Genomic DNA, 144,179 nt, shown 5'->3' on the forward strand with positions numbered 1-144,179 from the left:
CTGGCCTTTGGGTGTGTAATTCAGATTAAAAGGCTTTTAGAAAACATCTTATTGATGAAATACATTGAATTTTTAGAGTGTAAAATACAGATAATTGTAAATATATTTATGAAATTTTAGATTTCCGATATAACCTTTTTTTATTAAAACAAACAAAAAAAACACTTTCAGTATGTTTTTGAGCTCGGAAATTTAAACCTATGTATAGATTTTAAGTTTAATAAATAAGGAAACAGACCACTCTTTCCCCAGCCTACAAAGTAGGGTCTGAAAACGACAAATATGGCCATATTCAAAAAAAATGAAATGAAAAGTTCATAGTTGTAAGTTGACAACCAGTGCCTTCAACACAATCCAACCCTCACTGCTGAGGGTGAAGATGGAGAGAGCAGGAGTCAGTGAGCAGCTGGCAGCATGGACCATGGACTACCTCACAGACAGACAGCAGTATGTGAGGCTACAGGACTGTGTCTGATGTGGTGGTCTGCAGCACAGGAGCTATCAATTTTTTTGGTAGCATGAGCTCAAAGATGGAATTTTTCATAATGGCTTTATTTTTGTATCCATAATCGGAGACTATTTGATCTATCTGTCCAATACCAAGAACTTCACAAAACAATACATCAATCTAAAAATTTCACAAATATCATTCTAGAAAATCGGGGTTTTGCAGAAGCCCTATGATTATTAATGACTGAATCACCAATATGACACTGAATCAACATCTGTATCACAAAGCCACAATAAAAGATCAACATCTTGAGCTTTACAAAGTGCTGTTTCCAATGCTTCCAATCCAAATGCTTTTGTTTTTACCTGGTCACTGAATGTAGAACTAGTGTGAAGCGCTCAGCTGAAACAGAATATGATACCTTTTTTTTGCAGAAGAAGAAAATAATAAAGGCTTCTGCAGCAGGGAAGTGCTCATATGTCAGAAATAATCTTGCTGCTATTGCTGTGTAGAAGTAGCACTAAAACCTCCATCTGGGGAAGAATAAGGACGTCTGGACAGGCTGCGGCTTAGAATGAATACCTCATCCACTGAAGTTTCCCTGAGTCTGGAAAGTAGTACTCAAACTTCTCCTGCACTCATACATGATGTCTGTTCTTTGTCTCACTGTGGGATAGATGGTGGAAGAGTAGAGAAGAAAACATAGCATATGTCATCCTCCAAACCTTTCCAAGCTGCTGTATTTCTCACCCTGTGTTTCCTTCATGGAGGTTTCTGTATGAAGTAAATTAGTGTGGCCAGCCATAGATCACCACAGAGAATGTGAAATAAACCTGGAAGTTTTTCGCATCCGTGTGTTCATGACGTTCTCGTTGAAGAACCACTTTAGTGGAACAACAGGTGTTTAGGCTTGCATCTCCCTGCATCGTGCTCGGTAAAAAGCCGAAAAAGCCAAATCTCCCCCCGGTGAAGTCCATTTTTGATCATGTAGTTTGTAACAGAGCCCATTTGTTTCCGGTCACCTGGCAAATCGAGTGGTTCACTCCAGGCAGATGTATCTTCCCGAGGTTATCATTAAGCTCCTCCTGAGAAACAACATGGATTCATACTAAATAGCTGTTTCAAAATCTTGCTATTGTGTGAAAAATCTCACCTCTGAAATTTGGGACACTGACATAGAGACACACATGGTGGCAGAGTGCTATGTGTTCTGGATTTTTCTTTCTCCTTCTAAATTCTCTGTATGCTTGTCTTTGTTGGCCACAAAAGACTTATTTCAGTGTGCTGTGACTGAATGTGAACTTGATCTTGTGCTGCTTTGTATGAATAACAAATCCATAAATATGGTGGTTGTACCAAATTAGACGAGACAGCTATTTAAAATACAACTCCCAGCAAGTAGAACATATTCCTCAGTAATAAATAACACAGCTGGAAGACCATAAGGGCCTCCAGCAGTAAGTTACATTTTGCTGCAGTTCCGCAAATGACCACTAGAGGCTACCTCCAAAAGCGAGTCCCCATAGACGCCAATGTTAAAATGTCTGACTTCACTGCAAAAACAAACATATTTACAGCCTGGTAGAAAAAATAGTTTTCCTCTCGATAGTTAAATTCCCAATTTAGGTCAACTGTATGGGATGTATGGCATGTAAATAAAACAACCATTAAATTACCATTTAAATTATATTAAGGCTTGAAGGTATGCATAATGAGCTGAGTCACTGCTGTCTTTTAAGTCGCTTCTTACTATACTTTTATCTGAGAGTCCTTCCTGATCAATTAGCCTTTCACATCCACAGCAGCTGTTCTAAACACGGTACACGCTGTTTGTCTCGAGGCTGAAGAAGTTTAGTTGTGGAGCTTCTGAATGTAAATACAGCAATCAAAGGTGCAGCACTACAAAGATTCAGTAAATGGTGATCTGTTGATTAGCTGGTTCATGTCGCATCTATAGACAGAGATCCTGTTGTCACTGTCATTGATTATACACCGGAGCTAATAACTGTAATAATGGAGAGTCTCTCAGGGTTCTGTTATTGGTTTTTCAATTATTATGTAGCGGAAATCTCCAAAGGAAAACATGTGTTTCCTCCTGGACTGATTATATGATTGCACACACCATGGATTTACTGCACTCTTTTTTTCTTCCAAGAATTTTTCCATTTTTTTCCTTATTAAAGAGGAGATTCCCCTCATCCTATCCAAGAGGCTGAAGGTGTCATACAGACTTAAAAGCTGCCTGTGGCAAAGTTTTCATGTTGGCTTATAAAAATAAGACAATAATTTGATGACATGCCAGTTTGACCGACACACAAGGTGACACAAAGTATATTACCTGCACTTCTGCAACATGCTATATTACATTTTATTACATTTGGTCAAATCCTAAAACAACATAAGATTGCTGAACTATTTACTTTCTTAAGCCTCGATCTGCAGAGTCAGCACTTCCAATGACGTCAGCTAAAAGACATCTGACGTTCCTCTGAGAACTTATTGGATTTTTCTGAGTACTCATTGTGCTGTTTTTATCCTTGCTAGTCTTATTAGCCACATGCCTAAACATTAGCACAAATTCTCAGATAGGTTCTTTGCAGATGTTACTTCACACATGATAAAAGTAGTTTCTAAAAGAAGAAAAGCTCAAGTTATTTCTTGACCTTATTTTATTCTAGCCACATTTCGAGGCTTTCAGCTGGTTATTATGCATTTCTGTTATGGCATATGCTTGAAAAGGAATTCAAAGGAGAATGCATAATAGGAATATAAAACAATTACCTAAGTTTTTCCACTTTAAAACATTATCTTGATGGATTAAGTTGATTTAATAATGTTGGACTGTCAACTGCATTTAAGCTTCTTTTTTTTGCGTTAGTTGATTTAAAACTAAATTCAAGTAGAGGCAACTTCATGAAATTGGTTTGATAACTTCATTTTTCTTCACCTTTAGTCCAGGATTTCCAGTCCAATCTCTTACTAATCATGCCTGAAAGATTTCAGACGATTGAGATTTTGTGTTAGCTGAAGAAATATGATTATATATTTTTTTTAAAAAGGACATTTCAATGTGACTTTTACAAATAAATTCCACTAAAGCAGTGAATTTGAGAATGTTTTTAATTTCTGATTTTATCAATAGTTAACTCTGCTATGGAGCTTAAGCTACACATAAAATATTTGCAATATAAGTTATATTATTGCACACTAGTCATATTTGGCAGTAAAAGTTGGCTTTCCTATTGTTCAGTTGAGCAAACTAGTGAAAAATACTGATGAATTTTCACTGGACAAATTTGCTTACCTAAAGAGAGCTTTTTGTTGCCATTTATAATTTTTTACAGCAATTTCAATTTGTGCTGCTTTCAATATTTACATACAGATTTACAGTTCAAGGTAAAAGAGGTTAATTATTGACAGTTTTGTTGATGGATTCATTAATATCTAAAAAGCAGCTACATTAAGAAATACTTGGAAAAGCCAAAAGCTACTGAAGAAAATTTAATTGGAACAAATTAAGTTTTGAAATGTTTGTCAGCTTAAAAAATTGTGTTCAACGTTACAGTGAGGAAGTGTGTAGCACACAAAAATTACTTTTAAATAATGTGGAAAAACGTGAGTAATGTTCATGAGTAATCCAATTAAAGACTTGTGTTTATGCTACCAATAAACATATGTAATTTCTCAGACTCAATTTGGTTTGTTGGTTGAATGTAATTTCACTAGAAGTTGCCTTAAAGCAAAAAGATTGATGCGAACTGTTGGATTATTCCTCTGGCTGTGCCTAAACATTCCTTTTTGGAGTGTTCCAACTAGCTTGAAAATGCAGCTTCACCCTTAACCCTTAGATGCATGAGTGATTGGACCCTACACTCTTCCATAAGAATCAATGTGTTTTTATACCATTTTTGTTATTTTGATTAAGAATAATAATTTGTATTATTGTTTGTATTTTATTTTTGTCCGCACAAGAATGATTTCATGTTTGAAATATGTTTATTTTTCACTTTATAACAGATTTTGAACAACTTGATAATTGAAAAATTAGAACATTACACAGAACAGCAATAGAAGAATGTCAACATCCATTTTGTTGACATTTTTCCACTCTTTTACTCTAGTTGTTGCTGCTCTCCGTCCCTCCAAGTTTTGCATCACTTCTTGTATGGTATCATCAGTGATAAAAGCTTGGGGTAGTCATACAATTCTTGAACAGTATAAAAGGTAACTTTTACATTTTAATTGAATGATATCAAAAACATGTTTTTTGAGGAACCTACTGCACAATTATTCAAAAAAATTTTAAAAAGCAGACAAGGGACTGAGAGAGCGGTCTGGGTGTGAATGTGTGAGGCTCAGTTTAATCCTCAGGTTGGAGAAAAACGACAGAAACACAAAACGGCTTTCACATCAGAGTGCCTTTTTAAGGTGGAGGACTTCCCCCTTCAGAATCCCCTCAAGTGGACATAAGTCAGCCGAAGGACCCTGGTGGTCCCGAGACCTATCAGTTTAACTTGAAGCTCTCAACTCAAGGGCAGATAGAGAATGAGTGTAGCCTTTGACCAGTGAAGTGACACCAGTTAGACTAAGTGAGAATCCAGGGCAGAAGTCTTTCTCCAGCTTTCAACCACTGCACCAACACTGAAAAATACAAAGTAGAATGTTTAAAAAAATGATGTAAACTGCTGTGAAGGATGAGTCTAAATCAGGATATATTTATAAATGTGCACAGTTTCTGAAAGTAAAATCAATTATGAGCTCTTAGATGATCAATTGTTGAAGAATTACCTGAAGATTAAAGTCTGAGGCCAAGCAGAGAAGACATGTTTTCACTATTAAAGGGTTTTTGGGTTTAGGAAAAAAGGACTCAGCAGTTTCTGTGTTTTATTTGAACTAATAACAGGGTTACATTTACATCTATGTATAATGACAAGGGAAAATTAATTTCTGTCTGTTCACTGTAAAAGCTGTCACATTTGTTCCTCTCCTTTGAGAATCTGGACAAATTGTTCCAAAACTCTGAAACAACCCAGCAAAGTGTTTTCTGAGTTTAATGAAACTGCAAATTTCCAAGACAACTCCTGAGGGAAGTGAGCTACCCATCTCTGATTTTCTGGATTTGTTTTTTTCTTATATAAACTTTCTAAGCCTTAAATAAGTCCCAGCTGTTTGACTCTACGTCCGCACTGTCCTTGCAAGCTTCAGATGTGATTTCGACCAGCAAGTGTCACGTTGAGCCATTTTCAACCCATGAAATGTAGATTTTTTTCTATAAATTTGGTAGAATAAGTGCAATATTAAGACCAGCACTGGTGTGTAATATCACAATAAAGTCACAATATTTATCTTACAGCTTAAAAAAACAATTTAAAACCTAAAAATATCATAAGTATACTGGCACAACACAAAATTCACATTTTCCTCTTATAAAAGGAAACATAAATAAAATATAACATTTTTTCTTCCAAAAAACGAACTAGACATACAGTACAGTTACATAGATCCATATTTTCAATATCATACATTCCAACTGCCCCCAAAAAATAATGAATCCAAAGCCAACAAAGAACACAAGAAGTATGCCTTAAAGCAGCCCTATTCAATTAGCGGCCCGCGGGCCACATGCGGCCCGAAAGCAACCCTCGAGTGGCCCTAAAGCAACTGCCGAGTGATTGGGACTTGGGTCCGAGAAAAACAGAAAAACATCTTTCAGTAACACTCACAAGTTCTTACAAAAATTCCAACATTATTGCAAACATTGAATGCAACACTTACCGTAACCTAGCAACTAACCCAAAAGAAGAAAAATGTCTCAAGTTCTGAAAAGTTACTGTTAAGCAAGTTACTTTTTAATGCACTTTGAGATGTGACCCAAAACAAAAGATGGTGTTTCTAATCGCCACTTAGTTTTTATGTTCATATGCACCTTAACCTGTGCTAATATTTCCCTATCAAAATGTGTTGAAGTTGTGTGTTTGAAATGTAAAATTTAAAGAAGCAGTATTTCAGCACAGGTTTAGTTTAAGTACTGCTCTTCTATTGTGTTTATGTCCTTTTGGATGTGGCAATACGTTGATAAACATCCAGTGTGTTTGTTATCTTATCTGTTTTTGTTTATTTTAAATGGTTAACTTTGCTGACTGTCTGCTAAAAACGTCTGGCCCAGCTCATGTTCTTAGTCTGAAAATCCGGCCCGAGTCAATTTTTAATTGAATAGCCCTGCCTTAATGTGTCCATTCACCGGCAGCAAAATAAACCCACAAATCACATATTGGCATATCATCATTTAAAAACTTAACTTTTTTATATACACTATGGTTATTTTTAGTAATGCAGTTTATTCTGAATGCAAAAAGCCATGTGGATCCATTTATATCAATATGTCACTAAACCTATATTAAAAGTGATATGTCAACCATTAACTATGAGATTCATTTCATTTCTAGCTATTTAAACAGCTGTAGTACCACCGTATTTCCTGTATGAGGGGGTTAGAAACAGAGTTTCATATCATTTCTGTAAAATTTTATGGTGTAGACTGACAAAGTGGTCCAACCCACAACACAAATATAGTGTTACAGTTGCGCTTTGAATGTTAAACCATTCTTGAAAACACAAAACTTTGAACCCATTTTTCTCAAAAACTACAGAAAGTGGGTTAGACCACTCTGCTTCCAAACACTCCATGTTGTGTTGCTATAACCTGCTGATGTATGAGTTGATGTTTATCGAAGCTGCAAGTCTTGTAACTTTCATCTTAATCACAGCTGACCACAAACAGGCAGCATTAATCTTTAAGCAGGTGGTGCTTTAATGCCCCAGAAGTGCTGCTTAACGGTGAGTCGTGACTCATGCTGATGTGAGTTTGACACAGTTTGGTTGTGGAGTTGTGAACTTGACACACAGGACGCAAGGACAATCGTCATGGCAGCCAGATACAGTGCTGTAATTTTATTTCTGTCTTTATCTGCCCGACGTCTGAACGTTTACCGTGTTGTCTTGGAAGAACTCCACAGCAAGGCGTCTTTTGTAGTTTGTTACTGCGCGACTCTTATTTCATCAAATATCTGAAGAAGTCGGGTATTGTGGCTGCGTTTCATCACTCGCTGCTGTTTACCCCTTCAAAAGCTCTCCCCCTGTTGAGGTTTTATCAGCGTTTTATTCAAGTATTGTGAATGAAGAATTTAAAGGACAATTTCCGTGCCAGTAGTGATATCCTGCTTTTTTCCCTGGTATCTCTTATCCATGTTCTACTGTAGAATTGCATCTCATGGTTCTTGTTCGAGGGTTAGTTGATTTAAAACTAAATTCAAGTAGAGGCAACTTCATGAAATTGGTTTGATAACTTCATTTTTCTTCACCTTTAGTCCAGGATTTCCAGTCCAATCTCTTACTAATCATGCCTGAAAGATTTCAGACGATTGAGATTTTGTGTTAGCTGAAGAAATATGATTATATATTTTTTTTAAAAAGGACATTTCAATGTGACTTTTACAAATAAATTCCACTAAAGCAGTGAATTTGAGAATGTTTTTAATTTCTGATTTTATCAATAGTTAACTCTGCTATGGAGCTTAAGCTACACATAAAATATTTGCAATATAAGTTATATTATTGCACACTAGTCATATTTGGCAGTAAAAGTTGGCTTTCCTATTGTTCAGTTGAGCAAACTAGTGAAAAATACTGATAAATTTTCACTGGACAAATTTGCTTACCTAAAGAGAGCTTTTTGTTGCCATTTATAATTTTTTACAGCAATTTCAATTTGTGCTGCTTTCAATATTTACATACAGATTTACAGTTCAAGGTAAAAGAGGTTAATTATTGACAGTTTTGTTGATGGATTCATTAATATCTAAAAAGCAGCTACATTAAGAAATACTTGGAAAAGCCAAAAGCTACTGAAGAAAATTTAATTGTAACAAATTAAGTTTTGAAATGTTTGTCAGCTTAAAAAATTGTGTTCAACGTTACAGTGAGGAAGTGTTTAGCACACAAAAATTACTTTTAAATAATGTGGAAAAACGTGAGTAATGTTCATGAGTAATCCAATTAAAGACTTGTGTTTATGCTACCAATAAACATATGTAATTTCTCAGACTCGATTTGGTTTGTTGGTTGAATGTAATTTCACTAGAAGTTGCCTTAAAGCAAAAAGATTGATGCGAACTGTTGGATTATTCCTCTGGCTGTGCCTAAACATTCCTTTTTGGAGTGTTCCAACTAGCTTGAAAATGCAGCTTCACCCTTAACCCTTAGATGCATGAGTGATTGGACCCTACACTCTTCCATAAGAATCAATGTGTTTTTATACCATTTTTGTTATTTTGATTAAGAATAATAATTTGTATTATTGTTTGTATTTTATTTTTGTCCGCACAAGAATGATTTCATGTTTGAAATATGTTTATTTTTCACTTTATAACAGATTTTGAACAACTTGATAATTGAAAAATTAGAACATTACACAGAACAGCAATAGAAGAATGTCAACATCCATTTTGTTGACATTTTTCCACTCTTTTACTCTAGTTGTTGCTGCTCTCCGTCCCTCCAAGTTTTGCATCACTTCTTGTATGGTATCATCAGTGATAAAAGCTTGGGGTAGTCATACAATTCTTGAACAGTATAAAAGGTAACTTTTACATTTTAATTGAATGATATCAAAAACATGTTTTTTGAGGAACCTACTGCACAATTATTCAAAAAAAATTTTAAAAAGCAGACAAGGGACTGAGAGAGCGGTCTGGGTGTGAATGTGTGAGGCTCAGTTTAATCCTCAGGTTGGAGAAAAACGACAGAAACACAAAACGGCTTTCACATCAGAGTGCCTTTTTAAGGTGGAGGACTTCCCCCTTCAGAATCCCCTCAAGTGGACATAAGTCAGCCGAAGGACCCTGGTGGTCCCGAGACCTATCAGTTTAACTTGAAGCTCTCAACTCAAGGGCAGATAGAGAATGAGTGTAGCCTTTGACCAGTGAAGTGACACCAGTTAGACTAAGTGAGAATCCAGGGCAGAAGTCTTTCTCCAGCTTTCAACCACTGCACCAACACTGAAAAATACAAAGTAGAATGTTTAAAAAAATGATGTAAACTGCTGTGAAGGATGAGTCTAAATCAGGATATATTTATAAATGTGCACAGTTTCTGAAAGTAAAATCAATTATGAGCTCTTAGATGATCAATTGTTGAAGAATTACCTGAAGATTAAAGTCTGAGGCCAAGCAGAGAAGACATGTTTTCACTATTAAAGGGTTTTTGGGTTTAGGAAAAAAGGACTCAGCAGTTTCTGTGTTTTATTTGAACTAATAACAGGGTTACATTTACATCTATGTATAATGACAAGGGAAAATTAATTTCTGTCTGTTCACTGTAAAAGCTGTCACATTTGTTCCTCTCCTTTGAGAATCTGGACAAATTGTTCCAAAACTCTGAAACAACCCAGCAAAGTGTTTTCTGAGTTTAATGAAACTGCAAATTTCCAAGACAACTCCTGAGGGAAGTGAGCTACCCATCTCTGATTTTCTGGATTTGTTTTTTTCTTATATAAACTTTCTAAGCCTTAAATAAGTCCCAGCTGTTTGACTCTACGTCCGCACTGTCCTTGCAAGCTTCAGATGTGATTTCGACCAGCAAGTGTCACGTTGAGCCATTTTCAACCCATGAAATGTAGATTTTTTTCTATAAATTTGGTAGAATAAGTGCAATATTAAGACCAGCACTGGTGTGTAATATCACAATAAAGTCACAATATTTATCTTACAGCTTAAAAAAACAATTTAAAACCTAAAAATATCATAAGTATACTGGCACAACACAAAATTCACATTTTCCTCTTATAAAAGGAAACATAAATAAAATATAACATTTTTTCTTCCAAAAAACGAACTAGACATACAGTACAGTTACATAGATCCATATTTTCAATATCATACATTCCAACTGCCCCCAAAAAATAATGAATCCAAAGCCAACAAAGAACACAAGAAGTATGCCTTAAAGCAGCCCTATTCAATTAGCGGCCCGCGGGCCACATGCGGCCCGAAAGCAACCCTCGAGTGGCCCTAAAGCAACTGCCGAGTGATTGGGACTTGGGTCCGAGAAAAACAGAAAAACATCTTTCAGTAACACTCACAAGTTCTTACAAAAATTCCAACATTATTGCAAACATTGAATGCAACACTTACCGTAACCTAGCAACTAACCCAAAAGAAGAAAAATGTCTCAAGTTCTGAAAAGTTACTGTTAAGCAAGTTACTTTTTAATGCACTTTGAGATGTGACCAAAACAAAAGATGGTGTTTCTAATCGCCACTTAGTTTTTATGTTCATATGCACCTTAACCTGTGCTAATATTTCCCTATCAAAATGTGTTGAAGTTGTGTGTTTGAAATGTAAAATTTAAAGAAGCAGTATTTCAGCACAGGTTTAGTTTAAGTACTGCTCTTCTATTGTGTTTATGTCCTTTTGGATGTGGCAATACGTTGATAAACATCCAGTGTGTTTGTTATCTTATCTGTTTTTGTTTATTTTAAATGGTTAACTTTGCTGACTGTCTGCTAAAAACGTCTGGCCCAGCTCATGTTCTTAGTCTGAAAATCCGGCCCGAGTCAATTTTTAATTGAATAGCCCTGCCTTAATGTGTCCATTCACCGGCAGCAAAATAAACCCACAAATCACATATTGGCATATCATCATTTAAAAACTTAACTTTTTTTATATACACTATGGTTATTTTTAGTAATGCAGTTTATTCTGAATGCAAAAAGCCATGTGGATCCATTTATATCAATATGTCACTAAACCTATATTAAAAGTGATATGTCAACCATTAACTATGAGATTCATTTCATTTCTAGCTATTTAAACAGCTGTAGTACCACCGTATTTCCTGTATGAGGGGGTTAGAAACAGAGTTTCATATCATTTCTGTAAAATTTTATGGTGTAGACTGACAAAGTGGTCCAACCCACAACACAAATATAGTGTTACAGTTGCGCTTTGAATGTTAAACCATTCTTGAAAACACAAAACTTTGAACCCATTTTTCTCAAAAACTACAGAAAGTGGGTTAGACCACTCTGCTTCCAAACACTCCATGTTGTGTTGCTATAACCTGCTGATGTATGAGTTGATGTTTATCGAAGCTGCAAGTCTTGTAACTTTCATCTTAATCACAGCTGACCACAAACAGGCAGCATTAATCTTTAAGCAGGTGGTGCTTTAATGCCCCAGAAGTGCTGCTTAACGGTGAGTCGTGACTCATGCTGATGTGAGTTTGACACAGTTTGGTTGTGGAGTTGTGAACTTGACACACAGGACGCAAGGACATCGTCATGGCAGCCAGATACAGTGCTGTAATTTTATTTCTGTCTTTATCTGCCCGACGTCTGAACGTTTACCGTGTTGTCTTGGAAGAACTCCACAGCAAGGCGTCTTTTGTAGTTTGTTACTGCGCGACTCTTATTTCATCAAATATCTGAAGAAGTCGGGTATTGTGGCTGCGTTTCATCACTCGCTGCTGTTTACCCCTTCAAAAGCTCTCCCCCTGTTGAGGTTTTATCAGCGTTTTATTCAAGTATTGTGAATGAAGAATTTAAAGGACAATTTCCGTGCCAGTAGTGATATCCTGCTTTTTTCCCTGGTATCTCTTATCCATGTTCTACTGTAGAATTGCATCTCATGGTTCTTGTTCGAGGGATTTTGGTGTTTCTACTGATCCCAAAGTCCTGCCAGAGCCACTGATGGAGTCTTTGTGATGATAATTGGGGTAGATTGTTGTAAAATAAATGTGGAACTGACGAGCGAGACGCCGGCTTCTACCACTTTATAGTACAACAATGTGGTAATAACTGTGTTGCTTGGTGCGAGGGAAAGTTTCAAGGATGTGGAGCTCTAATAAAAACATTTACGCGCACACGGGCCAAGCACTGTTCCCTCTAAGCTGTGTGGTGCGCAATTGCGCACTGCTGACACGGTCTCCGCGCACAGAAAATCTGCGCTGCGCACAAAAAAAAAAAATCCAACCTAACTTGTAAATAAAATAAACACGTAACAATTCATTCTGTGCTATTTTTCAATGTGAGTCAGTGAGTGACCGGTGACTGGCTGCTGCAGCCAATGATGCGATTTACATACGTATTTACCATAGACTGTATATAATGGTATTTACGCAGCTAATCAACGTCAGACATCCTTATGTGCAGCCACCGTTGTTCTCATAAATATGAATGAGTAGATAGGACACGCCCCTTTGAGCTGCATGCTATGGCGAGGCTAAGCTAGTGGGGGCAAAGTTTCAGTGCATTCTGTTGATGTAGACGGCGTGAAAATGGAAACAAGAAGTATGCCGGCTCACTGTGCTGCATACAGTTACACACTACGTCGTACGATTGAGACAAACTTAGAATGACTTTTCATAGGTAAGAATAGTTTTTGGCTCTTTTTTCATTATGAAATCTTGTTGAGAGCTTCCAGTCTATGAGAACTAACTAGTTAGCCACAAGCGAAACGCTAAGGCGAGCTAGCAGCTTGACAACCAAATACCAGACGATTAATAGTAGCTGTACTATAGTTGTACAAGCAGTAGTAGTAATACTAAAAGTACAAGCAGTAGTAGTATAAACAGCTGTTAGAGTCGTAGAAGTAGTATCAGCATTTGTAATAGTATTACAAGTTGTAGTAGCAGTGCCAGTATCAGCAGCAGTAGTTACTGTACTACCACTACTACTACTACTAGTAGTAGTCACATTACTATTACTACCACCAATACTACCAATAGTAGTTATAAAGCCTAACTCATGTATATCCAGATTACCATCTATGTTCTTCCTCCAAACCCATTTTATGATTGGGATTATAGGCAGTTCTTTAGGACTGTTCTCAAATAATTGAAATGTTACTAAACAAGGTTATACTTATCAAATTAAATAGCTCTGGTCTCCAGTATATTGGGGAATTCGGTTCTTTGTACTTAATTTATTAGCATGATTTCTTTTTAATATGTTGTGTACAGACTTACTTACTTCTCTGTCTACTTTTCTTACTCCATGTAGGTTTCCCAGAGACTATGGGTTGAGGAGGAAGTGGAAGTTTGTCGGCTTAGACCTGGTGTCATTCCATCAGTGTTTAACTTCCCGGCTCATCTTGGAAGAGTACGTGCCAGAAAGACCACGACCAAGCAGCCTTGAGATCTTAGGCAGCGTCTCCCTGAGGTGGGTGTCGACGGTGTTCACGGTCAGGTCTGTGGTAATCCTGTCAAAAAACAAAACAGAAAAAAAATCTAGATTATAAATCAACATGTAACCAAAGCACTCTGTGTATAACGCCATAGTATAGGATGTAGTTCAGAAAATGTCAAAGTATAGTAAGCTTTACTCAAGAATAACATAGTATGGCCTGTAGTTCATAGTACAGCATGTTGGCAAGAAAACCCCATAGATTATTATGTGGTTCAAAAATTGCAAAATGATAGGATGTTGCCTAAAATTGTCATGTATGATATGTGGTTCAAAAAATGTCATAGTGCAGTATGTTGTCAAAATAGTATGTAATTCAAGAAAACAGAGTATATGTCATCTAAAAAATGCCATAGAATAATAATTTCATTGCACAAGTAAAACTATAGTAACTTTTAAAACTGTTCGAATTCTATGTTGCTAAAAAAAACAAAAAAAAATAAAACAAAAAAAAGTCACAGTAATATGTCAATTAAAAAAGCCTATAGTATAGTGTGTCGCCCAACAAACATCATAGTATAGCATGTCTCTCTAAAAATGTCACAGTATGGCCTTTAGTCCACAGCTGTCAGTAGGTGAGGTGCAACACAAAAACAGTCCAAACGCTGGTTTACAGAGGGTTAGACGAGTATTTATTTGAAAGAGTAAGTTTACAACAACAACATGTGAGGGGGTTAAAAACAAATGGGTGTTAGTAAAATAAAAATAAATAAACAGAACTAAAAGTGAACTTCATGTTGACATTGATGGGCATTCCAACCAGGAACAAAGTAAAAGATAATCAATACGAAAAAAAACTCTTCCTGTTCACCTCTTAAAACCCAAAAACACACCGCAGTAGCATCCTAAACTACAACTACCAATGGGTTCCCTGTTTTCCTTTCTGAACAATTCAAAGGTCCCTCTCTATCTCCCCACACATCCACCAACCACTGGAACACATCTCCAAAGTTCTGCTGGACCAGCTCAGCTTCCCCTCAGAAGAAGTGCCGCCACCTGCCAGATGAAGGAGCCTTTTGAGAGGCAGCTGGCATCGTGATTGGACTGTACTTTGGTCTGTTCCAATCCAGCTTCAGCTCCAGAGACGGCAGGCGGGACGAGTCAACGGAGGCCTGGTGGACGAAGGCATGCAGCTGAGTACAATCCAGAAAACAACAGAGGAGGAGTGCAGCAGCCCAGGGCCAGAACAGAGTAGCATCGTATGTCTCTTAGAAGACATCATAGTATAGCCTTTGGTATGAAAAAACGCCATCATATACATCCTATATTGTACAAATAAGTCAAAGCAAAGAGGCATACATTGTAGAATTGTAGTAATTGTGGGCTGACTGGCCTTGGCAATGGTCGTCGGAATGTGGATAACACTGACCACACCTCACAGAGGTTATAAGCTGCGGCAACATCAACCACCACCAGAACTGAAGAAGCCTCTTGGATGAGAGGTGCAACGTCTTCAAGGAACTTTCTTAAAGTCCAGTTGGATTGATTTAAACAACTTTGGATGACTGATTTACTGATTATCAGTATTTTTATTTTTTACTGATTTACGGTAATAAATAAATTTAAAAATGGCGCTACTTTGGCTCTGAACCTTTATCTACCTGTGGTCGCTCTGTCTTCTGGAGTGATTTGATTGGTTATACGTCACGAATAAAACTCCTTTAACTTAACATCTGTAAACAAAACAATTACGTATCAACAAAGTTTTCTTTTAGAGTTTGTGTTCTTCTAAGTTTAACTCCAAGGTTTTAAATACTTTGATTTACTGCAAATGAATATCTATTCCAAATGTCTCACTAATAATCATTATCAGCCTTAAAAACACACAAAACACCCCTCTATACTCGACCACACTTAGTACAGTCCGGTTTCCCCTTCTATAAATCTGCTTGGAATCTTCCACTTCCTGTTTGTCAAAGTGGCCTTCTACCTGGACAGGTTTTGTTGGAGCTCATGCAACAAACATTTTGGGTAACTGCACTTTAATATGGATGGATGACACTGAATTAGAGTCTGTTTTAATGAGACCGAGTTAAGATGTGTAACTCTGTCATTAAATAGTAAATTATTTCTCAGAATTCACAGAGAAAAGTCTGAAATGTTTGCTAGGTTAGCGTCCCACATGTTCTTTGACTCAGCTAAAGCTAACTCTGTCCAACTTCTGGATCTCTTGAGTTGCTTGTTGTTAAAATATCTTGCTAGAGGTGCTGAAGCTCAGAAAGTCTGAGATGTTTGTTCAAAATAAGCTCATTCTCAAGTCTTCTCTGAACTGTCCTCTTTTGTTTGAACTTTCCCTAAACTTAGGAGTTAATGACAGAGCAGCACATCCAGACTCAGTCTCAATTATGTAGAGATTAAACTTCAGTGTCATTCATTGATGTTAAAGTGCAGTTTTTCAAATGTTTGTTGCACATGCTCCCGACCAAACCAGTCCAGGTGGAAGACGATGTGAAGAGAAAGCTCCAGAGGATGAATATCACACATTTGCATTGGAAATAAATGTCCTTTAATTAGACATTATCATGCAAAAGTTGGATTTCCCTTTAATGATGTTCAAATCTTTGTTGAGTGTTTTGTTGATGTTGGTTTCTAAATGTTTTCTGACACTCGGCCCCAAAGATTAAAACCTTTTACGGCTCACAAGCTGCAACAATTCACACATTATCAACTATCTTTCTGACTAAACTAAGATAAAAAGTGAAAAACTGCCTGATTCCTGCATCATGAATGTAAATCTTTTTGGTTTTTATGACAGTAAACTGAATATATTTTGGGTTTGACATTTTATAAACCAAAACAAGAAATGAATTACTGGAGAAAGCAATCAACAGATTAATGGAAAAAGAAAATGTGTTTTCCAACATATATGGCTGAATTACTCCAACATTACAAGATATATACAGTTTGAATTCAGTTTTATTTATATAACGCCAAATACAGGTCAAATTGTCTCAAGACACTTTATATTTTTTGTCATATTTAAAATATGACAAAGTAAGAAATTTAAACCTCTTGACTAATCCAATTTATTACTTGGTTTTTAAGAGACTAATTGACAACTAAAATAACTTTCTCCACTAAAACTAATAAACATGAGGTCAAATAGAAGGAACAGTTTTAAATACTGCAGTCCCACGATGACAAGAATAAAGTTTGTCAACAAAAACTAAATCTGCTGGTGGATTCCATTAAAGTCCTAATAAATGATAATAAAGTGTGATACTAAAGGTTTGTGGTGCTAAAAATCTCCAAGTAAAGATATCAAGTTGAACATCTGGATGGAGGTTGATAAAAGATGACCAACCTTCATTTCTCTGGAGTGACTCCATGGATTTTATGGATGGTGGTTAAAGACCTGCTCTTCCAGTGGTCCTCCTTCTAGTCGCTGTAAAAAGTCAGTCCATCCTGGCCGACTTCAACTCCTCTTCATGACAACCTGTCCTGCCTCTGACCTCGTGGAAACTCAAGAAACTCGGGAAAACCAGTCAAGACTCGAAGAACTCGCCGGGCGGGGGAAGGTGTGGTGGGTGGTGGGGAGAGGTGGGGGAGTAGAGGGGGGAGGCCGCCACCCACCTCCCCGCCTACTCTCCGCCCTGACTCCACCCAGACTCCGCCTCGGCTCTGCCTCAGCTCCGCCCATGTGGTCACTTGGAAACTACGATGCCAAAGGGACGACGAAATTATTTCTTTGTATCTGATCTGTAGCTCAGTGAGTTAAGGATTTGCCTATGGAGCTGCAGGTCGCTGGTTCAAGACCAGACACTTCTTAAATTTTCTCAAAATCCTGACAAAGACAAACAAAGAAAACTGCCGGTGGCGGGTCTTGAACCTGCGACCCTCCGCTTGGGAGTCTTCTTCTTATCCCCCTGAGCTACTCGCTCAGATACAAATTCTTCTTTTTTTTGCGCATTTATCATCTATTTTTTGTCGTTTTCGACTTTTTTTTTAACTTGAGTCTCGACTCGACCGTTTTTTTCAGGAGGTTGGACTTCAGCCTTTGTGCTGGAGGGTGGAACCCTCAGTTCCAAGACTTTACAAAGCCTCCACACCTCCCGAGTCCTCAGGACCTGAGCTTTCACACAGTCTGAGGGCTGAAATTTTCTAAGTCCCACAGTAGTTCTCTGTTAGTTTGAACCTTCAGACAGTCTGAGGGCTGATATCTTCTAAGTTCCTGAGTAGTTCTCTGTTAGTTTGAACCTTCAAACAGTCTGAGGACTGAAGTTTTAAAAGTTTCTCAGTACTTCTCTGTTAGTTTGAACTTTCTGGTTCACAAAAGCCTTAAAACTTGTGACCATGACTCTTGATTTCACATTTAGACCATCCATCTGAGTTCTTCTCAGACCTTCACCTGTGGGTTTTTTTTAGAAATCCTGAACAAACTTTGATTCTCTTCACTGAACAGTAAAGTTTGTGGAGATCAGAAGGTGACATTAGTTTGATAAATGCCTTCAACTACTAGTAGACTTTATCTGGAAATCAGTTTTCTGAAATGAGTTCTTAGTAAATCTGTCCACAATCAAACCAAGAACATAGAAAGAGGAAATGTTTGAAGAAACAACTTGATGTTTTCGTTTCAGACTAGAAAACCCTTTAAGACCTGTATCTGTTTTTGCTCTTTTTGATCGTTTTATTGTCTCTTCTGTTTAATTTGATCTTCTAAAGTCTAACTGGTGTCTTTTCAAATGTTTTGTCTTTAGTTTGATTCTTCTTAAATGTTTAGTTTTGCTCTTTTCTCACCTTTTATTCTTTTCTAATGTCTGATTTGATTTCCAAATGTTTTGTCTTTTTAATGTTTAATTGTTTTTTCAAATGTTTTATCGGCTTGTTTGAGTTTTTTTTCTTTTCCCAATATTTAATATTTCTATTAAATCTTTAAGGTTTTTCTTTTTAAATGTTTTACCACCTTTTAATGTTTAATTTTCTTTTTAAATGCTTCATTGTATTTTCTGTTTAATTCCTATTTGATGTTTTATTGTCTTTAAGATGTAATTTTCTAATTAAACATTTAATTTTTTATTAAATGTTTTGTCTTTTTAAAGGTTTAATAATCTAATTAAATGTTTTGCATTTCTTAAAATATTTAATATTGTTCTTGTTTAATTGTATTTTTTAAATGTTTAATTATCGAAAATATTTTATCTGTAATTTTTAATATTTGTATTTTAAAAATTTTGTTTAATTTCATAATGACATGTATTGTATCTTGTTGAATTATCAAATTCAATATTTTGTCTGTTTAATAGTGTTAAACATTAAATATAATTAAATTCTATTAAACAGACAAAATATTGAATTAGATAATTCAACAAGATTCAATACATGTCATTATGAAATTAAACAAAATTTTTAAAATACAAATATTAAAAATTAAAGATAAAATATTTTTGATAATTAAACATTTAAAAAATACAATTAAACAAGAAGAATATTAAACATTTTAAAAAATGCAAAACATTTAATTAGTTTATTACACCTTTAAAAAGACAAAACATTTAATTAAAAAATTAAATGTTTAATTAGAAAGTTACATCTTAAATTTCTTAAATCTTTTTAATAATAAAACTTTTTAGAAGTTTTATTGTATTAATTTTTTTTCCTTTAATGGCTTTTTGTTATGTAGTTTATTTCTTGAATCTTCTTTTTCTGTCAAGATTTTAACCCCAACCATAAAAATGAAATAAACCCTTAAATCACAATGAAAATACTTCTGTTGTCACAATCATGAGTTTGTCAATTATTCAGTTTATCAATTCAACTTTATTTGTTTAGCACCTTTTACACAGATGACAAAACTAAAGAAGCAATGAGAAAAAAAACTATGCTAAAACTATTATTAAAACTCAAAAACATTAAAAAAAAAAAACAAAACAATTTCACATGGTAATGAAATCTGTTGTGTCCAGGGGATGGAGGGAGTTTATTGAAGTCTTCTTGGGCTCACATGGCAAATCATTTAAAATATAAACTTGATATTCAGTCTAAGGAAACTGGAAACTGCAGAGCGACAGAAGAACCAACAATATCTCCCGTTTTCTCCTTTAATGAGTCGACTCTTCTTGTACTTTCAGACCAAAGAACTACAGACTCTTCACAACCTGCTCAAACTCTTGGTACAGGACCTCACCACACGGGTCAAGAAGGTTTCTGTCTCATTTCTACTCTGAAGCTCACCTTCTCCTGCTCAAACTGCTGACAAATGTTTCTGCTGCTCTAAAGTCTGGTCTCCAGAACTTCCTAAAAACTCTCAAAGTCTCTTCTGCTGCAGGTTGCTTTGTAGAACTGTTGCAGAAAACCTCACTAAACCACATGGAGGGGCCTCAAGATAGTCGTCCAAATGAAACCATACAAAAACCAAACTAGTACAACCCAAACGCTAAAGTCTCCTGCAGCCTACCAGAGAACCTCTGAGAACAGAGAATCAGGACAGGAACTCTTACCTTCTGGACAACCAACGTTGGTTCACAAACAAGAATACAGAATGTGTCTCACCAAAAACCTCTAAAGACTCACTACAGCCAAGATAAAGACACAACTCAGCTGCATCAAATCCACTAATCACTGCACACATTAGCACCATGTGGTTACTGTGGCTAAAGAACCACATTAACCAAGACAACTATCCAGTACAAAGCCCTAAAACACACCAAGAAACACATTAAAGTGTATTTTACTGCTGGAAGCTGCAAGCCAACGCCTAAAGAACAAACTCAAGCATTGGAGCCAAACCCGGTTCACTGGTGAACAGAAGCAGAGGAAATGTTTGTCTGCAGCCACATAAAGCAGGAAGACACTGAGCTGCTCAGGTGTTCCTGATAACACCAAGCAGCCACCTGGACAGCCAATAGGAACACAGCTTACTGGAAGTCCAGAGGGCTGGTTTAGTGAAGGAAATTTAGTTTAAAGTTGAAGCAGAAAGTTAACAAAGAAAGTTGAAAACCACCTTCTGATACCTGAAATCTCTGAGTTTTCACACAAAGAACACCTGAACATGTCAAACTGGTTCCATAGTAGAACCATCATTGTAAAAACGTCATAGTATGGTGTGTTGCTCAAAAAACATTAGGACCCGGCTGTCAGGGGACAAACATGTAAGAAACATGAGAACAGAGAGAACCCAACCAGTAGGTCACAGTTTATCATCCCCCAGTCATCTCCTGAAGTCCATATGGTGAGAGACATCAGTATCTGGTTGTTAAATTACCAGAGGATGCTTATAATCATGCTGATGTGGTCTGTACTCTACAGTATTTTAGTGACTCAATAAATGCCTAAGTTTTTTTTTTTTAATGCTTTTTAGTTTTTAATGAACATTTAACAGCCTATATGTAATCAATAAATGGCCTTTGCCTATCTTAAGAAAAACTCACTCAGAACTCTGATATGTTAACAGTACTAAATAAATCAATAAATACATGCACACACACATAAATAAGTTAATACATTAACTGTGTTAAGATAAGATTTAGATTTTTTTTTTTAAAAAGTTGTTTATGTTTTTGCAGAATCCGGTATTGCTCACTGGTTGGTCATTACATTTTGTTAGTTTGATTTCACTGTTTAAAATGATGCCACCTCTTTTCAGACAGAACCTGTGATAATAAAACAATACAAAATTTTTAGTTCCGTGTCAATAAAGCACTTAAAGCTTTAAGTATGGCTAAATGCTTTTTTCAAAATTAAATATATCACTCCTTAGGTGGTAGTGGCCCCAAGTTCAGTAAAGTTGGAAAGATATTCTCAGATTCGGACTTCCAGCATCAATAACTCATTAGATATAGGTTGTCAAAACATAAACGGTGCCTCTTTCCCATTGTTGCAAGGCAGACAATGTGCTACAAGCCCAGTTTTATCAAAAGTAGCTGTCTTTCAAGCTACAGGAATAACATTGGTGTCTATGGAGTGAACAGGGTCCGTCTGCAATTTGCAAAACCTCTGCAACAGTAAAGAGAGACAAATATTCAATAACTTCACTCTTATACATTGTAGTGTCACTAAAATCACTGCAGCCTTCAACTGGCTCCTGTTGACAAAGTGTTTTAACAGAAATGTAAATGCTGTAATTTGATTCTTTTAATGAACCATGTAACTTGAATGGATGTGATGCTGGTGTGACCACAGTGCACACGTCTGATGTTGCTCACAGTGGTCCAAGGGACGCTCAGGGAGTTTGTGTGTTTGCTCACACTCAGGAAAAATTACAGGGAACATTGGGGCCAAGCTTCCTCTCCCATCACGTCATAATTGTGACTGTGATTGCTCAAGGACATTTTGAAAATAGCCTCGAAGAAGCCTTGTGCTCAATTTCATTAGTGGTTCTTGGTTTAATCCTGTAGCACTGCGCCATATGAATTATCTGCCGGTGGTGCCAAATGGCTTTTGTCCCTGTTTCAGCCAGCGGAGTTTCTGCCAGCTATAGTGCAGATAAGGACAACCACGGGAAAAAAAAAAACAAAAAAACTTTGACTAGTGGAGATTTTACAAACTGTCACTCACTAGTTAAAACAATCTTATTTCACCATTTTCTTTTTTGAAGTTACTTTAGCTCCCCCCTAAAAAGCATCTTAATAATCTGACTTAATAGCCTCTTGATCTTTGCATCAGTCTGATGTCTTGAACTGTAGTGTAACGTAGACCGACATCTGCTGTCTTTTCTGCTCTGACAGAAGCCACAGACAAGGGCAAATGTTCAAAGTGATGGACAAACCCGACGGCAGAAGTGTTCAAAGAGATTTTCAAACATCAGAGGTGATGGGGAGGCCAAAAAGACGGAATGGACAAAGTTGGGTGATGAGCAGCAAAAGGGAAAATCAGCAAACAACAAATCCTCATTAGAACCAGTGAAAGCAATATTCAACAAAAGACAAAGGATGACACACAAAGCGGTACACAACACTATGCTAGTATGAATTAAACCAGATAGACCTCAGCACACCAGACTGATGGCATCCACTTTTTATCCAATTTGCTGTTTGGCCAACACAGTCGACCCCACTAACCTGTTTGTAATCAATTCGACTAATGGAATAATCTATTTGTCTGAAACGGTGAACATTCATTGTGTAAAATAGCCTATTGACGGCTGTATTTGAAGGTGAAAACAGATCATTTACATTGTAATTATAGTAGCTCATACTTGAGGCCAAAGGCGATGCATCAGAATAATCTCTTGGAAATCACAGAAAATGTTAGTTTTTATGGTGCATTTTCATCCCCAGACTGGCAATTATGAAGTATGAGGCAACAAACAAGCTGCGCCTTTGTGTATTCCTGCAGGACATTTTGCTTGTTGTTAGTGTCTTTATGACAGCTCACACTGACACCGATGCACTGCTATTTTCCTGTCATGTTTTGCATCACTTAGTTTGCATCTGGCACTCTTGGCCTTTTGAAGAGTTTTGTCTGCGGGAAAGTGTAAGTGTGCCGTTGTACGAAGCCGCCAGCGCCCCACAGATTCCATTCTGTTACACGGCATAGATGGCACAGGCAAAGTCAAGCAACGTGTCAAGGACAATCTCCTCATTCGTTGATTCCCGTCTGCTGTTGAAAGTGTGCCGTTTGAGGGATCTCGAAAGACGGAGCAAATCAACAGGTGCGGTGCGGAGATTGTGCAGACGTCTGATGTTTGGCGACTGCTCTGATTGAGAGGAACAGCTGCAGGCAGCATCCATCTCATCTGATTGGAGTGACAAGTCACAGGGGATCGCAGTGTCACCTTAAGCTGGGAACAGACATGAGGATTATTGAAACCTAGGAATGCTAAACACCCCCAAATGACAATTTATTTTCTGCCGTGCAGGCTTTTTGCAGTCTTGACAGCCAGAGCAGAGCTCATGTTGGGCGTCTGGATAAATGCAGTGGGCAATGTAATTGTGGAGCTAAAGACATGCCTGAATTCTCGAGCATAAATGTACACATAAGGGGTAATCATCAAGGAATACCTTCAACATTATTGCCTTAGTTAAATGGAAGTAAGATTGTGCTCGATTGTTTGTAAAATCCCAGTTTCTGTGTATATATATATATATATATATATATATATATATACACATATGTGTGTATATATACATATGTGTATATATATATATATATATATATATATATACACACATATGTGTGTATATATACATATGTGTATATATATATATATATATATATATATATATATACATATACATATGTGTATATATGTATATATATATATATATATATATATATATATATATATATATATATATATATATATATGCATACAGACACACATTTTGCCTCACCAATGTTAAAACCTTTTAGGTGGACTATGCTCTACATAACTTCCCATCCATTCAGAAATACATGGATTTCTTTCTGTTATACACTATGGGGCACAGTCTGTACATTTAAACAGAATTACGGGCACCAAATGGGGCATTATAGGAAAAATTCAATTCATCATGGTGTGTCCTCTGTGGACCATGAATGTCTGCACACTACATTATAGCAATCCATCCTGTTGTCAGTGAGATATTTCAGTCTGGATCTGGAAGTGTTTCCTATGAAATATTTTTGTCAATGCAAGCATGTTACATATACATTATATATTTAATTTTTAGGGTTGGATAAAAAATCATTGCAGAAAAAAATGGTATATTTGAGTGAATTTTTAACAGACAGATGAAAAGAGTCTAGTATTAATAATTTTATCAAAACCTGTGATGATTTTGGCCTCAGTTCCGGTTGTAAAAATCACATATTTATCTCATAACCACATATGTCAATCTTACATACTTTTTCAACAAAGCTTTGTGCATAAAAATCAATAGAAGTCCATTTATTCCAATAGGAATCTGTGATCTCTGATTGTTCTGCTTGTAAAAATCATACATTTCACTCAAAACTGCAAATGTCAACATTACACCTTGTTTCCACATAGTTCTGTGTACACAAGTCAACCAAAGTCCATTCATTTCAATGGGAATCTCTGTGATCTCTGATTTAGATCCCACTTTTGCATTTTTTTGGTCCAAAATTTGACACAGTTATGTTAAAAATATGAACTTCTTAGGCGCTATGCAGAGATGCCAACAACTGATAAAATAGCTTCTTTCATTTCCATCTATTTGTAAAGACTTCTGTTTTACACTACTGGGCACAGTCTATACATAATGCAGAACTATGGATACCAAACGAGAAAATCTAGGACATCAGATGCATCCTCTGAGGACCACGGATGTCTGTAAACGATTTTATAGCAATCCACTCATCTCTTTTTGAGATATTTGAGTCTAGACCAACGTGGTGGAACAACACACTAACACTACAGGCATCTCTAGAGGCTTGTTGCTAATGTGGCTCCAAACATTTTTCCGCTGGCATGGCTAAAAACATTATTCATGGTTTAGCTACCATGAGTGGATGTTGTAGGGACATGAATGAAACACAATTGAGGATGTGCAGATTTGTTAGATTTGCACATTTATTATTAATGTTTCCTTTGTTTTCAGTTTTCAGTGTGTTTACTATAAAATGTTTTTGTGGATGTAAATTAGCTGAATATATCTGTTTTTAGGATTGGATGAATGTCTTTTTAGGGTTGGATAAAGAATCATTGCAGCAGAAAAATGTTACGTGAGTGAATTTGTCACAAATGAAATGAGTTACAGCTTGCACTGAAACCTAAAAACCTACAAATAATCTCATCAGCGCCTGATGTTGGCCTCAGTTTCCCTTGTAAAAATCCCAAATTTGCCAAATAATCTCATTGAGAATAGCGGAATCTGACAAGATCAAATGTTTACATTCCATAAAGCCCCGCCAGAGTTCAAGAGTTCATGTGAGATTTTACCTCCTTAAGGTCAACTAACGGTGACCCAGACAGGAATCCAAATTTGTCCAACCGATTGTAATACTGCAGTCACTTACAATCGCCCCATCGATTGCACCCAGAAGCCAAAAAGTGGTTAAATGTTTTATTGACATTGTTTGGATTGGTTACTTTCACTTGGCATTCTTTTTTATGGGACACACAGCAGCCAGTCCCACTTGCTGTTGTCTTGCATTATTGTCTATAATTAAATAGACACATTTGCCAGGGTTACCGCAGTAATTACTGAGGAAGTGTGAAAATGCCCACTCAAGCCCACTGGTCATGTAGATGTTTATGAGCAATTCCATTTCCTGTTTTTGTTCCATTTTTTATTTGATTTACTGCATGTGTGTGTGTTTGTCTGTTGGAGAGGGGTCCACTTCAGAAAGTTATAATTTGAAATTCATGATGTGAAAATTATAGGTTAAATAATCACTTTCATATTGTGTGAATTCTTGAACTGCCGGCTAAACTGCGAGAGCCTTACAGTGATTTCTGGGACAACAAAGAGGTTTAGTACGGCGCCACATAACGCACAGTTATGGGTTGGCACAGCCTGGAGTGGCTTATTATCCATCACTGTAATGAAGAAAAAGTCAGTAATGATGGTGAAAGAAGTAATGATGGTGGTGTTTTATTCCTCCACAAAGCCTTTTTTTTTTTTAGTTTGTGGAGCCACACAGTTGCCATAACATTTACGTTGTGTTAATATAAATGGCACTTTCCATTTAGAAGCTTATTGCTATTAAACTCAAAAGTGGTTAAGTGTGTGTTTTATTGGCATCGCTTTAGTCGTCCAATAACAACTGAGGTGCTTACTGTATGTGTGCCTTAAATATGCCACTTAAGAGGCTTACCTGCTTACATGGTTTATCTACTGTGAATTCAGTCCATCTCCAGTAGTGATCCATGATAATCACACCCAGTCGTGACCACAATCCAAATGAGAAAAGCAGCTGGATGGAAACAGCAGCTGTGTCATCTAAAGATTACCAAAACAAAACACTATAATCTTTAAAAACCATCCATTTCCTTGCAAAAGTTTCAAATGGACGGAAAAAGGGTTACAATTTTCTCACTGTGTGTTTGTTTCATAGTTTGGGAAATCAACTCCGGTGATTAATGTCTATGCTGGTGAGCGTCTACGTTCTCCCAAAATAGCCCCATTTTTCAAAGGGTTTGGATCAACAAAGTTCCATTGATTTGGAAAGTATTTGTGTATGCAAAACATTCAAAATGAGCAAGGGGGAATACCAATCAGGTCGAGAATTCATGTTACTTGTCTAGTGTGAAAGAGTCCTATTGATGTGTGTGAACACTAGGGTGATGACTTTTTGACTTTTTTTTCTCAAAAATTATTTCCTGTAGCACTAATGAATGAACTTTTGCCTATTAATGATTAAAATGACATTTATTCTGTTGAAATATTGAAAAAGGTCACGCACAAACCACTTTGAAAAAATCACTATTACTATCAATGGGACTAAATTCGTTAAGCCCCAAGAAGCATTCACAAACAGTACCAAATGCTTTTTGTGTTTGCTGACCCTATGTAAAGTTATATATATCACTTGTGTTCAATTTTTACTTTGCTTCCAGTGACTTCAAATTCTGGCCAAAAAGCTGATAATTAAAATTTTTAAAATCATTTTGTGCGTGAGGTTTTTTTATCAAATCACCTTAAAAGTAACATTTTATCTAATCTTTAATAAAAGTTCATCAAATTATGATACAGGGATATGAGGTTGTAAAAAAGTCATCACCCTAGTGAACACCTTTTCATCCGGCGTCTGATAAACAGCAAAGGATCTGAAAAGTAACCGGGGCGGAAGAATCAGATGTGGGGCAAGAAAGTAAAAGGTTAGTTTGGGTTTATTTATTAAAATATGACAAAAATGAAGAACATTCAGCGTTGCCCTGTTTGACTTTATGAATTGGGTAAGTTTGAAGAGGCAGTGAAAGACAGAGGAGCAAAGAGGTTTACAAATGTCCTGCAAAGAGGTTTATTTCACCGTACACGAATTCTTAAAATAGTTTACAATTTACATTTTCATCGGAAACAATGGAAACCCTGAATCAGGGAGTGCATATATGTAGAATCTATTTAAAAACTGTCTCGGTAAGTAAAAGTAATCATTTTACAAGACGCACAAATTCACATAACATAAAAAATCTAACAAATCACAATCTGCCAAAATATTGCTGTAATCAAACACTTATGAACAAATCAGAACTTTTGACATAAAAAAAGATACCTTGAAAACTGAGCCAACATTTAAAAACTGAAATTCTTCATCTGAATACAAACATGAGTAGTTGTTAAAAAGAAGTCCTCCCAGCTAAAATAAATGCTTTTGACAAATTTTTCCATCTAGATGAGCTCTTTTGCTTAATTACAGTCACGTTTTTTGTAAACATTGTCATAGAACTGGCTAAATTTAAGAACATTTACACCAATTCCTGAACCATAAATACAGAAAAAGGAAATCAAACAAATTCATCTGCAAAAGTCAACAGTACACACACATATATGCTCTATTGATATATAAAAATCTGCATATTTCACTATTCTTTTCTTAATGTAAATGTACATATTATCCTTTACTTCCCAGGACTCAAAGTTTACACCTACAGTTTCTTTCAGTTAATGAAAAGGTAGCCATTTATTTGAGTCAAATATAATCGTCATAAATCTAAAAACCTGAAAAGTGCTTCATAATGTCAACAGTAGCGGTGAGAAATTGGGCTCAATTATCTTCCGGGCGCGAGTGGATTCTCAAGGACACGTTAAAACCACCCATTATAATAAGGTCATCAATTCTGGATGAACACGCTTTGTAATCAATGAGAGAATAAGAAACACTCACTGCAAGGTCATTGCCCTTGGGATAACAAGAATGTTTTTCACCAAAAAAAGAAGTCCGTCTCCTGGGTACACGCCTAATTAAAGTGAAATAGGGGTTAAGAGAGATTCTGCCGTACTATAAAACCAATACAACACAGGAAAAGTCACTCTCTCCCCTGATGCTATTATTCCACACTCTGCTGGGAGGCATTCGGTGAGGTAATTAACTTCACTGACATGTTGTGAGTTCTTGCCTCACCGACTGAACGCCGGATGTGCAGATAGACTGATTGAAAAACTCCCATTTAGGTTTCTATCTTGAAATTATCCACGTCTGACCATATTTCTATGGTAATATTGCTGATAATCGCACTAATTTTACACTTGGCAGGAGATAATAGTCGCGGCTTATCCTCGGCAACAAGCGTTAATTGCCATCCTCATTCTTTCTGTCATGCAAAAATAAAATACCTGCTGCAGTCTGCTTGAAGACGGTGAAAAAAAACAAAAATAATTACGGATGTCTGCAAGGTTAAATGAAACATGAATGTCTTGCCATGAGAGACTAATTGTGTGCATTTTGTGTGGTGTTTTTGTTCTTTTAGTGCAAATGCAATGTTTTGTGAGTCATTGTTGGAGATCTTGAATGAGGTTATCTAGCAACTAGTTTGAAAGTACACGGAAAAATGCCCATTATAATCTACTAAATTGTTTGTTTATCTAACAGCACACAAACTGATTTGCAGGGATATGAAAAGTGGAAAAATAAGCATGGAGAGTGCAACCAGTGATTTTGGGGGTGCTTTCCTTCTTCTTAAATAACACATCTGACTATTATTTCAGCACTACTTGACACGAATCATCTGTTTTAATTTTAAATCTAATCAGAGCTGTATCTAACTTGCACGTCACAACAAAGTTTCCGCCAAAGAGAAAGAGTACAGATTGTCAACTTTTCAATTGAGCGCAGGTTTGGCCTCCACATAAAAACCACAGAAGAACACTTCCTGTTCCCTTCAGTAATCACAGTTTGAGTGACTCGAGATAATGGAACAAATTCACTTCCTGGGAGAGTTAAGGTGGAACTTGACTGTCTAAAATTGATCTTTATTGAAAGTGGTTAGAGTCAATATTTTTGTAATAACTTGTTATAAAATAAAAACTGCCTGGCAAACACAGTGAAGCATTGAGGCAATTAAGGGTTATGTATTTCCATTAGGAGCTGGTGGAGACCAAAAACAGAGCAAAAACAGAGAGAATATTTGATTTGCATTCATTGGGTGGCCAGACATATGACTCCAAACTACCTATTGTGGCAAAAAGGTTTTTTTTTCTTACAAAATTATGATTATCTACAAATCTGGGTTTATAGATTCAAGATCATCATGAAATGAACTATTTTATGCCATTATTGCCATTTAAGTTCAAGAAACTGTGCATAAATATATAGCAAAACTGTTGTCAACTCTATCTTGCTGATTCTTGGTATAAAATAATAACTGTCTGACAGATATACTGCAGCATTTAGGTGATTAAGGGTCATGTATTTCCCTCAGGAGCTGGTGGAGACCAAACATGGAGCCAAAAGAGACTGAATATTTGATCTGCATTCATTGGGTGGCCAGAAATGTGACTCCAAACTACCTAATTTGGTAAAATGACGTTTTTTGAGAAAATTATTATATATAAACAAATGAGTGTTTTTAAATTCAAGAACATCAAGAAATTAAACTATTTTCAACCACTGCTGCCATTTAAGTTCAAGAAAATTGAGCTTAAATATATATAGCAATACTGTTTTTAATTTTATCTTACCACTATCATCCTCACTGTTCCCTGTATTTCTGATTTTAAGCTTTCACTGCCACTTCTTCACATTAAAAACCTTCATCGGGTGGAACAAAATTTCCATATTGAGCAGGAGATCAGTTTTAAATAGCCCAGTGAATAAATAACAAGAAGGAAAACTACTTGTGCCACATGAAATCTGATCATAGTGGCTCACAGAAAAAGCCAAATTGCTGTGTTGTATTTCTTACTGACTGGCTGCCCACAGGATTGTGTGTGACTGTAGCATCAAACCCCACTTGGTGTTGCCATGGAGACCCACAGGTGTTGCCAAAATCAGCCAGGACTGCAAATGTCTTAGTTGTTAGGGACTTTAAAAGTCACATATCCATTTGAAGCGCAGCGGAGGTAAATGTAATTAAATGCTTCGGTAAAATATACAATAGATCTAATCATACTATGAGAGCTGAGAATGTAAGTTAATTAGGGCTAATTATCACACATGATTAAAAGCCGTGCAAAGTGTCAGAGCTTCTATATAAAGCTGTTATCAATCTCAGCCTCTCGTCAGTGGAAATAAGAAGCCTAAATACCAATGAGCACACGGCTGATGAATTCACAGCATGTGCAAAGAAAAAAAACACAACTGGTCAGTGTGAACTTTTGTCGTCTGAATGATTCAAGTGTTCGCCTTTGAAAGAAGTCGTTCCAGTCCCCTTGTACACACTCATTACCGCTTACAGTGTTTGCTCTCAGCATTGTGAAATCTCCACTCGGCAGTCAGACACGTGTTTGTTCCACCCCGTAATCTGGGATGTCAAAGCGATATGAAAGACATGTCCAAATAAATTTCGACTGCAGGGGGATTAAAAAAAAGATGGCTGTGATGTTACCTCGGATTGTTTTCCCCGAGACGGCTGCTGTCTGCTGCTAATACCATTAGGATGATTAGAAGGCGGTTCATATGTAAGACCAGTATTTTATCAGTCAATGAAGTCAGCTGCCCACTCGGTGTCAAAAGTGCAGAGTGGAGCTAGATTTCTATACAAAATCAGACTGCTGCTGCTATGGCTTGTGTAAATGTTCTGTTCTTCAGGCTATGTGAAAACCACTGAGCATTAAGGTACTGAAACAACCTTGTTCGTTTAAATCTGATAAATCCAATCCTTGCTATTGTATGTATATATATATATATGTTCCCATGTCTTGAAAGAGGCGTTGACCCGAGTCTGATTTCTTTCCTTTCATTGCACATACAGAGGAACAAAATAAAAGCCTTGATATGACTCTGCAGTAGAACACCTCATACTAAAGGTAATGTGTTCATTATAAGCATTTCCTACTTTAAAAGACTTGAAAATGCACTTCCTTAATCAGCATATTACTGCGAGATGAAAACGGTTTTCTTCTTACTTTTTCTATACTTTTCTCACAAAAGTCTCTCACATGCAGCAATCAGGACTCAGCAACATCTCAATAATAAGAATCCAGCCAGTCGGCCAGTTGTCACAAATGTAATGAAACTCCACCTACACATCACCGATAAAGCAGATTATCTGAGTTCCTGAGTGCTACGGCTATTATTGTTTCTTATTTTCATACATATTTAATGTCACAGAGAATTACCTGGGATTTGCTGCAGAGTTTCGGGGGCTTTACAAAAAAAATCCATGAAAATATCAATGTTTTGAATTGTAAAAACTTTCTGATCTTTATCAGTCAGGGTTTTTCTAATCGCCTTAGAAGGACACTGGCTCACAGTCAGGCGCTTATTTGCACCTTCTCTTCATTTTTATGTGGACTTTGTGTAATATGAAGCTTTGTTAAACTGTTGGTCAAAGGATTACTTTATATTTTATATGTATTTGTGCAGGAGAGAGGGTAACTTTTGAATGGGTTAGAGGATACAAACGACTTTGAATGAAAATCAGTTTAATCCAACCTGGTAATGTTAAAAGAAAGTTGAGAATTACTCAGTGAAGAAAATGAAAGCGGTGACTCTGGTGACACCTGAAGGAGCTTTCAGGTGTAGAACACAATACTCTTCGTACCAGATTTGTCGTGTTACGTGGAGTTTTCATAATTTCTAGTAAAACTATGTCACTAAAGCCCTTTTCAAGCATGAGATATGGAGCTCCATCAATCCATTATGTGATGGAATTCAGCCATTCAAACATAAAGTCACTTTTCCAATAATGTTCCTCTTTCATTCATGTGTGAATAGACAACACAAAAAGTAAGGTATAATGAACATTAATGCTAAAACAAACTTAAATCTAACAGCAGTTTGTAAGTGCCCAAATAACTAATAATCTAACTAAAACTTTGCCTACAGTAAGATAACAGTATGACTTGATGTTAGATTTGATGGAACCTGTCCCCATGTCAGGGATACTTTATAATTATAGCTAATTAATAAAATTACTGCTGTTATTCTGTGCAACAACTCTCTTATTTTGGAGACTCATATGGACCCTGCTGCTGTCAGATGCTACATGTAATAATAAACTCCAAGGAAAGACTCTCCTTGGGATGCTTTTGGATCATTATTGATGTCAACATATGGAAAAAGCCTCCAAATGAATAAAAGCCAAGTTGATTTATGATTTCCTAACATTGAAAACACTGTTACTTTACAACTGTAGCTAATTAATGAAGCTACTTCCGTTGTTCTGTCCATCAGCTCCCTTATTTTGGAGACTCATATGAATCCTGCTGCTGTTTGATGCTGCAGATATTTAATAAACTCAGAGGAAAGACTCTCTCCTAGGTGTTTTTGAGTCAGTATTGCTGCTAAAATGTGAAAACACCTCCCCTTAATCACTTCACACACTCCTGAAAACAGCTGGAAGCACCAAAACTAAACTCTGTGTGGCAGTTCGTCTGTCTGATGGGAAGAAAGCTACACAGTGTGATTTACTGCTGGATCCTGACCCAAACTGATCCTGTTTTCCTGTCAGGGATAATTTATAATTACAAGTAATGAAGTTGCTGCTGCTGTTATGAGCAGCTGTCACTGTTTGGAGACGCTCGTGTGAATTCTGATGCTGATCAGTATGTGGGGAAGAGCCTTCTTTTCGACGTACTGTTGCTTGGTCATGTCGATCTATTAAAGGGATCGGATGTAGTTCTGACTTGTTCTGTGTTGAAAGTGATACTGAAATGTTACCAGGTCTAACTTTGCAGTTTCCGGTCGCACATTTTCCAAAAAACTGACCCAGACATGAAGCTGAAATGTGAATTTGCTGTCAGATTAAGAGAAAGGAGTGCATGTCTGAAAGGGGCTCAACTGAGAAATTGTTCTATAGAACTGTTAAAGGAGCACAAATAGCAACCCAAAGTTATTTGAGGCCCGTTGCTGTATAGCTACCTACAACAAGCTACCTAACTGTTAAAAGACCCTTAACATGCTTGCTTGGATGAAATCTGACTGCAAAGATTTCCCTTTCTTTCATTATTAACACACCGTAACTTAGGAAATTCAGACAAAACACAATATCAGCCTTTCCTCCATTTTGTCCTTCATGTCTGAATGAACGTCTAGTTTCTTTTACTGTGTGCAGCTGTAAAAGTTCATGTAATTGAACACTGCAGTTTGTTTGACGCAGCGACGAAACCATTGTGGTTTGGTGCAAGTGATTGGAAATAATGGATTTCAGAGTGCAGTGGTGTCTGCCTGAAAGCCCCTTTAGTGTTGGTTTGGAAAAACTATTTGGCAAAAAGCAGCATTAACTGTAACTGTCTCTACAAATATTTTCCACCTCCATATTTCTAAAACACCAAACATCAAGGAAAGTTTTCCACTGATATTCAATCAAACACGGGCTCCGGTTGCTCACCAATTATGGTGAGTTTTTGAACTTTCTAAGATAAGGTGACCACCATATGATTGCGCTTTTCAATTTGTATATGACATTTCATTTCATGAGACCTTGATTGGTTTCTAGCTTGGAGAGTCACTTCCTGGCATTTCCAAATAATTCATTCACCGCTTAATGGACGTAATAAAAGACTGCTCGCTTTGAAGCTAATCCCCTTAAGTACACACAATAACTGAAAAAGGTAGCAGTATAACAATCAGGTTTATGAGCCCTCGCTGTTGTTCACATCTCTTTGTGAACAGATTTCTATTGAGATGTTGCACAGCTGCCAGACAATGTTGTGCTTTTTATTTTCTGCAAGAACATTCTATGATTAAAACCTAATCCTAAAAAACACTAAGCATACAATATATCACAGTTTTCCATATGATTCTCCTATTCAGGTTTAAGATCTTGAGCATCAGCAAATGTACAGCAAAAAATATATTCACATCCTCGTTTGATGTATAGAAAATGCAATATTTAGATTCAATTTCAAGAAGAAAAAACTAGTGCTGACTACAAATCCCCAGAGCAGCACATGGGGCTGGCTCATTATGGACTGGAGGTACAATATGTGTACAGCAGAAAATGAAAATGTTCTACAGAAGTGAAACATTGATTTGCAGTAAATGTGGCCTCTATGAGTGAATTTCAATTATAGGATGGATACCCCACAATGCTTTGGTACACTGTGGATTTCTGAGTTAATTATTTGCTTGACTAATGTGAAAGCCTTAAGCTAGAGAAGCAGCAAGCAAACCCCCCACCCCCTCCCTTTTTTTTCCACTCTTCTACATTGTTCATGAAGAAAATAAGAGAGCATGTTTCTCTCAGCAGGTTTAGGGGCAACGGTGTGATCCACTGGAGCTGAATAATCTGTAGCAGGAAGTGAGGCTTTGGTGGAAATGTTTCAGAATCAATACGTATCACAACCTGGGAAATATACACCGCTCATAAAATAATCAAATTGATGTTTGATGTTGTGCATTTGTCTTTTGGCAAACAGCATTCGAGTGCCCAGTCACCTGGAAGGTAGCACATCAAAAAGCAGTAGCCGGCATTGCTTCAGTGAACACTAAAAGGGTCAAAACAATCACGCGTCCTGCATTTGCTCACAGCTGCCTCGTTTTAGGACGTCTACGTTAATATCCGACGGTTATTGTGTAACTGTATGATGATACACATGCTTTATTTTGGTGGGAACTAAATAAGCGACACTGAGCGAGAGGCAACGATATGACAGCGAGCATCAGCCCCTCACCGACTGCCCCCCCCCTACAGATCTGGCGGCAGATTCCTCTCTGAATCTGGTGTTTGATGCAGCGCGAGCCGGTGATATTTCTGCCTCCTCTCTGGCATCCTTTAGCTCGCCTACTGTATGGCTAAAAATGGCCCTGAGTGAATGGAGGAGAAGCAGATAATAAGATGGCGTCCTCCACGTTGCATTCTTTTGACTCCTTACATTCCCCTCTAAGGTCAAATTGCAGAAAAGACTCGTGTTACAATTAACAAAAAAACATTCAGCTTCATGCGTTACGCTTCGTTAGTTCTCCCAGCATACTGCATAAAGGCAGTTGGATGATTGCAGGTGACTGAATGAAGGATTAAAAAAAATATTGTGCTTTTATAATGTAGCACATTGTCAATCAAAACTGGGTTTAATTACATTAAATACATGTTCTGCTGGTATGAGTCATTGCACTTCCATATCATATGCCGGGGGGTCTCGACTTACATCAGAATTCAGTTCCTGTGGCGTGACGTAACACAATTTTCACCGTAAGTACATATGTACATAGCTACCTACGTCACTCACCTACAACCGGCAAATGTAAACAAAGCCGTCTTCCTTGTATAGACGTATTTCTCCGCTCGTCAAGTAGTTCTCGCGCGAAATTTGTTTTAACGTTGCAAACTGAGGACATCGGAATGATAGAACAAGACTTTCTTAATAAATTTATGGGAGATGGTGACATAACCACGAAACGCCGTAGGTCAAAGAAGTCGCAAACCGAGGACCTACTGTATTATGTAAATTATAGATTTCCAGGCTTAATTACACCTTGAATGTTGATTAAAGTGTTGGAAACTTACATTATAACATGAAAACAACTGCATAAATCACTTGACCGTAGAGATTCCTTTAGGATGAACTGATTTCTGTCTGGATGTCTTCCTCAATAAATACTGTTATGACTGAGCACTCAAAATACGCATCAATCTGCAACAGAGTTTTGCAAAATGATACCACTAATGTACAATTTGATTGCGAGATGATAATCAATAAGCAGGAGAATGAATGGATATGCCCTACAAGAAGGAAAGCATCCAACTGGTGCCACTTATCAGCACTGCTGTTATCGCCCATGTGTCTATGTGAAGAACGGCTGTTTCTCTTTCCACTTGCTTCATACTTCTACAGTCATCATTTAGTGGACCTACCCCTTTTAAATTAAGCAAAATAAGCTCATTTCCCTTTTTAACTATTTAAATAAAAAAAAGACAAACCTAGCAAGTTGACTGAACCCTTTATAATTGCTGGACATAATTAAAAAAAAACAAGGACAGGGAGGAAACTAAGCCTTTCATCTAGACTGAGGAGATTTCTTCAAATGATAAAAATTCTCATTTTGTAACGGCAAAAAAAAAAAAAAAAGTAGATAACTATCTCTACCGGGAAATTACACTTTGAGAAAGGAGTGTTACACTGAAGAAAAAACAGTAACAGTGCAGCAGAATAACCTTTTACATTCTATTCATCTTCCTTACTTGTTGACATTTCATAAACACTTCTTTTAGTTAAACCCATAGGTGATGGATGATATCTAAAAAAGGTAATCATCCACAGCAGAGACGAGTCATTCGACGATGACTGAGTCGTCTTGTCCCCTGTGTAGCTACTGAGTCATCCAGGATGATGAATGCATATCAAACTACACACGAGAACGTGGTGAATTTATCAGCACAATGGAATGCTTTGATATTGCCAGATTGACAGGCCCCCTCGAAAAGGAAAATGTCAAAAGCGTGATGGTGTTGGGTCACAAAGGAAAAAACTAAATTTGAAAGCTCTGCGTAAGTTTTGAGGGGATTTTCTGTCTTCAGTGCTTTTCACTGAAACCTGTATGAAAATGATTACTTTTCAATTGAAGTTTAACAAAGAGACCAAACAGAACACCCTTCAGTCAAAAAGCTTCCCCCCTCCTCAACTTTTGAAAAAAGGAAAGCAATTGACCATACAAAGGCTCACTTTCTGCCACATGCACTTTTTGTTACCTTCTGATGCGAGTCAATACGTGAAAAGACACACCAGGTGAGATGAGCCGAAGGCCGACGCTGTCAGAACAGCACGGTGTCTGGTTCTGGCTCAGTAGAGCAGCTGCTTTGATGCCCCGGGAGCAAAGAGAGCTGAGTGTAATTTTTCAGTGCCTTAGTGGAGCGCTGTATGCTGGGAAGGCTGCAGCGCAGAGCAGGCTTCAGGAGATTCAATGAAGGACGCAGACCTGGGGGTGAAAGAGAAACTTGTGAAATTACAGTATCTGTGAGTTTCCTCGTGTTTTACTCACAGGTCACGGATTGGATGTTTAAGCGTCGGCTCCTGAGCACAGGTCAGCTGTCGATTCAAATTCAGAGGATGTAAAGAGAGAAAACACGTCTGACCTTCCTGTTAATTCCCTCCTGGAAATACAGTCACAAATGTCACCGAGATCAGACGTAAAACTGCTAAGTGCTGCAGTAATGACTGTGTAAATGTTGCTCTTTACCACATAAGCCACTGTTAAAAGTCAATGAATTGAAGTTGAATTTAATCAGAAACGGTTTTGCTGCAAAGTAGGTTTTCACTTGCAATGCATTAGACTTTTCTAATGCAAAACAATAAACAGTAACACATAGATTAAAAAGCCAGTTCACAGTAAGTGTTACAAGACAAATAAGAAGCAAGTCTAATCAAGAGACTGTAGGTCGTATAAAGTCATAGAAATTCTTTCAGTGTGCAGAAATATGCAGAATAAATACCTGAAAATGTACAAGCTAGCATAGGATGTAAACAGATAGAAATGTGTCAAAGGATGCAATAATCCTGTTTAAAAGAATAGATGCTTTTATAAAGAAGTGGGATACATTGAATACACACAACCAGTCTAAAGTTTGGATAAAGTGTCTCATTAATTTCAATGAGAAAATGTGTCCAAACTTCAAACGTTATATGCATTATATGATTATCCAAACATCAGTCTGTTCTACTATGTAGAAATATAGAACATGTAGACTATATTTTTTTGAATGAATATGAAACTTTTAATACTTTGCAACTCAACTTGCTCAACTTTTCCTTGAATCATTTTGGGAAATCAGGAATCAAATATGTATTTTGTTAAGAGGAACCAGGGGCTACATTTTACATTTTTATTTTCTCAATTTTACTCCAAGAATTGTACCTTCTGATGTCTAAGTGAGTATCAGGGTGGAGTTTGCAGCGTTTTACACCATTAACATTATTGCAGTGCTAACCTTGCTGCTGTGACAACACGTGTGGAGCTTTAAAAACTGAGTATTTTGCTACATTGTGTTGATTTTAGTATTGTCACATTCAGGAGAGTTCAAATGTTTAAGTTCATGCACAGGACAGGCATGATGGTAAACCTGGCAGGTTATAACAACCTTAATATGAACAATCTCTCTCCAGAACTGCAGATTCCACCTTTAAATCACACCACAAAAAATATAATGAGATGTCATTTCTTGTTTCAACCAAATAATGCTGTCAGCTTGTCTAAAAACCAGTGGAGTGGTGATCCAGACAGCTGGAGAGTCAATTAGAGAAGCAAAACTTTTCTATTTGCTCCACATTCTCAAGAAACACTCAGCATATTATCACTGTTCTTACTCAGGTCTTCATCCACTCACTGCCTGACATTCCCACATGTTAGTTACAGATGCTGTTAAGACAGATTTTGGTAGTATTCCACCTTGATTTGCACCAGAACATAAATTACATTGTTAGTAATAACAGAAAAAACACTCACCATCATGGTCTCCAGGCTCTGGGCAGAAATCTGCAGCATCCCATTCATAATTCTCATCTACGGAGGCCTTTCTTCTAGAGAGGCCACAAAACATTGTTTAATACCAAATATAAACACAGTTAGGATGTTTAATGCACACTCACACACTCATTAGTGCCTCCCAGTACACTATATATCCTCACAATGAACTACTTCTTTCCTCTACTCCAAACAATTTCACATTTGCTTTTTAAAGACTGAGCAGATTGGTAGCGTCGAGATATGTTACATAATTAAAGTGTTGCTCATTTCAGCGCTGATTAAATGCTTACCTATAGAGACCCCGTAATCACTTCAGTTCTCAGTTATTAAAAACTTGTTATGCTACACAATTTATCAGTGTTTGTTGAGCTATTCAAATGGATTAATGACATGCAGAACAGAATTAGACACCAGAAAGAGTTTAAAAAGAATGAGTCTGTTATGAAGTCATCCTAGATATCCATTGAAATTTATATCGGCTATGTGACAGATAACTAGAATCTCAAAACAAAATGTACTTTTTGTATTTCCTCCTATAAAATGTATTAAATTGTGCATATCAGTCTCACCTTGAAAGCCTTATATCCACCACGCAGGGTTCTCTCGCACCACAAAAGCAAGCAATTTTTTTCTATAAACCATAATTTCCCTCATTCATTATGTCTTTATACCTTTGGCTCGGATCCATCTGGAGGCTGTGTTCGTCCTCTGCACCCCCATGGATGTCCTCTATGGTCTCAGGTGAGCTGGTGAGGGTTGGGGAAAGGTGACACATTGAAAGTCGCCCGTTGGTGGCCTCCATGCTGCCTCGCCCGCTGCTGGCGTAGCTGCTGTAGCTTCCCCCTGACTCTGGCACTCCCTCGTAGCCTTCCGCCTCCACTTCTAGCGCCTCTTGATTGCCGGGCGGTAAGCATATGGAAGCTTCCCTCAAGGCCTGCACGTAACCCCCTGTCTCCTCAATGCCCTCGTGGTAGGTGACCGGAAATTTGGCAGCATCGGGTAAGGGGGATGCCTCCCTTCTTGGCTTGTAGCAGGAATGCACGTCGGGATTTGGTTCGGGCCTCTCTGGACTGCTCCGTGGAGATAAAGACTCCCGAGCAGGAGGTGAATGGGAGGCAGCTTGGGTAGCGGGAGGAGAATTTGCAGGAGATTTGGAAATCTTCCTGGAAGGAGAGCTGTGAGGTTTCCAGAACAGAGAGTCGCCATGACGAGGTGATGCAACTGAGCAGTTCTCTTGGCTCAGAGAGTCTATCCATGCATCCGGAGTCAGGAAATCACTCTGTTTCTGTCTTCTCAAGTCTAGACTTCGACTTCGCTGCTTTGGGTCCCAGACTTTAGAGCCTTGGCTCGCAGCTCTCCAAAGTTCTGGTTTTGAAGCTTGCAGAGATTCTGTAGCCCTGATGATATTGTCCACTGAGGCAGGGCTGTTAAAACTCGTACTCCTCCTCATGTTTTCATGCCGCTCTCTTTGGGTCAGTGGACGCCCATGTTGCACATGAGAGGCGATTCTGTGGTGCAGCATCGGCTTCGTAGGCCGCATCACACACACCTCCAACTCTGGCTCATCCACGCTCATCTCGACACACAATTCTCCGTCAGTGGGCTCAGGGAACGCTACCTCCACTTTTGAAGAAGAGTCTGGCACAGCATCAAGAGCCGAATTAGATCTTCCACTATATTTATTGCTATGGAAAGACAACGTTGAAAGGCTGCCATGACTAAGATTGCTCTGTCTCTGTGCCTCAGAGCATGAATCACTCGTTTGCATTCCTAAGACTGTGGATTGTGGTGAATTATCATGGCCCTCTGGTGCTGCCTCTTCTCTTTCATGTCTCTGGCGCTTTGAGGAGGGATGCGGGGGAGTTAATCTGTCTTTCGAAAAACTGCCTCCTGCCTCCTCCGATCGGAACGGAAAAGGATGATGGTTGCCGGACTTAAAATAAGTGGGAGTCGCAGGTGACGAAGCACCGAGGCTGGTTCTGGATGGGATGAGAGTGGGAGGGAATTCAAGAGGATGGGCTTCCCAGTGGACGGAAGATGCTGAGAAAGGGCTCGGCGACAGACAGTATCTATCCTCTCTGCTTTGCTGGTATCGGTGGGGCAAAGTGCTGCTCTTGTACTCCCAGGATTCATCCTCCATCTTCGCCGAGTCGGGCCTCTTCATTCCCCTCACGGAGGTTCTTTCTAGCGTGAACCTCCGAAGCTCCCTCTCCAGTTCCTCCCTCTCCTGAGCCAGTTTTAGGCATCGACTGAGGTTCCCCCTCTCACGTTCGTGTTCCATTTGGAGAACCAGAGCACTCGCAGTCACGGACGGCTGACCGAAGCCTGATCGGATATGTGGGAGCACTGGGAATGTGGGAGTTATGGGATGAGGAATGGTGGCCAAACTACTGTCTGAGCACAAGCTGTTGAAATCAGGAAACCCATCGTAACCTGTTTTCTGACCCACAACATACGACTCACGATGGCCGCAGGTTTGAATTATGGAATTAGCGTCTTGTGTGCAAGGTGGGAGATCAACAGAGAGAACAAATGGCATCTCTTTTCTGTCTTCCCTCTCCGAGTGCAGTGATACAGATCTTCTGACTCGAGCAGGGTGGTCATACCTTCCACTTTTCTTGCTGTGAACACTCAGAGTGCTGTCATATGGTGGGAGTATAAACCGCCCATCTGGAGCTCTAGAGATCAGCTCAATCGGGGGAGAATTTAGAGACGTTTTAGCGAGGCGGCCTCGGCTGTAGTTGGACGCGAATTGCTTCCGCCAATGATGATTCTCGGCGCTGAAGGAGGAACAGTCTGTCTGCAAAGAAGAGGAGGTGGTGGTGGTGGCAGAGGAGGATGTGGGATAGTGGGAGCTGGCTGGAAGTAAGGATTTCTTCAGCACACTGTCTGGACTGCCGGAGCCTGAAGTCTTTCTGCATGAGAAGAGAGGGAGGGGTGGCGGAAGAAAACTGTAAGAAAAACCGGAGGTGGAAGAGGGAGAGAAAGAGAGAAAATAAGATTGAGTGAAAGAGGGGGCAGAGAAGATGTAGACAGAAAAAGACCAAAACAGCAGCAGCAATAGTTGAGGAGCAGAAAGAAGATGTGAAATAGAAGTGCTGGCCTTTTCAGCGTATTTAAAGGAAAGTGGAGGGAAAGGCCAATGGGGGGTATTATAATGAAATGATAAAGGGGTACTTACATTGATGAGGAGCACTTATAGATGGCAGTAGGGGGCTCTGAAAGGGAGGGAGAGGGGCAAGATGGTATCTGACTCATTAGGATACAACCACACTGACCAGGAAGTAAAAACATAATCAACCCTAATAAGAGCCCATTATAGGGCCTGAGGCACCCAGGCTTGTCCAAAAAGTTAATTACACTTACATTTATCAGCCACTAATGAGAAATTACCCTAATTAGCAAGTAATGTAAATGACATCAATAACTTTTACAACTGGATGGACGAGCGGGGGACAAGAGGAGCGCCAAATCCATGCACCGGGGTATGATTTATATAATGGATTGAAAGTGCCTTCAATATTTTATTGAATAAATGATGATATTCATGATGCAGTTCATCAAAGTGAGTGTCTGCTGAGTCTCTGGAGTGAGGGGCATTTTACCATCCTTCTTCTTTTTGCGGCGCTGGTCCCTCTTGTGGCTGATGAGGCAGGCCGATCCCAGCAGAACCACCAGCGCCAAACACATGAAGCCGGCTCCTCCCAGCACGCCGACCAGCAGCGGCTCCGGGACAAACTCCGGGAGGCGGGACGTGGACGGGTAGGTCTCTATCCCTGTGACATCATAAGTGTTATATACTGGTCAATAAAAACAAAAACTGTTAAAAACAAAAAAGTCATAATCATAAAAATAAAAAAACTAATTAAAAGCTAAACATTGTATTGTCATAGTGTTGACAAAATGAACATTAAGATGATAAAGACGCCTCTTTTTTCTTGCACATTTTTCTGTTTAAGATTTATATATGAATTATTCTTTCAAAATTTATTTTTATATATATATATATATATATATATATATATATATATATATATATATATATATATATATATATATATATAGTAAAAAATTTAATTTGACTAATGCATTTTATAAATTAATATATCTGTATATGACTTCCACTGAGTAACACATACATCCTGCATCATGTTCATTTAGGTCACTAAGAAAGAATCTCCATCGTGTATAAAAATAACATTGCTGAGGGGTTTGGTGTCACAACCTTTGAGTAGATCTAATCTCACATCTTTATGCCTGAATTAATCATTGACACAAACTTGACTGTTTTGCATAATTTATTAAGTCAGATATGAAACTGAGAGTGTAAGCAGAACACTGTTAATCAATACAAAAACCACAGTTCTGATTGTTGTGACGGCCCTCGATTAACGCCAGTGGGACTTGCAGAGGCTTCAGTTTGACGTCTCTCTACTATAACTAATGCAGCATTCATGTCACATTCGCATAAGAACCCGGAAAGTGCAAATTCAATCACTAACTCTTTTGAGAGGTTATTAGTGGAGCTATTTCTATCATTCAGGCTTCTAATGGACAGCGTTCCCCAGGGCCGTGCTCTAATTTTGGTCTAACGCTGGGAACAGAGGGACGGGGGAAGAAATATAGAAAGAAAGGAGGGAAAAAAGCAGTGAGACAAGGAGACTGAGAGGGGTTGAAACAGAGGGTGGGGTGAGGATGTGAAACGGGGCAAGGCTACTCTCCAACACCTACCCACGGTGGAGACATTGACTGATGGACTGGGCTCGCTCAGCAACTCCCCGCGACGAGATAGCAGCCTCAGCTCGTAGACACAGTCCTGAAACCGGCATCCGCAACACACAAACACACACAGCGGGGAGGATGAAACCACACTTTGTCAACACGGGACTGTGCTTGCAATGCTAATGAAGTTCATTTGAATTCATGTAGGCCCATACAGGAGAAGGCAGAATGAAAGAGGCGAGACGACAGAAGAGTGATGACTGCCATGTAGTGTGCATAATTGAGAGTCTACAGGATCGGAGGTATAGCCTGGATGTATAGGGAAAAAAATCCAATTCAACAAGCAGCACGGAGTGATTAGTCTCAGAGGGAAGCAGCGACTGGCCCGTCACCTTGTGCAGACATGGAACCACGATCTCGCTGCTGTTGGCGCCGATGTCTTCGTCCAAATTAAACCACTCCCCTTGGTCGACACGCGATTGGAGAACAAAGCCGGTGACGGGAGGTTCGGGAGGCGACCAGCGCAGGATGACACCTGCTGGGTCCTGATGAGCTGAGAGCGACGTGGGGGGCTTCAGCCGGCTTCTCCTCGGCACCGGATCTGATGCGGAGGAGAAAAGAAAAAGACCTTCAAGTCGATCAGCTTGATATGTTCTAGCAGGAAAAATTGAAACACAGTGCAGGAAATTGCCACATGTTGGTGCTGTCCTTTACTGCCAAATAATAGTCCTGAAATTTTGATGGTTTTATCATGAAAAATGTACATCTGCTACCTTTACAGCTTTGATATATTCGCAAGCTACTCTCTAGATTTCAATGATCAACTGCTGTGATCAAAGCTCTGAAAGCCGACATGATCGTCTAGTTTGTTTCACCTGAGAAGACCCGTCGCTCCCGACACCACAAACCATAAATGTTATTTTTTTCGCTTCTCATCCAGCAGCCGATTGCATCTTCAAAGGTATTTCCATGATCTCTCAGAAGTCTACTCTCCACCCCAGAACGATAAAATGCTTCTAGCAGGCAGCAGACTCCTCTATCCCCGGCCTTCAGCAGGTTAATGCAGCCTAAATGTGCTATATGTTCAGCTGAGAGGAAGTAAAGCAGCGCCACGGGGTGTGTAGAAGGTTGGATCTGAATGTTGAGTTGAATTTTGATCACCCTGCAAAGACTATTGAGAGCAGAGGCACCTTTAAACACAGAGCTGGATAGACAGTTTGAACACAACAAAGAGTCGTGCTAGCAGCTTTATGATGCTCAGCAGATAAATGCTATCATCACATAAGTCTGTCATTCCTTGATGTAGTAATAATTAAGAAAAACTGGAAGCAACATGTTTCTACTACATTTTTCCAAGTGTCCACAGATGTAATCAACACTGGTGCCAGTATTATTTACATTTTTAATTGGATTCCCTACTTTTTTTCCTCTATCTTCTCTACACTGCCTGCAGTTCAACCTAGTTCAGCTGAAAAGTCCTTCAGATTTTTGTTGTTTGCACCCAAGTCACTAATGGCTTCACAGTTGTGCAGACAAATGAAGAAATTTGCTATTTTTTACAGAATACGCGAAAAGAAAACGGTATATTTCCTGCACATTTTTAAACGAGACATGTGGAATTAAGAGATTTTCATGAACTATTCTGATTTTTAGCTAGCTTGAGGTAGCTTGTGGTAAATATTTTGATTAAAACAGCACAAAATACAGAATAAGTTCAATAAATCTGATGATTCATTCTGTTTTCACAGTTTCTGGCTCTGATAAAATGGTTAATTATTTTTGATTTGTTTTAAGGTCAACATGCCTTTAAAACCTCTGTGGCAAATTTTAGAGGGTTAAACCACAGATGAGGCCTCTTGAATTGGAAAAACAGTCATCATTGTGCAGGCAAGTCCAGATTTTTTTTTTTTTTTTTCACAGAATCTGGGAAGAGCAAACGGTTTGTTCTGGCAGATTTTAAATGAGACGTGGAATAAGGTGATTTTGATAAAATATCCAGATTTCAAGCTTAGATTTGGTTAATTTCCCAACCGAAGAGCACAACACACAGGGTTAGTCCAACAAATGTGATTATTCTTCCTGGTTTTACAGCTTGTGGCTGATAAATTGTGTAAATATATGATTTTTAAAGAGCAACATGCTTCTTAAACCTCGGTGGCAGGTTTTAGGGCGTGAAACCACAAATGAGGCTTTCTGAATTGCAAAAGCAGCGATCACTGCGCAGACAAATGCTCAGTTTCATTTTCTGGGAAGAGAAAAGTGTTTATTTTCAATAGATTTTGAAATGACATAAGTGATTTCAATGAAATATTCAGATTTTAAGCCAGATTTGATTGATTTTCCCAACCAAAGGGCACAACACACATGATTAGTTCCAACAATTCTTTCTGTTTTTACAGTTTCTGGCCCTGACAAATTGTTCAATGATTTACATGTTTGTTTGTTTGTTTTTTTTGTTTTTTTTTAAAGACAACATTTTGAAGGAATCCAGGAAGGACAAACTGTTTATTTTCGGCAGAATTTTAACTGAAACACGCAGAGTAACGTGATTTGACAAAATATCCTGGTTTTAAACTTTGATTTGGTTCATTTTCCTGCAAAAACAGCACAACACACAGGGTTAGTTCAAGAAATGTGTTTGGATTTTTTTTTAAAACGATAGCATATCTTTAAAACCTCATTGACAGGTTTTCAGGGGTTAAACTAAAGAGGAGGCTTTTTGAATTGTAAAAACTGTAGTTTTCACAAAATATTTCGACTGTAACCTACATTTGGTCAGTACCAACTAAAAAGCAGGATATGCAGGATTGTATGAAGAAATCATTTTTTTTTCTGTTTTTACTGTTCCTTGCTAACAAAGTGTGCAACTATTTTAATTTTTTTTTTTTTTAAAGAGCAACATGATTTTAAAACCTTGGTGGTGGGTGTTAGAGGGTTATATCACTGAGGGGGGTAACTGAATTGTGGCAATTTTGACAAAATATCAATATTTGGTAAATTTTTCCTACTAAAAAGAAGGATTATGTTAAGAAATCTGACTGTTCTTTCTGTTTTTACTGTTTCTGGACAACAAGCTTAATTTCAGATAACATGCCTTTAAAACATTACTGGCAGGTTTTAGAGGGTTAAACCACTGAAGAGGCTTCTTAAATTAGAAAAACAGCGATCGTGGCTGTTTGCAGACAAGCATATTGACAACACAACAGCTATTTTTCATTTTGACCTTTGGGAAAGTTACCCTTAATTAGCCCAGGCTGTTATGTAGACGCTGCTGGCGATGTTTGTCATTTCAGCTGATGAAAGTGAAGTTGAGCACAAGCTAACATAATAAGGCTGATGTTTTTTCTAGCTTCTCCAAAAGAGCAGCTAACAGCTAATTTGATAAAAGATGACATTTCGCAAATCTGAACCCTTGGATTGCAGCTCTATATGCCATCAGGATGCAGAGGAAACCATGGGATGCTACTGACCCAAGGTTCTCGCTGTGGCAATGTCACTGAAGGGGCCTGTTCCCATTTTATTCTGGGAAAGGATGCTGAACTGGTAGTCGGTGGCAGGAGACAGGCCTGTCACCTGCAGGCTGCTGCCGGAGGACGGGGGCACCGGCACCGAGAACCAGTCCTGCGTCGCATCATTATCGCTCGCTGAAGTCTTCTTCACCCTGCAGAGACCGAGAAAGAGCAAAAACGAGTGAGAACAAAAGAGCGGCGGGGAATTCTGGGAGTCTGGTTTTATGAAACATGACAGAAAAGTAGGTTTCATTAATCATTCATACTCATCATCAACTCCAGATTTTGTGGCAGAGACAGCACTGATGTATCCCTCCTATTGCAGGGAGAGCTTGCAACTCCAATTATGGTGATTTTCATGTTTCCACCAGAGCCGAGCTTCTATTCGTCTGTGCTGTACGGAGCAAATTACTTGACCCCAAGGCTAAGGAATAAGCTATTCACCTATTCAATACTGGATAAAAAATATTAATGTCAGTCTCAAAATAAGACCTTTTTGAAGATGATGGCTTTGACTCAACTGTATGAGTCAGTCGAGTGTGTTGCTTTGTGAGAAATGAGAAAAGGGTCGGTTATTAGCAGCATTAACGTGATGCACTTAATTGTTCCTCTTAGATGCTAAAGTGGAATTTGAATTCAGCATAGATACTGTACGATACTGCGCATAAACCACAAAGTAAACGGGCAGAGTTCTGTTTCCAAAGGCAACACCGGAGCTCTGTGGGTGCGGATGTGATTTGTGTTCAGTAGTAGCTGAAGTATATGGTGTGAACATTTGCCCACAGAGCTTTCACAGCCGCCAAATAGCTGCGTCACTGTTGGAATGTTATTGGGTGGAAGTGCGAGCGAGACCTATCTGCTTTCAGTTTTTGGCCTCCGCGAGAACAAATGGAGATTGCAAGTTGAAATGTCAATGGGAGAACATTCACATTACATCCTGTTAAAGTGGGTGGCGCGGTGGAGCAGCGGTTAGCACAGATGCCTCTCAGCAGAGAGGTTCTGCAAGGAGTTCTGCATGCTCTGAGGGGGATTTCTACAGAAGTTTTGGCTTTTTCCAACACTTCAAAGTAGGGATTGACCAACATGGGGTTGTTTTTAGGGCTGATTTGGAACCGATGTATATTAAATGTAATGTTTTAACAGCATGTAGTAGCAGAGAACCTCTCATTCATAACTAGATTCCTTCATTAATAAGGAGAACTATTACTGTAAAATAGAAACAGGAGGGATTAAATTATCTCCTCTGTTTATGTGGGATAAACTGAGATTGTGTTCTATTTGGAAGTATAATCCATCAATTAATGATACTGTATGTGCCTAAATTGCCCGTATATGGGAGGAATCATGTTTATCTGTGTTTTTGTATAATGGACTGGTGACTTGTCCACCTTTTGGATCCTGCTCAAGTTCTTACATTCCAGAAAAAGTCCAACTGTTGATTTCCCTGTAGAGTATTTTTGCATTTTAACCTTTGGTTACAACATATAGGAAGCTGCTGAGGAGCTGTTTACGCTGACTGGCTGATAGGCTACGTCTATTTTTACATATTTCTGTTGTAATTTATGTTTATTTCCTTGCTACAGCGATGACCCAGTTCCCTTTCAAGGATTAAGATAACTCATCTCCATCTGATGTAGCGATTCCAGTTTACAATGTGATTAAGACGAGCATTAGGAGAAGTTTTCTGTACATCTTCAGGTGACTTAAAAAAACAGGATAATCTAAATATAGTTCCTGCATATAATTAGTGACTCCTATTTTTATTATAACTGTGATATAAGGAGGCTTCTTCATCGTTTTTATCCGAGTGGCTGCAGTTTTATATCCTTTTTATACTGTCCATCACACCACAACAATATCAACAACACTTAGGGTCTTCAAACAAGCAAAATACATTGATCTGTGATTTCTAAGCCAATATAAAAGTGCTGATTCACAAGAAACAGATGTATTACGCTCCCCTTTTGTCAGTAACCTCCTATTGTGGCTAGCATGGCCACTGCATTATAAAGTTATGCTCTGCAGCAGCGCTTTTTATTGTAGCTGCCAAGAAGTGATAACAGATAAATGAATTCCTCATCCTCGAGATCAATAGAGTAATACCGCTGCTGTCGATCGCTGCCATGGTTACAGCCCCGAGAAGAAAGTGGGAGGCTTTACACCCACCAAACTGAAAATGTCTGTGCTGATCCTCCATCAAAGCCTGCCTCCCAGGATATGTTGGCCTGCCTCACCCCTGGAGAGACGGACAGAGAGGTAGCCGCATGGGGACTGGTTCCTGTAAATGGAGGGAATGGAGAGGAGTTGATGGAAATCGGCCAGCACTTCAACTACCTGATACAACAAAAGTTTAGAGGCCATCTCTAGATGTACCACATTTATCCGTCGGAGGCGGAGTGGAGGCACAGGCATCCGGCCTGCGCTGGGTATGATCGAGGCTCGCACAGGTACACAGAAAAACAATTTGGGAGGAAGAAGTAAAAAGTGTGGACGGCTCATGTAATCCTCGTGTTGGTATATTATTGGCCACGCAGGACTCACCCATGACAAAAACTCGTGTGCTGGCCTTCACCGAGGCTACGCGGTTGGAGGCGCTGCACTCCCACGCCCCCTGGTGGTCCTTCAGGAGGGGCTGTAGCAGCAGGGAACCGTTGGGCTCGATGGAGTAAGCGATGCTGCGAACCACGTCAACCTACCGAAGACACCAGGGTTATTCAAGCTTGCAACTAAATATACAGGAACTGCTCACAACTGATTAGCACAATTAGACAACAAATCCAACACAAGTCAGAAACTATATTCAATTTATTTACTAGTGGTGGGACATGATTTTTAAAAAATGTCTAATTAATTACAGGCTTTGTAATTGATCAATCGCGATTAATCGCATTTTTGTCAAACAGCAATATTTGGCAAAATAAGCAAAGTTTTTCGATTCAAATAAATTTTGGTTGACAACTGAATCGATGAATAGACATATATGTGAATTTAAACAAAAAATGTTTAACAAAAATTTATATTTATCTGTGCATTTTTCATCCGTCTACTACATTCACAGATTACTGCAAACTCAAAGTCCAATTATGGCGATTATACTTCAGACTTTTTGTAAACTGAAGCACTTTCAATGTCTTAAAAGGTGGTCTATTATGGGATGGCTACACCGTTTGCCGGTACCAGGAGTGTCATAGCTAGCGTTAGCTCTGGCTCGCAGCTTCATGTTTTGCATTGAGGCGATACCGTCGGCTTGAAGTGCTGTGGTGACTAGAAAATTCTTTGTAGCACAATGAGCACACAACCACGCTTTTATCCAAGCTGCCACTGGGAACATTTTTAAAAAGAAAACTTTCCACACAACAAGTACAATGACCTGTATAAGAATAAATGTGTTTTTATGCCATTTTGGTCATTTTGGTTAAGAACAATTTCTATTGGTGTATTAGTATATTCTATTAGTATATTTTTGTCCACATAAGAATGATTTCATGTTTGAAACATATTTATTTTTCACTTTATAACACATTTTGAACATTTTGATAATTAAACAAGATGAATATTACACAGAACAGCAATAGAAGAATGTCAGCATTCATTTTGTTGACATTTTTCAACTCTTTTTCTCCAGTTGTTGCTGCTCTCTGTCCCTCCAAGTTTGTGCACTGCATCACCTCTTGTATGATATAATCAGTGATAAAGAGCCTGGGGTAGTAATACAAATATTATGAGTACAAAAGGTAAGTTGAAAATTTAAATGGAATGATATTAAAAACATGTTTTTTGAGGAATAGCTGGAAAATGAAACGATAAACTTTTTGTTACAAAGATATTGCAAGAAAACGGCCTCACTTGGTCATTTTTGACCTATTTATGCATCTAAGGGTTAAACTGTGTTGATATGCATTGCAGTCAGAACGTGTTACGACACTGACATGTTCTTTGCTCTTTTTGAAATTTGTCAAGCATCTACACTCCATATAATTTCTCAGTTTAAACCCTCAGCTGTCCAAGAACTAAATTCTCAGCCCCTACCTCCACCATCCATATAGACTTCTGATCTGTTTCTGTGCCATAAAACTGTATGCCAAATGCACTTTAAACTTTCTGAACTTAAATGACAGTTTTACAGATATTCATAATTTATTTTACCCTGTGTGTGTGTGATGGATGACCATTGTGAGAGCTGCTTTTAAGTTTCGTTGTGTTGACCTCAATGCAGTGGCAATAAAGACGATTCACTTTGATCGGCTTTCAAATGCAACAACAATGCAAGTTAAGGACTTTACATCAAATTTGAGTTGATAACCTTCACAGCCTGCATGATCACTTTGTTATACTAGGATCAAGTTTTGGTCTCAGGGTCTCCGAGTCTAGATTTGATGGTATTTTGGGAATTGAATTTGGAAAGCGGGTGAGTTCACAACAAAAAGGAGTGTTAAAGCTGCCTTTTCAAGTCCTGATTTTAAGAGCAACTATGTTGGAAAAACACTGATGTCAGTGGGTTAAATATGGTTTCCGCCTCTGGTCACACTCATTATCTCTTGGTAAAGCACTCAGACTGACAGTGAAACAGCAGATACTATGATTTTTATGTCTGTGAAATCACTTATTTAAAGACCCCCTCTAATGAAAATAAAGTTTTTACTTTGTTAGCATGCCCAAATAGTGTTTTTAGTATGCTGAGGTCACATCATTAGGGGTAATTCCATCTCAAAGCAATTATTTTAGCTCCACTATTTCTGGATATTTATAAAGATATTTGTAAAATTTTAGCTGAATCTATCAAATACTTCCTGGGAGCCCACATTCAACACATTGTTTCACTCACTGAAATTTGAGGTTGTGTTTGAACAACAATATCTCAGGAACTATGGAAGATAAAAGCCTGGAATTTATACCATTACTTCTCATCATGTCATTGATTCAGAATCTGAAGAACCTTTTAAGACTGCAGAGCTGTATTTGGATTAAACTATCTACCAATACTTTGGTTTCTCGGGCACAACTTGTCATAACAGCTCAATCAGTTATGAAAGTTTCACAAAACAACTTCTTTTCACTTTTTTGACCAAGTATTTCACATGAAAAGGTATTCTTCTTGTTTTATTGTGACATGCAACTACATATGGTTTAGACAATAGCACTAACTGACTTCTGCATTTTCAATTTTTTGTAAACGTGAGCTCATAGATGGGACTTTCCATGATGGCTTTAATTATTTTTTGTCATAATTCAACTCACAAATAACCAGAGACTATTTCATCTACTCATCCAATATTGCAGATTCTGAATCAATGACACGATGAGAACTAACTTGGAAAATTTCAGGCTTTTATCTTCAATAGTTCCTGAGATATTGTTGTTCAAACAGCCTCAGATTTCAAGAAAACGTGCTAAAATCTCAGAAAGTATTACTCATATCAATCTTAAATCTCACAGATACCATTTAAAATGTTCGTAGTTGATGATAAAAAAATGTTTTCAAGCGAATCAGAGATGGTCGAGCAGAAGGCCCCTGATGATTTGGATGAAATTGCTAAGTGACTACAAAAGCTGTGCAGCTGTGGAGGACTGTTTGCATCAGTCCACACCTCCTTCAGGCATGTCCTTAGATGAGGAGGTGGAGAAAGAGGCAGAGATGAATAAATTAGACCTTGAACACGCTCCTTTGGAAACCTAAGCAAAGTTTTTTGCCAACTGCTATGAAAACACACGCCTCCTACATGCTACGGCTCTGCCAACTACTACTACCCACCAGCTAAGGTCAAGTGCAGTTGATGGGAACGAGTTGCCCGGTCGCCCCGAAACACATTTGACTGGATAAATTTATGTAGAGATCCCAGAGTGCTGGCTGAGTCATCGTGAGTCAAATGGACGCGGGACTGGAACGTGGAAGTTTGGCTTTTTTCTTTTTTTTTTAATTCATTTAGAAAAGTGCATCAGGAAAACCATAAAGCAACTGAAAATATGGCTGCTGCAAATGCTGCACCAACACATTTACGTGATCCCTGGATCCAACTGTATGTAAAAATGTGTGTTTGTCATTTGTAGACGTCTGAAAATTTCTGGCTCGGCTTGTTGCAACATGAGTTAAGATCAGGAAAAGTATAAAGCTGAACTTATTTTGGAAAGCAGTGTCATAAACAAAACGGGACGGCTTGTTCGTTAACTCAGCTGTAAGCGGGTACTTTTTACCTTGCTCCAAGTCACTTTAATTGTCGGATCCGTGATTCCCTGACAGGGGATGAGCAGGGTTCTACCAGCTTCCTCTCTGTACTGCTTCTCCGGAGTGACGCTGAACGACGGCGGGTCCTGCGAATTGCACAGAGCAACATAGCGGGAGATTGCAAGCAATGGCAAACAATGAGTTTAAAGACTGGATTACTGCCGCTTTGCACCAGATTATCTTAATAACAAAAGGATTAGCTGCACAATTAACTCCCCAGCAGCTCCGTCATTGTAATGAGTCTGAGTTGACTTCTATTAATGTCACAAGGCTCACATTTTGAAGTGAAAAGGTCACTAAAATGTCTTTCCAGTTAAGGTTGTAATTTGTGGCGACACGTGCACTTGTGGTTAATTAAAATATACCCGCATTAGTGCAGATAGGCAGTTTAGCAGAGCAAGAAGGGCAGGTTCAGGGGCAGTTTGGGAGCTTTAAGGGCACGAATGACCGACAGTTTGCGGTGCATGACATGTAATCTGCCTAATGTGGAGGATTACGACGTCTTGGTGTAATGCAGTGTCTCACTAACCTGTAGAATGACGTTGGTTGGTGCAGATGGACCCAAGCTGCCGTAACTGTTGTACGGAGTGCAGGTATAAACACCTGCTGCATCGTCATTCACCGTGGCCATGAACAAAGAGCCGTCTGGTTTCATGGTCCATCCTGGATACTGAGAAATCCACAATTCTTACATCACTCTGACAGCTAGAAATTGAGCTTGATTGACACCCAGCGTTTTATTGGCAGATATATATATTAGTGCTAGAAGTGTGTGGAAAGCTTAAAGAGCTCAAATGCAAGAAGTCTGTGCAACATATGAGCTTCCTCAGCTGTGTTTGAAGGATTTACACAAATAATGTGTTTGATATCTGCCTGCCACAGTCCTGCAGTAGTTAAGTACTTAAATCCCCAGTGGGCAGATTATTTCCAAACTTCTCTCTCTAAAAAAAATAAAAAACATTATTTACTATTAATGTCACAAGCTTTGTGAGATGATATCTGAAATAAATGGGAAGTGATCTTCTGCTCGTCCAGTTAGAAGATTTTTTTTTTTTTTTAATTTTTTCCTTTTCAAAATCATTTTTTCAAGAATTTGCATTGAAAGCAGAATAAGAAATAGAAAATTAAAAAGAATTGTGGGTCATTTTTCTCCATTAAGCCGCAGCGGAAGGCTTGTGTTGTGCTTTGACCGCTCTGAAAGGTTTCCCACTCGGTGTAATGAAGTCAAAACTGCTATTATCCTCCCCAGAATGACGCTGTGAGTGAGTATTACTGCGGCTGTGAGAGCCTGTGACATCCACCGTAGAACTGGAATAATTGGCAGAATAACAGCCTGACTCCAGAGCCCGTGTCTGACACTACAGGGATCTATCACATTTCCTGCAGCGCGTCTCATTCGCCGACATGTCCATCGCTCAGACCAAAGTCTTGGGCAGGAGGTCGGCACGGCGTGGGGAACGTGGGAGGAGAATGAAAGTGGGTGGATCTTCTTTTTTTTTTTGGACAAAAGGGGACGATTTTAAAAGCTGCCACCTCCAAGTGTCACTTTGAAATAAAAAGACTATATTAAAAAAGCCAGAATATGATTTTCTGACCCTGAAAAACTGTAAGAACAAAGGTTAAAAATGCTGGGATGTCCCACTTCCCTCCTCCTCATCTGTGATGGCTCTTACACTCAGCTCTCCAATGGGATGAGCAGTAGATTGAAGTGAAAGTTGGGGGGGGGAACGAGAGCAAAGGAGCAGTAAGGAATTCCCTGCAGATTGCTTCAAAGCTTTTAAGATTGAACATATTACCCCTATCCATTAAAATGGAAGTGATTGAATGGCCTTGCACCTGAGAAACTGACAGGATTGCTATCAGTGAACAGAAGATGCTTGAAATATATATATAGATAGATATAGATACACTATCATTCAAAAGTTTGGAGTCACCCAGGCAATTTCATGTTTTCCATGAAAACTCACACTTTCATTCATGTGCTAACATAATTGCAAAATTGTTTTCAAATCATCAATTAGTCTTTCAACACCATTAGCTAACACAATGTAGCATTAGAACACAGGAGTGATGGTTGCTGGAAATGTTCCTCTGTACCTCTATGGAGATATTCCATTAAAAATCAGCTGTTTCCAGCTAGAATAGTCATTTACCACATTAACAATGTCTAGACTGGATTTATCATTCATTTAATGTTATCTTCACTGAAAAAAAAAGTTTTTCTTTCAAATATAAGGACATTTCTATGTGACACAAAACGTTTGAGCGTCAAAAGTTTGGACACACCTTCCCATTCAATGGTTTTTATATAACTATTTTATACACTAAAGAATAATACAGAAGACATCAAAACTATGAAAGAATACATGTGGAATTATGTTGTAAACAAAAAAAGTTTATCTTCAGTACTAATCTACAATGTAGAAAATAATACGAATAAATAAAAAGCACTGAATGAGAAGGTGTGTTCAAACGTTTGACTGCTAGTGTTATAATTCCAGCTCCAATAGCGTATCTTAAAGTTGCTGCAGTTAAAAAGCTCGTAGTTGGATCTCGGGATGGAGCTGGCGGTCGAGCTACTGCCTGTCCCAGCCCCTGCCTCTCGGCGCCCCCTCGATGCTCTTAGCTGAGTGTCCCGCGGGGTCCGAAGCGTTTACTTTGAAAAAAATTAGAGTGTTCAAAGCAGGCCCGGTCGCCTGAATACCGCAGCTAGGAATAATGGAATAGGACTCCGGTTCTATTTTGTGGGTTTTCTTCTCTGAACTGGGGCCATGATTAAGAGGGACTGCCGAGGGCATTCGTATTGTGCCGCTAGAGGTGAAATTCTTGGACTGGCGCAAGACGGACGAAAGAGAAAGCATTTGCCAAGAATGTTTTCATTAATCTATGAAATAACTCTCCAAACTGAGACTCTTCTTCTTCTTCTTTGCACTGGGCTTGAACACAAAGCAGCCCTTCGACACAGATGAAGTAGACATCTTGGCATTGGCAACTTTAAACAGCAGCTTATAATCATAATATCTAGGCCACTTCCCTTTGCTAACAGCTGTATGAATGTGCACTATATGTATATATATAAATATATATATATATACACAGTCTGTATGTATAGATCATATCTACAGCTCTGTAGACTGTGACAGCTCGGAAATTGTGACTGTAGAGTTCAAGTTTTTTTTTAAAAAGCCTTTGCATGATGTGTTGCTGACAGCTGAGCTTGGAAGATGCCTGCTGTGGTGTCGGACATGGAGGTACAAGAAAATGAACAGTTTCAGCCACTGTTCCCCTCTGAGGTTCAGGTCAAAAATCAATAAATGGAGCAGAGTGTACCGCACAAAACAACCAACGGAAATGTGAGTTTTTAGGCACAAAGTCGGGCAGAGTTGTGGGAAAAGTGTCTGGAAATGATTATCTTTATTACCAAGGAGAGGTCGAGAGGTTCTCCATCTTTGGTCCAATCTACTCGGAGCAGTGGGGGCCGAGCCGCCACCGGGCAGGAGATCACACCGTCCATACCTGTGGGGAGGTACGTCTGCTGGGGCACCTGCAGGGCCTTGGCTGGGTCTGTTGGGAAATAAGTCACTTACTTTGTATTATCTAACACTGTTTTAGATACAACTTACACTTCCAGCACAGTGACAAGTCACACATTAATGTGCAAACTGCGCCGTGAACTTCTGATTCACTTTTACAGACTGATTGTTGTGAAGCATTTTCTGTGTACCCAGTGTTTTAGTGTAAGAGTTTGCTACGGCCCCTGGTGGTGATTTATTTCTGTTCTTGTAGGAGGTTCAGACTTCACCGTCGGTTCCCTCTACCAATCAAACTGCAGCAATCAACACACCTGAGGTTTAAATCTGCAAGCAAACTTACAGTCAGGGCGGCTGAGATTTAGTGATAGCAGTTTCCCTTGATGCCTCTCGTGTCTTTGTGTTTCATGTAACTTCTATTAGCATCTGTGTAATTATGTTAGAAGTTAGTTATTCTGTTTGTTTACTTTCTTTTGTTTGTTTACGAGCTTTGCAGCCCGATGTGACATCACAACGGGCTGCAAAGCTCATTTAGAGATGCAGTTTAAAATCAATGGAGAAATGAAAAAAAACCAACAACTAGTTATAGTGGAAAAAAAATTCTGGAAAACTGGCTTTTACATAACATGGTCCTTTTAAATCCAGCAACATTTATATTGAAATACACTACCATATGTGCATTTCTTCATAAAAAAAAAAAAATAAACCAATGATGACAGGTCCACCGTCAATATTCAAACCTTCACAAAAGTGCATTTTTGTCATGTATATGTCAACATTTTGCATAAATATATTAGTATCACATCTTCTACATTTCATATGGTCAGGAAAACAATAAGCGCAAAAACAACACACAAAAAAATAGTTTTCACACTGTGACGTCTGTTGCACTTAAAAGACAAGCAACATATAGAAAATCCTAATAAAAAAGGATCCTCAATATATAACAAAATATAGTGTTAAATTGTACATATAAGTAGTAGAAAGTGTGCAAACATTTCTTTGACTTACAGTTTAGTTTGTTACTTTGATCAATACTGAAACCAGAACATTGCAAAAACTATTTGAGGACAGGGTCTAAAACCATTGTTGCTCCAATCTTTTTATTTATTCTCATTCAGTATCTTTCAGATTTTCACTCTACCTCTACTGTAAAGAAATACAAAGATTTCTTTGACTCCTACGATCAACCTTTGGCAAAAACGTTATTGGTTTCCATTTTCTTACAGGCTTTTTTCTAACATCTCTTTGTGACTTCTTGCGTCATAAGAATTGGTGTCGGAGCCATTCAGCACATGTATTTCAAATAAAATATAGAATTTCTTTTCATTCTCTTCTTTACTTTGCCAGGTTTTGTTCACTTCAATCTATTAGTGTTCCTTTTACAATCACCAGCCTCCATAGTGGACAGTTTTCGCTGCATACAAAAGGAAAATTAGAGTGCATGAATGTACTAAATGATTTATGACACCGAGCTGTGACCCTGAGGTTGGCAAAATACATGGATTCACTAAGCTCCGACTCTAACTCATTCTTTTCATTAGCAAAGGGCAGTGTGCAAAACATTGCCTTTTGCTAATCAGATAAGCAATAAATCGTAATCCGCATTGGCAGATCGCCAATAATAAAGGACTTACATCGGAGCAGAGGCCAAAACTTTTTCATCCTACTATCCATAACATGTATTACCTGAATACGCAATGTGGTCTTTTTGTCAACTTTGTTTGTTGTATGATGTGAAGGAGCAACAGGATTCGTAATGCTTGAATTACATGCATGTGTGTCTGCTTGAAGTAGCTTCCTCAGTTAGGTGTCTCAAGTTCAGACCTTTAGGGGAGGAAAGTGCACCTTTGAAGCCGTTTGCTATATGTTTGTGTCTTTTAGGTGATTTTTATTATTGTAAGGCAGGGGGGAGATTCTGTGCACACCGTAGGCGGGATCTTCAAAAGGTTTCCACTTTAAGCAGGTGTTGCTTTGGTGCTTTTTCAGTACTACTTTGATGGATAAATTGCACTGCCTCCAGTTTGAGTGCCGAGCCTCGACTTGTGTGCAGCTGTATGAAGCAGCAACTTCATGCGTCCTGCTGGGATGTAGCACGTCAGCCTTCTGTTGCTTCCATATTCCTGTTTTATGAATTGTCAGTCTGTTTAACAAAGATAACCCCCCTTTTTCTGTGTTTTGTGCGACTGCATTTTGTGAGTATTTAAAGGCTCCGACTTTATTTGGCTGCATGTTCCCGCTAGATAAGCCCAAAACCCACATCTGTTACAACGCCACGAGCTCAAAACAAGTTTCTGTTGTGATGGAAATCAAGTTAGCTTGACTTAAAGAGCAAATTAACAGCTGTTAGGAGCGGTATTTTTTACTGACCTTGGGTGGTTCAACCTTGTTAGAATCACAGTTAGTGCTAGAGCCTCACTGCTGGGTTAGGTTATACAGACAGGTGACAAATTAAAGGAAAACCAACACAAAGTGTCTTAGCAAGACATTGATAAGTCGGTTCGACAAAAACTAAACCACAGTTAGTTAACAGGTGTCACACAGGTAGTCATCACCTCTCTTTGTTAACTCAGACTTTCTGCTACAAACTCTGTGCACATTTACCCAAAAAGAGGTGTATAATGGGACTCTTCTTCCACACAGAATCAAACTATCGTGCGCCGCCTACTTCAGTTAACAGGTTGTTTTAATGGAGAACAACAAGGGATCTAAAAAAATATCATGGGGATAAGCGATGCTACTACGAATGAATGCAAGACAGAAAAGCTGCTAGAAAACTGGTAAACGCACGATAATACATTTATTTTATCGATCGGTGTAGTCGCTTATTTCTGACAGCTGCACATTAAAGTTATTAAACTTTAAAATTCATATATTTTTAACGCAATATTATAGTGAAGTGCATTTAGGTCTGACGCTATCACATAATGCAGGGTACAAACTTAATTTCTGACCAAATCTAAGTGAAATTAATGCTATTGATTGAAAATTCTCTCTATGAAATACTAGTAGAGTAATACATTTCTAATCTGTTTTCTATCTGCCGCAGTGTCAACAGTTTAAATGGACCAAACACAAAAATATAGTTACACAATTTCTGCACCACCGGCTAAATACATGTCGGGTTTTCATGCCATGGTTGAGGGTAATAAGTTATTTTAATTATTTCAGATGTATGACCTAAGTTTTAAGATAGAGCAGCGTCAATTTAACACCATGTATATGAACAATAATTGCTTAAAATTTCAGCTGTGTATTTGGGTAATAGGCTGTTTAAAAATTCAGTTTGGTATACAAAGAAAAACTCAGACTGTATTTATTGTTTAGCCATGAATTGCTGGAGAAATTAGAGACATTTGATGTCTTGCATGCAGTGATTCACAACTACAGACAACACAGAAAACGTACGCATCACGGTGAGGCTGGCGGAGGCGGTCGGCGGAGTCAGCAGGCCGTTGGTCGGCATGCAGGTGTAGTTCCCAGAATCCTCTGGGACGACTCTGGAGATGAGCAGAGTTCCATCCACCATGATCTTCACTCGCGACTTCAAAGCCCTGGAGAAGAAACACACGAGAGACGTTTAATGTGTAAACAGACGAGGCAGCTCCTTGAGAATAATCAGGGCATTTATTCCGTCCCATTCTAGTCAACAGGCTCTTAATGCGTCAACAGTGTAGGAGGTTTTTCTTTTCTTCTTTCTCCTGTGCGTTATTCACTATTACTGTGTGCAGATGGAGGTTGAGGGTATTTCATTTCAGTCAGAGTGGGCTGAGGAGAGCCCACTCGATTTATACATTTACAGAGAAAGCGGAGGGAGGAGGGAGAACCTGAGGAATCTCCGTTACATATGATAATCGTGGGATGACTTTCAATCACAGAATTATGCTAATCTAATCCAGGTCAGAACACTCGTGCACGGTAAACCACGTGCATACGTCAGCCAGTGACACTGAACGCTTCTGTTATTCCACTTAAGCTCCACTTACAAATATTTTTTTTCTATTACCAATGAATCCCACGACGAATGTGAAGGGGTCACTTACTCTAGCCACAAAGATTCGTCACCAATTCTGCAGCTTTTAAGGCTCTTTTAAATCAATCATGTCAGATTTGCTGCATCACTCAATCTCAGCAGCAGCACACAGTTTTGTTTTTTTTCTTTTTTTCCTTCAGCAAACAAATCTCAGTATGCTACCTGCCTAGCACCAAACACACGACAAGCTGCTGATGAAATTGGAAGATGTAGCAGCTAAAGAGCCAAATGTTTTTTCCCAGATTACACCACAGCTGCCAGAAGAGCAAACACTGGACTTATTTCACCAGATGGACAAAAACATGACTCTAAATGAATTTTGCTCATTTAGCCTATAAAGCTGAGAATATGTGATTTCTCACAAGACTCCCCTAACTTCCAAAAAACAAACAAAAAAATATATATTTGAAATATTTCAGTGCTAGATCTTCATAAGGCCAACAACTTGATACAAAGAGAATCTTAAATAGGAAGTGGCTGCAACTCTGTAACCAATTATTAACAGAGGAGTTTGGTAGAAATAAACCAATTCCTTATTGAATGAATTTGCTTTGTGCCAAACCTTGATAAAAGTCTAGCACCAAAATGTCATGAATAAATGCATTTTTTGAAAGTTACACGTGTGTGGGAGTCTTTTTGAAACTTTTGGATATGCTGACCCCTTTCCTGTGAACCTGTCTCATAAAATAAATGTGCAATGACTTCCTTTGCCATTCCTCACATTTGAGAATTTTTTAGCATTGCTAGCAGTCCACAGAGGGTCATTTCTTTAAACTTTTTACACCCAAAGGTGTCAGGTTAAGTTTGTTCAGTGCTTTAGTTTATGACCAAATACATCCTGAGCTACCTCAGGTGTGCTACACATTTAATGCTAATTAGCATATGTGTTAGCATTATAGTAATTGCCCCTTGGGGAAAAATAAAGTTTTCTGAATCTGAATCTGTCTCTCTCTTTTCAGATCAGTCTTTGATTTTGTGTATAGTTTGTTGATCTAAAACCAAATTTTGTTAAATATTTTGGCAGAATATTTAGAATTTCAAGTTTTCAGATGTTGGAATTTTTCAATCTAATTAGTAATGCCAATGTTGACAAGCTAACATGTTCATTGGTTAGCTGAAAGCGAACATGCTAAACTTAGACAACAGAAATGACAGCTGTAACACATTGACATGTTTGCAATGCCACTGTGCTCATATTAGCATGTTAGCATTAGCATTTTAGCTGAATTTAAGTACAGCATCACAAGGTTAGCATGGCTGTGGACTCCTAAGCTTGACCAAGTCACATTTTAGGTTCCATACGTATGTTTACATGGTTTATTTCCAGAAAAGAACAGCTTTTAAAAAAGATTTATTGCTTGTTTTGCATGCTAATTATTCACCAGTTTGTAGATGCTAGCATGGCTTTAGTTATCAGGGCTGGTGAATCGGAATTCTTCCACCATCATGTGGCAAAAAATAATGAAATGAATGTAAATAATGAATCATAATAATGTTAATAATTCAGCATTAAGCACAATAGTAAGATATGGTCTCTCTGTATGCATATGACAATGTAGTTTTCATCATAAATGCTACATGCTATGGGCAAATTCCAAAGTAAAACCAAGAAAAACACAATGGAACAGAGCATATCTTCATGCTGAGGAACCGCAGGGAATCTCAATGTAAATGAAGAATACTAACAAGAAGTCTATTTTGGCATTTGCAAAGAGCACCTCACTATTTTTAACAAAGCAATTAAAAAAGAGCTTATTTCCAAAATTAGCGATAGATAATCAGAATAATCCTCGTGCGCTCGACTCAGCTGTTAACAGCATTATCTATCAGCTCCCAAAAGCCTCTCTGAATATATTTTCCTCTCCTATCATATCAGGTTGAGTATTAACCTGAGTATGGCTGAAATGAACAGTGATACATGCGATAGAGCAACGCTCAAGAGGAGAAGTAATGCAAATTAAACCCCCCACCTGCTTAACTGACCCCATCCCCAGCCGCTCATTTTTAAGAGACTGTTCAATTGTCTGGTGGATGATATACTGGCAATCATGAACCATTCGTTGCTCGCTCGGATCTCCTTCCTGGCACTGAGCGCTGCTTTTGTGAAACCTCTCCTGCAGAAAAACCTTACTCAGTGCTTTAATGGGGAAAATATAAAACCGGCCTGAATCTGTAAAGTGACACAACTGAAGCTTTTGCCCTTAATTTGATGTTTTTATGCATTTTTTCTGCATTTTATGTTTCTGTTTGGTGACTACGACGCATTGTAGTTTAGTTTTTGGTCACATGGAGAGAAGAACAATTCCAAAATAGTAATTGGGTAACTTTGTATGGCAAATAACATTGAAGGGTCTTAACCTTAAAGTAGTCACTTGGTAAATGTCTATTTTTTTATATTATTGTAGGGTCACAAACTTAGTACTTAAATAACTCGGATAAATTTGTATAGCATATAACATTGTAGCGTCTTAACCTTAATATTCAAATTAATAACTTAGAAAACAGGTATTTTGTCTAATATTGTAATTTCAAGACCTTAATATTTCAGTCATTCACAGAATTTTGTGTAATTAGTAGTATTGCTTAGTCTTAACGGTAATGATCTTGTAGTGTCTTAATTAAATATTTTAATTATGTAGAAAACATGTATTTTATAAAAGCTTGTAGGGTTATGACCGTAACATTTTAGATAATCTTGTAAATTTGTATAATTCATTTTAGTATTTAAATTACTCATGTGTTATATGTATGGCATATAACATTGTAGGGCATTAACGTAAATATTTAAAATCAGTTATGTAAATGTGTATTCTATATAGCATAATAAGGTCAAGACGATGACATGTAAGGTAATCTAGATAATTTGTATAATTAATTTAGTATTTTAGTATTTAAAATAATCTGACAAATTTATATGGCATATAACCTTTCAGGAGCTTAAGTTCATTTTAAATTAATCATGTAAATGTGTATTTTTATATAATATTGTAGGGTCATAACCTTAACATTTAAGGTACTCTGGTAAATTTGTATAATTATTTCAGTATTTAAATTATTCTAATAAATTTGTATAGCAGAAAACATTGTAGAACCTTAACTTAATATTCAAATTAATTATATCTTAAATGGGCATTTTATATAACATTGTAAGGTCATAACCTTAATATTAAAATTAATCATGAAAATGTGTATTTTAAATAATATTATTCTGTCCTAAACTTAATGTTTCAATTATTCAGATGATTTTATGTAATACTATTGTGGGGCCCTAACTTAAATATTAAAATTAATCATGTAAATGAGCATTTTATATAACATTGTAGGGTCATAATCTACTATTTAAGGTAATCTGGTAATTTGTCTAATTATTTTAATAAGTAAATTAGTCTGATAAGTAAGTCTAACATATAACACTGTAGGGTAAATTAGTTGGATGAATTAGTTTAACATATAACATTGTAGGGACTTCAGTCAGTATTTAAATTACTTGCTTAGTAAATGTGTATTTTATATAACATTGTAAGGTCATCACCTTAATATTTAAATTATTCCAATAATTTCGTGCAATAAAATTGCCAGGCCTTAACCTTTATACTCAAATTATCCATGTAGATGTATGTGGTGTATTTTTATACAATGTCATATTTTCTTAACCTTAACATTTAATCTGGTAAATTTGTACTTTTGTGCTTGTACTTTCTAAATTAACCTGATAAATTACTATCGGTATAGTAGGGTGTTAACCTTAATGTTGATTAATTCAAAAACAGTGCGACAGACATGTTGCTCTGCACATTTATTGCCTCATTTAAAAAAACCAGCAGACACAAAGCAATATAATTGTTCATTAGGAGTTTGTTTTGTCCCCCAGGAGCCCATCGTTCACCAAATAATAACTAACTCAACAAAGCTCTTAAGAAAAAAATTCTTTGGCTGCTAAACATGCCACTATGTTCCACATTGTCTGGACAGGTTGCCTGGACCAGGATTGATGAAAGCACCAAGAACTGTGCAGTGCATTATTAGCTTTTTTTCTCTTTTTTGTATTAGTGGAGGTTGATTGGTCACTTTTGCCCATAAACAAGATTTCCCACCAACTTCAGAGAGAAAAAGAAACTCTGACAAAACTGGACGTTCTTTGTGTTAGATGACTTGATAAAATCTAGAACCCCAATCAGAGATAAAGCACCTTGATGGTGGTTTTCGGCTTTTCTTTGTTAACTCAGGTTTTCTCCATCAGGCTCTGCACTTGACGCACAAAATGTACCGATGGCTGCTTCAGTCAAGAGGAACAGGTTGTTATAATAGAGAGCTGCGAAGAATATAAAAAAAGTTGCCACACATTACGCAAGAGAGGGAAGCTAGTAGGAAACCATTAACCAAGCAGTTTAATATATTTATTCAACAGCTCTGTGCACTCTTAATGCATCCTTATTTCCAACATGTCAGCTGCACATTAAATCTCTGAAGCTTTAAACTTCATGCATTTAAACATGATGCTGAAGTAGCATATTGAAGCTGCAGACTATATATAAAGTATATGTGGAAATCACTTTAGTTTTGGGCCAAATCAAAGTCAAATTAAGGTCAGTGATTGAAAATTTTCATATGTATTGATGTACACATTCTATAAACTAGTTGATTGGTTGCAAACTAATTGATTTTCCAATCTGTTTTCTTTTAGCTGCACTACCAGCAGTCTCAATATTCATTTGGCAGCAAATCAGGACCAAACATAAAAACATATTTATGCATTTTCTGCGTCACCAACTGAACAAATGCAGGTTTCCCTGGCAACACAACACACGCTAGCTAATGAACAACTCAACAGGTTTGCAGAAATGACACATTCCCATAGCTGATGATCTACAGTGGTGGAAAGAAGTTTTCGGACATGCATTTGTGAAATAGTGCATTACCAATCACTCTTAGGTCTTCAAGTGTAATTTCTTTTAGTACAGTCACAGCCAAAATACTAAACAAATCCTTAAAAAGTCACTAAAAACTTCAATTGCTTGGTTCCATAAAAATACATAAGAAATTTTGAGTAATTTGGGTCATTTTGGTACCAGTGATCCACTAATGCTTAAGAGACACCATTTTTGTTGCCGCATGTCTATACAAAGCCAGCACATTTGGAAGTTCTTCAGGGACAAAAATGGTTAAAACAAGGAACCTAACGCAGGAAACATGCCTGAAAATACAGATTCTCAGCCAGGAAGGGCACAGCTGCCATCAGATAGCCAGGAAGTGCAGATGCAGTCCTTCAGCAGTTGGATACACTCTGCAGAAATACTGATGAACCACCAGCTTGGAAGACAAACCAAGATCTGGCCTTCCAAGAGTTTCCTCAGCAAGAAATTACCACATCCTCATCTGCATGTGCAGGGAAAATCACCGAATGACATTACAGGAGCTTCAGCAGCAGTGGACAAATCAAACTGGTGTCCAGTGTTCCACCCACACTGTACGTGGCCGACTTAGATCATGGCTTAAGGTCCTACAAGGCTGTCGTGAAGTCCTTGATCAATGAGAGACAGAGCCTGGCATCGTTTGGTCCAAGCACACAAGAACTGGACAGCCAGGAATTAGAAGAAGATTCTGTGGTCAGATGAATCTAGTTTCCAGCTTTATCTTCCTCCTGCTAATGTGAGGATACGCAGAAAGCCAAGCGAAGCATTATCTCCAGCATGTACAGAGCCTACTGTCGAGGCAGAATTTAGAAGAATTAAAGGCAGTAATTCAAGAAGAATGGGACGACCCCTCAACAGTGTGAAAGGCTCGTGGGAAACATGTCAGCCAGGACTAAAGCTCTACTGCATGCTAATGGCAGGACTACGAAACGTTAATTTGATGATGTGATGGTTTATTTATTTTTTGTTCCGTTTTGAATACATTCTCTGTTATTTGTTGACTTTGATACCAACAATGTTGAGAACTGACATATTGAAAATGTCAATTATTTAATTTTTCTTGTAAACAATAAATTTAAAAAAATATCATTTGTATTTGTTTGTGTCTGTCTAATGCAGCCACACCATTTGAAATACAAAAAAAAAATATTTTTCCATAAATATTTAATGATAATATTTTGTGTAAAATTTTAAGGGTATCTGAAAACTGTTTCCACCACTGTATATTGCTCATTTAAAAAAAAAAAAAAACATGACCAGAAAAGGAATTTGTGAAAAAAAAATCCTGTCTCACTACTAGTAATTTAAAATCGAAATTCATCTTTTTTCCACTTGTTTTCACTACAGTTATGCCTGATGTTACTCCAGTCTCGTCCATTCTTGGTGTCTTTTTACGGATCCACTTTTATGCATCAATTTCTTGACTGATTCCATTCACTTTGGATTTTTTATGTTTCTTTTACTATTGTTTATGTAGTTCTACCTCCTTTTTAATCAATCAAAGCTTCATTCATACAACACTTTTCTTACAAATCGACTCCAAACACTAAAGACTCTAAACTGCAGAATAGTTGAAAGGTTCAGTGGAATAATACAGATAGAGTGGATTGAAATGTACAAATAAATGAATAAAATAACCAAATAGGATCAATTAAAAGCAAGGCTTTTGAGTTCGCTTTCAGAAACGTCAATATTCTCTGCTCCCTTTCCAGTCTTTAGAAAAAGCCTGTTCCAGAGAGGTGGGCCAAGATAATAAAAGCCGGCCTCACCGTGGGTTTTTGTTCTGACTTTTGGTTTAATTTAAAGGCCACTGGCAGAAGACTGGAGGGTTCTGGAGGGTTCACGGGATAAAAGCAAATCCGATAACTAGGTGGGATCGAGGACATTAAGAGTTTTATAAACCAATAAAAAGATATTAAAATCAATTCTAAACTAGACAGGCGGCCAGAGCAGGGACTTTAAAACGGGTCTAATGTGTCCTAATTCTGGTCCTAGTTAACACATGTGCACATGAGTTTTGATGCAGTTGAAATTAAGATGTATTCTCGCAGTAAATGCACAGTTGCATGGTTTTAACGTGGTGTCTTCTCTTTTTTATACCTTAATATTTAAATTCGCCATGTAAAATTGAATAACATATAACACTGTAGGCTCTTTACCCTGATATTTGAATTAATCACATTGCAACTGTATTTTATATCATATTGTAAGGTCATAATCTCCATACTTAAATGATTCAGATCATTTTGTGTGATAAAATTCAAGGGCTTTACTTTTAATATTGAAATTAATCATATAAATGTGTATTTTATATAATATTGTAGGGTCATAACCTTAATATTACTATGAACTATGTAGTAAATGTGTGTTTTATATAGTATTCAAAGGTCATAATTTTAATATTTAAATTATTCAGATCATTTTTGTGTAATGTTATACAAGAATCTTACCTTTAATATTTAAATTAATCAAATAACTGTGTATTTGATATAATATTGTAGGGTCATAACCTTAATATTACCATGAAACACATAGTAAATGTGTGCTTTATATAACATTGTAAGATCACAATATTGAAAGTATTTCGATAATTTTGCATATTAAATAACATTGTTTGCTCTTAAGCTTTATATTTAAATTATTCAAACATTTTCTGTGCACTAAATAGTATTGTTGGGTCTGAACCTTAATATTTTATATTACAGCAGTACAAGAACATCAACCTTCACTCTGCAACCAGACAGACGACACTGAGGAGAAAACCTCTGCAGAAAAAAATCCAGAAAAGGAGAATCTGTGCTACAAAATGTCATGCCCCAGGCAAGTAACCTTGGTGAGTTTCTTCTTTTTTCTTCCATTTTTCTTTCTCTCTCTTTTTATTTTTTTAATGCTCATTTGAATTTCACATCTGAAGTAGCAAAAAACCCACCTTTTATCATCTCTGGGATATTGTCGATGTACAGCTCGCTGTCTCCTGGGCAGACACCAGAGGAATAAAGTATTCTTTCATCACTCGCCGACTTGATTACCGCAAAGCTCTTTTTGTTCTGGCCTACTACAGCAACCTTTCAGTTGTGAGGCCTTTAACGTTGCCCTGTTAAACATTTTGTGCAGCCAGTGTTAACTCAGAGCGAACAGAAATCACTCACTGATCATTTTCGCTAATTTTGGATCAGATTGTTTCTGTGTTTTAATTATACCTGTGCTTCAGGAACAAGGAGCCTGCAACAGATGGTTCGGCCACCAAAGAACCCTGATCCCGAAGTAGTCGAGAAGCAATTTTTTAAAAGCATCTGTCACTTTTAGTGCCTAAAACAGGGCTGTGAATGCTACAAAAAACAAAGCAGACCCTCCCAGGGGACCCTAAACAGGCCACTCTGTCTTTGTGCATAACGAGAGCATACTGTAGGTAGAGGTGCACATTTCTCCAAGGAGTCCGGCTTGACATAGTTGTTGCATTATCTGGATTTTACAGTCGCAAGGCAAGTGCTGCTATTGCAGTGCGAGCTAAAGTCATTAGCAGGGGGAAAAAAAGAAGAAAGTCATGCATGGAGGGTTGCAAGGAACAGTTCAGCTATTAAGAACCCTGATCTTAAGACAGTCGTGAAGCTATTTTTGAAAGCGTCTGTTAATTTTAGTGCCTAAAACAGGGCTGTGAATCCCACAAAAAACAAAGCAGACCCTCCCAGGGGACCCTAAATACAGCACTCTGTGCATAACAAAAGCATACTGCAGGTAGGGGTGTACGTTTCTCCGAGGAGTCCTGCTTGACATAGTTGTTGCATTATCTGGATTTTACAGTCGCAAGCCAAGTGCTGCTATTTTAGTGCGAGCTAAAGTTGTTAGCAAGCCCACAGGAGAAAAAAAAAAAGAAAATCGTGCATGAAGGAACGTCTAACATGCAAAGAAACGCAGCGGCAGCAGTGTGAGTTTCATAAGGCAGCGACCTCGGCTGACTTTTCATACCTGAGTGGTGCGGTATGGAGCGCGTGATGAATAATTGAGCGACGCCAACATGTAAAATTGATGCGCTTTACTGTAAATTTCATGAAGACATTTTGTGTTCCCCCCGTTTAATACGAAGAAGGCTCCTTAATTTACTCTGAGCTCAGCAACACATGTTCCTGAACTGAAGAGAAGCAGGTTCTGCACCTGTTTTTTGACAAGTCGCTCCGTCGACTCCGTGTCAGCTCGAGACGAAACAAACTCCACACTCGCCATCAAATCACTCAGTGGACTGCCACGTAAGTACATGCCAGACAGGCTTTTAAGAAATGTCGCTTCTGGATTTGTTTGCTCCACTGACACCGACTTTCATGTACTGCAGCTCCGTCGTCCAGAACTAAGACCTATAAGACCTAACATTTTGAGTCTTTGTATATCCACTTCTGCAGCCTGCCAGGTGGCTTTTCAGTTTCACACAAAAGCATGGGGCTCTTTTTTGATCTTTCTATTCAAATCAGCGCGATCTTGAGTAACTGTGCTTTATTTGTTTCACATTTTCGCCATTATGTCGCACCTTCCCATGTGGCTTTTTCAGCCTGAAACAAAAGAGGATGCAGGTAATCATCCATGAACAGCACAGTTAGATCTGAATTGGCTCTAACAACCTCTCGTGCTCCTGCAACGTTTAGAATTTACAACAAAAAAAAACATGTTGCACTGGGATCACACCAGCTGCAACACCTTTTATCCTGCAATTATGGAATAATGCAGTAATTGTGACATTTTTACACATCTGGACCTATCATTAAACTCTCTATGTTGGTCACAGCTACACATTCGTGCAATTTTTCTGCATCTTGCACAGTAGCGACGCTTTCATCAGACAAACAGAAAAACGTACTCAAAACTGCATTTTTTGGTAGTTCTTCCTGTCTAAATTCTGCCACACAATCGCACTCAGACTCACAATGTGAAACAATAGCGGCCTCGCCATCGCAGCCGTTCTCCACCTGCTCCGATGCACTTAACATCACAGGGTAAAAAACACTGACGGCTGCACTCACTCGATGTGATGGACGTTTTCTCCACCTTTCTGCCACACGTAGGTCATGTTGGGGGGGTCGGCCACCGCCTGGCACCGCAGTAGTGCATTCTGGGACATGTTCAGAGCGGTGCTTTTTGGAGGGACAACAATAACAGGTGGACCTAGAGTCAGAATGAGAGAGCAGGTTAGAAAATGCATCAAATTTGGGATATTTTGGATAAATCAGCTGATTGTTTAATCATAAAAACCTCTCATTTCCACCACAATTCCACCATGACTGAGAGAAAGTTTGTCTGAACAGCAGCACAGCACTTGAAAAGTCGTCAAAAGAACTGTCAGTATGACAGCAGAAGATATAAAAGATGCCGCTTTATGTATTATATCTTAAATTAGGTAATCCAGCAATGACGTCAAGCAGCTTTGACAGCCGGCTGAATGAACTAATGTCATGCAAGCCGTCGTTTTAACAGGTTTATCAGTAAGTAGTCAGTGGCATGCAAAAGCTGTGAATAGCGAAGCTGAGTAGTCGGCTAGCACTCTGAAAATTCAAATAATTGATGCCCACACAGCTGGAGAAGGCTGTAAGAAGATAGCAGAATGTTTTAAGGTTGTCTGTTCAGGATGTAATTAAGAAATGGCTGTTAACGGGGGAACAAAACAGAGATCAGAAGAACCCCTTCCACAAAAGTCGGTATCCAAAGTCTGCAAAGCAACGTCTGGATGAGCTATTTTGGGAGCAAGTGCAATGAGGAAGTGTAAAGTTGGAGAAAAATGAGTGCAGAATTTCATTTAAGAGCGCCTCAGAAAATGTGACGCTCGGGGTGAGAACGGTTTCAGTTAAATAGTGGCGAATTCTGGAAGCAGACTTCACACCGACAGAGGCTTCTATAGCAGAATGACGGTCCGAGACACACCTTAAAGTTCACAGTGGATGACCACGCCATGACCCTCACAGTAAGCCGACGTGAACGCCATGGATGGATGTCAAAAGAGCAGAGCAGGCCGAAGAAACTCACAGAACTGGAAGCCTTTTGCAAGGAAGAATAAGCGAAATACCCCCCAAAAAAGAACCGAGTTGCTGCAAAATTGCCTTACATCCATGCCACTGTGGGTGTTACTAAGTACTGACTGCACAGCCACAACAATTTTTTGCTTTTTGTTAAACTGTGAAAGATATAATGTTACTTAAAATATTAAAGAACTGTGTCATATTTCACTCTAAGCATGCCTTTTGGAAATCAGGTCATCTTTCACTTGCTTAGCTATTCACAGTAACATAAATTTTGACCAGGAACGTCCAACATTTTGCCACTGCACCTCATTTTCATTTAATTATCATAAATATGAATATTAAACCAGAAAAAAAGAAACTCTTGGCTGAGAGCTATAAAGCTGAAAAATTATGAAAGTTCTCCCAAAAAGGCTTGAAATGGCTTAATGCAAGTCTGACGCTCTCTCTAGAATAATATCAGCTTTACTTTTTGGTATCTTCTGACTGTCTAAGATGCAATAAAGAGGATTCTAATTTGTTTTTCTGTGCCACAGAGCTGTGATGGATTAAAATAAACATTGGAGATCAATATATTAACAGCTCGGTAATATATTACACAAAGTCAACCATATTAAGTTGGACAAATGTCTGATTTTTGCAATGGATTATTATCATTATTTTGTCTAACACTGGTTTCAATCTGTCTCAGAATTAAACTGTTTTAACTACTATAGCAGCTGCTAAGAAATACACTGAACTTCTATCCTCACGAGGGAAAGATGGAGATATTCTGTGATATAAAAACTCCCCGCTATGTTTGCCAATGAATGTAATTACAGGAGATAAAGAGGTGAAAAGTATGAAATTAAAATAGGACGAGCCAGATGGAGCTGGGTACATAAAGGTCGGCCTCACAGGGAATAAGTCTGGTGAACTTGAATGAAACAAATTAAGGGAAAAAATGTAGAAAGGAAATTTTACAACAGAAACGAAAGCAGAGTGAAATAAATATTAAATACAGTATATGCAAAATATTAAATGCAGCAAGTGTATGTATCATTTAATCATGAATAAATCCTCCAAACACCATGTAGCTACAGAACTGTTCATGTGAATGTTAAATGGCAGAAATTAGTGCCACTAGAAATCGAATCTGAAACATTTACATTTGAATCTGTGTTGTTCAACTTGAATAATTGAAGTAAACATGGAAATTTGAATCATATAATTTGAATTTGTATTCTGAAACTGTATTCCAAAATAGTTTGAAGTATAATTCTAATATTTTTATCATATTTATTTTTTCCAAGCACATTCTCATTTGTACATTCTGTCACTCTTGTATATTCTGTAGATTTTTTCTATATTATATTTTATATATTTTTATCTATTTCACTTTCATTTTTTTATTTTACCTTCACTTTGTACCCTAATATTTTGTTTTGTTGTTATAAAACAATCTCAGTCTAAATTAATTCTCACTGAAAATCCAGCTTTCTACATTCAGTTTTCACAAACTGCTGCACAAAATTCAAATTCTGTCACACTCTGACTCACATCCGGGTCACCAAGGAAAACTAATCGATCACAGATCCACAAACTTCGATCAGCACTTGCAGTATATAAACACAGAGGACCTATAACTGTCCCCTGATGTGTCTCTGCTCGACCTAACCCCTGACACACTGAGCAAATACACACTGAAAACATTTTTAAAAAACACAGTTTGCTGACTCTTTCTGATGTCTGTCTGCTCTGGTTTGCTTGGAGTAAATACGATAAGTTGCACCCAAGACAGATGTTGAAAATCCGCCTGTTATCACTTCTTGACATGTTGCGGATTCACACTCGAAAGGTTCTAACAGCTGTGTAAAAAAAATACATATATATATATATATGACATGTAAGGATTTCCACAGTGAGTAGGCTGATAAATGTGCTAATGCAAGCTTAAGGCAAAAGTCGACACGAAATGCATAAAACAAAGTCAGAAAATGAGCTGAGTGGGTAATTAGATTTGGTCAAAGGTAACCTTTTCAGAAACCATAAAATATGAAAATTATAATAAACAGCAATGTCGCTAAGAGAGGCTATTCCTAAGACTACATGTTGTCAAATATAGTAATTGCTTTGAAAACTAATCAAACAGAGGCACCACAGAGTTGAATATATCTGTTGGCTCTGCGGTGCCAAACCTCATACCGACACGTGCAGGAAACTAATAAAAGAGGCCTGACACACCACACGCCTTATGTATAAACAGCCGCATAATCTCCACAGCAGTCATCACTGATCAGGTCTGTAATCTTAAACGCATGATGAATATAACCATGAGTGACAGTTTTAAGGGGTTACTTCAGGCTTTTTGCACCAGCTTCATCCAGATCGGCTATTAGTCGGCTTTAATCCATCCATGTGGCAATGCTGCAGAAAAATGCAGCCAAAGCTCAGATAATATGACTTAGACTTAACAGTATTAGAGCAGTATGTGCTTATGATGATGATTATTATTATCATTGCTGATGTGACCACTGCAGGATTCCGGAAATTAAGTGAAAACCTCAACGAGACTTTGTGCCACAACATAAAGAAAATAAACGTTTCCCCTCCCCAGTGCACCACGCTTCAGTGGAGCTCTGGCTCTCCAGAGGAAAATCGTCAGTAGGAGTTGGAGTAGGAGTATGGGAAGAAGTCAGAAATAAATTCCACAGTGTATCATGCAGTGGTGTGTCGGTGTAATCCAATGATACACACTTGCCTATTTGCATATTCTCCATGCATTTGTCTTTAAACTGGACTGTGAGTCTAAAAATTTGGATCAATCCGTTATATGAGAACCTGCAGATGCTGAAAATGTTGAATATTGTGATATATTTGATCACCAACCTCAGGAAACATGAATTAATTTGAGGGAAATACATAATATTAATGACCAAACAGATATATTAGTCATTCCAGCAGCCTAACGAGCTCAGAGACATCTCTGAAAAATACAGCCTTTGAGCTGAGAAAAGGCGGAAAAAAAAAAAAAAAACGCACCCAAAGCTTCATCACGATAACGCGACGCCCCGAAAAATCCCAGATGATATCTTGTCTCATATCATGATACTGAAAAATGTGACAAAATAAGAGTCAAATTCGGTGCGAGTTTCTGTTACCGCTCTGTCGTATGATGCAAGGGGGAGAAAGAGAAATGTAAATGACGGTGGCTTCCAGCCAGTCAGCCTCACGCTCATCACAGAGACTGAAGGAAGTGGCAGGCAGCAGAGACGGAAGGACAGAAAGACAGACTGTTAGGCAACCACTAACCTTTAATCTCCACTTTTGTCACGCGACTCACGTTTCCCTCGGAGTTGGAGGCGTGGCAGGTGTACTGTCCTGCTGACTGCATGCTCACTGCTCCCAGAGATAAAACCCCTTCCTGGTAAATATGACACGACACACAGGCGAGATACATGCACAGATACATGATGTTGGCTTCATAAAACAAATCTCACACAGAAACCACAACAGACAGCTTTAATTGTGACACATGCAACAGTTTAGACACACTCAACACCTGACTTGTTAAAAAGGCCATTTTGTACAGTCTAGGCAACAAATTTCCTCCAAAATAAGCAGTCAATGAAACAGCTAAGCATTTCCATCTTAACATTTCAGTCTCAAAAACACAGAAGCAGACCTTTCATGCAAATCAAACCCAGGAAAACCTAAGGAGAGGGATTACTTTCATAGAAAAATCTTCCAAATATGCAAGTTTGACACCCAAACATGAGTTTTTAGGAGGCTAATCAAGGTTTAGCTCAGAGAATTGGTGGTACCTTGTTGAACTGTGCAGCAAAACAGTGGCACAAATAGATAATGTGAGCTACACACATCGAATGACACAAATAAACTACAACAGACAGCTTTAATTGTTGCATATGCACTACACTAGTACTTTTCGTGCTTCATGTCATTTGCATCCACAACTTGCTGATATTTAGCAAAGTTCAATCTTCCTTCTATCTGCACAGTTTTCCCAGAGCCACCGACTGCCACATAACCCCAAAGCAGAATATTTTCCACCCAATGCTTAACAGTTGGCAAGGTGCTTTTTTCCTCCAAACACATCTTTGGGGGATAAAATATTTTAATTTTTAATCTGCAACACAGCAAGCTAGATAACTACAGTTGGTAGAGAAATGCAGTGGAATAAAAACATAAAATACGGTATTTTCCAGCTAGACACTGGAGCTCAATGTTCCAGTATCACTAATCATGTTTTTCTTCTCCTACATGTGCAGTTGTGCATAAACATTTAGGCATATTTCACATTTTGCTCATTTTAAAAACGTTTTTTGAGCCAAACACTCATTAAAATTAGCCTGTTTAAATGCGGCAAGGAATCAAGGGCTGAGAAGTGAAACCGACACAGCAGAGCCAAAAACAACAGTTCCTCAAATGACCACCTAGAGGCCGCCTTCAAACACTCATCATCTCCCATAGAGCTCCATGTTAAAATGTCAAACTTTATAGCAGAAACAGACATTTTTACAGCTCAGCTACGCTACGATTTAAAACCCCTGTTCAAGAGTGATTTCATCTTCACATACAGTCAAGTTACTCATTATTTCATGAGGAAACAAAGGAAGTGAAGAGTGAGGAATTATGGGAATTTAACCGAACACAGAGCCTTCAGAGCCAAAAGTGCATCAGCCTGCGCCGATGACACTATTTGAAGGTCGACTGCTGATTGGTAGAAAGGTTGGTTCGAACAGGAAAGGGTAAAGGGTCGTTTCAGTATCAGGACCAATGCATGTGATTTTTACCAATGTTTGTGAAAGCAACAGGCCCATCTGTAATGCTCTCAAACACTGGTCCATTGCTTTTACCATTACACAGGGGCAAAAAAAGCACCAGCAAAAGCAGCATGTTACGCCTCCTGGCGATAACTTCTGTTAGCAGCTTTTTGACTTGACTAGAAGTTACTTGTTCCTCATTTTCTGTGTCCTGTAGCCATTTTAAACTGGTTACTAGTTGGTATTTATTCTTATTTGTTAATTACTTTTGTTAGACATGAGTGTTGCTATCATGTCTTAAAGTTTGGCTTGGCTGTTTTGTTATTTTATTTTAGCTAGTTTTTACAACTCTGTTGGCCTTTTGTTTGGTTTTAATTGGCTCTTTGATTTAGCAACACCCACCAGCTCTGGGTTTTTGGTTATATTATCATCTTTTCTTTTGTTAATTATGTCACTAAGCAATAAATTGCTTTACGAAACCAAGAACACCTGGTTTTTGTTAACTTCCCAGCTGACCCAGGACAGCTGGGTTGTAATAAAATACAGAAACAACGCATCCATTTCTGGTTGTTCCACATATTTTTCACTTGTATTCTCAAGACGCAGCAAAGAGATATAATAGGTCATCTGCAAAACTCATAGCACAGCAGTGATGAAAAACCAATGTAGCAGCGTGTTTCGACCTTAAAGACACTATCTATTGCAAAAGATCGTTTCCTTACTTCATTAGCATGCACATATGTTAAAAAGGTTTTGTTTTACAGTCTAGACTACAAATTTCCTCCAGAATAAGCAGTCAACGAAACAGAATTTCAGTGTACCAATGAGTCTCACAAGCACGGAATCAGACCTTTAATACAATACAAACCCAAGAACGCCTAAAGAACCTAAGGAGTTTGTTTGTGTTTAACACTCAAACACAAGCTCTTAGGAGGTTAATCAATGACTGGACTGATTTAAAACTAACTGTAGGAAGGTTTAGCTAACAGAGAACTGGTAGTTTAACTGTGAACCACTGATGCAAAAACAAGTTACTTTGGAAGAGTTTACATTTAAATCATCTTAACACAAAATTCACCAATTAAAGTCTGCAAAGCAACATTTAAATAAGACAATGGGGCTTTGGAAATGAGTTAAAACGGCTCTCTTACCACAATTACATCAACATTTTCTAACAGAGCCCCACCCTCTATAAACCTCTGAAAAGAGAAATCTCACATGTCAAATAATCTAAAGTGTTGTAACTATTGCAGAAAACTGAGTGTTCAGCTAAGATCCCATCATTGACAGGAGTAGGTGATAAATGGAAGGAAAAAAATCTTTTTTTTAAACCAAAACAAGGTCTTTCAAAATTGTCAAATAGCAGTTCTTTTTCTCTGAATCACGTCCATTTGCCAGTCTAAAAACAGCTGGATGAAACTAACAGAAATATCACATTTCAATCAATATTTCTGCTCTCTTTTCCACCATTTGCACCCTCTGATCATCTCCAAAATGCTAATGTCAAGGCGCTTATCTTCTAACATTCGACCGACTGCATTTCGATGAGCATCTATTGAACTGAGCATCATGGATTTAGTTGCAAAGTCAAGTCACCATCTCTGCTGTGCTCACATTCTGGCTTTAAGCCGAATGAAAGAAGACGAGTCGATTTGCAGCAAGAAAAAATGTGTCAAAAGCACTAAAACTCCTGATGTACATCTAATGGAGGTATAAAATAAACAGGAAAAGACAAATAAACTGTTAAACATGATTATCAGTATGGCAATTAGTCATAAATTAAATTTCACTACTGCGACAGGCTGAGATTTAAGAGCAAATACTTGATGAGAAAAGTTCAAGAATGACCACAAACTATGACAGAATACAAAAGAACTTTTCTTCTCTCTTTTTCCATACAACATGTCACAACTCAGATTTATCTTGTGATCCTTTGGACTGGAAGTACTGTACAAGACTGGCTTCAAACACTTAAATGCTTATTTTTTTTCCTCACTTGTACTGCAGTTTAACAACTTATTAATGTCACGTATAATAATAACACGACTAACAGTATGTCTAAAGGTGACGCATGAAAATTCATGTATTAACCTCGTTATTGCATAAATGCTTTTATTCTGAGTTCTCGCCTACCTGATAATTTACACTTTGAATGACACTGCCGTCCTTTAGCCAGGTGATGTTTGGAGTCGGGTTGCCGTTAGCAACGCAGGGAAGAGAAAGATGGCTTCCGACCAGAGCCTCAAGCACAGGGGGCGGGGCTTCAGTGAAGATGGGTGGGGCTACGGATTGAAAAACAAAATCTAATTTAACTGGACATATCTATTCATCTTCATATCAGGAAAGTAAGACATTAAAATTGGAAAACTGGGATCTTGAAATATATAGTTAAATTCATTTTTGCTAAATAAAGTCCAATAATATGGACAAAAAAATACAAACTAAGACAACCAATGTCATTAAAGCAGCAGAAATGAGAAAAAAACTGCAAAAAGAGAACCTGGACAAATAGCTCGTCCTTCTCATCTCCCCTTTTTGTTTATAATCAGTTCATATACAGCATGGCAGCAGCTCAGCCTTGTTTGTTAGTTTACCGACATCAAGATCCGTTATTAGTTCACATGCCGAAGTGAAAGCGTCAGTTACAAACGCTGCCTTTTAGATCCGCTAACGTCTTGCTGCCACTTCAAGCCTCAGATCTCAACAGGGAGAATTCAGACAGACTCTTTCTTTTTATGTCTGTAAAAACTCTAAACATAAACAAGCCACTTCTTGGGAGTTTTACTCATACTTTTGTACCATAAATAAGCCGATTCTTCTTTTTGTTTTTTCTACTCACTCACAAAAAAGAAGCTTTTAGTCACATATAAAAGAGAAACATGTCCAATGCTGGGTTCTTACATCTCTGCATTTCCAGCATGTCAGGGCCACTTAAAGTCTTGACTGTTGAGGAAAACAGGTAAACAATAGGTGAAGGGCATACCTGCAGGGAAGTCAGCGGAGCTACATCCAAGGCCTCAAGTATACAAGCATAACTTATTATCATCCCCATCTCTGCACTGACGCCTGCACAGACCAGCTCAGTGAAACTGTCTCGCCTGGCTTTGATCTGCCACACGCCGATACTTTGTTCTGCACTTTTTAGCGCGTCGAATCGCAGCAAAGGTTTGCCAAAACACAGATAAACTTCAAAGTGCCGAAAAATAACGATGCATATTTCATATTGAGATGTATTATTTAAACCTGTCAATAAGTGTGATGATCACACTAGTCGGCGATTATTCTTTTCCAAAGAACCTGCGCAAAGAAAACTAACCAAATTTACTTGATCTGTTTAGAGAGTTTTCAAACTTTTAGCTTTAAAGAAGTGTTTTAAATACTGTATATACACTACTGTTCAAAAGTTTGGGGTCACTTAGAAATGTGGTTACTGTTGAAAGAATAGCATTTTTTTCCCAATGAAGATAACATTAAATTAATCACAAATACAGTCTAGGCATTGTTAATGTGGTAAATGACTATTCTAGCTGGAAACAGCTGATTTTTAATGGAATATCTCCATAGAGGTACAGAGGAACATTTCCAGCAACCATCACTCCTGTGTTCTAATGCTACATTGTGTTAGCTAATGGTGTTGAAAGGCTAACTGATGATTAGAAAACCCTTGTACAGTTATGTTAGCATATGAATAAAAGTGTGAGTCGTCATGGAAAACATGAAATTGTCTGGGTGACCCCAAACTTTTCAACGGCAGTGTGTATTTATACCATTTTCTGTATTTGTGGTTATATCAATGTTCTTGGCTCTCTATGTATTAATTCATGTGATGCTGTTGCAGAATAAATGAAAAGAAACAGCAGACATGGGGAAACTGAGAAGACTGTGAGTTGAAAGTTCATATTTAAACTGTATAAACTGTGTAATCGGGCTGTCAATTAATTTTATTGATTTACATCCTATAAATCAACAAAATTGTTACTTTGACTCTTTGGTAGGAAGCAACAAATAGAATAAACAGCATCAACATTGTATTTCTCAGAAGCAGAAAGTTGCTCCCTCACAGCTAATTCAGGAAATGAGCAAAATATTAGAACGATTTGCTTTTTTTTTTCTTCAGCTCTACCAGCAATTATGAAAAAAACAAAACAAAAAAAATGAGGGACTGCAGATGAGATAATTTCAGACTAAATAGGCCTTTAAAACAGGCCATCTTTTGAAGCAGCTGGAGGCCTGTGAAGTCCTGTCGAACTGAAATTATGATTCACTTTTGCAAATAAACAGACCAAAGAATCTATTCAGGTTTTACTCATGTTTCTGCTGGAACATCACCCCCTAGATTAGTGTCCTCCAATGGACAATATTTGACATCTGACTGACCGATTGCAGTATTTTACCGGTGAAATATCTGTGGCACTAAAAATAGAGAGCGACCCAGAGGCAGTTAACCAGCTGCGGGGTCAACGTTGTTAGCCGGACTACAGGACTAACTACATGCCGACATTCTGGCCATTTGCCACGACCATGATTGGACCCATTAAAAAGAGGAAGCTGATGCCGGCTTGACCTGCCACCTTGGTATGATGTGGGATAAACACAGCCGCTGAATCGCAGGGGTGTTGGTACAAACGGGCTAAATGTGAAGCCTGGAGGGGGAATCTGCGGTAATCTTAACAAACAGAAAACATCTGATCAAACCACATGTGAAAACATGTAATACCTGCATGTGGTTTCATTTTACAGTCACAACAAAAGACACACTGGTAACAAAAAGAAGCACTGATGTTATGTAGCCTGAGGCAGCAGAATTTACCCTGATGAGGAAAAGATATCCAGCCAGACCACCTGATTGAACACGCCGGATCAAATGCTACTTGTCATGTGAACAATCCAGTGTTTGTTTACTTCTGGATCACTGATTTGAGCGATGAAGCCGACTATAATGCGATGACAAAGCCTCCATGAGGAGCACGCACAGATGCACGGCGCCCCATTAACCTCACCGGTTACAGAAAGCACAGTCCAGGTGCCGTTTCGCAGCTCATCTGTGGGTTTATCCAGCAGCAGGATTCGACACTCGTACAAGCCCTGGTCGTTCAGCTGCAGCCCGTCCAGCCTCAGGGCGGTGATTCGCACCAGAGACACCCGACCTGCAGGGGCACATCCAAGGTAAAAGGGTTAGAAGGGAACTGCATGCGATTGTGATTTCACTTGTCATCTCGTAGGTCTGAGCTGTGTGCAGCTGCTGGTGTGTGAACATCAGTGTCCTCAAATGTTGCCTGCACACTGTAACACGTGCACAAACAAGCACACAGAGCGAGAGCACACAGGCGTGCACAAACTTGGAAATCTGATCTCCTGGTTGCCAGGTGACGACTCCTCAGAGCCGGTGCAGCTCGCAGCATCGACTCTTTATGTTTTCCAGTCTGCAGCTCCTTCTGTGACCGTCTAGTTTTCACACTTTAGCAGATACACCGTAACCCAACAGCACGGGACAGGAAGGATGGAAATGTGAATGAAAGTGTTACGTCATGACACGCTGACTTTTCTCTGCATGTATGTGGGATGTGTGTTTCATGTCCTGTCCTGCTGCCACCCATGTCTGCAAACTGAATTGCCCCTAGGGGATAAATAAAGTTATCTGAATCTGAATCTGAACATCTCAGGAATAAAACAGGGATCAACAGATGTGGGTTTTCCATATCGATTGATCTAATGCTGATTATTGGTCAAGAAAGGCAAATAACCAATATTTGGAGTCAGTATACATGAAAATGAAATATAATGCTATAACACCATGTGATAGCAGAGAACCTGTGATTTCTAACTAGACTTGTTCATTGATAAGGGTGACTGTAACTGAATATGTAAAAATGGAAATAGGAGAGATTAAATTATCTCTGTTTATGAGGGATCGACTGAGATGGATCAGTTTGTCTCCCGCTGTTCTTCTCTAATTTCTTAATATTTCAATGTTCTATGACTTTAATTGTCCCCTAAGGTTCAGATCTTAAAGCATTATTAATCACTGTTTTTAAGAATCTGTTTCAGGTTAATCTGTGGCTGCCTTCTAACTTAGCCGCTAATCTTTAGTGTAACATTTGCCACCGTGAGAGAAGCTAATTTTCTAGATGTGGCTTGTGTTTTTTGTTCAGTTTATGCTGCTTAAGAGACATTTCTGAGACCACAGACAGAGTGAGGATGCTGCTCCTGAAGTAATGCATTTAATATACCAAAAATCAGCTGATAAAACAAAAATACCAATACCAATAATTAGAAAAAAGCCAATAATCGGCCAGGCTGATAATCGGTCGATCCCTGTAACAAAACCATCTAAACAGCCAAATGGAAGCTGTAGCAACACTGGGATGTCTGTGTTATGATGGTAATTATTAACTCTGATTCGGGGCCTGACAGTCAAAGGGAACCAGGAAGTTGGAGTTAGGCATGTTGGCAGCGATAACACTCCCTATTTACTTTTCCAAGCCGCCAAAGGGGACTAAATCCACATGGGGGAACAGGGAGCTGGGGGTTAAAGTAAAGCAAAATACACATCAGCATACATTCTGGGGATTAGTTCGCTTCAGAATCCTACCCTTTGACCCCTGGCAGGTTTTTTTTTCCCCACTCTCTCTCTGTCATGTTTACTGGCTCAGTATGATGTAGGTCAGTACAGCACCTCAGAGGGAAGGTTGTGCTGAGGCAGGGGTGGTTGTGGGAACGTGATCAGACAGGAGGGGAAGCGAGAGGGGCGGAGGGGAAATAAGAGCACGACGATCTAACGAAACAAACCGCTGCTATTTGAAAAATGCATGGCTGCGATGAGCGCTTTGAATGCGAGGTAAATTGAGTGTGAGGCCGGATGAGCGGCGCCACACAGAAGCAGAAACACAGACAGGGGAAATTAAGACTTTGGCTTTCTCTCAACACACCTAATCTATGTCTGTCTGTTTGTGCCCGGCACGTCTGGAAGTGTAAAAACAAGCGTGCGCATGCATGAGAAATGAGCTTTAGCGAATCGTCGGCGTGACAGAAAAAACAAGAGTGTAAACAAAATGAGGCGAGTATAAACTTTGGTGTAAAGAAAACGACAGGATTTTCATGTCGTTTTTCAGGGAAACTCACCCCTGGCAACCAAAGAAAACTTAGCACAACTATTAAACATTAACTGATTATCAAATGTTGGTTTTTTTTTTTGTATAACTACTGATCGTAAAAGCTGGACCAGTTTAATAGATTTTCACTACTGCAGCAGTAGTCATGGAAATATTGCTCATTTTCATTGTATTTGAATATACCTTTAAATATCACTGCGCTCTTGTACAGATACACAAATTAGTTTTGGTGACATTGTGGCCCTTTTCCTGATTCAGAAAAGAATAAAATAGAACAGCCACTTTATTGTCATTCATAACATACAGAAGTTGATACACATTGGAATGAAATTTCTGTGCGTTTGCTCGCCATCGGACTGGTAAAAATAACTCAAAAAATATATGTATAAAACATCACACTGTATACGATGTAAAAAAAGTAATTTAAAACAGAGGAGCAGCAGTTTGAAAACAGCAGTGACTGCCTCGGGCAAAAGACATTCAACATTTAACATTTATTAACATAGAACAAGATTATTTTTGTTGTTGTTGTTGTGGAGCAGCTGACATCACCTCCATTCAACACAACCGGTCACACCTTAGCAGCTATCACCAGTGTAAAGCTGCTGTGGCTGAAGAGAAGCAAATAAAGCGGTTGCAGCATATTAACATTCCTCTCTGGTTGCTGATTACACAACTAAAAACATTATCTTTGTGCATCAAAGTTACATGTTTAGCCACTTGATTCCTACAAAATTGCCATTTACCGCCTTAAAGTGGCTCCGATGGAACTCTACACTGTTCCTGCCTTAAGAAAGTGCACATCTATAATCGATATATAATCCAAGTTGAGCACATCAGCTCTGTTGTCTTTGTGGTGTACACACAAGGTCACGTTGTGTGTAGGTACTTCCATATTAAATGGCCACATTCTATAGTGCCGTGATTTCTGATCATCAATAAGTAATAAACAAATGCTGCATTTCTTTAAAAAAAAAAATGCTGCATTTCTGACAATGCCATATGGGGGAATGAACAGCCTTGGCAGATTACTGTGCTCTCTGAGTGCTTTTCTAGTTTATTCATTCATTCATTTTGCAAACTACTCCTTTATATGTTTGACATCACTGCTCTGATGGATTCGTGCAAGAATTGTTGTTGGACGCAACCAACATTTGGCCTTTAGTCATCTTTGCAAATCTGTTTCTCGAAATTTGATTCAAAATAATGTCTTTTTTTTAATAAAAAGGTGCTACAACTGTGACTGAAACTGATGCTGACAGCAAACAGAAGCTCAACTCCACCCAACTATCCTCATCCCTCCTCCTCTTCATGTTCACTGCTCTGCTCGCTGACACACTTTAAAGAGCCAGAGAGCAGCTAAATACTATCCTCTTATCAACGCACACACAATTAAAGTGTCTCCAATTAAAACCCCCTGAAGGCTTCAACCCCTCAGCGGAGTCTCAGGTGACAGAGAAACACAAAACCATTCAGCGCCGTGAAGAAACTCAACTGAAATGAAAAGTCTGCTGATTATTAAATGCGTCGGTCACTATCTCTCTCTCAAGACAGGAAAAACGAGAAGCTATCTCCACTTAGCTGAGCCGCTAATTAAAATCGATGTTTCATTTAAGATTAATCAAGAAGCATTTTGAAGTGAGCCTTTTAAAAATTACATCTTCGTTGGAAAAAACTTCAAAAACTCATCTTCAAACAAATTAAGAACTCATACCTAATCTAACAGTGTGTTTTATACACTGTGCAACTTCGCTGCTTTACTGGTTGTTGTTTTTTTCTTTTTATTTCTGCATTCAAAGCATTTTAAATCACGGCCTGGATCATCCCAGTAAAGAATAAAAACAGCATCAGCCTCTCTTATGAGCTGAATACAGGACTGAGGTCTTTCATCAGAAGCAGGCAGGTTGCTGACAAAAGGAACACTAACGTGGTAGGTGTGTGCTTTTTATTTTTCTCAGTCTTTATTCAGAGCGAAGGCTGCACCGGAGATATTGATTTTCTTTCTTCTAAAATGGATATGTAACATTTTAGAAATTAAGTTCTCAAATGATTAAAAAAAAAAAGAAAGAAAGAAAGGTCTTTTGGAGGAGGAGGAAGACTCATCACCAAAGTGTCTTGTTTAGTTTGACAGGGGCCTGTATGAAAAAATATTTAAATTCAATACCATTTTGTGTGACACGGACGTTTATGTCCCCGAGAATGTGATATTGGCGGGCGGCATGCCCACATCGTCTCTAAGGGATGTCGTCAGCTCTTGGCAAGCTCGCACGGAGGCATTCGGGGTTTTCGGTTGGAGAAAGAGGCAGATAAGGTTTCACTCGTCGCTGCTCGTGGCTTTATTAAGCTCTACTGGTTTGAAATTTGAATCGGGTCTCTCGCTGAGGATGGGAAATCCCCGTGTAGGCTCTCATGTTTGCAAACATATTAGCCATTTTAGCTGTTTTTGACGTATTAGCCCTGCATGCGGACTCTGATTGTGATGGGATTTGCATGGGGAAGAGCGCATTTCTGCAGCTGTATTTACTTTTTATAGAGTCAGCAGCTGTACGGGTGCTAAGGGACTCTCTGTCCTGCTCACAGTGCAGACACTAATCCTTTGATCTTAACTGCTCTATTACAACAAATACATTTAAACCCTTTTAGCTCTCAACGCTCTCCAGGGAGCAATCGGAGGGAAATCTAATGTAGCTCACACTTTGCGAGGCCTACAAACATGGCCAAAGACAAAGAATATTGATAGAGGTTGAGAAAGTTTAATCAATTTAAGGGAGGGGTGATGCGACGGAAATGAAAAAAACTGGGCCTCAGCAGAGTGAATCACTTGGATAACTTTTATTAGAGTCGCAGCGGACGGTTGGAGTTCGGGTCCCGAAGCCAAACTGTTGAGACACGTGAGAAGATTCGTGGCTTGAGGGGGTGAAATGCACACCGCCTCTAAAGCACTGGTTTCCCATGCTGCACCTGTTATACCAGCCAGTACCTGTGAGAAAGCTCAGCGTGAGTCGGGACAAAGCATCTTTTCTCGAAGCTTTTGTGTCGGTGGAGAACAGCAGCTTTCTGTTCGTCACCGGAGAGCCATGTGATTCGCATGCCCTCCCTTTTAAAGAATTTCTCAGCAGGGCGTTTTATGGTCGAGTGAAGTGCACCTTAAAGTGTAATTCACGGGCCAGAGGGTAAGCAAATTTTAGGGTTTTTACTGCCAGTATATTGCCCTGCTTCTTCGGAAACTAACACCAGGCATAATGAGATGTGACATCGGTGTACATTGAAGGATCGTCTTCAGAGTCAACGACAAAAGGCTACTGTCATTTATGAGCCTGGGCTGGAATTAAAGTCTGCCCCGCTCCCACTCACGATAATTCATCAGCCGAGGTTCGCCCTGACTTTATTGCTATGTAAATGTCTGTTTCGTATTTCCTGGTGGGGCCGGGTGAGGGAGTGGCGTCCAGCTCTGACGAGAAAAGGCCTTGACTCAGCTGAAAGCAGGTTCTGATCCTTTGACAAACACACACCTTAGTGCACAGATTACTGCTCATTACTGTGTGTTAGTGCAGCCAATGAATCTGTTAGCGACTTCAAGAACAACGCTGGAAACGTGTTGCACTAGACAAATTTAAGTACAACAACCAACAGCAAATGTATACTTCTGTCAAGTGCTGTCTGTGCAGCTGAAGACTTTAAAACGCATATTTGTGTAAACCCAATGAATCACAGCCTTGTACTGGGTAACATTATACCTCTGTTACAATAAACATGGGGCCTGGATTTAATTTTAGTTCACTTCTACGTTCAGTACATCAATCTGGTGCTGTAAATACACAATAACAAAATGTGTATCCATCCACAACTGAAAATAGTTCCCAAAAAATTTCCTATTTATGCCTAACTGAGTACTTTTGGTTAAAAAACTACAGCTCTTTTAGGAAATCAAACTGTATATTTTTTTGCACAACAAAATTTTCTCCTCAGTACTGGGTTGCAGCTGAGTGATGGAAAAACAAACAGCTGGTTTAAATGCCTTGATGGGATTTCTAGAGCATAGTAAAATCTGCATAACACCAATGAGTCACAGCATTTCACTGGCTCACATTATGTCTTTGTTACAATAAACATGGGTCCCATATTTAATTTTAGGTGGCATCTACATTTAGTACATCATCCTGGTGCTGTAAATACACAACAGTACTCTAAATGTGTACCCATCCACAACTGAAAATAGTGCCCAGCAAATGCACTATTTACTCCTGACTGAGTAACGTTGGTTAAAAACTACAGGGTCCAGCCGTTTTAGCAAATTAAACTGTTTTTTTGGGTAGCGGAATTACATCCTCAATAGGAGCTTCATTCTGAGACATGAGCAAACAAATAAATAGGTTTGATGGGATTTGTATACAATAAGAAAATTCTACAAAAAGACCAATGAGTCACAACATTGCACTGGGCAACATTAAAACGTTGTGCATTTTATTTTTAATCAAGTTTACATTCAGTGCATCATCTTGGTGCTGTAAACACACAACAGCATATTGAACGTGTATCCATCCGCCACTGAAAATAGACCCCAAGAAATGTCCTGTTTACTTCTGTCTATTTTTTTTAAGCTACAATGTCCAGCTGTTTAAAACAGTTGGTTTTACTATTTAAATGGGATTTCTAGACAATAAGAAAATTCTACAATAACGTCAGTGAGTCAAAGCATTGCACTGGGTCACATTTTATCTTTATCACCATGGACCTTGCCCTTGTGTTTTATTATGAGTCATTTCCACATGCAGTACATCAATCTGGTGCTCTAGTTTTTAAAAACTCCAGTGCTCAACTGTTTTAGGGAGAAAAACTAGGTGTTTCTGTGCAAGAAAATAGTTGGTTTTAATGTTTTTTGTTGGATTTGTAGACAATAAGAAGATCCTACGGTAACACCAGCCTTATCGTTTAAGAATCAGATATTACCTCCATCGAGCAGCAGCTTGTGTCAGTGCTATTATAAGGGCTGTAACTGATAAACGTTCCCATTTATGATTAATCCATCAATTTCCTCAACTGCCCTAAGGTCAAGCAAGACAACTGAACTGCAGAACTTTTGCCAGCATGAGTTAGAAGTCCTTAAATAGCTCTTTACAATCCCATGGCAACTGGACAAACTCTTATCAACATCACTTTACGGTCCTCTCTCAAGTATATCAATTGATTTTCTGATTAACTTAACAGTTTTACAATGAGCAGAGTACCAATCTGACTTTTACAGCAAGTCATTCTTTTTGAAAATGGCAGAAAAACAAAAGTACAGTCTATCAGTTAGTGATATTCCTAGTGCATTTCTACATCCACATCCACTTTTCCCCTTTAATTCCCTCTTCTACTGCCTTCAAGTTGGTGAAATGTTTCAAACTTCATCAAATCAAGCCATTCTTAAATGTTCTCTTCACCATTTCATACACATTTCCCCCCAAAATTCTGACATATCTTGTGTCTCTGGAAACTCCACCAGAATTTAAAAGCAATTTGTGTGGGTTTGAACAGTGTTTAGCTGCACAGCATGAGTTTGTAATAACTGATGCAACAGTGAGTAAGAAGGGGGTTTGAAGTGTATTGAAGAGTATTGCCTTAGCAGTAATTATAAAATGAAAAGTAGATTGCTGCTATCTACCCCCTATCGGTATTCTCTTTGCTGAAAATAAATGACAAGCTTAACTTAGAGCTAGTTAGCCGTCTGCTATGTGCTCCCACCTGAGTGTTAAACTGTCCAGATTAATTTCAGTCTTTGAAGCCGGTATCATCGCGCCTCGTCTGGCAGTTTATTCCTCAAAACTGAACTTTTAGCCAAACAACTACTTCGGTGCTGCAGCAGAAATCCAAATCCGATCCAACTCAAAAGAAAGGTCTATAGTTTGAATTTCTCTTTACTATAGAAAAAGAAAACGTCTCAGACAAATGGACGACCTGAGCCAACCAGACATGCTTTCTTTTTTTGTTTGCGTTTGTTCCATTGTTTGTGACTTTAAAGGATAACAGAAGCCACACAAAGGTATTCTTGGTCCATTGAGGATCTTTCTCCCCACAGACTCTCTTTGTTCTCGGCGCTGTGGGCAGAAAGTGCACAATGGGTGATGATGCAATGTGAGAGTTTCAGCTCCTTTATAAGTAGCTCCCACTAAGGCTGGCTTGAAAGGCCATCAAGGTGCTGAATATATGCTGAGACACAGATACTGGTTATATTGTTTCAGTGGAAAAAACTGGGAGTGAAGCTTCTCAGAGCAGCCCTTATTCTAATATTTCCAACCTGTACAACCTAATAATCGCAATTAATTATGCTAAAAAAACATCTCTACTTTACTCCCTGTAGTGAGTTATTGTAGCATATTTTTTCTCCACACACACACACAATAAAATCTGCATTGAACATTTCAAACACACCTGGAGGGGATGTTTAATTATTGCATGATGCACAACAAAGTTCTAGGCACAGCAACGCTTCGGGCGAAATGCTGAAAATCAGCATGCAGGAGATCATCAAAGTCGCTAACATTCATCCACGAGGGAACGAAAATGTTTAAGATTTCATGGCAGTCCATCCCACAAATCTTGAGATAATTCGGGGTGGACAAAAGCAGTGGACTGACTGATTGACACTGCCATTCATGCCCAGACAAAGAGCCCAGATTACTATGATTACACCCCATTTTTCCAGCAGTTTCTAGGAGTGCTAAAGTAGCTCCTGCTTGAAAATAACCTTAATTATACTTTGAATTCAAAGTAGGCACATATGGCATCAAAATGTGTTGTTTTGGATGATGGCAAATTAGGAATGTGTGCAATGTTTGGAAGGTTTGCTGTATGACAGAGCTAAGAAGAGAAAGTGGTCTTGATGTACTGTAAAACACCATGAAAATGAAATTTTAATTGGAAACTATGCCAAGAATTTCCCCCAGCTGATTAAGACAATTATTTCTGATGTTACAAGGTTTCAGAAATTGTATGTTTGAGTATGCAAATGTGTAATTACTTCATTAAATATTCGCACATTTGCATAAACATCTAATAAACACGGCGTTATAAGAAATAAACACATAAATGTGTATTTTGCATGTTTTCTTTCCACTAATCTAAAAGTTATGGAAGCAATATCTCAAAACTGGCCCATGCAGGAAAAAACACTGTAGCTTCAGCTTTCAGTATCTAGCTGTAATGCTAATGGTTTCCAATTATAGCACAAATACATGGAATTCATGAAGTCAGTGAAGTAATGCAGTAATATAGAACTAGGGAAGCGTGTCATGTTTGGAAGGTTTTATGTATGAAGTGTAGTTTTATGGTTCAGACTATGAGAAATCAGCCTCTGTGTTTTGTAAAATTACATTTTTATTGGAAACCATTATTTCTGGATACAGGAATCATTGGGAAACTTCCCCAGTTGATTAAGACAATATTCTTTTTCAGTAATTTAAAGTTTGAATATGCAGATTAGTTATTCCCTCATTAAATATTTACCAATTTGCATAAATATCCAATAAAATACAGACTAAATATACAAAATAAACACATAAAAGTGTATTTTTTGTGTTTTTGTTTTTTTTGCTAATCTAAAAGTTATGGAAGCAAAAAATGCCCAATATCTCAAAAATGAACAATATAGGAAAAACCATGTTTTCACTGTGGTTACAGGTTTAGCATTTAGCTAAAATGCTAATGGATTCTAACTATAGCACAAATAAACAGAAGTCCTAAAGTCAGTGAAGCAACACAGTAATGTCCAATGAACATAATGTTTTTAAAATGAACATATGAATGTGTTTTTCAGATGGATTCTCTCCGAAAATATCTTCAAAAATAGCTCAGCATCTCAAAAGACAATGTTTCTCACTGTGGTTGCAGGTTTAGCATGTAGCTAAAATGCTACTCTATGTCAATTGTAGCACAAACACACCGATGTTATAAAGTCAGTGAAGTAATGCAGTAATATAAAATAAGGAACGTGTGTAATGCTAAAATTTACGATGATATGTGCTCACCTTCATATTGTGGATGGACTCGAGGCGCGTAGGATCCAAATTTAATCAGAACAGGTATGTCGAGTCCTTGTCGAACCCATTCCACCACATGCAGGGATGCAGAGGATGCAGCTGCTGGACCCGATGGAGGAAAACTGCACTCCAGCTCCACCAGGCCTCCGACCTTCCCACGTACGTCCGACCTCACGCCTTCTAAGGCCACTGTCGGGCAAATCAGCACAAAATGAGAGATTAGTTTCAGTTAGATTAGACAGAAAGGATGATTAATATGGACAACTGGGTGCAGAATATCCTACTGAGATACTTACAAAAGTGGCAAACAACCACCACCAGAGTGAAAGTCTGCAAATTCGATCTCGCTGACCCCATATCTGTCACTCATACAACCTGCAGCATGCTCAATCTGTTGGCAAAAAAGACACAATTGTCACAATCGCATTACTTCCTTGGCCGCACACAAGAAGACAGCCATCTGTGACAGATTTCCAAACTAAAAAGGCTACAGCAGAGCTGCCACTTCTGTCATAATTTTACAGACGGGGTGGGGGTGGGTGTGTCGGGGGGGTGTTCAGATTTTTATACAGCTTTCCAATAACTGGAATTCATCCCATATCATTACACAAATGGGCAGAGCAGCCTGTGCAGCCAGGAAAACTCCCTGGCCCTTATATCCTTTTTCTGAAAGTAAATGTCATAAATGTCAAATAAATCATCGGAGAGTCACGTGCGGAGCGACATCTAAGTGTTTTATTTAGAGCACATCAATGAAGACATTTGGCTGCAGCAGGCAGGAGACTCAGCACTCAAGGACAGAGATAAGCCGAGCTGATGGGAGAGTACAGGCATCACAGAGTGCGAGTTAATGTCAAGACGAAGCCGCCGATTCCATCCGGTCAAAACTATCCCTGCTCAGATTTGATCTAATACGTAAACCGGAGCGAGGAAATCAACACGATAGGTCAGACTCAGGTCAGATCGGTGACTTCTCGTTGTAGAAGCTGCTATTAAATCACTTTCTGAATTAGCAAACAGCTCACATACTCAAGCAGAGTCTGCACATTTTTGAGATCATTCAGGAAGCTGCTGCTGCTTTTTGAGAGCCACCAGCCGACCTTGTGTTCAGCTAAAACACTACCGGAGAACAAGGTTCTCTTTCAGTAGGCAAACAAGCATTCAAATTCTTCATTTAAAGTGACATCAGCAAACAGTGGCTCTGCAGCAGCCGCAGTTATAAACGCCAGTTATCAGGCGAGCCTGAACACCAAACTCCTGGAAGTGTGAAGTTTTGAACTAATAGATCTCAACATGTAACCTTCCCTGTTGATCGCTCACAATAAGAAAAAAAAATTCTGTGTAAAGTCTACAAATGACATCTAAAAATGCCTTCATTTGCTTTAATTTCCAGTACAGGAATGCGAATATTTGGATGAAGCCAGGTGGTTCAAAAAATTCTTCTTTTTATTTTGCTGACAGAGTGAAGGATTTTGGATCTCTCTTTTGATCACTCCATAAAACAGAAATTGCTGTCAACAACCAACCAAAAAAAAAAAAAAATCGATTTTTGCCACTTTTGTGGGGATGAAATGTTCTATAAATCAGTCTATGAATGATATATGAGGAAGCTACTCTGCAAAAAAATACTAAATATGGATGGGAATAAAAGGTTTAGTGTAGAAAGAGCTGCTGAATGCAGGTTTCTGGTTTAGATTATGAGGAATGGGTCTTTCTGCATTTGAAATTTCCACGAAAATTACATTTTTACTTGGAAACCATTATTTATGGTTAAAAATGTTCATCATGAAGCTTCCCCAGCTGATTGAGACAATATGTTTTGTTTGAGTATGCAAATGAGTTATTTTTTCACGAAATATGCACTAATTTTGTGGCTGTGTTGCAAAAAAAACACCAACTTATCATGTATTTTTATGTTGCTTTTTTTTAAACTAATTTACAAGTTCTAGAAGCAAAAAAGCCAAAAATCGTAAAATTGGTGCACACAAGAAAAAGTATGTTTTCACTGTGTCACTTTCAGATTTAGCATTTAGCTGAAATACTAACCCTATACCAATTGTACCATGATACAGGGAAAATATCGCAGTAATATATGGCAATTTGGTGCCAATATTTTAATGTACAAGTAAAAGTAACAACTCTGCAATGTTAAAAATGCTATTATAGGTATTTTCCATTTAAAGGTATATCATTTTTTATCATAAAAATCTTTTTTATATAATTTTTAAAGTGGTTCTTGCTATAAATGTAAAGTAAAAGATGCACTGCATTTCCAGTATAGTAGTAGTCGTGTGTTTGAAGTGTAAAGTACCTCAAAATGTTTCTGAATTTGTTTTTTACTTGAATTTTCCTCACTGCCAGTGTAGTATAAAGATAAAAAGTAAAGTATATTTCACACTGACAGTTGTTTCTTCTAAAAAATATTAATTTCCTGATTTTTTTTTTTTTTTAAATGTGACTTCCGAAAACACAATTTCACTGCTGGCTTGTCATTGTTACCTTTACTTGTTACTGCAAAATTTCAACAGACACTTAAATGCTACCAAGCACAATATTGCAACATCAACATAACTTCTGTCTTTGACTACATCTCAGCTTTATAAATCTTTACAACTTAATAACATAGCGATAAATTAAAGGCAACAATAGCATCTACAGAATAATGCATCGCTTAAAATGTAAATTATGTCAACACTTTATGATGTTGGTTTGGATTTGAGCTACATAAATATTGTTAAACTCTAACTTCCAGACTGAAAAACAGTTTTTATCTAAGAGTTGTACAATCCATTTCCCTTCTGCACACACAAACAGACACACTATGTGCAATAAAGAACTGAGTCTGGCACTGGACTGCACTTTACCACCATCTCACAGCTTATTTGCACTAATTGTTTATGTATTTATATCTTTTGAGGATTTTATTTTATTTGTACATAGTGTGCCTTTTTCAATTTTTAATCTATAACTGGGAGTCACCAATCGAATTTTGCTACGTGAAAACATAATAGCAAGAAAAGCAATCAGATCATAGTGCTCCACCAAGGCTGCTCAGTCGTATCATTTCCAACGGATAAGTCCTGATAAGTCCGCAGCGGTGGATTTGTAGTCGGATCGCAATCATGTGATCATCAACAGGCAGCTAATGTAGTTTTCACTTGCTGTCATAGTTACGGTGACGACGTGCCGCTATCTCGCAATGGTACAGAAATCTGCTCAATCTCCAAACAGACGCCAATCGTCACATAACTCCACTGCGTTCCTTGGCAGACTAATAAATATTCTTGATTCTTTATTCTAAAACAGGGTGAAATTACTGTATGTTGGTTTTCAAGATACATGGTAATATTTATAAAGTACATAGTGTAGATTTTTGTGTACAGTGTCTATATATGGATGTTTCCAAACTCCTACATACAGCAGGGCAGCAGTACAGGCTTAACTTTAATAGATTTGGATGGTCAGATTAATGAAGTCCTAGCTATCTTGAGCGATCTCTGCACTCCTTGAATATGAGCAGCGAACACACTCCTGCCCCCGGCAGCAGCCGAGGCCATATCTGCCGTCCCTAACCAGAAGGCTTTTATGGGCTTTTTCATTTCATGGCTGGGGCAAAGTCTGAACTGGTGAAAAACAATTATGCAGGCTGTCAACAGCTACTGCGCTTGTTCCAACACACTCCCATGCTTCAGCAAACAGCACAGCAGACACACATTTTCCACAAAATCAAAGTGAAAGTCGAAAAAAATGGGGGAAAAAATCCTCCGTCTGCGGCACGTCTGCTGATCACAGCCTATTGGAACGTCAACACTCCCATCCCCGTGCCCTTCACCCATGTGGCTTTATGCAAAGCAGCACAACAGAGAGTTTATCCTGAACTTATTACATTTGATTTAGGCCTTGAGTGTTTGCTGAGACTGAGAGAGGCGAGCCAAGGTAAAGCTTCGACATTATGATTCTGTTGCTTTTTCTTCTTCACACAGCAGGGTGAAGGAACACGCACACACATATGAAGACCTGCCTGTTGCCATGACTGGGTTTCCCTGTTTTGCATGTAATAACCAGATGCTCAGCTGGTGAGAGAAATATAAGCAGACACTCCCAGTATGGAAATGCTTCAAGTTGAATTGTGTTTTTGGTCATTTTGCCGTCCTATCTGCACACACACACTACCATTCAAAAGTTTGGGGTCACTTAGAAATGTCCTTATTTGTCAAAGAAAAACTTTTTTTTTTCAATGAAGATAACATTAAATTAATCAGAAAAACAGTCTAGACATTGTTAATGTGGTAAATGACTATTCTAACTGGAAACAGCTGATTTTTAATGGAATATCTACATAGAGGTACAGAGGAACATTTCCAGCAACCATCAATCTGTGTTCTAATGCTACATTGTGTTCACTAATCATGTTGAAAGGCTAACTGATGATTAGAAAACCCTTGTGCAATTATGTTAGCACATGAATAAAAGTGGGGGTTTTCATGGAAAACATAAAATTGTCTGGGTGAGCCCAAACTTTGTGTATAAATCTGCTGTTACTGGCAGACATGTCTCTCGAGAAGATACACAACCTGGAAAAACTAACTACAAATTAAACTATAGATCATGAAAACAGGCTACTTTCACAGTGGCTAAAGGCTAGCAGCTAGTTATTTGGAAGGATTGGATAAATCTGAAACAATTTCTGGAAAACAATAAGAAATAAAGCTTTAAGATTTGAGTCTTCTTGGGCAATAAAAGTGATAGAACATGTACAGATGAAGAAAAAAGAGAACAGCAGCAGACATGCCTGCAGGAGACAAACTGATCAATATCAAATCAACTGATCTCACAGTAAACAGAGAACATCCTTAGTGTGACGTCCTATTGATATTGTACATATTCAGTGACCATTATTAATGAAGTAACCTTGTTAGGAATGACTGATGCTTGCTTTAACCTGCTGTTATTGTAAAAGATTTAATGTATATTGTTTGCAAATATCGATTTTCTGTCTTTCTTGATTGCCAATAATCAGTATAGGTATCAACCCTGAATAGACCAGTCTACAGGTACACTGCCATTGAAAAGTTTGGGATCATCAAGACAATTTCATGTTTTCCATGAAAACTCACACTTTTATTCATGTGCTAACATAACTGTACAAGGGTTTTCTAATCATCAGTTAGCCTTTCAACACCATTAGCTAACACAATGTAGCATTAGAACACAGGAGTGATGGTTGCTGGAAATGTTCCTCTGTACCTCTATGGAGATATTCCATTAAAAATCAGCTGTTTCCAGCTAGAATAGTCATTTACCACATTAACAATGTCTACACTGGATTTCTGATTCATTTAATGTTATCTTCATTGAAAGAAAAAAAGGTTTTCTTGCAAAAATAAGTGTGAGTTTTCATGGAAAACATGAAATTGTCTGGGAGACCCCAAACTTTTGAACGGTAGTGTACGCTGGAGTGAAATTTAGTTTCTCCAGGACCACGGTGCAGCAAATAACAGTATGCAAGGCTACTTAAAGCGTAAGACGAGTGCAAGACACAGAACAATAAATACACAGGACAATAAATACGCAGCACATGGGCTGTAAACCGTGAGCTATTCGGTCATGTCACAGCAGTAAGTATATCTTGTTCAATCCAGACAGCTACAGAAGAATACAAAAACAAAAGTCGCTTATAGTTTTATTGCTCTGACAAGGTAAGACTTACTTGTGTGTCTGGTGAAATAGAAAGGCAATAAAGTGGATCAACAGTGGTAGAGGAGGGGAAAAGATGAGGGGAAAAAACCTTGTTAAGCTGCTGGATATTTTCTGTCATTAAATCAGAACCAAAAAGAAACCAACCAAGGCAGGCCTGCACAGGTGATGCTCTCAGCCTTGGTTACACTAACGGTCTCTAGACGCTCCCCTGCATCTCCCTTTGCTGTGACACTGAGGACAAACATCAGCACACAGCGACAAGCACGGCACTCTGGACGACGTTTAAAGCTGTAATAAACGAGCCACAAATGGAAAGCGCTCCGTCTAAGGCAGATTTATCAGCTGACAGAAATAGAAATGTCAGTGACAGGGGGTGCCGTTGGAATTCTGCGTTGTTGCCGGTTCAATCTACATGAGGACAGAAACGGGGGGAGCAGCTGATTAATCACGACTGAGCCACAGCAGCAGATTTATCACCCTCACACTTAAAAACCAAAAGACAAAGGGGCGGCTCCTGCATTCAATCCGGTCTCTCTCCCCATGAGCATTGCTGTGGTTTGTTTGTGCCTCTGCTCCGAATGTGTCCTTTATAACGTTCCAGGTATTGATCCAGACGGCTGCAGGTTTCTGTACCCTGTAGGGAATACGAAACCCAGGATATTTGCTCAGTGGGTTAGGACCGTTTCAAGGCTGTTTGTATCTGCCAGCGAGCTAAATTGGACATTAACCTCTGACCAGAGTGCGAGTAAAAAAGGGAAAGAGAGTCAAATTGCTAAAGTGCTGTGACCTGAAGAGGTAAAAAAACAAATAAATAAATGAAGCACACTCGACAGGAAATGTTTTTTTAACTTTGAACTAATGAAATCGTTACTCCACAGGCACTAGTAAAACAAGGTATACTAAAGAGCTGTGAAATTCAAGCTGAATGGTGAAAATTTGATCACGAATGAGCAGTTTAAAGCTTAAAGTACCACACAGCCTCCAGCAGATCTGAATACAACACATGCTTTTACACCAGGCAGTCATCGCACACTATGGCAGGTTCTAAAAATCGTTCTCACACTGTTGAGAACCAACGAGATCGCTTTTAACGCATACTGCATACAGGCTTCAACCACTGCAAGGTTAAGAGTGTTAAGCGATGCTATTTGTCAGCCCGTTCTCACAAACAACAACAAAAAATGTGTAATAGCCGTGATGGTCCACAGTGCAAATTTTCACAACCAAGGCTGTAAAACTGTGACGTTTCTTATGGACTGGTCTTTGGACGGGACTCATCAGAGTGCAATTTAATCCAAACCCATATCTTTCCTGTGCTGAACAGTAACTGAAGATGGCACAAAACAGTGAGAGAAAACAGCTACTGAAACCATTAACAAGCAGCAACACTTTGTCACTGGTGTATTTTATCCCAAAGCAGAATTTTTGCCCAAACCCAACCAAGTAACTTTGATGTCTAAACTCAACAAAGTGGTTTGGTAGCATTCAAAAGAGCATACAGTGACAGAAATAGGCAGCTGACAGCATGAATAAACAACAAGCCTTTGCACAGGTGTATTTTATCCCAAACCCAGATTTTTTCCTAAATCTAACCAAGTGGCTTTGGCATCCAAACCTAACAAAAGTAGCTTTGTAGCATAAACAAAATCAAACAGTGATTGAAAATGCCACAGAACCGTGACAGAAAGCAGCTACTGAAAGCATAAATAAATACTTTGCACAGCGTATTTTATCCCAAACCATGACCTTTTCTGAGATTTAACCGAGCATCTTTAGGGCTTGAGCTTTTTGTAGCAGAAACAAAAGCAAATAGTGCCTGAAAACGACACAAAACAGCGACTAAAAACAAAAGTAAACAGCAATTGGAAAGGCCACTAAAACAACAGTACCACATTCTGGTTGCAGAGATTACATTGCTAATATATGCAGGCTAGTGTGCTGTCAATAATAACAATGCTAACACCCTGCAGATATAAAATTTACAATGCTATCGTCTTCTTTATGTTTGTTAGCATGCAAACATGAATAGCATTAAACACAAAGTGCAGTTGAGGCTAATGGGAATATTTTTGGACATTTAGTTTTGAGCCAAACTGTTGCACAGAAAATTAGGGATCACTGACGTTTTTACAATTCATCCTGAGGTAAACACGGATATCTGTGCAACATTTCATGGCTTTCCATCGAATATTTGTTCATATACTTTACAAAAAGTCCAAAATATGAAACTGTTGGAGGAAATCCAGAGAGAAAAGCCGGATCGATGGACGGACTGACAATGTCAAGGCTCTTGGCTTGTTAGAGTGGATTTACTTTGGACTTTCCTCTCTAAAGACCTGACTTTGGACTTTAAATCAAGAACATCAAGTCAAAAGTCAGGTTTGACCTGAGAAATTAAAAAAAAACTGTAAATACCAACTCGAAAGCCTTAAGTTTATTTATTTGAATTAGACCTTTGAAGTGAAAGAGTTTGGTCTCAAACAAGGTTAAAAAAATAATAAAAATACACAACCCACGAAGCTTTGAAAGGAAATTATAACTTCTAACTTCCCGATAAACCGGAGATTTACTTGAATTTCACTTTTAAAGACTTGAAGCTTGAAGTGAACTTGCGTTTTAAGAACCTGCAGCTCCAACCTTCCCAGTCTTTTCAGTTTGAGACCCCGATTCTTCTTTTTGAGTTCCATCACTGAGCCTTTTGAGGCTGTTGTTGACATAAGCATTAGCCTGTGATTTCTCTTTTCTGTTTTTTTTTTGATATGCCTCTTTGAGCTTTGTTAGCTGACACACTTTGAAATGTCAGTGTCAGACTGCTGATTGTCAAACGCCTCTTGCAGCCAAAAAATTGCCACTCATTGGCATTCAAACGCACTCCAACCCACATCCTCATCTGTAATTGTTATTGTGATTAAGTTACTTCTGGGCTTAAGTTCTTCTCCACGAGGTGCTTGCATTGTTGCGTCTGCCACCCCCCCCCCCACCAAGTAAGTCAACGTTTCACTTTTCCACGCCTTGTGTACGGGTTAGAAAAAGCCCACTTCTGGATTCAAACACTCACTTTCCATCACAATAGAAACCCTCTGCATGGCTTGGTTTGATGTGCACTCAAGAGAGAATAGGGCAGATTGAAAAGAGGGAGAGAAATGGGACAAATAAAGAGGTTTCCACTGTGGGCATTGCATTTCCATACTCAGAGTATAAACATTAGGTGTCTACTACAAATCCAGGTAAATGGCTTAATCTTCAATTGATTTAATCCAATAAATATCCACTTATAGCTCCCCCCCGAGTCAACAGTAGCAAGGGAAAGTCATTAACTTTCAACTTTCAAGTCCTCAGCTATTATCTACTCGATTCAATGCAGCATAAAGGCAAAAAAATGCAAAATGATAAAGTTGTTTCTAAAAATGCAGTTATTTCTTTCCATAAGAAAGAAATAACTGCATTTCTTGAGCAATTATTTGTCATTTCCGTGCCCGAGTGTTTTACATGCAGCCGCCTGTGTTTTGTTGACAACAGCAGAGTCTTTACATCTGAATCAAATAACACAAGGCATCATCTGTTGTCTGTCTGCTGCTAAGCGTTGCCAAATGCACCTTTTCCCCCCAACAGCTCAGGCAACGTGACCGGCTGCCGTCGAAGAGCTTCAAAGCGGGAAGCCCTTGTTGGGAAATGGAGAGATTTTAGAGCATGGTGTTTTTTTTTTTTTTAATCTTTGGGCTTGGGGAGGATGTTACCATTCCAAGTCAAAAAGATAAAATAAAGAAGCTTATCTCTGAATGAAAAAACACGAGTCACTGGTGTTAAAGTCAAGTTAAGGTCCTGGAGTTCAAAGATCGAGATCAGATTCATGACCTGGAGTCTGATGCTGATGGCTGTAGTCGGTCAGGTGACTCCAGGTTACAAACTTGGCTGTAAAAAAGCAGCTGAAACTCAGTCATTGGAAGCTGTATCCACTCTGAAGCTGTGTGAAAGTATTCTTTACCTTAAAGGTCCTTAAAATCTTCTTCCTCAATCAGCTTTTTTTCATTGTAATACATGTTGAGCTTCTACATTACCAGTATTTTCTGCCAAAGTCACAACACTTTTGGATATTTCACACTTCTTTTTTATTTCTTTGTGCACTTCCTTGTTGTATAAAGTGGGCGGGGCTTAAATAGGGCAAAGGTGATGACTCATACTTTAACCCACCAATCAAGATTGAGCAACATTTGAATCAGGACACTTGCATTAACCAACTACTATTAAATATTTCATAAAGGTGTTTTTTTTTCTATTTAGATTTTGCTGATTTGTCAGTGTTACAAAGGAACAAGACAATAAATTTAACTCTCAATAACTTTTTAGGGCTTTAAAAGGACAATTTTTAGTTTATTTTTGACTGATTTACTGTGTTTGGTTTCCATTTTGTCATTAGATTGTGAAATTCCTCTCACACTGAGACGTGGATGATTCATCAAAGTTTTTTTTTCTTTTTTTTTGTTTTTGAACTAATGATATTTTTCCTCCTTAATCAGCTTTACAATGGGCTTTTTGAAAAGATAAAGGAAGCAGAAACACTGGTTTTGTATTAGCATTGTTTTGCAGGTAACAATTCTGCTCTAGGTATCAGGTGTGAAGTGTTTACTGCAGTTCAAGTGTCCTTGTCCTTCAGCATACAAATAAAAATAAACAAAAACACGCTAAATTAATTTCCACTCAGCTTCCTCTAAAGATGCAAACTTCACAGAATAAAAGAAAAAACGATTATATTATGGGAAACTGTGCCCATCTGGCACCTCAGCAGACTCATTCAAATCAGAATTAGAATTTGAAATCATTAAATGAACCTTGTCTGGGGAAAACTTATGAGAATAGTTCTCCCATAATTGGTGAAATAAAGATAGACTCTGGTCTCAGTTCAGAGTCAATAGCACAGAAAGATGAGATTTTTATAATCTGGCTCTGGCTCTATATACTGCACTGTTGTTCTGGGAAGTTATACATGTATCTATATGAAGAAATACCACCTTAAATGTACTGAACAGCATTTAAAAAATGAAACACTTATCAGCTCCTACTCTGCTCCTCTTTGAACCATGTTAATATGTCTTCAAACAACACTTTTTTTGTGGGTTTTAATGAAATTTTGTGTGTAATTCTAGACTTTAAAGGCTTTAAAGACGACTTCAGAGGATAGGAGAGATAGTAGCAGCATTACTTTCAGCAGCCTTCTGAAACAAAGTTTCATTTTGTCAGACTTCCACTGTTTTCTCCCTGTTTTTTAAGCTTTGTCACACCCAATTAAAACAATGGCAACCGCAGGAAAAACAACACGCAGCGCAGAGGCCACATAAATAATATAAAGCAGATCTAGTTTGCATCGGATTGGTCATGAGAAATGGCTGCTCCCGAGTTTAGTTTCACATCCTAATGAAAAATCCCCCCGTAGAAACTTCATTACTGACGTTTAAATGCATGACACACTTCAGAGGATTGAGAGGAAATTTCTCACTCTCGCACTACGAGCTCGCAGCATTAATTTCTCATCCTTTCAAAGCTGCTGGAAGTCAGAAACACTTTGAGAATCATTAGCATCTCGCTGTTTTTTCCTTTTTGTTTTTAATCTTACCTGTAGCTGGTAGATTCCACGGTGGTTTTAAAAGCTCATCCTTTGCGTAATTCTGGTGCGTAAAGTTGCGGACACCATCCAACTGTCCTGCAAACTACAAAGTGGGGCCTTGTTCCTTTGTGACACCTGAAATATGAGCGTCTCCTTCGTTTTGTGTGTGTGTTTAAGCCCACCGGCAACAGGTGTTCATTTCACGCACAGGTGACAGTGAGGCATCGACGCAGGTATCCTGCTGCTCCACCGGCTCGATCCAAACTCCGCCCACCTCCTCTCCACCCCTGCGCGCCGGTTTTTCCTTGTTGTGCTCAACAGCACTGCACAACACATCAAAGTGAAGTTCCACACCGCCAGTGCTATAAGCTCCTGAATAATTTAAACCGATGCTGATTTAATAAGTGTTTGTTTGTGCAGGCAGAGGATCAAATGTCTTTTTTTCCCCCTTTTCCAGCCTTTAATCCCCTGATGGCATCCAGCTTAGTGGTAACCACAAGAGGGTGTCCTTTACCTGATGTTAGTGGCCAAACAAGCAGGCAAATTCTACTTGATGGACGCGTGAGTCCTATTTTTTATACTTTTTGTGAGAAATATGGTGGGAAAAGGGTGGTTTCTGAGCGCATGTATAGAGATAAACGCTCCATAAAGTGTTCATAAAAGCAGATAATGAATTAAACTGCTCTTAGTACAGCCGTTAATACAGATATTATTTCTGAAAATAAATGTAACCTTCACTTTTTGTTTCTCTGTAAATAGTGTTGAAACCACATGGCAGAGAGCTGATTCTGTCTTTTATTAACAAAAATGATGCTTTAAAAGCTGGTTATGTTGTGTGTTCATTATATTTATTGCATTATAACTGCAATTTCTGAAGACAAGAAAGGAAATCCTTGAAGTTTTCTTTATGAAATGTGTGAGCATCATTAGCAAAGTTTCTTTGTTCGAAACCTTACAGAAAGTTTGATTCTTTCGATATTAAATGCAGTCAAAGTCAAGCGATGTAATAATGTCAATAGAAAAATACTTGAAGCTTTACTTCACATTTTTTGTTTTATTTCACTTTTAATTACATTTTTTTTCAATCAAAGCAAATGTATGTAAAAATACAAGTTTCTTAAATATTCCAAAGTTACAGAATATACACCAACAGCAATGCTTTATATAGGAAATAATACATTACATTCAAAAATATAACCAGTCTTGATAGTTCTGCAAATGCAACCCTTCAGGATAAATATAGCTTCCTCTGTTTCTTATTATATAATATAATAAATTTAGAATATACCTACTTAAGACTCTATAAAACTACTGTGCAAAGAGCACAAAGATGTTCAGTCATGGACTAAATGAAAGGCATCTGTACAGACTTGCCACTTGTTTGAGTTTCATACCAGCAAAATGTTGCAGAAGCAGCTGCTCCTCTACTCATTAAAATGCTCGTTTCACTCCTAATAAAGCTGCAAATATACAGTCTCTAAGGTCCGTCGAGCTTCTGTGTGGAATAAAACAGCACAGAGAAGAGAAAAAAACAAGATACAACAAAAAAAAAATCAACAAAACCCCTGCTTGGACATGGCAGAATGCTGACAAGATTGAGCTTTTTGCTACATACATTCAGAAAGTAAACAGCAGGCAACAGTCTCAGGATACACAGTAAGGCGAAAATCAGCAGCTGCCATGTGGCTCAGTCGCCAAAATCTGGGATGTCGTCGTAGGAGTAACCCCGGTAACCTTTGGCGGCGTAGTAGGCGATTCTCAAATGGTAAAATCCAGGAAGGAAAACGAGAATTCCTATGATGATGACAGGAATGGTGCGGTCGGGATGCTGGGAACAGAAAGGAGAGCAAACAAGAATCAAATATTACTTCATTCTGAGGGATTTACGAGCTTTATTTAACGGAGATGCATCACAGCTGCTACTATCACCGTGTGTAGATACATATCACTGCCTGGAATCCTGTATTTGGTAATGAGGCGCCGGAGGAAGTACCATGGCATTGTACAGAGGACATTAAAGACTAATGCACTCATCACGCTTTAACATACTTATCTCAATGTTGCCTGCAAGCGCAACATAAACATCCTGCAAATGAAAAGGGTGTGCAGGAGGCAGGGGAACGTGACGGTTTCATTCATCTGTCAGAAGGTCTGGTTTCATGTAAATCAGTCGTTTTACAGGCGAAGGGCAGCTACAACCAGCAGGGAGCCTCAATGATGTGTTCCAATTCACCACCAGATGGCAGTCTTGTGCACAGAGTTGCAGCATCTTTTTCACTGAGATTTTGAAAAATGCACTTCTGCATAGGCCACGGCAACTGGCATCATTTTAGTCTAGTAATGAGGCTTTAAAATTTTCGGTTTTCTGTCCCTAAATGCACACAAAAGCTTCAGAAAAGGCTACCAAGTTGACCCTCAGTGATAAACTGAGTGATTTTATCTTCTATTTTACATGTATCCTTGCACAAACCTGACCATAGATTGCTCTGCTTATAACTGAAAACTGTTGTCATTCCTGCTTTTAAGGCAACAGGTTAAGTGGGCTCCATTTTCCTTTTCTCTGCTGCTATAATGTGTGTTCAAAATCTCCCTTCACAATCCTCACTGAACCCTGTGACACAGCTTCAATTCACTGGAAAAACACATAAAGCACCTAGAAACAAAAGGGAAAAAGATTAAACCATATTACTTCAATGTAAAACTCCTACCACTTCTTGCATTAGAACATGTTTGCTTTCTTTTCCCTCCACTGTCTGCTCCGACCTTGTATAATCTTCTAGTATTAGATATGCTATTTTAACTCACGTGGGCTAATTGGCAAGAGCAGCAGACGGCTCAAATACTCCGCTGCTGCTTTCATGTCAGATCAGATTTTCTGCAAATACGATCTGCAGACTGAGGGGAGAGAAAAAAAACATTCAAACGAACCTCCTACTGATAATTACAAATATAATACGTGCAGCTTGGTTATCTCCCACATGGTGACAGGAATTTAGGGGGCAGAAACCAAAGCAGGGGACGCATCAAAGTTGGCACTGAAAGCTGCAAAACATCATTGGGCAAATTCAAACGCACACAAAAAAGCGTTGAGGCCAAAACAGCAAGAGCATAGAGGAAAACTGGCAGTGGGACAGTAAAATGTCAGGATAGCTGCTCAATTACAGCTATTTAAAGGCGAGATTAGCTGCAGCGTGGGTGTTTTAATTGCTGCTTCAGTTGAAATTTTGTAGTGTTGAGTCTCTAAATGTGTGTCAAAAGTAAAGCTGGGTATCATCTGCAATGTTTAAGAGGTGCAGACTGAAATGTCCTCATGGTACCGAATACCAATAATCATCACGTACCCAAAGCCAGCACTGAATATCTAGTCAGATTTAATTGTTTTATTATTCTCTGATCTAACAGATCCTAATTAATCATTTTTTAGGCATTTTTCTTGTGCTGTTTATGCTCAGGCAGCATTAAAATTAAATTGTTCCACATGAAATTGGAAAAAACTGTTTTTCTCAGTACAACACATTTATATATGAAAGTAATTTAGGTTTTAAACCCAGTAAACCAGGTTTTGCATATACAGTAGCATCTAAATAATTCAGGAAATATATCTAGGTAAGTTAAAGGCGTATGAGCATCTGTATACTGGACAAATAAAAACTTTTACAACTGTCTTTGGCTGTATTCGTGTAAGTGATAACACAATCTTCATGGCTGCAAAGTAGAGGCCACAGTGAAAGTTATGCAATCTGATTTTTTTTTTTTGTATTTTATGTATTTTCTCAAATGACATTTGAGAAAATACATACACTACCGTTCAAAAGTTTGGGATCACCCAGACAATTTCATGTTTTCCATGAAAACTCTCACTTTTATCCATGTGCTAACATAACTGCACAAGGGTTTTCTAATCATCAATGAGCCTTTCAACACCATTAGCTAACACAATGTAGCATTAGAACACAGGAGTGATGGTTGCTGGAAATGTTCCTCTGTACTTGTATCTAAATATTCCATTAAAAAACAGTCTTTTCCAGCTACAATAGTCATTCACCACATTTTCATTGAAAAAAAAAATGTTTTTCTTTCAAAAATAAGGACCTCTCTTTGTGACCCCAAACTTTTGAACAGTAGTGTATATTCTCTTTGTTGCAGAGAGATTCAGATTGACATCACACTGATGTCTGTTTGGTAAATATGAAGCTACAGCTGATTAGCTAAGCTAACAACAAAGGCTGGAAAAACATCTAGTTATGCTCCATCATCCAAAGAAACAAAGTAAAAATAGTTTGGAAAGCACATAAGCCCCAGTAAAACTGCAACTTGTCATTTTTTAGTTTTTCTTTTGATTGAACAAAGGATATATAGCATGCTAGTGAGTTTCAGACATGCACCGCTTCATATTCTAACGTGCAGCTAGCTGTGACAGCAATCTTACAAGGTCGGACTCAGTAAAATTTCACTTTTAACACGACACGTTTGAACTGCATGCAGTCATATTATCGGAGATGCACAACTGATATATTTCGAGCTGTGTGAAGTGGTTGAGAGAAGTGTTTCTCCACATTTCAGCACCAATATTGCTCCAAAAACATGACAAAGGGCAACAGTTTAAATGTCAAAATCATTGAACAGTCTCACATTTATTACAAACTGAAACCTCTATGAAAGTAATGCTTTGCTGCATTAAAAACAGAGTCGACAGGTTGAATTAAAAAGACTGTTAATGACTATAATCCAGATTTTGTTAATGGTTAACAGGAGATAAATTTTAGTTTGTTGCTTCCAGCTGTTTGTAATATTGTTTCCTCTGAGTTATTTAAATACTTGGAGCATCATACAGCAGCAGGATACAGATGAGCACCTATAAAGACAGATACTTGATACACATTTATGCATGAAGCAGCAGTAAATTCTTAATTTCTTAGTTCTAAATTAAAGTGTGACATGAAGACTGGATCAATTAGCATCTGACAGCAAGTCATACAGGTTACTTTTCTTCACCTCAGACAGGTTTACTCCCACATAGAGCCAGTTTATAAGCTAAATATCAAGCACATACTTTGCGTCTCTGTAACGGTCATTTATGACCGAACATTCATGTAAAAGTGAATGACAGAATGCTGTCACATTAACAGACTGATGAAGCTAGCAATGTTACATATCTTATATCTGACAACTATGGGTGCTAGCAGGCGGGTTTTGCCACCTAGCTGCTTAGTATCCCCTTTTTCTAGCCTTTATGCTAAGCTATGCTAACCAGCTGCCGCTTTATATTTAATAGGCGGGCATGAAAAATGGCATCAACCTTCACATTTAGCAGACAAGAAAAGAAAGAAGCTTATTTCCCAGACTACAATGACTATTCTTTCAACATCCACATGCATTAGAGCTGCAGGCCGTCAGAGGTATTTGCAGTCACATTCTGAACCCAAAAAGACAAAACATAAACACAAAGCTCCTCCAGTTCGCATACAGGAGCAACACGCATGGAGATATATCTTCTAAACAGGATTTACATTGAGAACAGACAGGAGGCAGGCAGCTTAGACAAAAGCAGTTCTGTCACAAATAAATTTCAGGAGACTTATATTCTGGAAACAAGCCTGGCAGGGTATTTACTGTCACTTCTAAGGAACCAAAATATTATGGGGAGAAACTGACATGCTTAACAATGAGCTTTCTGGCAACAGAAGAAGGGAAAATATTTGAGTCTATATGCTGGAGACACATTACAGCTGCACTTTCTCTACAGCCAAGAAAAAATGTGGACATGAGACTCATTTATGTAACCTTTCAGTGCATTTAACTCACCTCAACTTCTATGGTTCCTGACAGAAGAAGGGCCCCAAAGATGATCAGCAAGGAGCCAATCAGAAAGAGGAATATTGCCAGGGCGATTGCCTTATATGGGACCCTCGGTGGGCTTTTCTTGAACTGTCAAGTGTTAAATTGTTGGACAAAACACAGAGCATTTAGTTTTCTGAAATGTTTCGTTTTCATTATGTGCAAATTAACAGTAGCGTAGCCGTGGTGCAGCGTAAGGATTATGTTCAGAAAGTAACAATAAAAACACGGTTATTTCATCTCATATCAAAGGCCTTCTGCTCAACCATCTCTTATGTGCTTTAAACCTTTTTTTTTATCAGAAATTGTGGATATTTAGAGGGTGTCTGGGAAACTTTAGAACAACAAATCAAGGAGTTTCCAAGATAAATCTTTTAAAAATTACCCAAGGATCCATTTTGATCCTATCAAACAGGTTCCACAATGATCATGATGACAGATTTACCAAAATCTACATCTCACATTTCCATTAAACATACGTAGATGCCTGAAAACTTTCATCAGTCCATTATCTATACACCGCTTGTCTTCTGTTTACAAACCATAAAATGTTACAAACGTGGGCCGAAGTGAAGCGTGATGTCAGAGTTTGTAGGTCCAGCCAAGTGGCCAATCAAAAGTAATGTTGGGGGGGTATTTCGAGTATTCAGATGTCAAAATGAATATTCGGATACCACCACAATGACCAAATATTCCGATATTCGGGGAAGAAAAGATCTTAGTTATATGTACACAACAATTTTGAAACTCCAGAACTGTGTTCTATTTGAATTAGGTTATCTAGCAATGTTTATATTTTTGTGGCACAACTTGTCATACCCGTTTATGAAGGTATGCAAAAATCACCAAAAGTAACTTTTAAAAAAAAAATTTGTGACCCACTATTTCACAAATGTTATATTTATAACTATTTCACACATATTAAGAAATATTCTATACGTTTTGCGTTAAATCATTGTTATATGTAGCTACATATAGTTCATAAAATACCTCTAGTTGACTTCTGCATTATAAAATTTTTTGTTATTTTGTGCTTAAAGATGAGACTTTATATAACGGCATCAATTATTTATTTATTTTTTATATTTCAAGCCAATCATAATTAGACATGATGCTACAATACTGGGCAAGTAGATGTGTTGTGTAGGACTAGAAGAACAGATATCAACATCTAGTCCTACACAACAGATCTACTTGCCCAGTACTACAGATTCTAAATCAATGACATGATGAGAAATAACAGTGAAATTCAAAAGTCAATGCACAAAAACAAAACTTCGGAAAGTGGGAAACTGAAAATATATATATTTATTTTCAAAAAAATTCAGACAAATTCAAGTTGTTTGAGCAGAAATGGTTCTAAAACTTTGACAGTTTCGATAATTCTTCAGTCACATCAAAATATATTCTCTACTAAAGCAGCATAGAAGAGAAAAAACAGCCATGTAGCTCGTTCTTTCACTGGCAGCTAAACTAGTATAGTGCTGTGCAAATTCACCCTGCAACTCTCTATGGCCCCACAGAACATTAATCTAATCATCATGGAGTTGGTCTGTGGTTACCTGAAGACCTTAAAAACTGTGTACACTGAGGTGAACCGCTGCTGTTTCAAATGCAAACACTAAGTACACTATATGTTGAGTTTTTCTCTGCTCACTGCACTTTGTATGAAAATAGCTGATGAGTAAAAAACTATTCACAGCATTAGTTTAAAAAGCAACCTCACTTTACCTGAAAACTTTTGCACGGCACCGTTTAATTAAAGCAGCCTTCAACAGTCCTGCAGGAAGTTATTAGTCGGGATTTATCTCAGATTAATTAGCCTGTGGTAACAAAAGTCGGACTAATTACCAGCATGCAAACAATCCCAGTTTTCTCACCTGTAAGTCTATGTAACCGTCATCATCAGCAGCCAGCCGTGAATATTTGACCTTGTTGTTGGATATTCCAGCAGCCAGCATGTTGCCTCTAGTTGCCTTCATTATGGCACCGGAGCTGCTTGAACAGAAAAAAAAAAAAAAAAGAGGCGAAGAGAGGTAATCATCCAAAAAAAGCTTTGCAATTATCTGGCATTTTTCAGCTGGAGGTTTTAACGAAGCACACCGATCAACCACAACGTTAAAACCACTGATAGCCGAAGCGAGAAACATAAATCGTCTAGTTAGAGTGCAAAGTTCTGCTGGGAAATTTTGCATTCTGGCATTTTTATGGATGTTACATGTCTTCCTACACAATATTTTATAAGTTGTTTTAATGCTGTGGCTGATTATATCTACGACGTTTTGAGTTCAACCCCTTTTTCTGACATTTCAACCTCACAAAACTAGTTCATTTTGTGAGTTTGGCTGATTAATCTGCACTGATAGGACGCCTATCTGCAAAACTTGGCTCTGACACTTGCAGATGTACATTACATGAATTTATTACATACCCGAGATGATTCATTGTATATTTAAATTAAAATTGTTTTTACATAAGACATCTGTAACTGTAAAATACGAGCACAATATGGTTGTTGATTCCACTGTGGCATTATTGATGCACCACACTGACTTTAACTGCTGCTCTCCGGAAAGCATGCTGTCTCTGTTTTGCTAGCAAGCATGGAGGGGGTGATTAACGCCGCCACAATCATGAAACTTTAGTCGATGATTAATTGCCACACAAACAATTAACAATTTAAATTATTGTCTTGAATTTGCTGATCATTTTATGTCTCTATTAGGTTTAGATTAGTGGCATTAGTGCCTGTTGCTACCAACTTATTTTGCTGAAAATCCAGCAAATCGTCTTCTTTAAGTTATTGGGTTTTCTCCTCATGATTTAATTTGGCTTGAAACCAAAATAAGTGGAGCTGTGGTGCTGTGCTTTTCAACTCAATCCATGTTGTTAATGTCAATAGATGCTCATCAAAATGCAGACGGTTGAAAAGCAGTTGGTGCTATTAAATCATAGCAAAGGGGGCAGAAATAATGATTGATTGAACATATTTCAATCAATCACTATTTCTATGCATTGCGAATATACAGGTGAATGGAAAAAAATTATGAAAAGTGATTAAGTAGTTATGTAATAATTGTGACAAGCCTGGGAATGACGTCCAATTAATCCTATTTTTAATTTTCTAAAACTACCATTAATATATCAGAATTTTTTTTAAAAAATCTGTCAAACTTCAGACTGAAGATCCCAAATAAAAAGCTGCTGAACTGCAACATGAACACGACGGATAAGAAACACTTTGTCAAACACAATAAGTCTCCTTATCCTTATCACCAGGCTGGAGTGAGATTTGAAAGAAAAATCAACACATTTACTCCCGTCTAATTAAAACTGCAAATTAGAGAGTTAATAACAGAGTCTGGTCCTTGTACAGGGACTTCAAAGGTGGAAAAGGTTAAAGAGAGACATTTGTTTTTGATTAAACTAGTGAAATAAACACCTGATAAATGAAGGAACATTTTAACTCTGATGTTTGAATCTAAGTGTTTCTGCTCATTGATTTATAAAGCTGTGAGACGCAGAGGCCCGATGCATCCAGAAATATTAACAGACAGCAAACGGAGTACAGTGTAATCAATAACTCAGAATCTATTGTCACATCCTCTAACAATGTGCATGCTGTGAGCAAAAGCAAGTTTTGAAAAACCTTTGAAAAGGCGACTCGAGTAACAAGACTGAGAAGTGAGTGAGCAGAATACACTCAGTCCCTGTTTTCATTTCCACTGTGTCACTTCTGCTTGTGACTCAGTGGAACAGAGAGTTTCAGCCAACATTCGACACAACTTTCCAGTTAATATTCATTCAGGGACCAAGGTCGCCGGGTGGCTCTGTTTAAAGTGTTCATTAGCGAAATGAGACGTCTGCAGAGAGGTCTGGGGAACCTCTGATTCTCCCGTTTTTATACAGAATGTGGGTTTTTTTGGTCACAAAAGCTGCCTATAACAAGGACTCGGTGAATCATTTGCTTCTTAAGATCTGCTTCTCCCCACCTTCCAGCGACAAATCATTTCAAATGAAGTTTCTATAGAGAGGAATTTATACCAATCCCCCGATGCAGCGTCTGCACAAAGACAGAAAGAATGAAAGTACCAATCTGCCCTGCAGGGACTGAAAGAAGTGTGACTACACATGCGATCTGATTTACCATGATCTTCCTTAAGGCCTAAGTTGTGTTTATGTTTGAGACTTTGTGTGTCCTTGTACTCGAGCTAACCCGAACCCCCTCCCTCCGAGAAAACTAAATCCATGACTAAAAACCGTTGTTATTGCTTTAGCACAGTGTGGAGGAGCTTTCAGAAACATGCTGTTATTTTTGTTGACAGCCGTCACATCAACTTGCTGAAAAGCCTCAGTGGAAAGGAAAGCTCCAGGTTACAGTTATTGTGAGTATTTTCCGCAGCAGGGGGAAGCTGTGGATTTAGCTGAAATGGAGATAATTGTTTTATGCGAAGACAATTCCTGGATGTCTCTTTCTAACATCTAAGAAAAACATATGAGGCTTTGCATCTGTGATAAATGTGGGAGTACTTACTAGTATTCATGCAGACTGGTTTCAGAGGGAGAAACAGAACCTTTAGTGGCAAAAACACATTCAGATGTAGATTTTTTGATGACTTATTGATTTTTTTGTTTGTTTTGTTGCAGGATTCTACACTGAAACTCTTCCAAGAAAGTTTAAAAGATCATTTTAGATGAATATAATAGGATGTAAGTTACAAAAAATTGAACTGAAGAAAATATCTAGGATTTGTTGCTTTTCTTAAGGAGGGTTGTAATGAAGTAAACTGGATTTATGATGCAGAATTTCAAAAAATTTTGGCTGTTCTATTTTCCTAAAAGACTACACTAAAACTACACTATAGTTCAGGGGATGGTTTGAAGCAGCATTTTAGACGGATAAAAGAACATAAAAGTTGTAAAAAATTAAACTCAAGAAAAGATTTGAAATTTTCTGTATTTCTAAGGAGGGTTGTAGTGAGGTAGACTGAATTTATATAGCAATATTTTTTTAAAAATGACTATTATGGTTCCCTAAAACACTAAAAGACTACATTACAACTTCAGGGGAAGTTTAGGGCAGGATTTAAAGCATTTCAGACAAATATAATAACATGTGAGTAAAACAAAATAAAACTTCAGCAAAGATCTGAGATTTTTTGATTTTCTGGAGCAGGATTGTAATGAGGCAGACTGTATTCATGATGCCGTATTTCAAAAATGTTGGCTATTCTGATTCCCTAAACATAAATAGCATTACTATTTCTAGTATAATACATAGCTTTTATTTATTGTACTGTGTGCCATAAAGATCTTTCTTTATCCTCAATTATGGGGGTAAAGTTAATATTTTAGGTGAAGCATTTCAGGCAAGTAAAAGACATATCATTCATAAAGACACAGCTTAACTAAACATAACATAAAGGAGAGAAATGCTGAGATTTTCAGTATTTCTAAGGAGGGTTGTAATGAGGTAGACTGGATTTAAGACCTTGGCTATCCTGGTTCCTTAAAAAGAAATACTATTATTCTTTTGACTAATATTCAAGACTAATATTCACAGTTACATATTGCACTGTAGTACTGTCTGTTTCAGAAAGAAAAGAACTTGTTTGTCCTTTACAGATGGCTAAGCTAGCATTTTTGACAACCTTCCACTTATCTATACCATCTAAAATCACTGTTCGTGGGGCTAATTCCTGAGAATAAACTATGCGTGCACGTTTAAAAGGTCATATCTGCACACAACTTGTTTGTCAGCATTAAGACACCAGCAAACAAGGTAAAATAAAGCTATTAACGTCCATTGTAACAGCTACGTTAACCTGCTTTGGTTGCTCTAAGGCAGTAAGTTAGCTTATGTTCACTAATTAGCTGGAGCATTAGCTTCCCGGGGGTTATGCTATTTAAAGCTACCCAACGTATATTGACGTATGTATCGTTTCTCCACTGTGATTCTTGTTTTTGTTCGCTTCTTACCTTTACCTGAGGTGTATTTAAACACCACAAATGTCTCCTTGTAGCTCAGACAGCCGCTCAGCGCTGCCACATCCACATTGTTGTCATTGATTAAAAACTACGTCAACTTCCTTATTTTGGTCACCACAGCGCATGCGCACGGGTGTCTCGTCCTGCTGAAGTTTATTTAAGGCTGCAAGTAGCTTATTCATGATGCAGGCTGGTTAAAATGTGCTAATTATCAGTGATGTGAAGAAAAGGAGATCGTGATTTTTAACTTAAGTGATAATATTAATTCAGCAGTGTTAGAACATGAATTTACAAATTAATTTGAGTCAGCTTTATTGATATACACTATATTGCCAAAAGTATTCGCTCACCCATCCAAATATTCAGAATCAGGTGTTCCAATCACTTCCATGGAACCAGGTGTATCAAATCAAGCACCTAGGCATGCAGACTGCTTTTACAAACATTTGTGAAAGAATGGGTCGCTCTCAGGAGCTCAGTGAATTATATTATGTCTCATTACTAACTCCATTACTAACAATATCAATCAATTTTTAATGCAGTGTTGTTCTTTGCCTCTCACAGGTCATGGTTCAATGAGGATAATTCAGTTGTTTACATGACACTGATTTTTTTTTTTTAAAGTTACATTTTAATTTTTTTTCTTTTCTTCTGCCCCTCTTCTGTTCAGAGTGGGGTTGCAAATATGTGAAATGTACCATTTTATGTTGATTACATTTATTAAGCCAGCAGAAGAAATTTCATTCCGAAAAAATACTTTTAACATTTTTAAAATTATTTATACTTTAAAATGGATCAATTTGACCCACAACATAACAGGAGGGTTAACCTTTTAGATAAATCAGATGCTTAATTTGATTTGTTTGCTTAAATTTATTGTGTAGCACGATAGCATATTCCTGTGTCATTTTATGTGTGTAGGGCTACAAGTTTATGACAATAACTGACCAGAAGAGTTTGTTCTTTGCTTTTTTGGTAGAATAAACAGAAACAAACTCCAAATATCTGAATCCTTCCTTCACGACATGCAAAACTCAAAATAGGATCAGTTACATATAACATATCTGCAGTATCTTAGATATTTTTTGGACTGCACACTTCTTAGATATTTTACCTGGAATTTACTGGAGTCACACTCCTAGTTTGGGTAACTTCACTTTGGATTCCACCATCCACATCCATCCCAGCTGTTCCTTAAACCTCTGGTACTTATCAGGGCCTTTTTTATACTTTAAAAAGAAAAAAAAAGTACTGTCAGCTGGAATATGCCATAATGAGTTATAGAGCAAAGTATGTCTACAATATTTTAAAAAATACATGGGAATATATTAGGTAAAATTTCTTTGTGTAAAATGTACATGTATGGTTATTTTGTTATCAAATACTTTATTCTAAAACTGCGAGAGTAGTGCAGAAAGATTACGTCATTGCAGCATTGGTCCATCAACAGATTTCCACTGTCTGATATAACTGAAGGTTTTCTGCAAGTTATGAATGTCTACTCAGAAACTGTTATTTGTATGTTGGCCTGGAGTGCATTTTTTCTGATAAAATGTCTGATAGCCCAAGAACTTAGAGACTACATGAAGACAAAGCTAAACAAAGCGTCTTCACCTTTCACTCAAAAGTTCCGGCCTGCTGTCCTCAAGCAACATATCGTTCTTGAGTCTCTCAATGCCATTTCTCTATATCTTTTCTTATGTTTGCTTTTTATTTGTTGCTTACCTCAATGCCTTCACCATAAACTCTATTATATTTCCCATTCTGCTCTCTGTAATCCTGCTTTATTTGTTCCCTCTGCAGCTGCTTGCTTAAGTGGAGCATAAAGCTCTATACTTTCAGGAAAAGATCCTTCCATTTAAGCTGTCTACAAAGAGAATTTCCTATCATGGCAGTCACTGACGAGATTGTTGTTGGACTGATGTGGATTTTTGAGGAAAATATAATGTTTTTGTTGAGCTATGAGGCTCGGATTTCAAACCTACGCAAACTCTTGTGTCATTTTAAGCTATATAGCAGCAAATAGATATACTGCTGCCTTTAAGAAACTGACGGAGCCCCTGTGGTCTTACAAATGACCTCCTTTATTGAATGCAACAAGTAGTTTTTCACTGTGTGAGCTCACAGTATGATGTGTTATGAGGAGCTTGCCTGCGTTAAGCAACAGTCTCAGCAGTTAAAATGTGTTGCTTGTGATCGCATCAGCAAATAGTCAATCACTTGTGGTAGACGCAGACATTTAGATATGAAATTGCTTCAGGCAAGTATCGATCTGATTTGGGGAGCTGCAGAATGTTCCAATTAAATCATATCAACTGGTGAAAAATATGGGCGACGATTGCTTCACCGCTACGCTAATGATAACAGCCCACGCAGGCTATCAATAGCATCAGCCACCTTTCTCCAGGCAACGTGTCTTCTATAAGGGGGAGTCGGAATCAGATAGCAACAGGAAGAGAGTTCACACAGTTTGGGATTTCCTGATACAATTACACGTCATTTATCTTTCAAGGACAAGCCATTAGGCTCCAGCACGACTCAAAGACCTCCAGGCTCCTGCAGGTACAACATCTGAGTCCCAGTCATTTTTCTGCATTTGTGCTCTTACATCTATCATGGAAATACTGTTTGCATTGGAATTTGTTTGTTTGGATGTCTGTGAGCAAGACTATGCATAAAATACAGATAATTAAAGTAAGAATCCATTAAATATGGTTGCAATTTTGTTTAAGATTACGACTGGTTACTGGCCTTAGTGGAGCACTGCTCTATCCAAGTTCTCCTGTAATTGTATAATAATATCTAAATTTTGAGTTTAAATATGAGCATAAAACTGTTGATCCTCTGGTGGTGCTTGAACATTCAGTAGATCCAACGTGTAGATTATAAGATATTTTATTAGATAATGTAAATTTTATCCTTGTGATGGCAATGGCTGATAAAGTCAGTTTAGGATTCAACCTCTGGAAACCATGAATGTCTGTGCAGTATCTATTAGCTGGTGAGGTGTTTCACTAAAAATGTCACCTGCTAGTAGCTCTATTGAAAAGATCAGAGAAATACCAAAGTCATTAGGATTTAGCCCATGAAGACAATGGGCTTTTCTACAAAAAATCATAGCAATCCATTCAATTGAAAACTAAATAAATTTTTTTTAAGCCACTTGCATGTCTCTGAACTACTCTATGAAAATCCGTAGCATACAAATAGCTCAGTTTCAGTTCTAGAGTCAGGGTCATTTGGACATTATCTGTCTACATTAGCTTCCTTAAAAAACAAATACTACACTATGACAGGAAGCCAGTTTGGGCCTTCTACTGACAGATGGACCCCAGAGACCTGCTGAAATATGAACTCTTTATTGTCGTAAGTAAGACAACTTTTGTGAGAACAATGGTGAGAACTCTGAATAGAAGTCCACAAGTCGAGTTCAGAAAACAAAAGGAAAAAGCTTTACATCACTACTATAAGAATACTATATGCTGTAAAACAGCTTACACTATCAACAACATTCCTGTCTTTCTTTATTAAATCAAAAGCTCTCCAGACCCCTGCAGAACTGGGAAATTTATGAACAAGATTACATTTCAGAAGCAGGAAAAACATTTTTATTAGAACTTGAGGTTGCAAACTGTTTATCTACACACTATAGGTACACTACATGGTGTGGACACACCTTCTCATTTAATGTTTGTTCTTTATTTTCATGACTGTTTACACTGTAGATTGTCAATGAAGGCATCAAAACTATGAATGAACACATATGGAATTATGTAGTAAACAAAAAATCTGAAACAAGTCAAAACATGTTTTATATTTTGGATTCTTCAAAATAGCCACCCTTGGCTTTGATGACTGCTTTGCACACTCTTGGAATTCTCTCAGTGAGCTTCATGAGGTAGTCACCTGAAATGGTTTTCACTTCACAGATGTGCCTTGTCAAGGTTCATTTGTGGAATTTCTTGCCTTCTTAATGCCATCAGTTGTGTTGTGCAGAAGTCAGGTTGGTGAACAGTTGGCAGCCCTGTATGACAACTGTTACAATCCATATTATGGCAAGAACCAATCAGCTGAGTAAAGAGAAACAGTCCATCATTAACTTTAAGAAATGAAGGTCAATCAATCTGTAAAAATGCAAAAACTTTGAATGCATCCCCAAATGCAGTTGCAAAAACTATCACTAAAAAGTGTTACGATGAAACTGGCTTACATGAGTTCTAGTAGCAGACACATCTGTACATCAACTGCTCAGAGGAGACTGACCAGTCAGGCTTTTATGATCAAATAGTTGCTAAGAAACTACTACTAAGGAAAAGCAACAAAAAGAAGAGATTTGCTTGCTCCAAGAAACACAAGGAATGGACATTAGACCTGTGGAAATCTGTGCTTTGGTCTGATCAGTCCAAATTTGAGATCTTTAGTTCCACCCACCGTGTTTGACTGTATTTAAAAAAAAGTGCCAGTCATGAAGATTTTTCATGATTTATTAGCTTAAGCTGTCCCTTTAATAAAATAGATGCAAATGAAATGTCCAAAAAGCCTTGAGGTGCACCGTGTGCATGCAGTCAACCATCTGTTTCAGTCTTCTGGCCATCAGAAAGTGCTGAGAAGTTGCTGCTTAAATTTAATACACTAATTGATGCCAAGGTGCACCTGTTAGTGTGGAAAATCTAAAAATATAATACCGCTTGCACCATCCGATTCTTTATATTCACAAGGTGTTGGCTCCTGCTGCTGCTCCAGCAGTCACAAAGAAAAACTCCTTAGATGCACACGGAGGTTCGCCTGCTGTGGCAGAGCAGGCAGAACATTGTGTTCACCCCAGCAAGCCTGTAATGTATTGTACACTTTCCTGCTGCTCTTTTTTTTCTTCTTCTTCTTACACTGTCAAGTTTTGTCTTTTTTTTAAACCAGAAAATACAACAACTGCAGATAAAATAGGAATAATATTAAAAATATACTACTTTTCTGCGATGTCTCCTTTTTATGTTGTGTAACTTGGCCAATATTTCCCAATTTTATGCTTCTATCGTCTCTGTGCTGCATTTGTGACCTTGGAAATTATGTTGGATCTATGCATGCCGGTGCTTTAATTTCCTCCTTTTGCAAGGCAGTCATGTAGACATGCAGTCCGCCCCAAATCATGGCACAAAAGAAACCTCTCTCAATAATATTAAACAGTCTCCAGACTGACTATACCAGCATCTCTCTGAATCAGAACAAAAACCGAACCTTCATGAGGGCAGGATGTATTGCACAGCTGCTGCATTAGATTGCAGGTTCATACTTAAAGAGAAGCTAAATCAGCAGCTAAGCCCATATGTGCTGGTGGTGCATTTATTGTATAGCATTCTGTGCAAGGCTGTGCAAAAAAGTTTAAATCGGTTGCATTACTACTCACAGTGAAATATATTGTACTTGCACCAGTGCATGCGCCAGATGTTGCATTGTTGCATGCATCTGTATGTTGTTGTCTCTGTGCATAGTCAGCATGTTATGACACTAGTGTAATTCTTATCTGATGTTTTTAGAACTATTTCAGTTTTTTCCCCTTTTTTGGGGGTGAACTGGGATTGGATTTTTATTTTACTTTTCATGCTGGAGTCCTTCAGTAACTATCAAATAACCATAAATCATGTGAATATTTTCACGAGTCACAGATAAAGAAATGTTCCATCATTTTAGGTCAAAATTAGAAGTCTTAGGGCCTTTTTAAACAAAAAAAAACATACAACAAACCTTGTCACAAAGTGAGAAATATTTACCCTGAGGGAAAACATACATTTGTTTGATGGTTCAGCGATGACTTGTATGAATTAAAGGAACCAGTTAGCCATTTGCTTATATAGAGAGAGAAATTTATGTATTTGCAGCAATCAGTAGGGCCATCCTAAAGATGCCTGAGCTGTCCATACTACTAATTACACGCCTTGGGCATGTCTGTCCATTTCATTTCCATTTGAGGTTTTTTCCTCTTCTGGTCTCGACTTCTGATGCAGCCAGCCTGTTTTTCTGTCAACCCCAGAGGCTTTATAAGTTAATGAAACAAAAGTGCTCATTTCAAATTCCGTTTGCCCATCTCTAAGTGCATCCCCTGATTAATTGCACCGACCATATCGCCTTCACCAACAAGTCCTCCGGTACTGTAGGTATCCAGCAGCAGCTCTGCACAGCTCTGCCCAGCACGGGGAATCAAATTAGGATTGACATCATTTCTTTGAAACGTCCACCTTGCTGTGTCTACACAGAAAAGAAAAGCAGCGTGTCTAGGTTTGATGGATGTAAGAGCAACATCAGTCTTTTAAAAGAATGAACTGTGGTCTAAGAAGGCCTCCTTGCTCAGGTTTCAGAGCTGAAGCTTCTGCTGCATGTGTGACAGCAGGGCTGGACACTAATCAGGCTGCTGGGAAAATGTCAGATCCACAGTAACAAGTGTGAGACCATTTCCAAGACTGCATATAAGGCTTTACTGCAGATGTGAAAGCAGCATTTTAACTGAGTTACGTCTACAGAGGGGAAGCTGTTTTTGTCCTCACCAACTCCTGAGAAGTGCACTACTGTTCAAAAGTTTGGGGTCACTTAGAAATGTCCTTATTTTTTAAAGAAAAGCAGTTTATTTTTCAATGAAGATAATGTTAAATTAATCAGAAATACAGCCTAGACATTGTTAATGTGGGAAATGAGTATTCTAGCTCTAAACAGCTGATTTTTAATGGAATATAGGGTAATTGATGATTAGGGAACCCTTGTGCAATAATGTTAGCTTATGAAAAAAAACCCGAACTTTAGAGCGGTAGTGTGCATCTGCTTCTTTTGTTGTCAGTTGTTCAACTTTCAGCACTAATTACTAACTTCATCTGTCTGATGTTTAGATCTGAGAAGTAGGAGAAGTAGTTTTTTCAGACTATTTCCTCGGAAGAGAAGCCACAAAGCCAAAACGAAGAGCCAAAAGAAGCTATAAAGTTCAGTTTTTCAGCTGCAGGTTTGACTGAGTCAAACGCATATCTCATCTTACAGGCAACAGTCACTCTAACTAATCTTTTTTCCCTACAACCTTGTGTTTTTAATACTTAACAAGAAAGCACAACACGATGTAAAAAATAAATCCCCTTTATAGACAGATTTCTGTCTGTAGAACAATGTGGACCTTCTCACTGATGTAGTGTATTTACTGATGAAATGAAGACTGTTATGTAATATTTTGAATACTACAGGTATCTAGGAATGCTATTATTCTTGGACAGCGTTTTGCCACATGACGTTTAGATTTAGAAGTATGCACTTTGTCAAAGTAAAGGCTGAAAACCACCATATATGTACAGTTGATGCATCTTGGCAGGCAAACCTGTCTCCTAAAAATGACATTTGTAGTTATTAAATCTAACTACTTTTTTTGTTTTTGACACCACCTTTACTATGAAGCAAATTCAACATATCTACGATATCTTTTCATTATCTGGCTTCACAAAACCTAATAACTACAGTCAGGATAAGCAATCTTCAGAACCTGGTTAGCAACTTGGTAAGTCAATCAGGGATGCTAAATCTTGCTTCCCCATAAAAGAGGCAGAGTTAACACCAGATGACTGATCACAAACACGGATAAGTTTAAAGCTTCACACTTCTCACTGTACTAATCCCAATTCTGAACCAGTCTGAGGAGTTTTAAAGTATGATACAGGCCTAAAGCAACACAGCTGTCTGGCTGTGCTGCTGCAGCCAAAACAATGAATGAAAAATGGCAACAACAACAAAAAAATGATCATCAGTATCTCTGCTTCATATAAGCTTTAACTTTGCCTAAACTACTTTGATGCAGCTTTCTTACTGAAACTGCAGCTATATTATTATTACACAACACAAACTTGTATAACTGAGATGTAGCTCCTTTAACAAAAGAAAAAGACAAAATAATGTCAGGAATAAATAATAAAAAGATTTTTTTAAAAATCAAGGTGATGCGGAGAATGAACTCAGTGTCACATTCAATGTCATATTCTTATAGTTTGTAAAGCAATTTTTTTTTCTTTAGCTGCTTGAAAGCATTAAATGGAGCCGATATGTATGTTTATTGCAGATGTTATAAAATCAAGGAAGCACAAGGTTCTAGCGCTTTGTCAGCATGTGTATTACCATTATAGAGATACATAAATGCCTATAGAACAACAAAGGAACACCGTCACATTTGCCCTGAGCTCAGCTCTGGCGATGTACCATGTAAGAAGTGAACCTGAAGTTACCTCTCTAACCTCAAATCCTGCTTCAGAAAACAGGCTTCAAATATTAGACCCCAGACTCCCATCTGCACTCATTTTTAGGTGACTGAAGCATTTTGGTTTAAGGTTTGGGAGAATCTGATTCAACACGCAGGAGATTTCCATTAGAAATAAAGGGACACAATGCCTGTAAAATTTCTTTAACAGCATTCATTGCTTTCTTAAATGCCAATAAAATCCGGATACTGTGTTTCCGAGACGCTCCGAGCGGCAAACGCAATCCAATTTCTCCCAACTTGATGTCTAATTTCCTTTTAATTTTCACAACTTGCAAAGTTGGAAGTAGCCGTTATTGCTTAGCGGAGTGCATTAAAAGTTTAGGGAGTTCTGTAAATAATTACTGAATGTCATGTCTCTTTTTCTCATTACAGAAATCATCCAGGACGGTGGTGTTCAGCCAGCTTTTTGCTTCTGCATTCAAGCAGCAGGCTGGATGAACAATTAGGTTCACTAATCTCATGAGGCCAAGCTTTAACCTCCCTATGAATAATTTAGCATTTAACCAACTGAAGCTGATAACGAAAATTTATTTTTCTGTGCCAAGCGAGAGGCTGAAGTTACACTTGTTTGCATTCCCCTAGCAGTGAAAGGACAGAGGAGGGTTTTTTTTTCCCAAAATGCAATCAGTTTAATGTCTGCATTCGACATATGTGAGAGAACATCAGTTTTGAGAGGCTACTGTGGTGCAGTAATGGCTCTCAGAGATGCCTGTCAGCGAGGTGAGGAACCTGACCTTTAAAGTGTTTCTTTATTTATTTAAGTTTGTTTGAGAAAGATTACACGAGTAGAGCAAGAAAACTGCAGTCAGGAGATGAACAAGAGCATCCCTTGTCCTTGGATGAATGAACCAAAAGTGAGATTTTTTTGTCGGTAATAGGCCAAAAAAAAGTCCTATTTTTCGGTTATTGCATGTGCAACACCGTGAGTTTTAGCTTCTGAGCTGCAAATCACAGGTTAGCAAGTTAGATTTCCATCAGCGATTACACAGATCAAGAAAAGCGAGAGTTGGAAATAGCAGGAAAAGAGACAAACACTTCCCTGATTGAAGTATAAGTGGAGTTTGAGGACTTGAGTCATTCTTTCAACTTTAAACTGTCAAACTGTCACTTCTTGGCAGGAGCACAGGCTTTTTCAGCACAACGCTTCATAGCCAACATCTTATAGAACTTCATGGCCTATGCATAGTGAGCAACTGGGTTCAGAAAGGGAGTTTAAGACAAACTTTTCTCCCCAGAAAAACAGCCTCGGGCCCCTCGTTGTTCACACTTCTTAGATCTTCACACAGAGCAGCTTGACACTTTAACGGTTTGTGTCCTGAGATCAGGTGTGTTTTTATTTATTTAGTGGCATTTGTTTAGTCATCAGTCAATATTTGTAAAGCAGCAACTTTTTAAGTTTTAAAGTTTTAATAGGGTTTTTGGGAGGTGAAGACCTTTGCATTTGTTGGTTTGTTTGTTTTTTAGATCCAAAGGCTACTAGTAGGTGGAAAAGTCCAAATTTAAGAAGTGACATAACTTTTCTCCATCCTTCTTCCATTTTCTGTCCTTTATCAGGGGTCACGGCTTGGTTAATCAGGCCTTTCCAGACTTCACGCTCCCCACGAACCGTTTTCAGCTCCACCTGGGGGATCTCAAGGCGTTCCCAGACCAGATAAGATATTTTAATCTTTCCAAAAGTTTGGGTTTATACCAAGGTCTCTCCTCCCAGTTGGACCTGCCTCCAAAGGAAAACGCCCAAGAGGCCTCCTAATCTGATGCCCAAAGCACCTCAGGCGGCTCCTTTCGAAGGAGAAGCGACTCAACTTTGAGTCCCTCTGGATGTTAGAGGTACTCAATCTATCTCTACGACTGAACCCAGACATCCTACTGACGAAACTCATTTTGGCTGCTTGTATTGAGGGCATATATGGGGGTTAAAACATGCACTCACCTACGACTTTGTTAGGTACACCTTGCTTGTACTGGGTTTGACCCCTTTGGCCTCCAGAACTGCCTTAATTCTTTGTGGCATCGATTCAACGAGGTGCTGGAAACATTCCTCAGAGAGATTTGTCAATAGTGACATGACAGCACCACATCCCAAAGGTGCTGAAAAAGTCAGACCAACCCATCAGGTAACAACCATGCCAGCGTTCAAAGTCATTTAAATCTTGGTTTGAACTTGAGCAGTGATGATGTCTGCATGTCTAAATGCACCGAGTTGCTGCCATGTGATAGGCAGGTTAAATATTTGCATTAACAAGCAGTTGACCAAGTGTACCTAACAGTGAGTGTAGATTGCCGAGTAAATTGAAAGCTTTAACTTTTGGCTCGGCTCCTTCTTCACCACATATGTGTGGTTTAACACCAAAGTTTACTGCTGATGCTGCACCAATCTATCTGTCCATCAAATGCTGCATTTTTCTGCTAATCGTGAACAAGATCCCTAGAAACTTGAGTCCTATATTGCCAGACCATTTCCCACATTGCTATGTTGGTGTTGGAGAATGGTCGGCTGCGCCCATGATCATTCTACTACAGGGGAAAAAACTCTGTGACTTCTTTGGGTTATTTTAAATCAATCACAAACATCCTGGATGTTGCTAAGCCCAGGATCCAGCAATGGTGTCCCTGCAAAATAGTGATGATTTCGGTGTAGCATTTGCACACAGGGAGATGAGAACTGTTCCTCTTCACCATGATAGACTGTTTTAATGCCTGCACTACTCTTGATGCTGCACCAATCCATCTGTCCATGTTATGCTGCTTTTCCCTGTCACTCATGAACCAGATCCTGAGATATTTAAGTCCTACATAGCTAGATGTATCTCTACAGTGCTATGTTGGCATTGGAGAATGGTCCGATTGCACCCATTATCATTCTGGTATCAGGGGAAAAACACTGTGGTTTGTTTGTGTTACTTTAAATCAATTACAGACAACTTGAGCGTTTTGCTAAGCCCGGGATGCAGCAATGGTGCCCCAACAGGGAATGGTTTTGATGGAACATTTGCACACAGGGAGATGAGAACTGTCATTAAAATGACAAATTTGCCAAAATAACCAAGACTTGGAAATTGGATAATTTTCAAGCAACTTAGGACAATTTTCATTTCATTTTCAATAAATTTCCTGTCATTTTGCATCATTTTTGAAACATCATGAACTAATCTTATGTCATTCTACAAATTTTAAATAAATTTGGATTTTTTTTTTTAGTAATTTGGGGTGAATTCTGACTCATTTTGGACATTTTTTTTTTTGTCATTTTAAAAAAGTTTTATGGAAACTTGGATCTTTTCTAATCAATGTGTGATTTAAGTCCTTAGCCAAGCTTGTCATTTTCAGTACATAGTTTGCTATATCTGAGTTTGTTGTTGTTTGGTCTGTAGCAAAGGGGTATTTGAAAGTGGAAGTGGAGACTAAAGCAGAATTGACTGGCTTATATCTGAAGTTTATATTTGTTGAGTCAGACTGGAGATGCTTGAATTTGTTTGCTTAGGGCAGCAACTTACCCCTAAACCAAGAGGGAACAATTCTCCGGTTTTTGGCCAAGATCGATGGCCTCAGACCTGGAGGTGCTGATTCTCATCCTGACTGCTTCACACTCTGCTGCCTTACTCTCACACTGTGACTTTCAGTGTCTGATGAAGCCAAAAGAACCACGTCATACCCAAAAAACAGACACAAGACTCACAGGCTCCCAAACTGGACACTCTCCTTGCCCCAGTGGATGTTTAAGGGGAGTTGATAGCTGGATCCGAGACAACAGACGACCTTAGCAGAGTCCAACATCCACCAGAAATGTGTTTGACCTTTTGCCAAGAATACAAACACAGCTCTGGTTCTCTTTGGTTATAAAATAATCCAATGACTTGAGGAACAGGGGGACCTTAGGGCTTCTCCAATCCTCCAAAACACATGTGGACTGGGTGTCTAAGCTCCCATGACCCCCTCAGGATGTCTGCAATGGAAAAGAGCTGGTTCACCGCTTTATACAACTCTTCCCCAATATACCATCATTTATTCTCTGAGCAGTGTCAGCTCTCTTGACCTTATCAGGGTGTTATATGAGATTGTTTCAGGTTTCTTTGTACGCACAGTCATGCATCTTTACGAGCGGTAATAAAACAGAAATGACACGAAATGTGGACTATACTCAATTTCCAGTTTGTTATTTACACCAAGCTGAACCAAATACAATCAGCCGTCCTGCTGTAAATCCAGCCTCCACACCGATTATGACGCTCAGATTTAGTTTCAGAGAGGTGTTGAATCAATATAGCTTGTGTTGTTATTGAATTGTACGGAGTTATGCTGCGAAGTGTTTGTAATATTGTGTCTATGCCATTTAATATATCAACCAGGGTTTTCAAAAGTAAAAGTATGTTAGTCAGAATACTGATTTTTCCAAAATGCAATCTTATCCTAAGGGCAGGATTTTTTCAGGTACAAAATAACAGTATAAATATAATTGAAGTCAGAGAACACTGCAAAAGATAGCATCAGATGCCAAAATCAATAGCTGCATTCTTGTTTTAAAAAAAAAAAAAAAAAAGCAGAAAACTCTCTAGACATGCAAAGATAAAGACATATGCATGCTTTTACGTGTGTTTTCTATGTATCCAGTCTGGTTTCTTGTAGTTCACGTGAACTCAAAACTATATTTCATGAATGATATGAAAGAACTTTTGCTTCTGACCTGAACATCATCATTGTTTATCTGAAAGTGTGTTCATTTCTGTAGAAGAGTTTGCATGTTGTGTTTACAATCCTCCTTCGACTGAAACATTTACTTTCCATCAGTTTTTCACATGATGCTCATGAATGAGCTGATTATTTTTGCTTCTGAAAACAGCCTTCTACTGTTTTTTCCTTATTTACATATATATTTACATGTGACATCAGAATGTTTCCTTTGAAACTTGTGTTATGGAAGTCTCAAATCAACTGTTGTTTTACTCTTTTTGCAATATGTATAACATGTGCAGAGCCCTATTTGAGAAAAAAAATATGTATTTGCACAAGACTTCAAAGTAAATCAACATAGCAGGTGTAAATATTCATCAACTGGGTGAGGCATCCATGTAGTGAATCTAAATATGTGTCAGTATAATTTTATACAATTGTTGAGTCAGAAATTGGATAATTTTCAAGCAATTTAGGACAATTTCCATTTCATTTTCAACAAATATGCTGTAATTTTAGATAATTTTCGAGTCATTTTGCACAAATTTTGAGTCATTTTGTCCAATTATTGAAGCATCATGAACTAATTTTGTGTCATTCTGCAAATTTTAAGTCAATTTGGATCATTTTTGAGTAATTTTGGGCGAATTTTGACTTATTTTGGACAATTTTCTTGTCATTTCATTTTCAAGTTTTTTTGAAACCTGCATCTTGTCTAGTCAATGCGTGATGTAAGTCTTTAGACGAGCTTGTCATTTTCAGTACGTGGGTTGCTATATCTGAGTTTGTTGTGTGCGTGTTGTGTTGACAATCCTCCTTTGACTGAAACGTTCACTTTCCATCATTTTGGCAATGCCTGTAACCTGTGCAGAGCTGAGTTTGAGGGAAAAAAGGATGTATTTGCCCAAGAATTCAATGTCAATCAACATAGCAGATGTAAATATTCATCAACTGAGCGAGGTATCCATGTGGTGAATCTAAGTCAGTGTCTGTTCACTAAACATTATTTTACTGAATGAAGCACATCGACTGACATGTTGATGTAATACTTTGTGCTGCATCGACCAAAACCTGTCATTTGAATAGAAAAGTGAAAGAAAATCACTTTAAGTCACAGAAACACTTCCTGTCACGCAGATGGGGGCAAGAATTCAAGGTGGACAGTCTCAGGACAATGTGAAAAACATCTTCAAAAAAGCAGTGAAAGTTGCATTATAAACCTGTCGACCGCAAAGATCCACGAGTCGGATCGATGCACCCAGCGGCAGCGGACTTATGAGACAACTCTGGCATTTGAAGATAAATGCATCATCCTAGCGTTCAAGACAGAGGTGGGGGTGAAAATTTGAAAGTGAACACAGCTGCCAGAGCCTTCGGCGGCGTAAGAGACACCTGTGGTCAGGTCGCTGAACAGCCTGAGGAGCCATAAATAACTCAGCCTGAAACAATAACCCCAGAGAAGAAATAGCCTATTTGTCATCCTTGAGGTATTATTGATGCGCCGGACCTCGCCCGCCTCCATTTAGGGCCTGCAACCCTACATCTGGCATTCCTCTGCAATGCTAAAGACAAGCACCACCAGGATAGAGGCGGTCTCTGCAGCCCCCGGAGCACCACGTATCCTTCATCTTCACATTGACTAAAAGTCCTCCAAAACAAGCCTTAAAGGAATCTGTTTCAGGCAGCTATAAACTACCAAAGCACCTGTGTAATGTTTTTGTATGTTTTTGATCTGGAGGTGATTTTATGTGGTTTAGGCCCCTTAAGGTCCAGTGAAAGGAAATCATAATTCTATAGCATGGAATAGTATGTAGACGTTTGTAGGAAGACGTCTTTTTATAAAATTAGAAAGCAACCAAACACCCATAAATAAATGTATTCTTATAACTTTAAGTTAAAGTTACAAATGTACTTTATCGTCATATTTGCACAAGAATCATGAGCTTATTAACATCAAAAAAGTGCATATTTCATTGCAATCAGCCCATTAAAATCTGAAATATCTGTATGTATAGATTGTAATCCTAGAGGAACCCTCATAGAGCGTGGGAAAGGGTTCATCCAGTTGGGAGCATGAGTGTTACAGTGCAAAAAAACATGTCATCATGGGTGGCCAAAATTAGGATTATTCATTCGCTATGTAGGAAAAGGTTTATCCACTGGGGAGTATGAGTGTCAGTAAATTTATAGATAAATTTTCCAGTGGACTGATAATCCCCTGGTGGTTTATTAAACATCTGGGTCAAATGCAATGCTAGAAATATGCACTCATTGGAGGTCAGAAATGTCTTTATTCTTCCACGTGGCATTATGAAATACCCTGTATGCAAAGATTGTGGTCCTAAATGAACCCTTGTAGAGAGTGGGGAAAGGTTTATCTACTGGGAAGCATGACTGTGCTAATAAATTTATAGCAATTTGCCAATGGATTTAGAATTTCTTGGAGGATTAATGAAGTCTGGGTGAATTGCAAAGTGAGAAAAATGTTACCATCGGTGGTCAAAAATGCATTTATTCTTCCTCAGGGACTAGGAAATACCTTGTATGGTCCTAAAGCAACCTTCATAGAGTGTGGGAAAAGGTTCCTCCATGGGGAGCATGAGTGTGTCACAACATTTATAGCAATTTGCCAATGAATTTGTAATATAAGTCTTGGTCAATCATAATGTTAGAAATTATCATCATGGGTGGTCAAAAATATGATAATTCCTCCTTGGGACAATGAAATATCTTGTATGCAAAGATTTTGCGAGTAGAGGAACCCTTACGGAGAGTGGGAGAATGTTCATCCACATGTCTGTGAATTTGTAGCCCTTTGCAAAATAATTTAGAATTTTTTGGTGGACCAATAAAAGTCTGGGTCAACTGCAAACTCGTGAGGGGACTCTGAAATATCTCAAGGCTGTGGCAAAAGGTTTGTCCACTAGGGAGCATGAGTGTGTTAGTAAATTTGGCAATGAATTTAGAATTTCCTGGCCAATCTAAAAGCCTGGGTCATTTCCAATGCTGGAAAAGTACCTTTGTGGGGCCAAAAGTGTGATAATTACTCATCGAGGACTAGGAAATATCTTGTATGCAAAGCATGTTTAAGTAACCTTCCTAGAGAGCTGGAAAAGGATCATCCACTGGGGATCATGAGTGTATAAGTCAAATTATAGCAATTTGCCAATTAATTTAGAATTTCTTAGCAGACCAAAAGAACTTAGTGCTACAAAATTTTACCATGGGTGATCGAAATTATCCCTCCTCAGGGGACTATAAACATCTACATAAGAAACAAGGAATCCATGGAAATCCAGCCATTAATTTCTCACCTGTCTAACGTGTTCTCAAAAATTAATAAAGTTGAGCAAAATAAGGAATTTATCGCTGGTTTTGTTGGTGTTTGTTTAGCCTTAGCAGCGAAACTAGCTTGCTCGGGTTAGAGAAAGATTATGTCCTTGGTTGATAAATCATTTGAACTAAGATGAAACACTAGAAAAACAAATCTTTAGCACTACAAAAGTCATGACAAATGGTATGCTTTTTCCAATTCCTTCTAAGCAAATCTCACCATCTGGCAGCCATCCAGGTAATATTTCCAGGCAGGTATTTCAAACTCACAGGGCACCAATTTAAATGAATGGGAAAAGATCCATAACTGCAATTTCAAAGGTCATCGGGCCATAAAATACTGTCTCGAATCATCAGTCAAATCTGAAAAAAAACATGTTTTTCCCAACAGGTTGGATATTTTTTATACATTCTCACTCTTACGTAACACTGAACTTGTGTCGGCGCAACAGTATGATTGGCTGGATGTTTTAGAAAGCATCTTAAATATACAAAAACACCATCTGTGGTGCTGCAGAATTCTCACACAGATTTCTATTCAGGATTCTTTAAATAATGAATCTCTTCCTTATAATGTCTCCGAGGACAGACATGGCAAATTGTCAATGGGTCTCCCAAATCAAATCACAGTAATTTAATAATAATCGTGATTGTTGTCCGCTAACAATAGCTCACTTCTCATTATTCCCTGACTCCCCAGTCCTTTTTGTGTGTCAGCTCTAATTAGTTTCCACTGTTTAAAAAGAGTCACAATTCTATTGTGTGATTTAAAAAAAAAAATTAAAGACTGGCTACTGTACTTTTGAGCAGGAGAAAATAGTCTTCCTGCTGGAAAATATTTTCAGCTGCAGAACAACACACATTTACAGTGAGGTCAACCAGCCAGATGCTCTCGGATGTTCCAAAATCCAGGCACAGAAACAGAGGCGATGGAGCGCAACGCAGAAGCTGCTCTTAATCTCTGGAACAGTGTATCTTTTCATGTAGCTCACACTTTGGAAACTTCGAGTTGCTGCTGAAGAACTATGTGTTCTTGAGTTTGACTTTTACTCCAGTTTATTGCTTCTTCATGCTCATTTGTGCCTTATTATGGTGTTTTTAGTGTGTTTTTTTGGCCTTCTGCTCCAAATGTACATCACTTTGGTTCGACTTTTGATGCATCCAAACGTGCTTTGTAATTAAATTCGACTTTGATTTAGTGCTGCAGTGGGGATTTACAGCAGCGTGACAGTGCAGAGATTGACTCAAAAGAACAAAAGTCCAGTGTGTGTGTGTTTATAGTGATTAAGGAATACATCAAACAGCTCATTAATGGGGTTTTAATAGTATTTGGACAACAATTCAGCTGAATGGCCCAGAGAAATAAGTGTGGAAAAACACACACAGTCAGAAAAAAAGGTTTATTTTGTTTGGAAATCGATGTATTATGAATATTAATATAATATGTATATAACAGATTACAACTTTGTTATTGTAATAATAAATGTAAAATCCTGAAAAGGGTCTTTTCTGCAATTTTGAACCATTTTGTTCAAAGCAAACTTGTTCTTTATGCAGAAAATTAACTTGATTTTCAAATTTGGGTGTTTCTCAGATTTCAACTGCAAAATAAATGTTAAATAACACTTGCAGAAATATTTTTTGACTGTTTTAAAAACTGTTAATTATTACCAATCAATTCTGAACTGATACGTTGTAATCTTGCTAAAATATAATTAGCAAGATTACAACTCTTTTTATCACTGATATTTAAAATACAGACATACATGATTAGTTTTTCTTAAAGTCAGCCAGTTTTAGACAGATAATCATACATTTTAGTCCTGGTTAGTGATTATGTTACTTTATTAGATAATGGTAAACATGATTTATCATAACTCTAACACTATCAAACTTAAAATATTTAAATTAATGCTGCCTGTGGGACTTTTTCACTCCAGAATTCAGACCAGACGAACTGAAACGTTATTTAATCATTATGCTGCAACCAGCAGCAATCTTGAAACAGTTATTTTTCTACTCTTAAATTAATCAATTATGTTTTAGAATGTGTTTATTTTACTTCTAATCTGTTTTTCTGCTGTTTCATTCAATTATTCTATAAAATTTGTGCACGCTTTATTCAACTAGTGTGCTTTTTATTTATTTGATTACATTTTATCCTGTAATTAAATAAATAGGTGTGTGTATATATATATATATATATATATATATATATATATATATATATATATATATATATATATATACCCTACTTATTGGATCAGCCCATTGTTGGTATAAAAAAAAATTTAATTTTAATTTAAAGAAAAAAGGAGACCAAATAAAGAAATAAAGAAATAATCTATTACAGTTCATTTTTCCCCACTGCTTTTAGAAATTTGTATATATTTAATTATGTAGCTACATATTTTTAAAACTACAAGTTTGTATTTTTCTTATTTTTGAAGTTTTCCTGTTCCGTCTTTTTATGTCATTTTAGTCACATCAGTACCACAATGAAGTTTTAATTCATTCATTTTTAAAAAAACTTTGGCCTGTTAAACAATTTGAAAAACCTCTGTTTGTGACAAAGTATATATATTTTTTAGCTGTCTTTATGTTTGTAGAATTTTTATAAACGTTACCCCCATTTTACGCTACTGATTGGATCAGTCCATGTTGGACATCAGGAAACCAATAAGAAATCAATTCTAAAACTTTCTTTTTTTCTCTCTATCTTTTAATTATCTAATTAGTAAATTTAGCTCATTTCGACCCCCACGGTGCACTAAGACGCTGATTCCAGCTCTGTCGGTTGTGTGTTTTACCGGATCAGACTCAGATCAGGTGTGATCGTCCGGACAGGGGGCGTGGCCTGCCGGGATCAGGTGGGGGGCGTCCACGGTGACTTTATTCTCTCCAGAGAAGGCAGCAGGACGGAGGGAGGATCTGGAGTCTGTCTGAGAGCTGCTCTGTGACGGACATCAGGAGGAGGAGTGGCTGCTGTCAAGGAAAACTACCTGGAAAATTCCTTCCATTTTTCTCATACAACAAAAAGAAAGAAAGAAAGAAAGAAAAGCTGCTGCAGAGAGATTTCAGCGCTGAGAGGAAGGTAAGACGCTTTTCTTTCTCCCTCCATCCTCCAGCTTTACTCTCTGGCTGAGTGGATTCCAGTTCTGCTAATGGATCATGATGCTTATTTCTGATTGCGTTTAATCAGCTGGAGGAGGTGGAGATTGTGTGTGTGTGTGTGTGTTGTAATTAGGAGGCCAAAAAATGCTTTATTTGCACCATAAAGCTAATCCAAGCCTGTGTGTATTTCTTGCACACAGGATAAAAGTAAAAATGTTTAATCTTAATAATTAAAAAAAAAAAAAAAAACTTAATTCAGATTCCCTCCTCCTCAACAGGTGGGCCTCATTAATACACAGGTGGGGAATTTAATATGAATTTTTAATTAATTTAAGGAAAATAATGACTGATTTTAGCTGTAGGAGGCTCAAAAATTAAACCTCATGATCCTCTGAGGTGCTTTTAAGTTAAAAAAATTCAACTCTTCAGGTGGATAAAGGCAGATCAAACCAGCGTCCTCAGGGTGATGGAACGTAATGATTAATGTCACAGAGGTATTGGATTATGAACTTCAAGGAATGACTTTTATTTTGTCCTCGAGACTGTGCAGCATTTTAGAAATGGACTTCAAATGTGCAGCAATTCATCATGCCAGTGTTCTTCCCCCAGAGACCTGACACAAAGTGTTACGGTCCAGTGTTTGCAGAAACAAATGATGTATGAACTCTGCAGTGGCCTACGCTGGCAGCAGAACAGGATGCTGGGCTTCGCTAGATGGATGTGGTGTCACAACACGAGGGAGAATCAAGGATTTTTATTGTTTAACAAGAGAAATACTTAGGATTTTAATTTAAAAATGGTGATTTTAACCCTTTTTTGACAAGACGTTTGTGCAGGATTGTACTTTTTGTGCTTGTTAATTAGCTAAAATTAGCCATAACAGGGTATCCTCATGGGCCCTGATGTGCAGATAGACGCACTGACTCAAAAAAAGCCCAAAAAATAGGAGTTCAGTTGATGGATGTGACGTTGCAACCTGAGGGAGCATCCTGGATTTTAGCTTTAAGATGAAAAATATGAGAAATCATTAATGAAAATGGTGATTTTAGCCATTTTTGTCAAGGTGTTTGTGCAGAATTTAATTTTTTTGTGGCTGTTAATTAGCCAAAATTAGCCTTATTTGAATAGCTTCCATCCATGGGTTCTTATGGGAACTTGTGATGGATATTTTGTCATTGACCTAATGATAAATTTCACATAAAAATAGAGGTAATAGCAGTAGCTGCTCTTCGTCTCTGGAACGTTTCAGCTTTTCATGCAGCTCACACTTTAGAAACTTTAAAGTTGCTGCTGAAGAACTGCATGTTCTTGAGCTTTTACTCCAATTTACAGTTTGTTATGCTCATTTGTGCTTTAGTTATGGTGTTTCAGTGTATTTGGTTGGCCTGCTAGTACTTTGGTTTAACTTTTGATGCATTTATATATGCTCTGTAATTACATTAGACTGTGATTTACTGCTGTAGTGAGGACTTTCAGCAGCATGACATCAAAAGAACAAAAAATACAAGTTCACTTGATGGATGTGGTGACGCAACCTGAGAGAGCATCCAGGATTTTTATTATTTGACAAGAGAAATACTTTGAGTTTTAATAAAAATGGTGATTTTAGCCATTTTTGAACAGGATTTTCTGCAGAATTACACTTTCTGTGACTGTTAATTAGCCAAAATTATCCTTATTAGGATATCTTCTATCCATGGGCCCTCATGGGAACTTGTGATGGACATTGTGTCATTGATCTAATGATAAATTTTTCATAAAAATAGAGGTAACAGCAGTAGCTTCTCTTCATCTCCAGAACATTTCACCTTTTCATGCAGCTCACACTTTAGATACTTTAAAGTTGCTGCTGAAGAACTGCATGTTCTTGTACTTTTTATTCCAGTTTAAAGTTTTTTGTGTTCATTTGTGCTTAAGTTGTGATATTTTAATGTACTTTTTTGGCCTGCTACTACTTTGGTTTAGCTTTTTATGCATTTAAACGTGCTCTGTAATTACATTAGACTTTGATTTTGTGCTATAGTGTGGATTTACAGCAACATGACAGTCCAGATAGACGCATTGATTCAAAAGAACAAAAAATACAAGTTCACTTGATGGATGTGGTGTCACAAACCTAGGGAGCATCAAGGATTTTAGCTTCAGGATGAAAAATATTAGAAATATTTCATGAAAACAGTGATTTGAGCCATTTTTAACAAGGTGTTTGTGCATAATGACACTTTTCATGGCTGTTAATTAGCCAAAATTAGTCATATTATAGGACATTGACTCAAAAGAACAAAAAAGTCTAATTTAGTTGATTGATGTGGTGTCACAAACCAAGGGAGCATCTAGGATTTTTATTGTTTGAGGAGAGAAATGCTTTAAATTTTTTAATAAAAATGGTAATTTTAGCAATTTTTGAAGGGGATTTTCTGCAAAATGAAACTTTTCGTGGCTGTTAATTAGCCTATTATGCTTCAGTTGTGGTATTTTTATGTACTGTTTTACCTGCTATTACTTTGGTTTAACTATTGATGCATTTGAACTCTCTGCTCTGTAATTAAATTAGACTTTGATTTGGTGCTGTGGTGAGGATTTACAGCAGCATGACAGTGCAGATAGACACACTGACTCAAATGAAAAGTTCAGTTGATGGATGTGGTGTCGCAACCTGAGGGAGAATCCAGGAAATTTATTATTTGTAATGGGAAATGGTTCTGGTTTTTTTTAATTAAAATGGGGATTTTAGCCATTTTTGACAAGGATTTTTATGCACAATTGAATTTTTGTGGCTGTTAATTAGCCAAAACTAACCATGTGAGGATACCTTCCATCCATGTGCCCTTCTGAGAACCTGTGATGGACATTTTGTTATTGATCTAATGATAAGTCGGCTCATTTCATATGCAGTCAATACGTGAGCAAGAATAAAAACAGTATATAACATGCAAGAGACTCATAAATGAGTTTCTTTGCAGCAGAGCAGGTTAGAGAACCGTCATTTCTTCATGATTAGTGCCTCACAGATTATAATAAATGCACATGGATGCATTTAAAACAATGTATACATGTTTCCATGTGTTTTAGAGTGACAGCAAACACAAACATACATGCTGCATTGACAAAACAGCACCAGGAAGTCTGGTTAATATTGTCCTTGTGGTGATAACGCTGTCCAACGCTATGAGCTGCCACTCTGATTGAATATGCCCACGGTCAGGCTGCATTAAGCTGGTTAATATATTCGTTCTCTCTCCGAAAACAAAACCCTAATTACAATTCCAATCCCAGATTTAATTGGCCCGGCTAGTTTTTTTTTTTTTCCACTTTTATAATGGCCACTCGGCTCGCTGAAGGAAAGTTTCTTCAAGGGCAAAAGCTTTCCATGACATCCCACTAATGCAATAATAACCTGAGCGGGGCCACCCTTGGATTTCGGATGTAAATTAGAGCGTAATGATGTTCGCTGATAGCTTTTAATCAAATCTTATCTGCAGAAGCTTGAGGTTTTGGACTGGCTGCTGGTCAGCTGGTGGGGAAATGCCCTCAGGTTTGCAATTCTTAATCTCTACACTGTTTATTAGATGTCAGAAAGCCAAAAATATAGCAGAAAAATAGTAAATTCTAACATCTGAGAAGCTTGAATGAGGAAACACTTTGGATTTTGCTTAGTAATTGACTGAAATCAGTCTTTTTCTTGAAGCATATGGATGATATATACTTAAAATTTTTAAGTCCATGGATTAAAAAGTGCAGTAGTCACATTATCTCTCTTCAGCTTTTGCAGCTCGGGAACATTTGCATTTCGTCTGATAATTTCCTGGAGACAGAAGAGGGGGGCGCATGAATAAAAAAACATGGAAAAAACTCCCAGGACGGGATTTTGAAGGGGCGGGAAGGCAGTCAATAATGGAACCGAGTGAAAAGGTCATTTCACGCATCCTACACCACTTCATCATTTTGTCACCTTGCCTGCTTCCCGTCCCTGTTAATGCTCGAATGAATGAAACATGAAGTGCAAATACGCGCTGAAGTGTTTTGACTTTGGAGATTAAGCCACAACACATGCAAATAAAAATCCAATGCGTGTCAGCCAGGAAGCTTCAGGACAGGAATGTGTCACTGGTCCCCAGACCCGCTGCTCTGGTTTGTGACTCTGGGAAATTTGCTTTTAAATTTAGATTGCACGGCCTGCAGACATGCCATACAGGGCTGCTGAATAGGGATAGACTGGTCGATTATCGTGGCCCATTTTGTTGCATTTTTCTGATTATCGGTGTCTGTATTTTCATTGACTGATCATAAGTAAATTAAATGCTCTACTTCAGGCCTGATGCCGCTTCCTCTCTCTGTGGTCTCAGAAATGAGAATGAGAAGAAACACAAACCAGGAAATTAGCTACTCTCATTATAGCTAAGGCTATGCTAACAGCTACCAGCAGCCACAAATGACCCTGAAACAGAGTCTGGAAAACAGAATTTTAAGATTTGAACCTCAGTGCAAAATAAAAGTGGTAGAACAGTGAAAGATAAATAAAATATTGAAGAACAGCAGACGTAACTGCAGCATAAATCTTGATTTATCTCACATAAACAGTCCTAATTTGATCTCTCCTATTTCTATTTTACATATTCAGTTATAGTCACCCCTATTACTAAAGAAGTCTAGTTATGAATGACAGGTTCCCTGCTGTTAAACATTACCTTTAATGTATATTGGTTCCAAATATCGGTTATCAGCCTTTTTTGACCCCAATAATCGGTCCAACAACCCCTTTATAAGTCGATCCCCAGTGTATATATTTATCAGTTATCTTGTTTTACCTATGCTGAATTGTTTCTACCGCCTCAGGTCGATGTAAATATATTTCCCGCTTGGCTTTTTTCACAGCAGCAGTCCTGAAACACTGGTGGGCTGAGGAGGAGAAGAAGTTGTTAAACATGAGGTTAATCTCTTTTTTGCAGGCACTTGAGCACACTGTGAAATCTCATTAAGAGCCAAAACGTATTCCAAACATCGTTTAAGTTGTTCTCGCTGAAACAATCCCAGACATCCACTCTTCCGCCTTTTTTCTCATCTTCAATTCCCCCTCTGGCCAGTGAAACATCCCGACATCGAGTGTTTATTTGGGGGGGAATTTCGTTCCGCCTGTGCAGCTAGCAGAAGCCTTTGATCCTGCACCAACATGTGACAAGCATGACTCTGCTCTCTCCGAGGCTTTATCGCTGATTTTTTAAATTATTTTTTTGTGGCTTATCTCAGCCGGTGACATCCTCCATCTCAGACACGTACACAGAGAGCAGGAATATCAGCTGCTGGGAAATGAAGCGACCTCCTCAAGGTTCAATTCTGGGCCTGTCATCCGAAGCACGAGTGAAAGAGCAGCTATCAGACCTTCAAGGAGGCCCCGGCTTAATGTCTTTGTTTAAAAAAAAAATCATCTCTGCTGTCTTTTATCTCTGTACGCTTGGCTGGATTTCTCACAATGACACAAATGCCTTTTATTTTTTTCCTCCGAGCATCACTTTTTTTCACTTGTGGCGTCCTTGTGTCTTGTTGTTTTTATTGCATCTATAAGAGTCTGTGACATTTTTGCCAGGTTCAGTAAAGGTTAAACAGAAATTGGTGGTTGTCATTTGATTTCTTACTTGCAGATGCCAAAAAAAAGAAGAAAAAAGACACGCAGGCTGCAGCGTTTTGGGTTAAAAAGGAAATTGTATTGCCTCTGTTTTTCCTCAGTGTAGCTGTAATGACGGAAGAAGAATTTGCACATTAAAAGAAGCATGTTGCCAGAAAAGAGGCCGTTAAGTAATATTTTTACCCTTTTCATCATAATGGGGTGATGTGTAATTGACTTTTTTGTTTAGCAATTTACATTTAATATGCTCTGTCTCATGTGCTTTGTTTTGATTTGTTCCTTCGCTGCCAAAGAAAGAGCAGCACTTAAGGAGTAATGAGCCTGTTCTGGCTGTTTATAAAAGCCCACATTTACTAATGTGTTAAATATACTTTATCTCTTTTCTTCTTTTAACAGGTTTCCTGCAGTAAAGCATGGCTAAACATGACATCCCTCATCCGTCAATGTCTGCAGCTTAAAAACTGAATATTCATCACTTTTATTAAGCTTTGCTGGACTAAATATGACAAACTGTGGCGGCGGTGCTCTTTCAAAATATGACATCCTGCCAAGGAACCCTGACCACGTGATCAATGGAGTGTTGGCACGAGACACTGCATCTACAAATTAGCTAGAAGAGCCGTACATGCAGCAGGAGAAGCTTTTGCTCTCTGCACTGGGAGGAGCAGAACGAGGCAGAAGGTGGAAGCTAATTGAGGAACAGATGTGGCGTCAGTCTGTGAGACACTCGACAACTTAATGCACCCAACAGATTACAATGGTTCCAGTCGAGAACGTGAGCGGCTTCCCTGCAGCTGACCGATGCCCCAACTGCAGCTCCACCGTCTACCCCGAGGTGGACGTAGCCAAAGCGGTGGTTTTGGGGGCCGTGCTGCTGGTGTTTGTGGTGTTCGGGGTCCTCGGCAACGTCCTGGTCATCCTGTCGGTGCTGTTCCACCACCACTGGCGCTCGGTGACACATTACTTCATCGCCAACCTGGCGGCCGCCGACCTGCTGCTCAGCTCCGCCGTCCTGCCCTTCTCCGTCGCCTCCGAGGCTCTGGGCAGGTGGGTCTTCGGCCGGTTCTTCTGCAGCGTCTGGGCCGCCCTGGACGTCCTCTGCTGCACCGCCTCCATCCTCAGCCTCTGTGTGATCTCCATCGATCGCTACCTGGCCGTCAGCTACCCCCTGCACTACCCGGCCATCGCTACCGGCCGGCGAGGCCTGACGGCAGTGGCGGCTCTCTGGGGGGTCTCGGCGGCGATATCGGTCGGGCCTCTGTTTGGCTGGAGGGAACCCGACCCAGAGGACGAGACGGTGTGCAGAATCACAGAGGAACCCGGATACGCCTTGTTCTCAGCTTTAGGATCCTTTTATATACCACTGGCCATCATCCTGGCCATGTACTGTCGCGTCTACACGGTGGCCAAAAGAGAAACCAAAACCCTGAGAGAGGGAAGAGATGGAGACAGAGTGGAGGTGGAGGGCGTGATGCTGAGGATCCACAGAGGAAACTCAGCTCAGACGGGGAAACCGGAAGAAGACGAAGGGACGTCTGAGAGAAAACGTTCCTCCTTCATCCCACCGAGGCTGCTGAAGTTCTCCAGAGAAGAGAAGGCAGCCAAGACTCTGGGCATCGTTGTCGGGTGTTTCATTCTGTGCTGGCTGCCGTTTTTTCTGGTTTTACCCATCGGTAGGTACATCTGAACCTCTGCTGCACTGACAGTTTGCTGCTGCCTGTGTATCGTTTTCAATTCAAGCCACAAAGTGGAGTTTTTCTGAAAGATAAATCAATAATAATCTTTTTCTAAAAAAACAGGAGTTGACTTGACAACACTTAATGATATTTTGGGTGTATTTGAAGGTCCTAAAATACTTTTCTGTCAGTCTAGATCAAAAATGTCCTCATTATTGTATAATTCAATTTTTTTAAACTACTCTACAAAGAAATAAAGTTAGTGGCCAATTTGGTGTATCAAAAAAATTCCAAAGTTATATTTATTATTTGATACATATCAAGATTAACTGTTATTTTTTAAATTATTTGATGTTTTCATGTGCAATAATTACAAGAAAAAAATTGATATTTTGTCTTAAAACATAAAATGATGCAAACAAAAACTACTTAAAACCAGTGATTTGTGTAAAGTGCGCTTGAATATTTTAGTTTCATTGATGATTCCTGCAAAGTGAACAAGGTAATAAATCACTGACATCTTTTTAAACACTTTATGATCAGTTGTATAATAATAAAAATAAAATTGAAGCTAAACTGTGGAAAAAAAAGAAGTTGGTGGCCAATTTGGTGTATCAATGAAATTACAAAATTACAAATGTGATTTGATACATCTATTAATATTAAATGTTTTTTTCCATTATTTGATGTTTTCATGCACTCATCAGTTATACTGCAAAGTGAATAATGTTATATATTACCAACATTTGGATTTTAAACACATTATGACCTATTGTATAATAATAATAATAATAATAATAATAATAATAATAATAATAATAAAAATTATAACTAAACTGGGAATTAAGGTGGGTGGGCAGTGTAATGCATCAAAAAAATTACAAAATTATTGTTTGATACATATTGATATTAATTGCCACTTTCCATTATTTTATGTTTTTACGTGCATTAAATTCAAGAAAAATTATGGTATTTTATATAAAAATATATAAAAATACAATTTGAAACCAGCGATTTAAAACCAACATTTTAATTTCATTGATTACACTGATTACACACAGTACTTTATGATTGTTTTAAAAAAATGTATACTGACATTTTATTCATTCTACTGCAAAATGAACAATGTAATATATCACTAATATATTTTTTAACACTTTATGATCTGTTGTATTAATTTTTTAAAATAATCTGTAATCTAAAAAAAGGTTTGTGGCCAATTTGGTGTTTAAATAAAATTTAAAAAATATTATTTGATGCATCTATTAATATTAACTGGTACTTCTTACATTATTTGATGTTTTCAAGTGCAATAAATACAACAAAATGTTTTTTTTTTATTTTGTACAAAAACTTAAAACAATACAGTTTTATAGCAGTGATCTGTGCGAAGTGTGAACAGCAACATTTTAGTTTTACTGATTATACTGCAAAGTGAACAAGGTTATATATCAGTAACTTCTTTTTTAAACACTTTAGGAAGTGATTTGGCTTTAATATTTTTGACACAAAGTAAATCTAATGATGAAACATAACTTTCAAAAACTCTGAGCTTTTAATGATTTATCTACTGTTAAAATTTTTAAGAAAGTAATATATTCTCTGAACCTAAAAGGGGATTTAAATTATTCAGACATTATTTGATTTCATAATCTGCCAAATTTCCTTATGCAGGCCGACTCTGTAAAACACATAAAACGTTAATTAAACTTTCAGCAGAGTCAGAGTTGAATAGAAATGAATTAATTATGTTTTTTCTGCTGCTGTAGTAGATATGAGCTCCAGTTAACAATATCAGGAAGCTCAGGAAAAAGGCAAATGCCCACTAAGCCAGATATTCTGAGCTTTATCTGTTATAAATTATACCTACATTTTGTCCGACACTGTCACAGATGGTGATAACAGAGATGTTATCAGAGATGTAAGAGAGGACAGAAACCAACCGCTGTGAGGCCTAATCTGAAATCTTAATTGCTTCTGAAATAACTCTTGTGACTTGAGTGAGATAAGTGAGTGGACCAGTGTGGATTTAAGAGTAATATTCAGTCAGCAGTTACCTCCAACAGGGTGAATTTACCGCTGAAACATCCATCTGGTCACAGAAACTGGAAGGATTCATAATAATAGACGGAGGAGATGTGGCTGAAACACATTATCTGGGTAAATAGTTTTCTGTATGTGTTATCTTTCAGTGTTTACATTCATAACTGGACATATTAAAGGCCCCGAGAATAGTTGAAATGTACACAAAATGCCTGTTTTATCAAAGACTGTCCAAATATAGGGATTAACTTTACACAATAAGTATATCTGAGTTATTTTAGTGGGACAAAGCAATATTAACATGCTTTTTCTAGAGTGGTCAGTTGTAAACACTAAAAAATAATGTTTGGACTCAATGGTTTTTATCACTTTTTTGAATTTTCTTGTGTTTTTTTTGAGTTATGACAACTTTTAAAG

The 144,179-nt window shown here is 38.1% G+C and overlaps 3 protein-coding genes across 5 annotated transcripts in view; 1 reads left to right on the plus strand and 2 right to left on the minus strand.

Annotated features, from left to right (window-relative positions):
* Positions 1 to 13,543: 13,543 nt before the first annotated feature.
* igsf9a (immunoglobulin superfamily, member 9a) lies at positions 13,544 to 103,455 on the minus strand. Of its 3 annotated transcripts, XM_055019130.1 has the most exons (22): positions 103,214 to 103,455; positions 92,199 to 92,293; positions 91,891 to 92,091; positions 81,770 to 81,916; positions 78,903 to 79,051; positions 75,298 to 75,409; positions 71,017 to 71,158; positions 60,470 to 60,615; positions 56,953 to 57,095; positions 54,061 to 54,201; positions 53,501 to 53,617; positions 49,850 to 50,000; positions 49,475 to 49,586; positions 47,270 to 47,460; positions 44,192 to 44,400; positions 43,809 to 43,893; positions 42,683 to 42,853; positions 42,259 to 42,295; positions 39,749 to 42,028; positions 39,057 to 39,130; positions 37,340 to 37,532; positions 13,544 to 13,707 (listed from the first exon to the last, which is right to left on the minus strand). In XM_055019130.1, the coding sequence occupies exons 2-21, from the start codon at positions 92,257 to 92,259 to the stop codon at positions 37,369 to 37,371; spliced, it is 4,833 nt and encodes a 1,610-aa protein (XP_054875105.1). In that variant the 5' UTR covers positions 92,260 to 92,293; positions 103,214 to 103,455; the 3' UTR covers positions 13,544 to 13,707; positions 37,340 to 37,368. The 3 variants fall into 3 exon arrangements, with proteins under 3 accessions (XP_054875105.1, XP_054875106.1, XP_054875104.1); XM_055019131.1 differs by lacking the exon at positions 13,544 to 13,707 and having other exon boundaries at positions 27,521 to 37,532; positions 39,749 to 41,992; XM_055019129.1 differs by lacking the exon at positions 13,544 to 13,707 and having other exon boundaries at positions 27,521 to 37,532.
* A 776-nt stretch (positions 103,456 to 104,231) lies between these two features.
* tmem230a (transmembrane protein 230a) lies at positions 104,232 to 115,160 on the minus strand. The gene is made up of 4 exons (XM_023296374.3): positions 115,022 to 115,160; positions 110,923 to 111,037; positions 109,010 to 109,132; positions 104,232 to 105,032 (listed from the first exon to the last, which is right to left on the minus strand). Exons 2-4 carry the CDS (start codon positions 111,022 to 111,024, stop codon positions 104,892 to 104,894), a joined length of 366 nt encoding a protein of 121 aa, XP_023152142.1. The 5' UTR covers positions 111,025 to 111,037; positions 115,022 to 115,160; the 3' UTR covers positions 104,232 to 104,891.
* Positions 115,161 to 134,236: 19,076 nt separating this feature from the next.
* Positions 134,237 to 144,179, plus strand: part of adra1ab (adrenoceptor alpha 1Ab) — an 18,109-nt gene continuing 8,166 nt past the window's right edge. The window contains exons 1-2 of the mRNA XM_023296373.3: positions 134,237 to 134,400; positions 140,440 to 141,716. Of these exons, the coding sequence (XP_023152141.2) occupies positions 140,801 to 141,716 (916 nt within the window). The 5' untranslated portion in view covers positions 134,237 to 134,400; positions 140,440 to 140,800. The remainder of the gene's footprint in view (positions 134,401 to 140,439; positions 141,717 to 144,179) is intronic.

Source organism: Amphiprion ocellaris, chromosome 17 (genome assembly GCF_022539595.1).
Source record: "Amphiprion ocellaris isolate individual 3 ecotype Okinawa chromosome 17, ASM2253959v1, whole genome shotgun sequence".
In the NCBI taxonomy this organism is placed as follows: domain Eukaryota; kingdom Metazoa; phylum Chordata; class Actinopteri; family Pomacentridae; genus Amphiprion; species Amphiprion ocellaris.

Bases quoted from the DNA above. Each gene is read 5' to 3' on its own strand.
- igsf9a (XM_055019130.1), bottom strand. From the start codon at position 92,259: ATGGGGTCAGCGAGATCGAATTTGCAGACTTTCACTCTGGTGGTGGTT. The intron at 57,096-60,469 runs GTACGTTTTCTG...ATTTCCCAACAG, and splicing joins CGCCAGCCTCACCGTGATGC to ACCCAGCCAAGGCCCTGCAG. The intron at 47,461-49,474 runs GTGGGTGTAAAG...CGGTCTCTGCAG, and splicing joins GCACAGACATTTTCAGTTTG to GGTGAAGAAGACTTCAGCGA.
- tmem230a (XM_023296374.3), bottom strand. From the start codon at position 111,024: ATGAAGGCAACTAGAGGCAACATGCTGGCTGCTGGAATATCCAACAAC. The intron at 109,133-110,922 runs GTGAGAAAACTG...AACACTTGACAG, and splicing joins ACGGTTACATAGACTTACAG to TTCAAGAAAAGCCCACCGAG. The intron at 105,033-109,009 runs GTGAGTTAAATG...TTCTGTTCCCAG, and splicing joins CAGGAACCATAGAAGTTGAG to CATCCCGACCGCACCATTCC.